The sequence below is a fragment of the Strongylocentrotus purpuratus genome, unplaced genomic scaffold, assembly GCF_000002235.5.
Source record: "Strongylocentrotus purpuratus isolate Spur 01 unplaced genomic scaffold, Spur_5.0 spur5_scaffold_16, whole genome shotgun sequence".
NCBI lineage: Eukaryota > Metazoa > Echinodermata > Echinoidea > Camarodonta > Strongylocentrotidae > Strongylocentrotus > Strongylocentrotus purpuratus.
The window spans coordinates 26660812-26774656 of record NW_022145601.1 but is presented as its reverse complement, the minus strand read 5'-3'; the positions used below and the strand labels follow the sequence as shown (position 1 = coordinate 26774656).

The 113845-nt window shown below is 37.0% G+C and overlaps 3 protein-coding genes and 1 non-coding gene across 4 annotated transcripts in view; 2 read left to right on the top strand and 2 right to left on the bottom strand.

Annotated features, from left to right (window-relative positions):
- Positions 1-8, top strand: part of TRNAR-ACG — a 73-nt gene extending 65 nt beyond the window's left edge. Inside the window, exon 1 of the tRNA in view lies at positions 1-8. This exon is cut by the window's left edge and continues 65 nt beyond it. This is a non-coding gene — a tRNA (tRNA-Arg).
- LOC105437320 overlaps positions 1-17566 on the bottom strand; it is a 23367-nt gene extending 5801 nt beyond the window's left edge. The window contains exons 1-3 of the mRNA XM_011663800.2: positions 17470-17566; positions 1924-2928; positions 874-1072 (exon numbers count right to left, since the gene is read on the bottom strand). Coding sequence (XP_011662102.2) covers positions 874-1072; positions 1924-2715 — 991 coding nt within the window. The 5' untranslated portion in view covers positions 2716-2928; positions 17470-17566. The remainder of the gene's footprint in view (positions 1-873; positions 1073-1923; positions 2929-17469) is intronic.
- Positions 17567-32791: 15225 nt separating this feature from the next.
- LOC580778 (lysophospholipid acyltransferase 5) lies at positions 32792-54729 on the bottom strand. The gene is made up of 12 exons (XM_011663782.2): positions 54571-54729; positions 47022-47129; positions 42510-42616; positions 40652-40786; positions 39553-39660; positions 38406-38588; positions 37931-38017; positions 36323-36489; positions 35322-35469; positions 34189-34344; positions 33249-33352; positions 32792-32868 (listed from the first exon to the last, which is right to left on the bottom strand). The coding sequence occupies exons 1-12, from the start codon at positions 54692-54694 to the stop codon at positions 32844-32846; spliced, it is 1452 nt and encodes a 483-aa protein (XP_011662084.1). The 5' UTR covers positions 54695-54729; the 3' UTR covers positions 32792-32843.
- Positions 54730-60903: 6174 nt separating this feature from the next.
- Positions 60904-113500, top strand: LOC587885 (ribosome biogenesis protein BMS1 homolog). Its single transcript, XM_030987174.1, has 24 exons — positions 60904-60939; positions 84547-84773; positions 85550-85740; positions 86957-87036; positions 87873-88061; positions 89067-89209; positions 90158-90279; positions 92620-92819; positions 93997-94332; positions 95154-95448; positions 96076-96177; positions 96599-96762; positions 97434-97515; positions 98654-98931; positions 100269-100355; positions 100931-101032; positions 101535-101715; positions 102291-102349; positions 103113-103235; positions 103751-103898; positions 108116-108291; positions 109450-109626; positions 110361-110459; positions 113076-113500. Exons 2-24 carry the CDS (start codon positions 84601-84603, stop codon positions 113172-113174), a joined length of 3606 nt encoding a protein of 1201 aa, XP_030843034.1. The 5' UTR covers positions 60904-60939; positions 84547-84600; the 3' UTR covers positions 113175-113500.
- The last annotated feature ends 345 nt before the right edge of the window (positions 113501-113845 follow it).

Here is a 113845-nt window from a genome sequence, read left to right as displayed (position 1 = left end):
CAAGGTCGAATTTTTTGCTCTAAAGAAAACGCAACGGCACAAGGCAAATACTCATGTTAACCACCTATTTTTTCAGATGAAATAATAATACAAGTTGAAATATAAAACTAAATTCAGTACCGGTCGTAGATAGCGAATGACGGGTCTCATGCATTAAAAGTTAGTGCAATTTTTTTTGCGACGACTAGGATATGAATGCAATTCACATATCTAACATTATTGCAGATTTCCCCGTAACAATACAATTTGTTAAATTCGCCTTGTTTGTATTCATGTATTTCCTTTGGGTTCGAATTTACCGTTTCATTTTATAGAAATATTATACTGGTTGTTTGTAATTCTTTCTCTCTCAACGAACTAATTAGATGGATGTTCAACATTTCCGCCGCCCCCTCCCCTCTGCCTCCAAACAATGCGATTGAAAGGATAAATCTGATCACGCATTGCACACCCTGAAGCCACGTGAGAATGCTCTTTTGATATTCATGGAGCTTCGTAGCTAATTACAACCAGCTCAGATATAATCGCTTTTTGGAGCAAGGAGGTATTATTAGAGAACGTCGGAAATAGCAAAAGCTAATCAAGCACCTAGCAAATTTTACGTGATAAAATATCGAAGTGTACTAGCTCTCCAATGTCAGACATGCGAAGTTCCGTCAAATCAATGGCGGAGATAAATAGTCAATTTGAAATTAAGATAATCTGACATTTCAAGGAACACAAAGAGACGTTACAGTGTCATGTAAAATGAAGCTTCTTTAGAGTTATCTAGAAATATTAAGACAGTGACAGAAAAGAGTCGGGGTAGTTTGAATATCTCTTTTAAACATAACGGCAGCAGAAGAAGGAAATGAGGGATTTCTATATACTCACTGCTTTGTCCATATATGTGTCTTTTGTTTCTCGGTATATCTCTACAGCAGATGAAATGACACAATGCCGATCGGTAGTACACACTGGATGATAGGAGAATATATGGACTTAAGGCTGAACATACCGTCAATGTACGTACTATACCAAACTCTAATACAGGGCTGACTTCAAATCCAGTTTGCGTCATTATCAGAGTTATCTAAATTTTTAAAAACATATAAAGAGAAGAAAATGTTGCGAATAACACAAACAAAATCTAGAAATCTACCAAGTTAAGTTTGTTCAAATGTGGTATTAAATTATTTGTACCTGTAATAAACAAAATGAAATGTCAAAATTATTTTAGTCCAATATTGCTGACAAACAAAGATGCAAGAGCGAATACGAATAATAAATTAAGCTTGGTAACAAAAGGCATTGTATGCCTTTTGTTACCAAGCTTAATTTATTAGCAGAAGGATACTAAAATCGCATATACAGTTATTAATTATAGTCTCCAATGGTCAAAAGCTGTAAAGCCTATGCAAAATACTCTAAAATGTCATTAAAATTTAAGGAAGTACCCCCCCCCCCCAGGATGTGACATGCTATTTGATATTAGAGATATTTCCATGATAACATAACGTAGTAAAATGTTTGGTGCATCAAAACAAAAAACATTAAAGCTCATCTGATTCATCAAGTAGTTCATAATAGAATATTTTGCAATCGAATATCAATATGTAATCTTTCTTTTATCCATGTTTTTATTTTGATACACCTCCGACGCGATGAAACTAACATAAAGCACATCATGTGAGTGAATTATCAAAATCATATAGAAATTGGCCCCTTTTAAATTCTGATTTTTAGAAATTACTTGGCAAATTAATTGGATTTTCATGTGAGAATGCAATGCAGGGTCCAGATTAACATTAATTTATAAGTAAATCGGCGGCATACGTACTGGAGAGATAAAACCACAATTCATCTCATTACAATATCGGCCTACGACACAGAAGCAAACATTAACGGACTAAAATCTTCTCGATTGATAGAAGGTATTCTTACCCATAATGGGATGGTACAAAGCCACACCCATATCGTGAGTGGGAAAAATATATATGCCAAGGAGTGGTTCATACGATGATGCTGTGTGACGTCATCTTGGATTGGCGCCTTCTTCCCTCGTACATCACGTGATGGGTAGCAGAGAATAGACACGTGACAGAAAAGTGTTATCTGGAACATGATATAGGTTAGCACGATAGTTGTGATCACAAATGCTTGAGAGCTCATTGTTGCCGGAGTCAAATCAAAATGACAAATGGTGCTTGGAACAGCTCTTGACGATACCATGCCATCCTTCACTATTAAAGGAACTGCCGCATAAATTATCACAATTACAATTCCACCACACGTAATGGTTCTCATTGTCCATGCAAATCGATTGGATAGTCCTCCTTGCCTGCATATAACGAGATATCTCTCAATTGCTAGAATCGTTATCATCCATAATGATCCAAATTTCACGACAAAAACTACCCATCCAAAAAAGTCGCATACCGACTGGTTCATGTCAACTCTCCATGAAGTAAGATAGGCATAGGTTGAAAGAATACAAGGTATGAAAAAGAAGATCACTTCTAGACATCCATACACGAAGATAAGATCATGTACAAGTCGATTCCACCGATGTCGTTCTGTTCGCATGGCTGACCCTACCGAAAAGAGGAATACAATGTTACCAACGATTCCCATGGCAACTAGAACAGCAAGTGAGAGACCCGCTGCTCTATTATCAATCTTGAGATTTGTGCTGTTATCCAGAGTCGTATTAAATCTTCCTTGCTGCTCCATCATCGTAAAATTAAGGTTTCCTGTAACAGCCGTCTAATGTCCTTTCATTATTGTGTAAGGCACGTACGTAGTCGCTGCTCAACCTAGTTTGATTCCATAAGCTATTAATAATCTTGATTGATGATGATGATGACGATGATGATGATGATGATGTTGAATTACATCGTGCATTAGTAATTAGATGGCTTCCCATTCCTTGCTCACAATGCTCGTCATCTGAAAGATCAAAATAATTTATGCAAAAGTATTAATTGAAACAATAATAAAATCATGTGGAATGTCTTAAAATTACCTAATGATTAAGAAAGGAAATCGGATCTAAACATAACATTCAATTCAATGTTAAAATTGAAGGATTTTTAATTTTGCCAACTTCTCTTAGCAGTTATTACATCATAATTATTTGAATATTTGGTAGGCGTTTTTCCATACATTATTTTGATAATTACACAGATCTAGCAATTAATTTTCTTTATTTCTTACATAAGTTTTTATAATTTAATTTTTTTGTGGATTCTGGAATGAAACTCCTGTCGGCCGTCTCCTATGCACTTTTAAAAAATTTAACGATTCAAATTCAAAGCAAAATACACGAATACTGTGACTTGTAAGCACAACAATTTTTTTCTTAATTGCTTTTAAAAATAAATTTCCTCTGAAAACATTGCTTTCGGATCTTTTATCCAAAAAGGAGCCAAATCCAAAATTGTTCATTGAGAAAAATTATGTAGACATGTTAAAGTTATTGAAATTTTGCACTGACCATCTAAACTGATAACTGGACCATCTCTAAAAAAAAGAATCAGCTTATTAAGGAAACGTGATTTAAACGAATAGATTCATAATCGAAATGTGAACCCACTTGGATTTAATCCCTGTGGAATGAAACGAAAATTTGCAATCGAAATTTCTACCTTTTGAAAAATTACATTTGAAGCGCAATATAGTGCTGTTGATTCCCATATGTCAGATACATATATTTATCTTCAATAAAGTGAATTTAGCGCCTTTTGAAATTAAGCTCGTCATAATATGTACGCAGTTCATATTAAAAATCAATATCCATATCGATCATAAGAGTTTTGCTAGAGGTCAAGAGCAACCTTCAAAGATTAATTTGAGTTTTGGTCATTAAATAGGATAGTGAAAGAAACAGATGATGTTGATGAACACAAGGATTTGTTTATACTGTGAAGTTTCAAATAAAATTGATAAGAAATTGCTTCAATCTTGATGAAAAGCACATGCGCTGCACAGAGAAATGTGTATATAGGACTATGCATACATGTTGCAATGTGACTTCAGATGTGACTCGGTAACAATAAAGAGAAGACACGACAAAACGAGAGAGAGAGGAACAGGGGTGAGAAAAAGAGCATGATATAAAATAAGAGAGAAATAAATGTGAGAAAAGAGGAACATTAATATGCCCTCTTTTAAATTGAATAAGAATGGTTGACAATGCGAAATTGTCTAAATCTGGGTCGCTTTGCAGCCTCGGAAATTATCGAAAATCTAATCGCTCGGTCACTACGCTCCCTCGCATAATAAATTTAAGAAAAACGAAGATGACTGAACTTCGGAACAAAGAAAATCTGTTAAGCCCTTGGTATAATCAATGATGAGTAGTTTCCCGAAGAGGGAACTGTTATCTGCTAGCACTATCTATCCTCATGGGAAAAGAAAGAAAATGGATGTACTCGATAATTCCAGACTTTGGGATTGATAAGGATTGATGCCAGAGTACTTTCTAGCCTAGCCCCCTACAAGTTTACAAATAATTACATAGCAGGAACGCAGCAGCTACATTATTAATGTTTAAGTCTCCGAAATCGTGTTTAGAATAGTTGGCGCAATGGATCACAATTTACGAAAACACAATTCCTATGCCATTTATTTCTATGCTTTATCAGGTAAGATTATTAATCGAATCCCGAAATGAAAATAAAACAAAACTTGATATAATATACGGTCTCAAACACTCGTTCATACCTTGATCCTTGATAATGCATTATCGGAATATAATGATACAAGAAAAAAAAAATCATGCTAGTTGTCAGCTTATGTATAAAATGTATTGCATTTAAGAAATAAAATCAATCAAACCGTACCAAAGTTAGTTGTATTTTTGGTATCACTTATTTTTACCGTCTTCATCTATTACTTTGGTAAGAACACCGTAAGTGGAGAAACGAGGAACATTACTGCATAGTAACTATCCCAATATATTGATTAACTTTTTCATTCCATTCGTGGTAAATACCATGATCGACTCGACTGAACATGTGCATTTCAAATTCACAAAATGCAGCGACTGCAAAATATGACTTGAAGGCTCTTGTTTTTACAAAGGAAGAGAGTTCACATCAATCCATTTATACGAGATCTTCACTGCATGCTTCCTATCAATAAGAGGATCATCTTAAATTTGGAGTTCTAGTGTTAAAAACACTTAAAGGGCAAGCACACTCTAAAAAAAACTTACTTTTAATAAAAGCAGAATGAACCGACAAACCAAAAAAAAAGAGCTTGAGCAAAATCGGATAACTAATAAGAAAGTTATGAATTTTTAATGACATGAAAAACTTTGAAAATCCTAAGACAAATTGGCCACTCATTCATGAGTCTGTGACGTAATTGCCTCACTATCCACTAATTTTTAAACTTTATATTGATGATATACATTGCTAATTTACCCCCTAAAAAACTGATTTCCTCACACCAGCATCCAATTTATATTGATAGTATATGTTTTTCTGTGGATGCACTAACTTAGTTTTTTTCAGTTAAATCATGATTCTTTTAGATAAACTATTAATATAAATATCAATGATTATGAACATACAATATTCAGAAAATAGTAATAATTCATCAAATTTCATAACAGATTTTGTGAAATGTCATGCACGCAACAAATCCTGGGCAAATGCATGGGGTTCTTCCTTATTAGTTATCCGATTTTACTCAAATTTTCCCCTCTGTTTCTCTTCTTTCCTTTATCTTTTTAAAGCAATTTTTTTTGGAGTGGACTTATCCTTTACTAAAACTCTATCCTACATCTCAGAGTTCCTACTGAAGCATGGACCAGGGCGTAATATAAGATCAGCCGACCAAGATTCCTGATAAAAACCCTCAGTCACACAGTCGGTTTGGGGTGACAGAGACTTATATCCTTCTCTGGAGCTAACCCAGTCTAATTAAGCTGTGGAATAGCCTTCCGCAATCTATCAGGAGCGCTGAATCTATGTCAACTGTCATGTCAGCCATCAAGACTTTCCTGTTTCCAGCTACGACATCATCTTACAATTAATAATGCTTACAAAGACTAATGGACTCTAATCTTAATTTGAAACGCTGACAAAGAACGTTGATTTCGTGAGCCATAGGAGAGTAAGCGCCAAAAGCGCCTGGCAGAGGCTAACTGGCGCTAGTGTGAGTCCAAAAAAGTATACACCTAGAAAATTGCTAATTATTTAAAAAATCATATATGAACAGTAAACTAATATACATCTTATGAAAGAGTTATTTATCCCAAATCATTTGGTATCATTTTTGTGTGGTATGTGGTCACGATTAGATGAACAGGAGACATTGTTTAAGAGAGTGCAAAAGTCGACTTGCGCCAAAGTTATGCCTATATGTTTGAATTGGGTATTAATTCGGTCTTTGCAGATCCAAATATTAAACATCCCTAACAAAATTAATCATGCCACACATATCAGAACACACACTCGGTCAGTCACATATACACATACACACACACGCACCCACACACATAGCACATTTAAAAGCAGACTGACTGATTCCTTTGGGAAAACAATTCATTGTGATGTTATTGCACCAAACTTTAATTTTTGCATCATGAATGAATTGCGATTTTACAGAAATGTCCATTACGTAAGATGACTTGGCTGCGTGTATTTTTCATTTATCTAAGTGTGTGAGTGCGCAGAAGTGTGTCTGTGTGTGCGCGTACGTGTGAGTGTGCGCTCTCACCTCAGCGTTCTTGTGGGGTTTTATGTGCGCTTCACATACCCCTTGTGAGGCATTTTTACTTTGTGGGGTATTTTTTCAGGACCCCACAGAGTAAAGTCTTTCAAATGACTGTATATTCGGTGTCCTATGCCCTGCGGGGCATTAGAAGTGGTACCCCATAAATGACTTTTTGTGAGCGTGTGCTAAAACTTGCACACTTTTTTATGGTAACATCGTAAGCACACCGCCGGGTTGTTATCGCCAGGTTGTACATACCCCACTAGTAGGGGACCACAAGGTATATCTGGAACGCACAGAAATACCCCACAATCAGGTGCCCCACAAAGGCCCTGATGTGAGAATGCGTGTGTGTGTGTGTGTGTGTGTGACTTTGCTTCTGAAAAAAAGCATATGCAATGCATCTCATTTGATACATTCAATTCATTCTCTCACTTTAATACTTTTGCGCAAGTCGATTTTTGCACTCTTGCAAACAATGCCTCCTATTCATCCAAGCGTGAAGACATACCACACAAAAATGATACCAAACGATTCGAGATGTAACACTCTTTCAAATCATGTTTGATAACCTTTCGTTCATAGCTGACTTTTACAATAAATGACAAGTTTCTGAGTGCCAACTTTTGTTTGACTCACATGGTACATATACAAAAAGCCATGACCTTCATCATCATTATCATCATCACCATCATCATGTATAAACAAAGTACACGATCACAATATTAAGGAGACATCCTTCATTAACCACTCGTCTCTTTCAGCAAAGCAATTAACAAGCTGCTCAATAGCGAAGGGAACGGGGGTACACAAAAGCAATCACTGAGAATGGAGATATAATTCACACATCACTCTGGGATGAGATAGAAGTATGTAGGTCTTTCGAAATTTAACCTGATGTATCACACGACAATATACAACAATAATTATAATGTGTACCACATATTTAATGATGGGAGGGACAGCCCGAATGTGCTCAATGTTAATTGTGCCGATAAATCAATTCCAGGGAGCAGGGCCTATATATAGCTACACACTTTAACAACGCTAACGTTTTACCTTTTCAAGAATGTTGTACTCTGTAAATGAATTACTTACACATTTATATTTCATACACTTTGCCAGTATTTATTCTTACAGCAGCAAGTAAAGAAAGTAGATAGACGCTTACCATATCATATGCACGCTCCGCTATGACAGTTGAAGGGACTAAAAACTCACATCTCCCAAGCGGCTGTGTCTTATACAAGACAAGCATCGTTCTTAGCAGATGAATATGATGATTCATAGGAATCATAGCTATATGGTAACTCGCGTGTATTCAAATCTTGATCAAAGAGGTAAATAGCTGCAAATGAAGCGACGAGTAACGAACGAAGAAGCTTGTACCGTGGAGAGATCATGAATTTACTGTAACCTTGATGAGGCCTGAAGCAACCCTTCCTCTCTGTGCGAGGAAATATTATAAGATGCATGTACGTTCGGAGACTGCAGACACAGTGTCGTCGCTCAAACGTGCGTGCGGTTTTTCCTTTTCTTTTGTCCGCCAAAATATCAGAAGAATATTTGATATAGTCACTCTTTCCAAACTGAATTGGCGTCAAATTGAGGTTAGAATACTCATGAATATGAAGAAGTAAGGGCGTGGATCTATTCCGAAGCAGTGGGGGCGGGTTCGTGGAGGCGGGTTCGTGCTTTGGAGGCGGGTTCGTGGAGGCGGGTTCGTGATTGTTAACAGACAAAAAGCCCTTTGAAAAAGAGGTCTTTTAGATAAATTATTCCACATTTAAAGCAACCTGCGTAAAACAGACTTGTTAGTCAAAATAATATTTTTGTGATATTTTGCTTATGAAAATATTTATCTTGTACATGGAAATTTCACTACAAGTATAACCTTTCACATAATTCAAGGCTTGTAATATTTCTTAGAAGAAATCAAAAAGTTGAATTTTCTGGACGTCTGATGATTGATGGTCATCGTTAAAGTTAAATAGAAGATTTATTACACCGAGAAAATCATACTCATAATTGCACACATCTTCCCATAAGCCTTTACTGTCATCCAATAATCTACCAAGCCGTTATAAACGAAACTTAACATCTGTTTTTCAATGTCAATGTAATCGCACTCAACTATTATCTCGTGCAAGGATGCACCTTTTTACCCTTTCTATTTTAGAATTTTTTTAAAAGTTGAATACTAAATTATTCAGTTTCTTCAGAAACCTTAGTGGAATCGTATATACTATCGTTAATTGAACTATTTAACTTTATAATGGCAAGGAATTTAATATTAGTAATTCTTCAAATAATGTAAGGTTTCTGCATCTCCAGTTATCCAGGAGTTTCTGTATTTTTTGTCAATTCATTTTCCAAACTCAATTTCGTTGTATAGTGTAAGTCTGCAGACATGAAATACACAAGATGTCGTCAGCATATTGTACAAATTTAAGTGTAGAATCAAAAGCTTTAAAATCAAATTTCGGAATAGTATTATTTTCCCTTACTCCATTAGCCATTAATTGAACTGCCAAAAATTAACAATAATGCTGAGAAAGGATAAATGTTGAGATTGATTAACCATTGACCAATTTGATTGACAAATGACGAAATTAACGTTTCCGGATTCACAGGACGAAATTCGATAGCACAATGAGGAATTTTAATGAACAAAATTTGTTAAAATGGACGAGAAATTCTATAGCATAGGGTAAATATAACAACCACTACACACAATACTACACAATAATATCACATACATAGTCCTATGCATAAACAAATATTCATAACCGTGTTCCTTTTCATAATTATATAATAATTTCGCATTATTTGTTTAATCTGGCATTACTGACACATTCACCTATCCTTATTATTTACGATCTATCGTGTTCATTTTAAATATCCCTCATATTATTAGTGTAGATAGCGATTTTATCAATAAAATATAAACATTCTCGACACCTGTACCTGCTAAGCATGCCATGGGATATACAGTGGAGTGAAATTTTTGTTGCAATTTTGGAATTTAGACTACCCATAAAATCGGTCAGATCGATTGTATTGTTCGCACTGGAAGCCTTGGTGCTTGTGATGTAAACTGAACCATATCAATCTTCCTCCCTTTCAAGATGTACTTATAATGGAACAAACACCTGGCCTCTATTCTTCCATCTGACCTTGCATACATAAAAGCATCTTTATTGGATTGTAAAGTGTCTTTGTTTCATTATTATTGGTTACGTGTTTGTTTGTTGTTGTTTTCTCGTAAGTGGTGTCAGTGTAAAAGGATTTGTGTACTTCTGCCGAATCGAGGGACAAACAGAGAGGGAAGGAGAACATACAGTGTACAATGACAGAGAGAGAGAGAGTGGGGAGGGGAGTGAGTGATAGAGAGAGAGAGAGAGAGAGAGAGGTGAGAGAGAGAGAGAGGTTTTTGTTTTGTTGTTTTTCCCTCATCTCAGACATTCAGTTATAAGTTAAAACTACATCTATCTACTATTCTGCTTTCAATCACCAAACCCCTAGTCCGTTATGTACCCGACTCTTTCTTAAATTCTACCATAGCTTTAAAGATATGTGAAATAGAGCAGAATACATGGAAAGTGTGTGTTTATGTTAAAATGGATCCTTAAGTTTACAATCAGTGGCATTGATTCTTTTTTTTTCTTAAAAAGCAGGAATAGTCCTTCCTAAATGTCAGATTGAGATTGATAGCAAACATATCATTCTTAGAACGTTGCCTATTTACTACACGGTTTCTATGACAACCAAGGGGTCACCAAAAATCGAACCAGCATTGAATTGTAACGCATATTACATCGTCTGAAAAGCCTCATTCACTTAATTTAACGGCGTCGGGAATTTGATATAAGGCAAATGCGAGTATACTGACACCAGTTAAAATAGTAACTGAAATAAAATCATAAACTATTTCTTTTTTTCATGTAAATGTATAAAGCATTGAGGTAGCTTTAAATAGTATTGATAATGATAATGTTAATGATGATATCAACGATACTACTTCTACTACAATGATGATGATAATGAAGATAATAATACTAGTACTTAGTAGTAGTACTAGTAATAATGATAATAATAATAATAATAATAATAATAATAATAATAATAATAATAATAATAATAATAATAATAATAATAATAATAATAATAATGATAATAATAATAATAATAATGATAATCACGATAGTCATAATAATATTAAAAATGATATTAATGATAATAATTGTTATGGCATTGTTATATAAAGTACTTTGATGCCAAATTACCCTCCCACCTAAAAAAAGGGAATTGAAGTTATGTCAGTTACATGTATGACCACTCTTCCCTTTTTCTTAATGACCATGCTATGACTGCCCTTTCCCTCCTCTCTACTTCACTCTCCTCCCCTCTCATGTCTCCCCTTTTGTAGTTCTGTCTCCTTATGATATTGAGTTTTACTATAACATTATAATGCATTCCATTTGCGTAATTAGTTTCTGACTTACAAACTCATTACTCTAACAATGGCGTCACGTTTATCTCAGAGTACTGTGTTTATGAATGAAATGTGATTTAGTATTATGGTCCTTGGTTAATTAAAGAATAATACGATTTTTCAATTCACGAATGCTACTTATCTTGTTCACTTTTTCGAAGTGGAAAGATAACTATTCATATACATGCAGCTGCTAAAACCATCAATACATGTATTGTTGATTTGCGTCGTCTTCAACCCAATACTTTGCTGGCTGTGATGGGGAAGAGGCAGGAGGCAGCAGCACCTCCCTGCATTTGTGAACTACCATCCATATTCGGGCATCTGTCACAACCTTCAGACAGCGGTTGATGTTTTTTTTATTTTTTTTTTATTTCTCATACATTAAACATAGTTGTTAACGGAGTTAGCATGCTCTAATGCGAATATCACTCAATAAATTGGTAAAATGGGAGGGTATTACGTCGATGGCAACCTATAAACACCTTCATCTGTTGTAAACCAAACCGGATATTGTAGCAAACTTCACGATGGTACTGGTAAACGTAAACAACAATTTACCTGTGATGAAGTGCTCTCCGAGGGTGTTGGTATTGAGGACTGATATCTTACCACAAGGCACGTATCAACTTGGATTCGAACCGGGGTCCTCCCAGTTACAAAACCACAGCTCCACCAAAGTGGCTGAGCCATGTAGCCTTCACTTATTCAAACAATGGTATTATCTTCATGGTAATTATATAAAATATCATGAACACCTACGTACCTCTGTTGTATACCACACCGGATATTGTGGCAAACCTCACGATGGCACGTATCCACTTGGATTCGAACCCGGGTCCTCCCAGTTACGAAACCACAGCTCTACCACAGTTGCTGAGCAATCTAGCCTCCACTTATTCAAACAAAGGTTTTACCAGGGATTTAGGTATTACCTTGATGGTAACTATACAATCTCATGAACGCCTACTTACCTCTGTTGTATACCACATCGAGTATTGTAGCAAACCTTAAGATGATAAACGTAAAGACCAACCAATCAGGCAGTGATATGCACATCTCACTCATGTCAGGTCATATCTTCTTCTCTGTTGCATCCATTGATTATCTTACGAACGATGAAAGCTCGAACGCTAAGGTAGTCTGCTCTAAATTCAAATAATAGGCTTATGAGCTTTACATATAAAACGTATCCTTTTTATTCAGGATTATATGAGAGGCACAGTTGGACTCTTTTTTCACCCATTTCTGCCAATATAAGTATGGATGTTAGTTTCAATAGTATATATAGTTATTTATTGTCTGCACTTTCATTTTAAATCATGTTTTGTTTGTTTGTTGTTGTTTCATGTACCGACAGCAGTCTCGATGTATTTAAACACTGCTTTCCAATATATTTCAAATATTTGACTCTGAAGTAAGACTATTTCATACACGCTTTCAATCGATAACCTATGGTCCATGTAAACTTTAGTTGAATAATTTTCTACTCCAAGGAACTTAACTCTTCCTAAGTGTCTTCGATTTTTATAACCGATCGTATTTTCTTTGTTTTGCTACTTCAGAAGTCTTGTTAATTCCACTTAACGAAAGGAAATAAGAACGTAGGTATTGTCGCTTCATCGTCTGCACGGATGATGTTAGTTCGACGAGAAAAATAGGCATTTTATCATTTGGTATATATGGTTTTGAACGCTTTCGATTGTTACGTAATGTCATCAGAAAAATAGTTGTAAATACATTTCGATAATGATAAAGACTGTTACCCCCCCTTCTCTTTTTAAGCTATCATGTTGGTATCATCCACTAACTGGTTTTAAGAGCAAGAAATAACATCAAAATAAAACATGTACCCCTGCGTCTCCAATATGCCTCCACCTAAATTTAGATAAGATCAGGGGTTGAATTTTGCATTGGCATTCTATAGTTAACAATGATGACATGAAACAAAATCTCTTGAATGTTTTCTTGCATGGTTCCACAGTCCTGTTCTGCTGTTCTTGAAATATCACGATGAAAACAAAATCCTAAAATTACATGTCAATAGATCTTTTTGACGTTTTACTCGACAATCCCACAACCTGATTACTAGTAGCACGTTTTAAGTTTCCAGCTAAAATAGCTTAAATTATAATTATTGGTATGGTGATAAGAAATCAAAAAGCTAATTTCATGTGTATTGACTTGCTGATCTTTGACTTGCTTAACCCCAAATCTACTCAGTTTGTCTCATGATTGTAATGCATACTAATACCAAGTTTTAAGATCATGGCTCAAATCCTAATTCAAACAAATAGTTACAACCTGTTTAACAAAAATTTAGAAATCAACCAAAAATATGAATGATTAGATACGTGTTCATTTAATTTGTAGACCTATGTCAAGGGTTTAGATCATTCTTTATTCATGTTTTAAATGTCTTAAAAGAGTTGTCTTCTCAGATTATTTGACTAAAACTTGATATGAAGATGTATGAGTTAATCTAGCTAGGTCTAATTTAAATGTATTTTACATGAATTTCTCTTTTAATCTTTTTGACAGTTTTCATTAAATGAAAACTCAACCGAGTTTGCATGGTCAATCCGCAGTCAACAGTTCAGTTGCTTAAAATTAAGCTTTAGTATGCATTCCAAGGGGTATTCGGTAAAATGGTACATTTTTACTGGGGCCAGTTCGTAATATAACCAAATGTAATGCATACGTAAATTGTGAGGTGGCTTGTTACGAATTATTCATTTAACTGAACAATTAGAATGCAGAATGCATACGTTTTTTGTTGCTAGATAGAACAAGCAATTATGTTTTGTCCTATGTAATTTGCATTCTGACTATCTTATGAAGAAAAAAAAAGTAAGATGTGAAAGAAATAATTATAATGGAGGAACTTCACAAAGAAGTATGCATCGAATTTAGCTACATTACGAACAATGACCTATCACATCAAGACTAGTATATGCACTAGTATATCGGCATGTATATCAGGATCATGTTAAGCCTCAGAGAAGAACAAAAACATAAACATAGTTTTCTATACATGAAATTGGAGAAGAAAAAAAAAGCGACATTATTTTAAATTACATGACTTTTATTTATGCCAAAAAATGATGATGAGGTACTCATCTCTTAGTCGAATAGGCTACACACACACACACACACACACACACACACCCCTCACCCACACACATATACACACACACACACACACACACACATATGATATATATTTATTTTTTTATTTTTTTATTTATCAGAGAAGAAAAAAATTCTACACATGAAACTTGTCATTTCAAATTACATGACTTTCCATCAGGTATATTTCACAAATAATGATGATGAGGTACTCAACTCTCAGTCGAATAGCCTACCCACACACATATACAAACACATACGTATATATATTTGTATTTATCAACGTTGCAATTATATCATGAAATGGTCATTGAACAAAAGGTTACCATGACATTATATTATGAGCAGCTGACCGTTTCTATTTTCTGTTTGAAGGTTTCATATTAACAAATGAGTACGTATGCTCAATCTAAACAAGATCACTCGCTCTGACTCTCTAAGATGACTTTACATAGATCCCATTTCAATACAGCTCACATTTTCATTTACCTGTTTTGTTGCTAACCCACGTAATGACGTCAATACTATTAATACTATAGGCCCTTTGCTGAGAGGAAAATAATTGTAAAACCAGATCAAATGAGTGGGGACAAAGGATAACTTGAATCCATGGGTTTAGACGGTGACCGAAACTCTGCCTTTAGGTTATATTCAACATATAATCAGTCACAAAATGGTTTATTTCGGTCTCTTCTTTCCAAACATATTTGAATCTTGGCAGCTTCGTGTGATGGACATGTCCATCCATTGCAAGTTGTATCGAACTAACTAGTCTGGGATCTTCATAAGAGGGAGGAGGGAGGGGGGGGGGGGGGAGGGGGCTCCATCCATTACCCCTTTCTGGGTACACCAGTATGCGAAGATCATTAAATATCCATGAATTGTAGCTGCGGGGAAAGGAACTTGTTTGAAAATGACACAGTGAGCTTATGAACACCTTTTAGTGGTCTGTTTTCCCTACTTGCATTGTGTCATCTCGGATTGATATCGATTTGACCTTCCTCGACAATCAAATTAGCTGTCTACGTAGGTAAGCTTTGGGTAATTATTTTTGTAGGCTATTATTTGTTGGTATTGATTAAATTATACTCTGTTTACAACGGAAAGCTCATATGTGAAATTCTTTTTTTTTTGATCGAGCTTCCCAGTTGAACCTTATCGTAAAATTTGAAATTTCGCCACAAGATATTAATATTTTTTAAAAGCCAAAGGTTAGTTTAATGCGATTGCGCCATTTATCAGATAATTAGTATAATCTTTTTATCATGTAGAATTAGTAAAAAATGAAAATGATTAATATCCAAAATGCCAAATTTTCTGCAAAGTCTGTTTATCTCTGTCTCATCCTATTTTCTCCCCCTCTCCCTCCCTCTCTCTCTCTCTCTCTCTCTCTCTCCCCTCTCTCTCTCACTCATACACATACCCTTTACCTCATTATCATTGTCATCTCTTCAATTCAATTCTTTTCTTCTTCTTCCTTTTCTCTCTCTCTCTCTCTCTCTCTCTCTCTCTCACAAATACACTCATACAAAATGTGAATGAGGCTTTGTGTTTGATGAGGTGACGACCATAATGCTTCCAGTTGGATTACAGCACTAACTCGAAAAAGAGCATATCAATGAGCGACACAAAGAAATGAATTAATAGATTAAAAGGTAAGATATTTAACCGACATCGCTACCTGTAAATATGGGGTATTGTCGGTAAAATGCCTACCTGCTTTTAAAATAATGATCAATTCAACTACAAATAAGTTTTCTAGTCATTTTCCTGACGTTATCACTCAGTTTTAAACTTATTTAAGACTGTACTTCAGCTCATTCTAAGGTCATTCTAATTCTCTTGTGTATATCAACAACTACGAAAAGTTGTTGATTTTAAACGTTTTTTGCTGGTAGATGTTTCCCATTTCTTGATGCTGTCCTCAACAGAGGGAGTCTTATATAAGCCGTACCTCATTCACCTTCAGACGGAAATGAACATGTCAAAATAATGCGGTCGCGTGTGTGAACTCATGGGAAAGAGGTCTCCGATGATATTTTAAGCCCTCTTTTTTAGTATTTTTTCTCGGAGGGCAAGTTCTGCTTTTTCTTTATTACTTCATAAGTGGGATGTTGAAAGCAAATATATTATATATATATACATATATATATATATATATATATATACATATATATATATATATATATATATAGGCCTAAGTCAAATTTGGTGGATCACGTTTGTGACCATTCGAAAAGGGCGTTTTAAAACGGTGGCGAATCCCGAGGATCAAAAGCTCCCCACCTCCGTCAAATCCAATCAGTCATTGCTTATAGGTAAACATGAAGTATAAGAAAATGTGTCACCGGTTTTGTTTTGTTTTTTGTCCCGTCGGTTATCATAAACCCCATAGGTAGGCCCCACCACTTAAAATGTGATGAACTTTTTTTCTTCCTTTTCCCCCCTTTTTGAGATTTTTCGACTTATGCCCTCTTGCCCGAGAATCCTGGCTCCAATACTGAAAATGTAAAAAGTGGCTGGCAAAAGTTGAATGGTTGTGAAATAAGTCTTTTCATAGAAAAAAAATACCGAAAATGATGGATTGGTAATGTGATTCACTTATCTTATTTTATTAATTGTGATCAACTAGGGATCCTGGATGAATAAGTGAGTCTGAATTATGAGGATTGGGATGTTTTATTCCTACTGTATCACCTACAATGGCCTGGTGGTACTATTAGCTGCCTGGATAGCAGAAGATATAGGTTCAACTCCCCTTGGTTCGAAAATAATGATCCTTGCTTACAGATCGTAGAGCCAATCTCGACATTTGAGTAACAATAGCATTCTCATATACATGATAAAATTAACTTGAATGGAAATGACCATTTCACCAGAAAGTAATCAAGCTGCAGTATTAATTACTTTCATCTATACACAGTTACTGGTAAATTGATTGATTTCAAAATAGATTCATGCAGAAAATAACATAAAAAGTCATGTAGTTGCTGACTGAACTCAATCTTGTACCCGCGTATCAACTTAATTTTCAAGATTGGCCCTAAATATGATAAACACAGTAAATCGTCACCAAACAAATGTTACTGTATGTTAGTTGAAAGTTGTTTAGTTTAAAGCACAAAGAGATAAAAACTTACCGGACCATGCAGTTTTATTCTGTCACGTCGTGTAGAACTTAAGGCGAACTCGCCTTTTTCTTTCTTCAGAAATTTTTCTTGTGTTCAGTGACAATTGCATACCCCTTGAAAATAAGCAAACATTATCGATCGGTCTGATCGATAGTCCAAGGAGCAGATCAATGATTAACAAAGGAATCACATTGCAGTACAATGAAAGCCAAACCATGTAGCATCTTTACTCGCTTCATCACTCACGAAAATCCGATTGAATAATTAACTCAACCGTCTCATTCAAATAATAATGCGACTTTCATTGAAGTTTCTTTACAAAACAAAGGAGGCAAAAATAAACTTCCTCTGCATGTATCCTTGCAATGGTTAACTCATCCTATACAGTGCGTCCCAGAAAAAACGAAACCGAGATTTATAAATGTTTTATCATGTCTTTTATTTGATGCAACTCATATGATGCATATTTCACGCATGGAGTGATTAAAAATACTTTGAATAGAGGAAACCAAATAGTCATTTTGCGGGCGGTATCTGAATTTCAAAGAGAAAATCACATTTCTAGAAATTTCATTTTCTGGCCTTTCATATGACACCTCAATCAGGAAAATGAGCCAGGAATAACAAAGTTCTGTTTGTTTAAAGAATGCTTGCATTTCAATAATTTGATTAAACAAATTTGTTTTCACAGGCTGCCTGTCGTAGCAACAAACAGAGCTGACAAAAGACTTAACTCCGTTTCGTTGACGATCAGCAATGCAAAAAGAAGCCGTAAAGGTGAGAGCAGGCAGGTGGTGGGGGAAGAAAATGGATAAGCATTATGCCGGAGCACAATCTGTAAAATAATTAACTCCTCATATGAAGATGACTCCGACGATAGGATCAGGTCACGCATAGTTTGTAGGTGTTAGCCTGGCGGCAAAATTACTTCCATTTCCTATAATCCAAAATCAATCTAATTCGGGCAAATCTATTTCGGCCCTCCCCCTCCCTCCACCTGAGAAAGGTATCACTTCTGATTGGTTAAAAAGATTGCTTTAACGCTCGTCATGAATAGTAGGCTTTTCGTGATTGGTCAGTTAAGGAATATTTTCTTTATTTTAGTTTTTTAAATGATAAATAAGCATTGCTTTTTCGTTCAGTTTCATCCCCTTTTATACTAAAAAAACAAACAATTTTATCATTAAATTTCATGTAAAGGTGGAACGAAATGTTTTTTTTATTGGTAAGCAAACAATTTTTTTCGAAAGAAAGCAAGGTTCATGCTCCATGATTGGTCAGTTATGTGAAACTCTGATGACGTCATTACATTGACATTGATAATTTGAATGACAGTATCGTCACAAGTCATTGGCTTATGCGCATTACAGGGCGTGGCAGGGCGTAGTTAAAGCGTTTAGCGCCAATACGGGCCACTAAACTGGAAGCATAATGACGCGCTTCATGTATGCGCTGCGCGTTGCAAGTATTTACGCCCTAGCTATCGCCCTGGTAACAAAAATGTACACAAATCACATTCTCTAGCACTTTTGCGATCTCGAGAACTTTCTGCCAAACTTTTGACAGTTCAAGCCTATTTTTCACTCTTTTAAAAGATCTTATTTCCATCCGCCACGTAAGTACCTAATTCTTACACATTAATGATTATTTAGAGCAAATTTGAAGAAAAACGGAATAATAGATCTACTCTATATTTTATCGAAGCAAAAAGAACTTTTCGTTGACTTTTGTTGTTGTTCACATCCATTCCCGTATCATAAACATGCATGTTAATGATCTTGATCATGATGTCTGCCAAACCCGCTTACGTGATGACATTATCTCCCCTTTTCTTTTCATGTGCTATTTGTGCATTTCATCTCCGTCTCCTTTTCTCCTTCGCCCTTCCTCGTTTAGATCACAGTTTCTAAATAATATCACTGGAAATGTTTTGCGTCGGACGCATTCGCTCCCCACACCCCTATATCCTTGGCAGACCTTTACCCTGTATCGGGTCAGCTTTTCCTGTCGCCATCCGACCACCGATGGCTATCCCCCAGGATGTAAGCAAGAAAATAAAACATGAAATGAAATAAATAAAAGAATAAGAAAAATGATCTAGAAACAGATAGATACGACAAATACTTCAAACGATCAACAACAAAATGATAGCCAACGTAAAATATATAGGCAAAAATGTTAACAAAATGAAGAAGAAAAAAAAACAGTTATTTGGAAGAAAATACGAAAAAAGAAAATATTGTACATTTAGACTGTAGACTTTGCGTTTACCATGCATAGTCACTGCATGGAATTGTGTAGGTAGCCTACTGTATGATATAGCCGTATATTTGGACATACGATACAAAAGAAAAGTAACAATTTTTGCCTAAAACTTAATATAAACAGGAGCTATGTAGGTCCTTCCAAGACCCCAGCTTCTCTCCGCCTTCTACCATCTCACCCACACAAGCTATGTCGGGCAAACTCCTTTTGAAGTACCTCCAGAACAACTTGGAGAAAGAACAACTTCAGCAAGGCATTGCTGTAAGTCTTGAGTACTAGTAAAGTAATAATACATGTAGTTGAAATCAATCAAATCGGATTTCCCCATTTTTGCGCTAGAAATATATATCATCGATAGTATGAAATCAACGATTTCAATATGGCAATTATGATGGCAATGGTGAAACTACTAATATCGCATAATATGTTGGTAATATCAATAGTAACAATAATATAAAATGAAATATAATTCATCTCAATATTAATGACTATGATATTTGTGTAAATTAATGTGTCAAAGGGCCAAATTGTAATTACTTTAGGGCGGTATAAATTAAAAATTGATTAATTTTTAACAAGTTAAGTTAAGAATGAGTTTATTTAAAGTTTTAAACCATATTAGATAAAAACTGAATTGTATGTCTGATGCTTTCATACAAAAACAAGTATCATATAATATTTATAACAAATTTCAGAGATTGAAATAAGAAACCCAAATTTCAAAATGATCTTTTTTTTAATTAAAAAAAAAAATCTTCTTGCTTTGTTTTGGATGACAGAGCCTGGCAACTCGGCTTGGAGTAAGGGCTGATGGAGATAGCACAGCCCTCCTCACTAAGATCAGCTCTCTGGTGACAGAATCAGAGAGGAGGAGAGTGTCCGCAGAGAGAAGGGCTAAGGCATTTGAGGAGAGGTACCTGGACCAGGCCATGAATTTTCAAGTCTTGGAGCTAGAGCTGGCTGAGACCAGAAAGCAGAAAGATGCTGCTTTGAAGAATCTCCAAGTAAACTATTTATTTATTTATTTTTCTATTTTTGTTGCATATCGGTTTGACGGTATAACAATGTTGCCTTTCATTAGTCCCATTGGTTTTCACCATTTTTGTCTCTTCCGATAGGGTTCTCTTATTTCAAAATCGAGAAAAAGAAGGCAGGCTAATATGATTCAAACAAATATATTCATAGTTGTATAACTATAGAATGTCCATGAGAAAAAGTGATTTTCTTTTCTTTTTTCCCTTCAGGATCTGACATGGGAGCCGACGGTCCTCTCTCCTGCCGACAGCGGCCCATCTACTTGTGTCTCTTGGTAAATATCAACAACAAAAATACATTAAGCACAATAAAAGTGAAATAGTAATGCTCTCGTTAATTTAAAGTGGTGTAATTGAGAAACATAGTTAATATTTCCAACTTTTTGTGAAGAGCATAACGCCATGGAATCAATATCGAATTACTCACAGGAGGCCAATGTCATGATGGGAAATGTTATGTCGGTGTTTCTGTTGTCTTTTAGGTGTTCTGGAGATAATCCCCAAACACCATCGACAGCACCATTATACAATGGAGTAGCACCCACTCATCCATCTACTCCTAGCACAGCCCCCATCGACACCATCCCATTATCCCTCATGTAAGAATCATGCACAAACAAAGGGCTACCCTATGTAAACAAAAATAGTGATAAACAAAACATACAAACAAACAAATAAATGATGAAATAAAACTCGGATTACAGATGAATTTATTAATTAATTAACTAATAATTAAAAGAATGAATACACGCGGAAACCATGAATAAATAAATAAATAAATTAAAAATTAAAAAAATTAAAAAAAATGTATATATATCACATTCTACAGAGATGCAAGCAACGTTTGTGTGCTCTTGGATCTGCCACTAGTCTGGTCATAAAGTACTATCTTGTGGAATGAAAGGATAAACATGAACGAATTCTTCTGTTTTTCCATTTTTTCATTAGACCACCTAGCCCCAGCCCTTGGGCTAGTGGCCCAGGTACCCATCCTACTGGTACCCCTCTAACAGTTCCTCTGCCCGCTCAGGCCCCTGTGGTTCTCCAACTTACTCCACACACAGCTTCACGGTAAGACAACGTTATTTTTTCGATAACAACATTTAACAAAATATTTTTGTTTGGAAATTTCTAAAACAAATGATAACATTTGATTACTTTTTCATTTAAGTGGGCAAATGCGAAAATCGGAGAAGGTTTTTGTGATTTGTTTGTTTGATTTTTTTTAATTTTTTTTTTTATTACTTTGATATCTTTCTTCTCTAACCAGATCTCCAAAAGTGAGTGCTCCTGATGGTGGAACCACTTCGCCTTCGAGCAGAGCAGCTGTCCCAGCCCAAGGCCCATCAGCCTCCTCCTACGTTTGGGGGATGTCTGATCTGATGTCGTTTCACAAGGGCGGTAGCGACGTCTTTTTGGGCAGTGGGGCCAACGGGACGGTACATCTCTATCGTCATCGTGCAACCGACCATCCGATCGCGCTGAAAACCTTCGAACTACCTGACGACATCAAAGCAATGACAAGGAAGGTTGGTTTAACTAACTAAATTAACAAAATAATTTGGTTACCGCCCCTTTATGACTGAGCATTGTAGCGACAGACGGTGACTAAAGAAAGGGAAGAATGAGAATGATGATGAAAACATAAAAACAACAATACTGATATTAATGGTCATGAATTTGTATCTATACACAAGTTTCTTTGTTTTTGTTCTACCTGACAGGTGAAAGCCATTCAGTCAGAAGCTTTCATCCTTGACGTTCTCGGCAGGGAGGATTGCTTTCCCACTTTTCTTGGATGCTTGGAGATCAGCCCAGGTAAGATAGGTCTTGCGATGGATTTCGTCGGGGATACGATGACGGGAGAGTCCTGGACACTGAGCCGTGGCATGCGAAAGCTAGCCCTTAGTCAGCAAGACTGGTGAGTACAGATGAGTTTCTCTTTAAATCTGTCAGTCTTTGAACGATCAAAAGTCTTTATGTGAGTGCTACATTATTTTGATAGAGGCCTAGTGGATATGACAGCAGTCTGTGGAAAGAGATTGATCTCCATTTGCCACTTTCGACCAAGGTAAAGTAAACGATGATGATGATGTCGTCGTACTTTAGGGCAGTAGACAGTTTGTATAAAATAACGCTGAATAAATGCATCAACCAGCTTTTTTGTTAAACCAATTACCGTTCTTTTTTCTTCCAACAGGCTTGCTCTGGCTCTCGACATCGCCAAGTCCCTAGGTCGCATCCATGAGAAAGGCTTTCTCATGAACGACCTTAAAGAAGATAACTGCTTGCTCCGGAAGACACCAACTGGTCGGTGGCAAGCAGTTATCGTGGACTTCGGGCTCGCGTGTCCTTGCGATGCACCTTACTTCTACCGCTTTTCCGATGAAAACAAGGAGAAGTACCGTAGAAGGGTATGCTGATTATTGTCTTTTTCCCCTTCTAATTTTATTTCTATAAAATGTGGTAAATCATTTTTGTGTGTGTGTGAGAAAAGGGAAAGGGGCAGAACAAGCGAATAGATCGACATTACTAACATGATTATTTGGCTAATTATTGTTTTTCATATTTTTGTTAATACCAAAGACAATGTGCCCACAGGATCTCAAGAATATTCAGAATTGGGCCCGGCACGCTTCCCTTTCTTGGCTATCTACCCGCATTATGTCATATTATTTCACTCAAGTTTATATCATTTGTATTTCAGTAGCTTGTGATCTTCTCGGTGTGCAATGAAGTTGATGTACAAGCAGTTAAAAATATAAACAAATACCCGTTATTATAAAGACCGTTATTTTAAAGAATTTCAATCGTCATGTGTTCCCCTCTTATTTGTACAGGAGGTGTACGTCCACATCGCCCCTGAATGCGCCCTCGATGACGTGCTGACCTCAGTCTCGAGTGACGTGTTCCAGCTCGGAAGACTTCTCACCTTAATGGGAGGTGCTACGACCAACGCCGATCTAACCGCCATCGGCAACATCTGTCGACAGAGCTCTAAACTCTGCCGACCTAGCATCGATGAAGTCGTAGCCGAGCTGGAGAGAATGATGTAGACAAACACTGTATTCGATAACATATCAAATTATATTTATTTTTAATTCAATTCCATTACAAATCAATTTCAATTTCTCTTTCTTTGTTATATTTTCCAATTCCTGAAATTTACAAATTGCCATGCGTTTTTCTTGCATTCAAAAGCCGTTGTGACTAAAAGTCGAATTTATTACTCGAACATATTATTGCAAGCTCTTTAAAGTGAAAATAAATGACATCCAAATGACTTTTATTGGATAATTTATCTTTGGAGATAGGTACATGTAAGTATCACAAAAAAAAAAACTACAAAGATAAAGCAATAATTTGTCAAGACTTTACAGCAGTGGACAATTTGCGATTTGTAAATTTCTGCAATTAAGAAAAGCACAACTAATATGGAAATAGCAAATGAATTCAGCATCATAATTATATATTGGTATTTGCGGTTACTACATATAGGCCTACATGCGCTGGTTTGGTATCTTTTTTTAGTTCATGCAACATAAAAAGTCAATCTTTTTTGTGAGGGGGGGGGGGGGTCATAATGAAATGTCTGATATCTTTTCGAAATACAGTGTTAGGTAAGTATTGTAAATATTCATTCTATTCTTCGTGTTTTGTATATGTATTTGTTGATAGAACTAAACAGGAATTACTGGCATTACTATGTCTTGAGTTCATGAAAAACTTTTCAGGTTGAAATTCAAATCATATGAACCAAATGAATAAACTTTTGAGTTTGAGCAAGATTTTAAAGAATGTAACGATATTACACCAAACAATTTCAAATGACACAAAGAGTTATGTCAAACTTGGGAATAGCCTACTTGTTTTTTTTTTCTTCTTTTTAACAAAAAGCAGGCTGCGCCCATGTGAAATCTAAACACAGTACCGTCTGATTTTAAAAGAAGAGAACAATCTTGTGCAATACAACCGACTACAAGACGGTCCCATGAATGGAATACACGGACATACTTTGTAAATACCGAACCCATGAAAAGTTAAATTAATTACAATGAAAAGAAATGAAATTATTTGAAATCGAATGAAATTAAATCATTAAAAAGAAAACAATATTTGTCTTTGTCCTAAGAATTGAACAAGAAAACAATTCACAGGATTTAAAATCAATTGCTCACATTTTTGCTTACAAAATTACTATTGGAGGGTTTCGGAAAACTTCTAAGCATTCGGAGATGGAATAATCGGTATTAACCGAAGGTAGACCATCACGGTACAGAGCGGGGTGGGGCTCTGTACATGGTAGGGTTCTTATCATTAGAGCTTTTCTTTATTAGAGGCTACGAAGCCTCAATAGTAATGTGGCTAAACAACGAAATATAAATAGGTCCATGCCTGTGATATACTTTTTTAAAATGTTGAATGCAATTATGTCGCGAGACTTGTTCCCTGCAGCTTTATCGTAAATTATGACGAGGAAGTGAAATCATTTAAGTATGCAAAAGAGCACCATAGTATTATGGAACTCAAGGTTTAAAATAGGCGGGCCCCGGACCCCATGCCGTAAAGGCTTCGCACCAGCAATTAAGTACATTTCACGCCCTTTTGTGGAAAATCTCGGTTCCGCACCTGGGTGGGGGGGGGGGGGGGGGCTCTGTACATTGAATAATACGCTCTAATGAAGAAAAGGGTTTCAATCCACATTTGAACGTACACAAATTGCGGTTTTTTTTTTTAACATCATTGTGATCAGTTAAATAACTATCAGGTAATTTTAGCAACACCATTTTTCTAAAGGCACCATTCTAAGATGTCCTTCACAGATTTTACAGGTTTTCGCCGCGATGGGACAAGCTTGAGCATCTATATTTAATATAGTAATATAATGTAAAACAATAAACAACTTAAAAAATAGCGAAATAGTACAATACATAATGAAACAAACAAGAGCAAAAAATAATATAGATTGATAATGGAAACATGAATTTTACTTTTTGTTATTTTTTTTAATAAAATGCCCCCAAAAGTTCTGAAAATGTAGACAGAATGGGTTGAAATATTTCGTTCACTTCGTCAGTTGTTGTGATGTCACAAATATAAAATGAATACAAGTTCTTCCGGACTTTCGAAAAAATAAATACGACAAAAAGAAAGAAAAAAGGGTCGGTTTTCTAGCTGAACATAAGGCCTGCCTTCACTATCTCGAGATTGCCAAATATCCAGCTATTTGAACTATCCCAATCGCAAACTATCCAGCTAATTTGCGTCTTCATCAGACCGAAGTAGCAATTTGCGGGATATTTGGTCGGGATTGTCATCCCAAGATATCTTGGGATAGTTATCCCACTATTTGGCAAAATATCCAGCTATTTGTCCCGTGCGTCTTTACTAGACCGAAGATTCGCAATAAGCGCTAACGCTGAGCAAAATATCTCGAGCTAATTTCTCAAGATCGAGTTTCAAGTTTCGAGGTCGAATTTCGAGATAGTGAAGAAGCGATTTATTACTTCGGGATTATTTCCCAAATCAGAAATAGCGGGCTATTTGACAATCTCGAGATGATGAGGACGCGCCTTATAAAGAGCCCATACCTCCACACTCAAACTGAGCTCTTCAATAGAATGGTCAAATTAAATCAAGAGATGGCGCCAGTGCAAAACAAATTTGGATAATTTGGTTGGGTATTAATATCTATTTCATTCTTCATCTTTTGTATATATATATATTTGATGATAGCTCTAAACAGGAATTATTATGTCTTGACTGATAAACATTTAAAGGAATAAATTCATGAAAAACTTTTCAGGATGAATTTCAAATCATATGAACCGAACAAAATACACTGTCGAGCTAAGCAAGATTTTGTAAAAGGTTATTGAATTTGCAATAATGTTACGATGTAGCACAAAACAAAACGAAACAATTTCAAATGACACAAAGAGTTATGTCAAACTTGGAAATACTTGTGTTTGTTTTTCTTTTCAAATTTAACAAAAAGCAGGTTGCGCCAATCAGGCGCGGATCCATAATTTCTAAGGGGGGGGGGGGGGGAGGCCCAAATTTGAAATCAATTTGAAGTTTAGTGTGCTGAAATTTGAAAATCACGCCGGCTGATATTTCGCTCAGTGGGGGGGGGGGGGGGGGGGGGGGGGGAAGGAGGAGGTTGTGAGCACTAATATTTTTCCCTATTTTGAGCCCGAAAATTTGAAAATCGCGCCAGCCGATATTTCGCTCGGTGGGGGGGGGGGGGGGGCAAGGCCCGCTTGGCCACCGCCCCCCCCCCTGTATCCGCGCCTGATATAAAGTGTGTTAGTAAGGTAAGGTAGGAAAGTAAGGTAATTTAATTCATCACAAAGAAAACATCTTCATTCTAAACAATAAAAATACTCAATATAAACAAGAATAATTGATAGGTATTATGAAATTCATATTTCCATTAAATTTAATAAGAATTTTATTTTCACACCATTTTCATGTCAAAAGCTTTAACAGCTTAAATCATACATATTAACAAGAAGTGGAGCAAAGCAAATATATTCTTGACAATTTGCACAATTAATTGCCTTTGGGCATGGTTACTATATATTGAACCATCCATACATTACTGCATGTAATCTTCCTTCATCTATACATACTACTCAGTCCACTCAAAGGGCCAGTCAAACATTTTATAACTACAACAAGTACAAAATAATATAAAGATCATGATACACAGTAATAAAAGGTAGGTTCTCAAGTCAAATAAAAAGTAAATTAAAATATATAAATATCCTTGCCGTATTCAGAGAAAAACTTACCAGTATTTGGTATTAATGGTAACAAGATGAAGGTGTTTTACATATGCTCTGTATGTGATAAAGCTGATTAGTGTTCTTATCTACTATATAAAATGTCTTGTTTTTAATCGATGCTAATTTAGGATCTCACGCTGAACAATAAGCATACAACCACAATACATGTATAGAACATCATAGACAAAAGATAGCTTTAAAAAAACGATTGCCATAATTCGGTGGTAGTAGCAAAAACAATAATAAAGTATTGCATATATAAATGGCTAACAAATAAATATCTATTTGTTATCATACTATTAAGATGGAAGACAGGCTATAAAACTGGCATTACGAAGCACAAAACCAAAAGTTGTTGTATTGGGTCTCCAAGAACTTATCAGATGTTTACTTAGCTGGTTTGACAAGACTTTCATCCTTTGCCTGATTTTCCTTTTCATATTACAAAGGAATTAATCTCTTACTCAGTACACTTTTTGTTGAAAAATTGCACAGGTATTGAGAGTAAAATTTGCATTTCTTTATTTTCTTTTTGTGTAAATTATAAAGGCAAGTGAATTGGCATGCTAAAATAATATACGTATCAAACTGACTAGCTTATCGGGCTATAAATGTTTGTCCACACAATACAATGTAGGACACACTGCATGATCAGTATTCACAGCAGAATTAAAAACTTTCATCTTTGCATAAAAAACACCATAATTTACTCTGAAGACAAAATTATAAAATTGTTTAAAAAGTGAACTTTGGCAGAATGGGGCAAGATGATTATCAGGATTTTGCAAAAATTTCAGAACATGCTGTTTGTGCAGAGTACAGTTTAATTTCTGTGACAAGTGATAATTACATTATCGGACTAAAGCTTTTAGAAAGCTATTCACATATCTGGGCAAGAGTAAACATATTGCAACAAAAAAACAGCTTTTAATGCCTCACACAGAAAAAGGTACATCAAATTGGCAAGCTTTACTTCTATCTAGCACACACTTAAAAACACCACTGAGGTTTCATTGATGCATATGACAACCGTTAGCCTCTTACAGGACCAAGGTGTATACACTCCACCTTTGGTTTGGTATTAACACCCTTACATGATCTGATATATGTCTACATCTAATAAAAGTCTAAAAGCTAATATTCAACACTCTATAGCAACGATTTACTATTCTATTATTTTAGAGGTCATGATTCTGCAATTGATTTTTTTTAAAATAAAATGTTGATAATAAATTACTTTAAAAGTCATGATACATGGCGATTCACATTATCAACATGATTACAAACCCTTACAAGTAACACTCTTCAAAATCCTCAAACAGAATGTCATAGCCTCAGTAATGGTATTAACAAATTCTGGAAAGAAATCTTGTAATATTAATGAAGAAGCACATGTCAGCAGGACAAGGGAGCGCTATCTAGCTAAAGTCTATGCTGATTGGAATCTATGGTCATTCATTTAAAAGGCAAATGCTTTGCAATAACAATTATGATGTACGATGTATGATGTTTCTTGCAAGATTTCCATAATGTACATTATTGTATTCCCATCTATAAGCCATAACATTCAAGGGAAACTTTGTTGCGTTTAGGTGAACCTTTCTTGTACATGTATATCATCATGAATTCAAAACTTGCATTAATGTATAGAAATGAAATTAGGTGCTCGAGAAGAATATGTCATTAAATCACAACACAAAAGAGACACATGGTCTAACCACTAACAAATACTTAGCCACTCTAAGTTATATATACCTCAGTAGGATGTAAAAGTCTCAGTTTCACATTGTAGATAATTTTATCAGTGCTAATTTAGGAACTTGTGCTCAACGATTAGCGTACATACGCAAGACATGTATAGAATATCATAGACAAAATGTAGCTTCCAGAAAATGATGGCTGTAATTCTGTCCTTAACGGTAGTAGTAGCAACAACAATAATATTGCATAAATAAGTGGCTCATGATTTATTATCATACTATTAACATGGAAGACAGGCTATAAAACTGGCATTACATAGCACAAAAACAAACATTTGTTGTACTGGGTCTCCAAGAAATTATCAGACGTTTCTTACGCTGATTTGACAAGACTTTCATCCTTTGCCTGACTTTACTTTCCATATTACAAAGGAATTAATATTTTACTCGGTCCACTTTTTGTTGAAAAATTGCACAGGTATTTAAAGAGTAAAATTTGTAGTTCTTAATTTTCTCTTTGTGTAAATCATAAAGGCAAGTGAATATGCTAAAACAGTACATACATATTAAACTGACTAGCTTCTTGGGCTACAAAGGTTTGTCTACACAACATAATGTAGGACACAATGCATGATCAATATTCCAGCAGAATCAAATCAAACTTTCATCTTTGAATTAAAAACATAATTATTTGCATTGAAAACAAAATTATAAAATCATTTTAAATAATAACTTTGGCAGAATCAATTGAGTTGATTATCAGGATTTTGCAACATTTTTAGAACATGCTTTATGATGCAGAGTACAGTTCAATTTTTTTGACAAGTGATAATAACATTATCGGACTAAAGCTTTTATAAAGCCATTCACATATCCGGGCAAGAGTAAATGTATTGTAACAAAAAAACAGCTTTTAATGCCTCACAAATAAAAAGGTACAGAAAATTGGCAAGCTTTACTTCTATCTAGCACACACTTAAAAACACCACTGAGGTTTCATTGATGCATATGACAACCATAAGCCTCTTACAGGACCAAGGTGTATACACTCCACCTTTGGTATAGTATTAACACCCCTACATGATCCCATATATGTCTACATCTAATAAAAGTCTAAAAGCTAATATTCAACACTCTATAGCAACGATTTACTATTCTATTATTTTAGAGGTCATGATTCTGCAATTGATTTTTTAAAAATAAAATGTTGATAATAAATTACTTTAAAAGTCATGATACATGGCGATTCACATTATCAACATGATTACAAACCCTTACAAGTAACACTCTTCAAAATCCTCAAACAGAATGCCATAGCCTCAGTAATGGTATTTAAACAGTCTGGAAAGAAATCTTGTAAGTTTATTGAAGAAGCATGGGTCAACAGGACAAGGGAGGGCTAACTAGCTAAAGTCTATGCTGAATGGAATCTATGGTCATTCATTTGAAAGGCAGATGCTTTGCAATAACAATTATGATGTACGATGTATGATGTTTCTTGCAAGATTTCCATAATGCACATTATCGTATTCCCATCTATAAGCCATAACATTCAAGGGAAACTTTGTTGCGTTTAAGTGAACCTTTCTTGTACATGTATATCATCATGAATTCAAAACTTGCATTAATGTATAGAAATGAAATTAGGTGCTCGAGAAGAATATGTCATTAAATCACAAGACAAAAGAGACACATGGTCTAACCATTGACAAATACTTAGCCACTCTTAGTTATATATACCTCAGTAGGATGTAAAAGTCTCAGTTTCACATTGTAGATAATTTTATCAGTGCTCATTTAGGAATTTGTGCTCAACGATTAGCGTACATACGCAAGACATGTATAGAATATCATAGACAAAATGTAGCTTCCGGAAAATGGCGCCGTAATTCTGTCCTTAACGGTGGTAGTAGCAACAACAATAATATTGCATAAATAAATGGCACGTGACTTATATCTATTTATTATCATACTATTAACATGGAAGACAGGCTATACAACTGGCATTACATAGCACAAAAACAAACATTTGTTGTACTGGGTCTCCAAGAAATTATCAGACGTTTCTTACGCTGATTTGACAGGACTTTCATCCTTTGCCTGTCTTTACTTTCCATATTACAAAGGAATTAATATTTTACTCGGTCCACTTTTTGTTGAAAAATTGCACAGGTATTTAAAGAGTAAATTTGCATTTCTTTATTTTCTCTTTGTGTAAATCATAAAGGCAAGTGTATATGCTAAAACAGTACATAAATATTAAACTGACTAGCTTCTTGGGCTACAAATGTTTGTCTCCACAACATAATGTAGGACACACTGCATGATCAATATTCACAGCAGAATCAAATCAAACTTTAATCTTTGAATTAAAAACATAATTATTTACATAGAAAACAAAATTATAAAATCATTTCAAATAATAACGTTGGCAGAATCGATTGAGTTGATTATCAGCCTATTTTGCAACATTTTCAGAACATGCTTTATGATGCAGAGTACAATTAAATTTTTTGACAAGTGATAATTACATTATCGGACTACAGCTTTTATAAAGCCATTCACATATCTGGGCAAGAGTAAATGTATTGCAACAAAAAACAGCTTTTAATGCCTCACAAATAAAAAGGTACATGAAAATGGCAAGCTTTACTTCTATCTAGCACACACTTAAAAACACCACTGAGGTTTCATTGATGCATATGACAACCATTAGCCTCTTACAGGACCAAGGTGTATACACTCCACCTTTGGTTTGGTATTAACACCCTTACATGATCCGATATATGTCTACATCTAATAAAAGTCTAAAAGCTAATATTTAACACTCTATAGCAACAATTTACTATTATATCATTTCAGAGGTCATGATTCTTCGATTGGGTTGTTCTTTTATTCAATTTTTAGAATAAATAACTTTAAAATTCATTACGGTATACATGGTAATTCACATTATCAACATGATTGTGCTCCCTTATAAGTACCACTCTACACATTCCTCGAAAAGAATGTGAAAATAAGTAACGGTATTCAACAAATATAAAAAGCAACCTTGTAATTTTAGTGAAGCATAGGTCCACAGGACAAGGGAGCTTAACTAGCTTCAGTCTATGCTGAATGGAATCTACGGTCATTCATTTGAAAGGCAGATGCTCTGCTATAAAAACTATGATGTACACGATTCTTTTTCAAGATTTCTAATACCGTAATGCACATTATTGTATGCTCATCTATAAGCCATAACATTCAAATGAAACTTTGCTGCGTTTAAGTGAGTTTTTTTTTTAATTGCCAGAACCCAAGACAACTCAAATGTACATGTATATCATCATGAAATAAGTATATTATCATGAAATCAAAACTTGCATTTATATATAGAAATGAGAAGAATTTGTCAATCAATCACAGTACAAAAGAGACACATGGTCTTACCATAAACAAATACTCAACCACTCTTAAGGTTCCATATACCTCAGTAGGATGTAAAAGTCTCACTTCTACATCGTAGGTAAGAAGGTAATATACTCGACACTAGTCACGTTAGATCCATTTCAGGAGCTGGAATGACTCTCTCTCATGTCTTTCAGTATCCTTCACTCACTCTTAGCAGTCTGAGATCTAGAATAAATGGAACATTGATACACTGTAAGCATCATTTTAACCTAGATTCGGACAAAACTATTTGAAATAGAGTTAATCCTGAATAATGCCTCGTTCATTGTGATAATGCGAGATGGTTACGGGACAAACTAATTGCCAGGGATAAGTAATTGAGAATTAATGAATCCTTGTCACAAGTGTATTTCTCTGTGTGAGATGCTTACCTGTAGCTCAGTATATCAATGACAGGATCAGTAGTGAAGAAATGACAGAAAATATTTTTCATATTTTTGAATGTATTTGTGTCAATATGCATTAATGAATTACTAAATTGTGTGAAGAAGATTCAAAACATATCCCTATCAGATTAAAATACATGTAGACGAGAAGATACTTACTTTTTTGACATGATAAGCAGATAAACAGGTTTGACTAGTAGAAGGTAGATGAGCGGTAGGATGACAAAGATGATGTGACCAAAGTAATGCACAGCTGCATAGATCTGAGCGAAAGAAAACAAATATTCCAAGATCTTCTCAGTCTCTTAATAAACTAGATTGACTTTTGACTGCTCACTGTCGAAAATGAGGCCTCCGCCATAGAGCGATTTAACAAACCAAAACAGAAGCATTTTTCAAAATTCAAGTTCGATTGAATCCATTAACAGGTTCTCAAAATATTGTGAATACAAGCTATTTTTCTGCTTGTAAGTGTCGGCTTGCATGGTGATGTAGATATACAGTAGGCTTGCAGGTGCACCATGTGAGAGAGAGGGAGGATTGAGGAGTCCTGAAAAGGACTCTCGGTAATCTTTCTTGAGGGTTTGTAGTCCTGAAAAGGACTGTTGGTGTAGTCTTGAAAAAGATTGTTGGTTATCTTTCTTAGCTTATAGTTCTAAGGAGAACTATAGCGCTTGGAGAGGATGGGTGGCGGGAGTGGCTCGATGTTTCAAACAGGTTGACTATCCTGACGATGGATAGTCAACCTGTTCGAAACAGACAGGCAATCGGCTTGTAAATGTCATGGGATTCATGCCCTAAAAGTTTATCATTATGATTGCAGCATAAGCTAAATCCAGAATTTTGTTTAGAATCTGAGACAAAGATACCCAATCCCTTTAAACAAATTATACAGCTGTACTCTATTGGACCTTCCACGGCTGAGATCTAAGGGGGGGGGGGTTGACTTTTCAAAGTGTTATAATGTGCAAACCTACATGTACACTGTTGGCTCCATATGAGTTTCAATTTTTTTTTTTTTTTAACTATCATTGGAAAATATCAAACAATTGTATTTGGTTATTAAAGACACATTACCAGAGTATAACAGTATACTTACTGGGTTATAGTCTGCAAAGAGGAGTAGCTGGAAACCAATGAATGGATAAGCAAACCCTAGAAGCATGAGAACTCTTAGCAAGGGAAACACGAGCATGTACCCAACGCGATAAGAGGTTAGCGGCTTGAATCCAAGCATCCTCCAAAACTCCATTAGCTGAAGAAAACAATAAAAGACAGATTTTAAAGATGGTAAATCATGCAGCTCCACAACAAAATAGCTTCTTTTTTTCCCTCCAAATTAACTAACATTAGGTCAGATTTCCAAATTTCATTACAGAATTACAAACAATTGCATGAAATTGAGAGATTGACACTAGGTGTCAAATCAAAATCAGAGGACCATACATTTTAATAGCTTTAATTAAGCCACGTTGAATGGCTCGGGTCCACTTATGAAATGCCTAGGACATTGTTATCATGAATAATTGCCAATCACCTTCTTTACCAAATTAGAATACTCGATTTAGATTTTGTACAAATAAGAAATCTTGTCCTGTATACTGCTACTTCGAAATATGATCTTGACCTGATGACAGGGTGCCCCATCTATAGAAGAGTATTTTCATCAAGAACAGTGATGAACATACCCCTCTTGTGATGAGAAAGGTGCCCATTCTGAGGTGCAAAACTGTCATATATCTCACAGTTTGTTACACGGGCAGCTGCCCTTTGGCGTGATTACATAGAAATATCATCTTGCTATGCCTTTTAGAGATGTTACAGTTTTAAAAATAAATATAAATGCTGTTTGTTGTGACACATAACATTTTCGATAAAATCTAAGCAATTTCTTTACTCCCACCATCAAAAATGAATTGACTGTTACCCTTGCCCTAAATATTAAAAAGAAGCCCAAGGAATTTTTCTCATAGGGTGTTAAATTTTATTTTCCTTTAAGGCAATCTCTGCATGTGAACCTACACCAAATTTCATTGTCTTATCGAAGTTTGGAACAATTGGGTTTTCACATGTCATTTTCAAAATGCTGGGACTCTGCATTGCATGTTCTTATGGAAGCCATTTGAAAGCACATTACATGAACTTTTTTGAAAGTGGATACTTTTCGTAGAGCAAATAGCTTGATAACAATGTGTTTCATTCTTTTCTCCTGGGATGGGGTGTAGTACTTACAGTTTCCTCACTGAGAAGCTCAAAGAACTCAAAGATGAAAGCATGCAAGTATCCAGTGTAAGGCCCATGCCACATTGCTAGAAAGAGGAGCGTTGCAGCTTGAGACACAGGCCTAGACCCAAGAAACCTCAGTCGCTGGTAAATATGCCTGCATGCAAAATCATCAACAATAGGAGAGAAATTATTCAAGACAAACATCAATCAACTTTTTGTTCTTCAAATTAACTATGCTGGTATATTTTTTTCTTGACATATTGGTTAAATAAAAAAGTCTTGCATCTGCAACTATATACATGTAGAGGAATTAAGTCAAAATATTTGCAAGTAAAACATTGATCCTTGAACCTATCAACAAGTTGATTATTAAAGGATATAGAGCTTATTTTCTTCTTCTTTTCTTTTCAAGTCATGAAATCATTATAATGTTCTATATGCTCTCTTAAACTACTGACCTCCGAGCCCAGTTATTAGTCTTGACATGTTAAGATGCTATCAACTCTCTTAATGACTAACCTTCGAGCCCAGTTATTGGTCTAGACATGTTAAGATGCTATCAACTCTCTTAATGACTAACCTTCGAGCCCAGTTATTGGTCTAGACATGTTAAGATGCTATCAACTCTCTGAATGAATAGCCTTTGAGCCCAGTTATTGGTCTTGACATGTTAAGATGCTATCAACTCTCTTAATGACTAACCTCCAAGCCCAGTTATTGGTCTAGACATGTTAAGATGCTATCAGCTCTCTGAATGAATAACCTTTGAGCCCAGTTATTGGTCTTGACATTATAAGATGCTATCAACTCTCTTAATGACTAACCTTCGAGCCCAGTTATTGGTTTTGACATTATAAGATGCTATCAGCTCTCTGAATGACTAACCTTCGAGCCCAGTTATTGGTCTTGACATTATTAGATGCTATCAGCTCTCTTAATGACTAACCTTCGAGCTCAGTTATTGGTCTAGACATGTTAAGATGCTATCAACTCTCTTAATGACTAACCTTCGAGCCCAGTGATTGGTCTTGACATTATAAGATGCTATCAGCTCTCTGAATGTTGTTGAAGTCTCATAGTTCAAAACATTGACATTTTGACAATGATCCCATCGACTCTCACCATCCTTGTCGATCCCATTATAACCCAAGCCAGTCAGTATACAGCTTCCTTCCTGATAATGATAAATAAATTATCAATTAGTTGTTACATCATCATAAGAGCATATATACTGCCTTCCAAAAGTTTGGTTACACCTGTCTTAACAGGTGCTATGGTCGAGTGGTTAAGTCGCCGGACCGTCGATCACAAGGTCCGCGGTTTGAGACCCGCCGCGGCACTAATGTCCTCTGGCAAGACATTGATCTACATTTGCCACACTCAACCCAGGTGATGTAAATGGGTACCTGGCAGGAATTAATTCTTTGAAATGCTAGAGCGTCGTAATGGCAGTACAGCTAAAGCTGGGGTAATAATCTCGGAGTTTGGAAGTACTTAGTGATTGTAATAAGCGCTATTTAAAAACCGAGTATTATTATTATTATTATTTAGAAGTGATTTTAACAATCACAATCAAATTTGTGCCAGATGTCCAGGGTGTGCCCTGCTGTGGTCACTGTCAGGGGCAGGTTCTTTGATGAGAAGTCTCTATGATTCAAAACATGATACTTCTAAAATTAGAGAAATAGGCATCTCTTGACATACCAATATTCATTTAATTATTCTTTTCCATGTAAGAGTTACACAAAAGCAAAATATAATTCTGCATGGAAAAAAGAAAACAAAAAAGAAGGCATGATTGCTTGATGAAACAATTTACACTTTGATAAACTAATGTCACTTTAAACGCTGATGACTACTCTTCGGTTTGATACCAAATTGTTCCAGTGTCACAAATCTTATGAAAAATGAAATGTTGATGATTGCGAAAATTCAGTTCTTATTTCAGGTATACCTAAATTGTTGGAGGGTGGTGTATATATTTAAAGAAAAGTGATCTTGATTAATAAAGTCCACTTCATAGCAACTATCAAAAAAATTAAGTATGAACCAGATGACCTTTACTGCATGTGTATACAATCTTCAAAAACCTAATTTTAGGTAAAGATTTGACAAAATTAAGATATAAAAGGAGAGAAAAGTAAATTTTTTTTTTACTTATAATTGTGCGTAATTGATTTTTGATTAAAAAGTTCAAATGCTAAGCTGTTTTAAAGGGGCTGTAGCATGGCGAATACTGGTTAACTCCATCTACGACTTCTTTTGGACAACTGCACGTAAACGAATGGACTTGATTAACGTTCAGCGCACACTTCGGTTTCGCATACGTTGCACGCACTGTGAATACTGCGGTTGCGTCGTGCGTAGTCGTATTACACCCCATTGGCCCCGAGTCAGGCCATGGGAAAGACACATAATCTCGTCATGCTTCACCCCCTCTAAAGGTTATTTCATGACTTTCAATCCCAGCCAGGTTACTATATACTACAGGTATACAGTTTGGACCATAACGGCTAACAATGTTAACTCGACTTTTAAAAATTAGACTGTTATCAGTCATAACAAATATTAATAGAGAGTTGCCATGCCATTTGAAAACAGTATAGAATACCTACAGCCATGACCCATGATGTGATGTACTTGCTTCTATCAAAGATACCCCAGAGGAGGATAGCTAGCACTTGGCTGAGGAAGGAGGAGTGCTAGGGAATAAAAGAAACATCCAAATATTAAAGTGACTCAGTAACATTGATGAAGGTTGATAAAAAAACTGTAATTTTTGTATGAAATGTTACTTATTTATTACATTCCTTTTACTGTACTTACCGTCGTAACAAGCAAAAATTCCTGAGAAAATGCTCAAACCACAAAAATATTTATGGTTTTCTCTGAAAGTGGCACTGTGCAACACCTTCTAACAGTGATTAAAAGTAAATTCTCCCAACCGTAAGGGATAGGGTTAGGCTTTATACACATTAGCATCATTTCATGCACCAATCCTGCCCCCCCCCCCAATCCATCCATCTATCAATTCACTGTATCCTTACAACATTCCCTCATATATCTTAGCATCAATCTTTCAATCTTTACCATGAATGTGTCACTCTTGAGGTATGTTTGACTGTAGATGGGAAGACAGAAGACAGTCAAACCAAGATAAATCAGACCCTGCATGAACCTCTTGAAAGCAGGTCGGAGGTTAGAGGGATTCTCCATCTCCCCCTTTGGTAACAACTGTTGATTCGCCAGGTACAAGTACTGCCGCATTGAGAACTGCAATGTAAAACATAGGTTCATTAGCAAATAACCTTGCTATGAAGCTTATTTGTACACTTAGTTATAAATGCCCAAAAGAATGAATGCTGCTGTGTCTCCAACATGCCTCTGCCAACATTCAAATTCATTCTTTCATTTCATTTCATTTATTACTCAAATGTTCAGGACACATTGTATTTCAGCATGATAATGCCTATGCATACAGTAAATGGGGCCAATAAATGGCAAAGCTGGACAACGATTAATAAGGCTAAAAAACACAATTTCATGACCACTGACAAATGACTAAATAACTAAAAAAATCATTTCATCTTTCTATGGTGACACAGGTGAATGTTTAGGTCAATCTTCTTAAATGGTAATTCAGATTTTGTGAAAACAAGGCTAAACTACAACCATATAGAATGTCCCCTCCCACTATCTGTGAACCACACCCCTGTAGAATTTCCCCTCCCATTATCTCTAAACCACACCCCTGTAGACTGCTCTCCTTCATTGATATCTAAGCCACGCCCCTTTCACACGTTTCCTTCCACTATCTCTAAACCACACCCCTTTTACATCTTTCCTTCCAGTATCTCTAAACCACACCCCTTTTACATCTTTCCTTCTATTATCTCTAAACCACACCCTTTTTACATCTTTCCTTCCATTATCTCTAAACCACACCCCTTTTACATCTTTCCTTCCATTACATGTATCTGTAAATCACACCCCTTTTACATCTTTCCTTCCACTATCTTTAAACCACACCCCTTTCATATGTTTCCTTCCACTATCTGAACCATACCCCTTTCACAAGTTTCCTTCCACTCTCTAAACCACACCCCTTTCACAAGTTTCCTTCCACTATCTCTAAACCACACCCCTTTCATATGTTTCCTTCCAATATCTGAACCACACCCCTGTATAATGATCCCTTACCTGTTGAAAACCCCCTTTCTGAATCTTTCCTGCTTACCTGTGGACCACCCATGAAGGCAGCAAAGAAAAAAGCAAATCCTGCGACCTCCAGGAGACTCGGAAGTCTTGGAAGATAGTTCTCCTTCTGGTCCTTATTTAGAGTTTGCTAATATTTGAAAGAAGAATTGTAATAAAAAACATAAAGCTTAATAAAAGTTATCAAACATCACAAATTCTGGTTAAAGTATTTTTGTTTTTATTAAAAAATAATACTTAACGACATAATATATTTACAATAATATCATATCAATAAAGTATGGATGTATACAGAACATGGTTCAACACAGGACAACACAACACAAAACAGCACAACACAAAGACAATGCCTCACTCTAGTCAGTTAAGGCTCACCCTGACATACATGTACATCAAGGTTATATATCATGTCAGAGATGTATATGACTTTTACCAAAACATCTTTATCTGTGTAGACTGGTTTGTTATCTCTATGCATCAATGGCTAATGTAAATACATTGCACATCTTGGTATTTCATCCTACATGTTCCCTGACTGCTGTTGCTGTTAAAGTGCTTAAAATTTCTTTACACACATCCTAATAGATCATGAGTCAAGTGAAATAACTAGATTTTTGAAGCACTTTTATTTTCATCCTTAATAATTAATAGCCCATGAAAACTGTTGCCTCTCATTGTAGGATATAATTAGTAGAGGCAATGTGGAGGCAATGTGGTCCAGTAAATAAGTTTCTGGAGTTTGAACCACAAGATACAGGTTTGAAATCCCTGTCGCAGCACTAATGTCCTTTGGCAAGACATTAATCTACATATGCCACACTCGACCCTGGTGATGTAAACCTTGTAATGCTTGTGTACTGTAATGACACCTGTGTTAAAGCTAAAGTAGTAATACTGGAGTCCCAGGAGTGGCAATGTGCCGGATATGAGCGCTAAACAACACTCCACTATTATTATCAATTTCAGATCATGAATACATATGAAAACAGTGGAAGAAAGATGGACAGAGACAAATTGAATACCTAAATAAACAAATAAATGCATGAACACACACCCTTACATAAGAAAAATAACAAACAAACAAATAAATGAAAGAATGAAAGGCTGAAAATATAATTTACCTTGTCAGGTTTATGGCCATCATAGACATCTAATGTCATACCAATCATCTTGAGACACATAATGCACTGAGGAGTGTCCCAAGCAAGCATGTGGAATTCATCTTTCTTTAAGAAGTATGCGACTAGTAGGTATCCCTAGAAACATCCAAAAGAAAAAGAGGTTATTACAAACTGCACTATTCATAAGATGAAACTCAGATGATAGGTAATCGACAATAATATATGCATCATGCATACAGTATGTGTACTTCATGTCCAAATATCTCAAAATATATAAGAGCACAAGTCAAGTTTCACCACTAGACCATTCTAATTAGTGCTGTAACATCACGGATATCTCCAATTCCGTTTAACCGCCAGTCAAAACCGGACGGTTTTCGGTTAAACGATTTAAAAAAATTTTTTTTTTTTTAAATTTAAAAAAAAAAAAAAAAAACTTTTTTTTTATTTTTTTTTATTTTTTAACCGACTCTGTCGGCAGCAGGTCCGTGTGAAAAAGCGGGAAGGACTTTCATTTAACTGCGAGGTGCATTTAAAGGGGCCGATTTGTGCTTGTGAACTTGTCACAAATAATAGTAACAATGTCGTTTTTAGAAGAATGTGTAAGATCATTAATGTAAATTAAAAACAGTAGAGGACCTAGGATAGAACCTTGTGTAAAAGTTGGATGAATTATTATTACTATAAACTACATATTGAGATGATGAGATCTATTACACAGATTACTTTCAAACCAAGATGACAGACAAATTGGACTGTTGTTCTAGTTTTGGAGTGGTGAGTCAACACACAGATTACTGAGCTGGGAGACATTGCCAGGCATAGTGCCAGGTGGAGGGGCATAAATCGAATCTTTAAAAAAAAAAAAAAAAAATTATTAAAAAAAAAAAAAAAAAAAAAAAAAAATCGGGAAAACGAAACCGTCCAATTGAAAACGGAATCTGCCATGGGCGGTCGGATACCGGACGGTTAAACGTTTGACTACAGCATAGAATCATCTTTGACAGAATTCTCAAATAATGTAAATCAAAGATTTTAGCGTATCTTTTAAATTTGAGTGAGCATGTACTTAAAGAGGAACTTAAAATGAGACAAACCTGCCATATACAATACATAGATGCTTGTTTTGACTTCAAAAGAATGTAAAGAGGATACACAATTAAAAACAAAAATTTTGGATGCGCAGGTGTACATGTATGACTCAACTTTCTACCCTTTTCAAAAGTTGCAGTTCTCAACTTATGCAGAAATCAATATTCATAACAATTGCAGAGCCATTTCAGTACAAAACTTGCCCTTTTTACCCTCACTATCACCAAAATCTACAGCCTACAATGTACATCTTAAATGATTGTGGCATTACTCTTCACCTAGTTATGTACAATTTAAAGCATAATGAAAAACAATCTTCTTGGGTTTAAAAGTTTTGTGTTTCCTTCAGGTCATGATCCTATGGTTTTCATGGTTTTACATCTGGCACAAATGGACTTTGAAATGCCATTTTTAGAACAATGTTGCTCAATGAAGCTGGTATGGATTAAATGTAAATACAACCAAAATAGACAACTACTCTAAAAGAAAGCAGAAAATTAAGAGAAGGAAACTGATGAAAGTTTCCATTAAATCTGACTAAATATAAGAAAGTTATGAATTTTTGAAAGTTGTAATCACTATACGTATGGGCACTTAAAATTGGCTAAAGCGGCAATTTATCATTTGAAAGCATACTCCTTCTTCAAGAAAAGCAAGGATATATATTTATACAGCTTATAGGTTTTTTTTAATAAAACTTATTTTCAGGTCTTGTTTTTTCTGGGATGCACTATGTATCAAGTGCATGTAATAATAGTAGATTTACCATGTTGTATGTAAAGGAAGCTACCACTGACGTTCTTGTTCCCCCTAGCAGCTGAAGAAGTAGAAAGTTTGCTACTATGGTCACAATGTAGTGCAGACAATCCAGTCCTACAAAACAACACATCATCAAGGTTATATTAGGTAGAACGGCTATGTGGTTATTAAATGGCAATCCAGACTTGATAATGAGTCCAAAACTAACATGCACAAGTGACTGCTCTTATTTATAAGGTTATCTATCATTTACATGTACTGTACAAGCATAGCTTCTTTCTTTTTTTTACTAGATTCCCGCATATTTCACTGCAAATATATTTATCTAAGTTCATTTTAAATACCATGCAATTGTATTTTTTTCTATGAATGGTATTTTATTTTTACTTTCATGGCTTGACATCATATACTTATAATTATCAAGTAGATCTGTTTATAATAATAACAGTTTTCACTTGCATGTATCTTGCTGTTGATGTTTAAGCTTATAAAAGTAGGGAGTTAACAGAAAAGAAATTTAGCTTCAAAGAGACAGAGAGAGAAAGAGAGGGAAAGGGAGGGAAAGGGAGAGGAAAGAGAAATAAATTGAAATTATGATACAGGCAGGAGATTAAGATTAACTAGAAGTTACAATAACAAACATCTGGTCAGAGCGTGTGTTAATGAGGTTAATACATAATTTTTCTGTGTCAAATTCTATAGCTCTGTTAAAAGCAAAAAGAAGCAAAACTTTGCATTTAAAAGAGAGAGAACAGGAAATGACTTGAGATTGCAAGGATGTGGTTAATACAATACAATACAATACAATGAACATTTAGGGCGCCATTCCCATAAGGCTCAGAGCGCTAACATCAAATAATATTATTGGTCTTTACTACATGTAGTAATTAAAGGCTACAATTAGATATTCCATATAAAATATTAAATTCAATTGATTAAATTAAATAATTAAACATAGAGGAGAATTCATGTAAAGAGATGAGTTTTCAGAGCCTTCTTAAAAATATCGATAGAGGCAGATTGTCTGATGGACATGGGGAGATTATTCCACCCTTTGGATGCTGCTACCGTGAAAGTCCTATCCCCGGCTTGGACACGTGTAATTGGATAATTTAGACGGAGGTTATCATTTGAAGATCTGAGATTTCTGCTTGGTGTATATAAAGTTAAACAATTAGACAGGTAATTAGGAGCTAGGTGGTGCAATGATTTATAGACATATAAGAGTAACTTAAAAATGATTCGCTGTTGAATTGGAAGCCAGTGAAGGGAATTAATTAATGGTTGAGCTGAATGACTTCTACCGACCTCAAACACAAGGCGTGCTGCCCAGTTTTGTAGGCGCTGGAGACGGTTTACATGTAAGTTTGGAAGAGAGGAAAGAAGTCCATTACAATAATCAAGTCTAGAGAGAATTAAAGACCTTACAGCATGATGACAAGTTGATTGATCAATATATCTACGAATTCGTGATATGTTCCTTAAGTGAAAAGTGACCGTTCTACTAACATTGTTAATATGTGAATTCATACTTATTCATATTTAAGAAGATATGAACAAGAATCGCCTGGTCAGGGAATAATTTAGTTCATAATCTTTTTAAGCGGCAAATTGTATATCTCTTTTAGAAAGCAAAAAGAGAAGAGATTTAGCTTTTTGAAAGTTAGACTTAACTGGGGATGAGAATAAATCACCATCAAAGGAATTATTGATGACGAGACTCTTTTCACTTCACAATAGTGTTTAGTAAAAGTAGAGAGCAAATAGAAAATATAGTCAGCATTTAAAAGAGAGAACAGGAAACTGGGTCGAGATTACAAGGTTTTGATTTAGAAGGAGAAAAAATGTCACTAATTTTAAAAGAAAGAGAACAGGAACTGTGTCAAAAATACAAGTGCAAAATTTAGAAGGAAAAAACAAAATATCAATTATCACCAAGGCAGGACATACCCTAAAGAGTGGCAAATACTATTACTGAGAGTCATTTCCAGGTCTCCCCAATCCTCCCCCTCTCTTACATGGTACAAGCCTACTGTATACTATAACTCTTTTAAAAAGTGAGACAAAAAAGAAAGGGGTTTGTTTTTTAAGGGGCTTTTTAGTAGGGGCTTGTTTCTTTCTCAAAAATCAGGTTAGCTCTTTTGGAAAGCTGGAGTTAACTAGCAAAGAGAAATTTGATGAGCATCAAACAGGGATTCTGTTTATCTATTTAACCTGATGATTACAAAGAGATGAAAGAGAGAGAGAGAGGAAGAGGGGTAGAATAAATGACCGTCTAAATAAAATAATACTGATACAACTTTAGGACAGCAAAATACAAAACAAAACAAAACAAAAAATTGGTCAGCGTCTGAACAGGACGTCTGTTAATTCTTAATCTTGAAATTAAAGCAGCAGTTCTTTTAGAAAAGTATAAAAGAATAGCTTTAAAATAAAACAAGAACAACCTGTGTTGATATCATGCGTGATTTCCCATTCTTTACCCAGCTTGAAAAGAAAGCAAACAAATTTACACTATTTTTTTTTTTAAAGTCCAAAAATCCTATAAAGCTTGTCTAAAGTACCTAGTAAAAACTGCACAACTGATAACCTTTTTATGTTGCTTTAATAAACTAGGTTATCCAACCCCCTTGTTGAAAGAATAAAGAAGAACTTTCGAGCAGATAAGGGTTCAACTAAATAAAATATAGCAGGACGAGATCCCGTTAGTTGTTGCGGTAAGCCTTTTCAGCGCAATGAAACACATTGCTTCGCTACCCCAAAGAGGATTAGAATTCATGACTAAAATTAATTTAATCTTAGGTTTTTCATGAGAAGAGATCCTAAAGAAAAAGGGAAAATATTTTTTATTCAAATAAATAAATAGGTGCTAAGACTTTTTTCAAAATGAAATGACATTGAAAAATGAAAACTAAACGCTAAATGAAGACAAAACAGAAGCAAATTTGGAAGCATTTTTCTCATAGAAATACTTTCCCAGGCCCCTATACTTCTCAAGTTTCAAAACTAATATCTCCACTTATACTTCCTCTCTAAAGTCGAGCTATAGCAAATTAAAGCTTATGAAACTGAAAATCAGAATCAATCATGCAATGAAATTTGAAAGAAACACCACTTCAGTCTCAATTTGAATTGATTAGTCACATATTATGTGATTCCTTTATCTTTAGGATGAAGTTGTCAATGCAAAAAGCAACTAGATGGAACTTCAACTGCGCGCAGTCGAAATGATGCCTCCGTCATAGAGCAATTTTACAAACCAAAACAGAAGAAATTTGTCAAATTCAAGTTCAATTGTAATCCATTAACAGGTTCTCAGAATATCGTGATTACAAGCAATTTCTCATATACATATATGACCCTTTGATCTTTGACCTCATGACCCTAAAATCTACTCAGCTCATTGGCTCTGCAAGATGTCCCGAGTTAAATAGTAATCCCTCTGTCAGTTCTAATGAGAATGCGTTCACAAGCTATTTTTGCATACATTATGAGCCCATGACCTTTGACCTATGACCTCATGACCCAAGAATCTACTCAGTTCATTGGCTCTACAAGATACATACATAAACTAAGTTTGGCAGGAATCCATCAATCTGTTCTAATGATAATGCGATCACAAGCTATTTTTCAATACATAATAAGCCGCATGACCTTTGACCTTGACCTGATGACCCCAAAATCTAATCAGTTCATCGGCTCTGCAAGTAACAAACATGACCTAAGTTTGGCAGGAATCCATCAATCGGTTCTTCAGATAACGCGATCACGAGCTGTTTTTGCATACATAATAAGCCCTGTGACCTTTGACCTCGTGACCCCAAAATCTAATCAGTTCATAGGCTCTGTAAGATACATACATGACCAAAGGTTGGCAGGAATCCATCAATCGGTTCTTCAGATAACGCGATCACGAGCTGTTTTTGCATACATAATGAGCCCTGTGACCTTTGACCTTTGACCTTGTGACCCCAAAATCTAATCAGTTCATCGGCTTTGTAAGATACATACATGACCAAAGTTTGGCAGGAATCCATCAATCGGTTCTTCAGATAACGCGATCACGAGCTGTTTTTGCATACATAATGAGCCCTGTGACCTTTGACCTTTGACCTTGTGACCCCAAAATCTAATCAGTTCATCGGCTCTGCAAGATACATACATGACCAAAGTTTGGCAGGAATCCATCAATCGGTTCTTCAGATAACGCGATCACAAGAACGGGACGTACGGACGGACAACCCGAAAACATAATGCCTCCGGCTACTTCGTAACGGAGGCATAAAAAGTGTTCAATCATAACTACCATATGCTGTTGGTTAAAATAATGCCAATTTAATCTCTTTTTTTTCTTAATCGTTAACAGAAAGAATGTTCACTCTACATGTTGTCTGTTGGCTTTTTTATACATGTATCTCAAGGTTTTATATCAGACATCTATCCATGCATGGGCATTACCCAGTTATCTATGATACACAGAATGAAGGAAGCAAAAGTTCATATGAAATTCTAAACCTACCGAAGTTGAAGTAGGCAAGAGATAGACCAGCTGCTGCGTAGAAAAGATGTTGAGTGCTTGGAGCTGAGTGGAGGACATAACGTCGAGAAAACAGGCCAAGAGGGTAGCCTGCAAAACATGACAATACAAATAACAAATGAAGGTCATGGTCAAGGTCTTAAATGTATTGGACATCTCACCTCTGTCCAAATATTAAAATTCATGTAACATAAAGTGTTTTCACCTTTAATTAGACTATTATTAACCGGCTGACTACTGAATTATTTAATTCATATACATGTACCAGTAAGCAATGGGGTTGTTGTTGTTGTTGTTGTAGGTAATAGTTCTAATGGCGTTCATTCAGTATTGAATATATACGCCATATCTTTAATTTTATAAGGAAAATCAGTTATAAATAAGAAAACTGAGGATAAAGATTTGTAATGATATAATTAATTTATCAGTAACGCAATTTATTAGGAGTCTCTGGATGGTTTGCAACTTCGTGTTTCTGCTTTTTTTAAAAATGGGTTAAGTGTTTAGTTAAGCAAACTGGACTTGGATTGGGCATCAGTGGTAGTGGGGGCTTTTCTTGCACACGCCACACCCTTTGCCTTTGGCAGTAGAGGCACATTGCCGATTTAGGAGACTCTCTACCAATCACGAGACTGTCTCCCATATTGGAGATTTTGCTTACAAAAGAACAATAAAAACAATACCAACAAGAAGGCTATTATTCCAAGCCAAATTTTTGCCTCTCGGAGGTACAGTGTAAGGAGACTTTATAACTTTTGTGTGTCGATCATAAAAAATATATTATCAAAACAAAAGTAGACAGTGAACTTTTTAAAAGTAGACGATCAAATAGGGTAATTTGTCATGAGGATTACCGGTAGTGCTCATAACATTATTTGAACTGAGGAAATCTGTTTGCAGCAAAGGAAATTGGTACCAGTAATCTCCCAAATAGGCTATCAATAACATTGACACAAGTCCCTAGTATCAGAGACAGTCTCCTACACCCTTACAGCCTTACCATCCTATATCTAATGTACATGTAAGTAGAAATAACATGCAAGTGTAAGAAGAGAAATATTGGGCCCATTACCCATAAAACTTTAAAATATTAGCCTAGAAATGACCACCATAACAGATGTCACTATACATGTCATGAAATTGCAACTTTTACAAATTTTAATGCAATGTTTATTGATGTTTTTTCCTCCCCCCCCCCCCTTTCCCCCTTTTTTGTCCTTCTCCTCCTTCTCATCTTTCTTTTCTTTTTAAAACTTTATTTCAATCAATATCAGGTGCATCTGGTCAGGTACATGTATGGGGAGGAAGGTCAGCGGATCATAGTTATTAGGTAAATTTTGTCCATACCCGACAGCTTGACCGGATGCACCTGCTATTGCAATGTTTATATATGTTTTCTATTGATATTGTCTCAATTCATTTTTTGTTATATTGTTGTATATATGTCAGTTGATTTGCCAAATGAAATAATAAACAGAAAAAAAGTTGAGATTTTTCTGGCAAATCTACCAAGATTCTGGGTTGTAAAAAAATGGCCACGTCTACCTGTAATACAAATACAATTTTCTGATAATTCAGGTGTAATTTTTCAAGTTTTCTGCGTGTTGCTAATCGGTTCATGGCGATCTCAACTGGCATACCGCCATCTACTGATTTAACTTGCTAAAATTTAGCATCCTACATCAAAACATCTCAGTGTCACACTGCATGCATTTCCTTCCTTAGAGCACATTTTACGGAAGCATCATCAACACATGTCAAAGGTCAACATCATTGTAATGCAGATCGTAACATCATCCGTTACATGAGGAAAGGAAGCAAAGCTGTATTGCTCTGGTAAGATATTTGCTAATTTGAGGTTTATTTTTACCTCCGATATTGAATTGCAGTGCATCATTAGGAGTAGGAGTAGGAGCAGGATAGCAAACGTTAAAGCCAGTCACTGAGCAATATTCGTCGGGTGCAGGAAGGAGTGAGTTCGGATAATAATAATAATAATAATAATACTCAGTTATTTTATAGCGCATAACACATTACAGGATAGCATGTCCCTATGCGCTTCAAATAGAAAGGAAAGAATTCCAAGAAAAAGTCATACAAATTAGGAAATCCACTTAGAAGTTAAGAAGTACATGTAGTGTTGAACGCATTTGGTGCATTTTAGGGTTTGTTTACCTGTCTCTCCGCACAGGTCTTTGGGCGTCAGTTAACGCTTGGTGATAGTTACCAATATCATATTTTACATTCCCATAAGGTTAAGTCCACCCCGTTTACAGTTAGACTTCACGCATTATAGGAGTGAGTGAAGTACGTAAAACTTTAAGGCTTATTGGCTGATCGACGGGTAGTTTTGAATTTGAATTTGAATGGGCGCGGTCAAGCAGCACAGAGAGCTAGAGCGCAATGTTGACAGTACCTTGACTTGTGGGCGGGATTTTCGCTCTTCTGTTCGAGTCTTTAAAAAACATTCAGTTCATAATTTAAGCTTTCCAAAAATACCTGAAAAGTTGAGCGTGGGAAAAGCAAACCTAGCTATTGCTACATGAGATGGGCCATGCAAAGTTCAGCATGCTGCGCCAGCTCAAGGAACGCAGTCTAGTCATTAATTATTGGTGGTCGCTAATGTTAATGAAACAGGCAGCTACATGTACATGTAGCTACCATCGGCAAAATGAAAATCATAATTAACTTGACGAGATCTCATCGGCTTGGACTAGCAATGAGCAATTTGCACAGTCTCTGTAATAGGTCCACATCTACCACATCTAGAGTTCATAGCTTGATTATTATCAATAATCATGCTATGAACTGAACTGTAAAAGTATGAGATGTGCTCAAATAAAATAATCTACGGTACACTTCTGATTTTTTATAAAAATGTTACAGTCGATGACTTTAATTAGAGTTCATTCAATCAGTTAAAGATGAAGTTGAGTTCTGGTCATGCGATTGCATTGTGAAAGAAACGGTGTGGAATCGACCAGAAAAGGTTGATCATCTAGCATATAAGAATTTGTGTGTATTGCAAGTTTCTGGAATCATCGAAATGATAAGAAATTTGGCCAAGTCTTGGTAAAGTTAAAAACACTGTACACAGAAAGATGTATATGGGACTACACGAACACGTGGCATGACATATTTAGAATATGAAGGCATTTGAAGAGCCATGCTTTTCAGGGAACATGACTTATCTGATGTTCTTCCACACGCTCACAAATTGTTTTTCACCTCTTCCCAGAACTCAACCTTCTCTTTAATGTTCTTTGGTCTGAAAAAAGATAAGGGTGTTGGGATAGGGGTAATTCTAATACGTTGCAACATTTTTAAAATGCAGAGAGCCCCTGCAGCCGGCTAGCATCGGCAAAAAGTAAATCATAATTCGCTCAATGAGATCTCATCGGCTTGGAATAGCAATGAGCCATTTGCACAGTCTGGGTAACAGGTCCACATCTACCATAGATCATTAACAACAATACTACAAACGCTGACCACAACCAGGTCAAAGTACAACCCATAAGCAGTATTACAATAATACGAAAACACCGCGAACGATGTCACATGACACCCAGCTGTTTTGTTCGGAATTACAACAGAACAACGCACACAAACTTCAGATCTGACACAAAGCGACGCCCCATATGTCAATCTTCATCCCAGCCATGCAAAAATGGCTACCAAACACACTGACATTTTATGCATTAAAGAGAAGGTTGAGTTCTGGGAAGAGGTGAAAAATAATTTGTGAGCGTTATCATTCTTATTATGCAAGTGTGGAAGAACATCAGATAAGGCATCAAATGCCTTTATATTCTAAATATGTCATGTAACATCGTAAAACTCGGGGGTAGGATTTTTACGCCACGTGTTTGTGTAGTCCTATATTCATCTTTCTGTGTACAGTGTTTGTAACTTTACCAAGACTTGGCCAAATTTCTTATTATTTTGATGATTCCAGAACCTTGCAATACACACAAATTCTTATATGCTAGATGATCAACCTTTTCTGGTCGATTCCACACCGTTTCTTTCACAATGCAATCGCATGACCAGAACTCAACTTCATCTTTAAACAGGTGACGCACTTCACACATAACTGACGCACACTCAGCATACGTACACACATAAAATAGACAAAATCAACAAACATTTCAGTACAACTTCACATTTTTTAACCTTAAATATGACGAAAATAAGAATTGTTCAACCTTAAAGGGAGTGTAGCTTGATCGTCTGACGAAACTACGCGTCTTTCCTGTGGCCTGACTCGAATCCAAGAAAAAGAGCCCTTCTCAATCTCGTGCATATTCAGCAATTTTGAGCGAACGGTGCTCTATATCATGAGTATTCATATTTGCTGTGCCGCAACCGCGCATGGGTACTTTCTCTTCATGTTGAATCAAAGATACAACATGGATGAATCGTCGGGTTAGGACGAAGAATCACCCTTTTTCCCATTGAAGACTTCTTAAAATTATAATTTCAAATTGTTGGAAAGATGCCCAGAGGTGAAATTTGATGTTGAAGTGGGGGTATGATGGCTGTGGTCTGTCTTCTATGGCAGAAATTTAGATTGTGCCACTGCAGGGCTAGTTGCATGGGGTGGCCGCTTACCAATGTCGTAATTGAATATATAATATATAATATAATATATATAACGGTATGTGAACTGAGATGTGTACCCGCTATGATCCGCTAGTTTCTAGTAGTACGTACTCCTTTCCTCCCATTATGCATGCTAGTTGGGATGATCCATTCAAGGAAAAGGTGAATTTTTTAAAAACTTGACAAATTTACCGTAACAGATAAACAATGAATATTTGGGTTACCCGTAGTAATTCGGTACACGCTTTGATTGTGTCGTTGCGCATATAGCTTTGTGACATACATTGCCGCCCGCCGGGTAATTCATGGCCGCCCACCGGGGAACTCGCACCATTTTGAAAGGTGGACAATACTGACCACGCTATGGGTCAGTTATTTGTACCTTCTATTTAATAAGTAAATATAGGGTAGAGTGCCCGGTATTCGGTCACTTAAGGGAAAATCGCTAATAGTTTGAATTCTTATCTTTTTTATTTGGCAATCTATCCATCAAAAGAAGAGAAAATTAGTCCTCTAACAGGATTTTAAAGTCACTTAAAATACAGAATGATGATAAGCAAAATATTTCCAAAAAAAAGGAGCATTTTTCTGCCCAAAATTCAGTCGCGCCGAATAGAATTCGGTCACACGATTTGTGCGTGGTATCTCCATTGACAAGTAGCGAAGCGTATTTGCACACTATTTTCACACAATTGCGCAACAAAGCACTGAATGACAGTGCGTTGGCCGAATACTGGACGAGCGCTACCGCATGGCAAGGGTATTGCACATCGGAAAGTGCATCATTTGCAAATTCGCCGCGACGGAGTGAACACGGAAGTGATACTCTTCACACACATACTAAATTCATTGCGACAGCACACGCAGTTGTTTCACAATAGGCTTCTGCATATGGCTATGCATGTTAGCGCATGTGCTAACAGAACCCGGAAGTGCATAAAGTTGTGTCTCTTGGATGCTCATTTTTTATAAAGCATGAATCCCTTAGCATTGATCTACCACGACCACTAGGCTTTAATGCTGTACACGTGTCTGTCATTTTAGTTCCAATAATATTTGATAATTGATAGGTGACCTCATCATTGCCTTATTGGTCATATTTCATTGGCTATCTATTTCTATTCATCTTTGGGGAGGGGGGAGGGTTGAAACCGAATTAGCCATGTACGTGTAGGATTATGGATAGGCTTAAAGATATATCGTGGATGTTTCTTAGAAATGTTTAAATTTAAGTCACATTTTCTTCTTCCATTGAAACCATAATTATTGTAAGCAAACCAATTCAAGTACCCTTTTTAATTGAAAACAGCAATGTATTATTTTTATCCATATCATTTCTGGTAAACAAAGCTGACAATTGATCAATTCAAATTCAAAGTTTATTCAAAACTCTTCATGCATAAACACATTTAAAACATACAAATACAGAATGGAATGATAAAAAACAAGATAGTGATATAACATGAAATTCTAAATGAGAATGAACCTTGAATTATTAAAATTGCCAATATATGAACAGCTGGCCGATGAGAAGGGGAAGTGATTTTTTGAAGAAGGGTGATTATATCGCTAAAGAAACTTGGCATTGAAAAAAAAAAAAAAAAAAAAAATAGATTGAAAGTACAACATCATTTTTATGCCTACATGTTGCCTTGATTTGGATGTAATGGATGGTTAGCGTGAAGAGCTCCTGAAAATGACATACGATTGGGGAGGAGAGAGAGGGGAATGATCCCCAGGGGTAGGAGGTAGAAGTGAGAGAGTGAATGGTATCTGGAAGGAAAAAGTGAGAATATAGTGAGCGAAAGGGAGAGAAAGACACAGAGAAAGAGAGAGCACGCGATAAGATAGAGATAGCATTTTGTCAGATCAGAGAAACAGGGAGATGAAATGAAAATGTAAAGAAGTGATAATACAAATTATACAGAAATTGTAAAAGCTGAATATGAACATTAAACCACAAATCATTAAACTATAACATATAAATAAAAGAAATAAGAATGTTACACACCATTGTCCATAGTCGATTCATAATCTTTTATTAGGATACCATCATACCTTTCGGGCCTATGTGCATTATTATTCCCTCTCTAATAACATTATATTTTCAATATCAAATCAATTATATAACAAGTATTTATTAGACTTTAGAATAAAAACTGGCTGAGAAAAGATATTTTGCATAATATTCCTCGTCACAATAAACAAAAAAAGTACGTATTGATAAACTATCACATTACGGTATCCTTCAACTACCTTTTGATTGGACTGTCGAGAAAAAAACACTCACCGGTTCTTCTTCAATTTAAGAATCTTTACAGAAATGTGCAAATCGTTTGATGATCTACATTTGATAATGACACTATGTATTATTTATTTTAGGAGAATTTATATGTATATATTTTTGGGGGAACAATTTTAGCCCCAAAACTTGTTTTGAGTTATTCATGATAAATCAAATGGATCGTGACAAAGACTATGTTCTTGAGCTGCTAGTATCGCGATATATCGATATCATGTCTGTCATGGCTTCGTGAAACGGTTTATCCACTTCATGACATCTCTGTAGGCCGCCGACAAAGAGACTGTCATGGAGTTGGTTTCATGAAACGGCCCCCAGCTAGGCCTAGGTCCCGCGAAACAGCCGCACACAGAGACACAACTCTAGATCTAGAGACTAGAGTACCGATTTTGAGTGAAATCAGTTGAGCTTTGCACAGTAGTGTTTGAAATGTTGAGAATCAATAGAACAGGATTTAATACACAGCCAGGATAGTAATGCAGCTGTATGTGTGTGATCAGGCAGCATTTCCGCCATAGTCTATGGCCACCCGCAAAATACAATACACGGGACTGAGTGGATGAATGAATGACTTCAACGAGTTAAGTTTCCAAATCATGTCTGACCTAATAGTATACATATACTTACAGATAAGAATTGAAACGTAGAATCTCAAATCTACGATAGGAAATCCAATAGTACTCGATAGTTCTTCAAAAAATCTAGAAATCGGGTTGATTTCCATCATTTTTAACATTCCAAGGTGTGCCATTGTTGCTGATATCCTCCTACTGCTCCTTGGCCTTGAAACTAGCAACCAATAAGGCAGCCGATATTGACGGGTTACAGTGTCTCTAAAACAATCAATTGAAAACAAAAATGAAAATTTTGCACGTCTCCATTTAATGGAAAGGCAATAGCAGTAAGAGATAGATTTTAATGATTTTAAAGCTATCGTATGACATTGTAACTAGATCATGACCAATACAATTTACTCACATATATGTCACATGTTTCAGGTTGAAGTTCGGGCTCAAACCGGCATATCGATATGCCTCGATCGGAGGGCTTATCCGCACAATACATTAAATATTCGCCAAAGTACATTTTCAATTTGTAAGGCTTTTAGTATGAAATTTCAACTAACTAATGACCTACAACATTTGATAGAAGTTATCTTATTCTGTAATATTTGTCACATGCTGAAAGTTTTTTCTGAGTTTTCCTGTTTACCGATTTAATTTAAGGCTCAACTGACCGGCGTATCGGAGGGCATGCTTGTCAACATACGAGGGGCACCTCTCAGATTGGTGGTTTTGGAGATGATCTCTGTTAATAGTGGAAGCTTGTGTCGGGTACCAGCTTCTTCCAAAACAAAACAAAACAACAACAAAAAAGCACAAAATTGATCATATATAATGCATGTATCTATAGAAATTTTGAGAATCTTTTAGAGACCATCGGAGTGGTATAGGGGATCTTAAATGGGATTCTCTACCCTTAATTGAAATCGTAAATCTTTGCCTTTTGAAACATTTCTAAAATTGGACAATTCTGTAGCCTTTTACATTATTGTTAATACGAGAAATTGCATTATACGCAAGGCTGAATATAATATGCCATATAACAAGAAACAATGAAATCGCATGAAAGGTTAAAAAAAAAATGAAAATTTACATTTTCGATCACTTTAAACATTATCCGTCGAAAACATGATTAATCATCACATCAACAAATATTTTGTGAGAGGGAATTTTGCCAAATTCCTCCGAGAGGAACGGTTTCCTGCCTATTTCCGCTTCTGACGCCTATATGAGATTTTAGGGATTGTACAGAAACGTCTGTTGAAAAAAAATGCGAAGGAGCATCACGACCGAATGAGAAAAATTAGATATGGGAATACTGAAACTTTATTTTAGAGCACTAAAAAACTTGAATAATTATTGTTATGCTGTAAAGGATGTCATCGAATTAGAACAATGTATTGGAAGGGCGAGGAGCGAGGCGAGTTTTCATCAGCTCCCTTTATAGACAGGCCCGTAGCCAGAGTTTGATGTTTGGGGGGGGGGGGCACATACATGTAATTGATCGACGTCCTGGGGAGGGGTCTAAAAAAGTTCAACCGATCTTGGAAATTTTGGGGGGCACGTGCCCTCCGTGCCCCCCCCCCCCTGTGCCTGTTTATAGAGAGGAAAGCCTCTGCCCCACAATCCTTAAGCCTTTATTTCTAAAGTGTACGGTTTTAAGGACCACTGCAGCTATTATAATTCGAGTGAATGTATAGCTACCAAGATTTGAAGAAGAGCACATCATTTCCATTGTTATACTGCAAAATGATTTATGACATATTTTTGTCTTACGATGAAAAACTCTAACTCAATCAAAAGCAATTAAAATTTGGCTGATTTCCTCTGTTTCAGTAATTGTTTATGGCAGCAATATTATTTATGTTGTCGCCCCCCCCCCCCCTCCCCCACATTCATTATATAGAGCAAAGTACCACTTCTCCCGTTCGGGGGCCCTTGTATCAGACTGGCTTTTACAGAACAGGACATTCTGTGGACCAATTGATCTGGGTTCAGCGAGTATACTTTTCAGTTTGTAGAACTAATATTAGAAGTGGCTATATATATACAGGTATACATTATCAAAACAATTCCAGCTAATAATTTTCCCTATTTTTGTCTTGAATATGCGAACGACAAAATCGAGATTTTATGTATTGCGTAAATGTTAAAACTTTGTTTTATTGCACTAGTTGACTAGAGAGATAATCTCTAATCGTTATATTGCAAAATTGTAGTCTTGTAAAGGAGGGGCGGGGCAAATAAGATACTCCTGTCCCGCCCCTCCTTGATAGAGGGAAACATCTGCCTCTCACTTTAGGCCCCTCTGGTTAACAGGGTTTCTACAGTGTTATGATACACCTCTTCTATTGGAAACTATTATGCAAGGGAGTTTAGCAACCAATTTACAAAATTGGAGTTGTGAATGGTGTAACTAGGAAAGTACTGGAGAGCTATCTCTATACTGTAGAATTATTTATAATCGTGTGAAGGCAAAATAGCCTAATATTCTCCCGGTCCCCTGATAAATATGAGCATCAGCCCCTATGCTTCCTGAAGTTCCTGTGCCTCCTAGTAAACGGTGTTTCGCCAAGGGGAACCTGTACCTATATGTATCCGAGAGAGTGTAGCGAACGAGCACGATACTTTGACTTTGGCAGGTAGAAAGTTTTCATTTTAGAGCAGAAAGCTTAAATATTATAAAATTTTCTAGAGAGGGAGCCCTGGCCTTGGGGCATGCAGGGGCGGCGAAGCGTCTTTCAAAGTTGGGGAGGGGGCACCTGCAAAAAGGCACTCACCTGAGATGAATGGGGGCACTTTTGAGAATGGAAAGGGGAACTAATACAAATAAAAAACGGGTACTTGTGGAAGGAAAAGGGGGCACCTAAGAAATTTTAATAGAGGCATCTATCAGAAGTGTCAGAATGGGGCATTTATTAGAAGGGGAAGTGTACGGCTCTTATTTTTTGTTTAATGGGAATTTATAAGTAGGGTAAAAGGGCACTTATTAGAAGAAAAAGGGCCACTTGTCAAAATAAAAGGGGCACTTCTTAGAGGGGAGAAGTGGCACTCATCAAAGATGCCAGCTAGCTAGGGGGCACTTATCAGAAGGGGAAGGGGCACCTATTACAACAGAAAAGGGCACTTGTTAAAGGTACTATGTCCCATTTGCAGGCCCCAAAAATGAAAAAGGTAAATTCCAACGGCATTTGAAAGATAATATAGGATTTCTCGGTCACTTTCGTAAGCTTTTCATTCGTTTTGATACAAAGTTCATTCAAATTCGCGAAATAAAGCTGCCGGCGTGTTAATTACATTCAAAATAACACTTTTTTCATTTGATTTACTTATTCGGTCAATGGATTTAGCACTTTTTTCGTTCAATTTAACAACCGCTTACAAATGCGCAGTTTGCATTCATTTTCGTCAACAATGGCAAATCGGACGTCCGTACCATTCAATTTCACTTTGGGTCATTCTAAATAACAAAGTTTTCATTCATATTCGCCTATATTTAGAAACCTATGGTATACATGGTATATGCACATGTTTAAACAAATGAGTTATATAACATGCCTAGATGTCTTGCCCGTCAACATGTAGAGGGTTAAACAACTCTAGATATAAGATTGGACATCATCTTACTGATGTTCTCATCACGGACTTGATCGTACTCGGTCATCTTTTGGAAGTGATATTACGTAGACGAACATGATAATGTAATGCATGAAGTAACTATGATCATATTAACATTATAACCAAATCAAGATTTCATATTGTATACGTGTATTCTTTAGTTTATGTCCACATGACATGAGTTATTGAGATGTGCGCGCAGTGAGAATACAATGTATCAAACTCATTAATGATTGTGTAGCGTGATCGTGATTGTAATTGAGATGGTGATTACGAGTGTGACTGAGATGGTAATTGTGACTGTGATCACGATTCAGTGTGATGGTGATTCAGATTTTGATGTGATTATGATTGTGATTGAACTGATACTCATAGATTGTTCTTAACATGTTCAATACAGACTAAATATAATAACACAAATATAAATGGCTTCAAAGAGATTACGAACATCGAATAAATTATCAAAAACAAAACAAAACAAAACATTACAAATAAATCAATGTATAGAGTATTGATACCTGCCCCCCCCCCACCATTATGGTACGCCACTCCAATAAATACAACCGTAGTCTGTAAACACACACTTTGCATGCACTTATATCATTGCATATTCATAAAAAGACACTCTTGCTTAGTTCCATGCTTATTCTATATTGATGTGGCTAGGTTTTTATCTACTTAACACATGATCGTTCAGTTGCTAAATGGTGATGATTTAGAGGGTATACATAATTATACACCCATAGTGAGGACAAATAACATGTTTGTGGCTCACCAACCCATACAATTTGAAATGGATTTAGCATGGAACAACTAAGCTTGCGGGGTTCTATATAATCATACTGGGTAAGATTTACATGTTTAATTTGTCTGCAAAACCTGTGAAACTGTATGCAAAGAAACGAATTTGAATTCACGGAAGACGCTATTACGTAATCGCAAATCGTTTCGCTTTAAATTGAATGAAAATTGTACGAAAAAGAAACACGTTTTAATTCGAATGAAAATGAAATGTTTTTGAATGATCGTTTTAGGAATTTAAATGCTAAAAAACGAATTTGAACGAAAAATAACAGCTGCGGTGACAGAATCGGCGAAATTGAATGAACATAAAATGAATTTGTGTGGCCAACTTACGAAAGTGACCGAGAAATCCTATACTAACCTAGAACTTCCAGGGGCGGATCTAGCTTTTTGCTAAGGGGGGGGGTTGACCAAAATAATGACGATGCGGAGCATCGTCCACGAGCCGCGAAGCGGCGAGCCGATTTTTTGGGGGGTGTTTATTTGAACCCCGTAAGTGATGTTTTCCTGGCATCTATTAACACAATGGAGACCATAAAAAGCAGTGCATGATAACGTCTTTTTAAATCAAGTAACAGTTTAATACATAGTTATATCCAGAGTTATCATGTGTTTGGTTAAGTTACCAGATGAGTTGAATATCTTCTCACAATATTTGCACTTGAAAGGGTTTCTCTCCAGCGTGCGTTCTTTTTTCTTTCTTTTTTTCTTTCTTTTTTTCTTTTTTTTCCCTTTTTTTTTTTTTTTTTTTTTTTTTTGGGCCGCCCAAGGGGGGGGGGTTGCAACCCCCCAACCCCCCCCCCCTGGATCCGCCACTGACTTCCCTTTAAAAAAAAAGGGGGGGGGGCTTGAAAAATGTCTTTAAGTGGGAAAATATTGGTTGTCGAATCGACTTCAGTTCTACCAAATCAGTAAGTAGTAGTCTGATTTTCAGACCATGATTGTACCGAATGGTCGTACGTTTTGTGCTACGCACAGATTCAATCAGTTTAATTGTGACCATATTACAAGATGTGGGTTATTGGTGTAGACAAATGCTTATGTACCCTTTACAGATCAGTTTAAAAAAAAAACAGTCAGTCACTCAATAGTGTCTGACAGTGAAGTCTAGCAAGTAAACGGATGTCCTTGCATAATTTGAATATTAGGACACTGCTGACGTTTAAACTTCACAGATAGGACATACATGACATATTCATAATTCCTGCAAAGTTCTACAGAACTTGATGTTAGTTGCAAAAGGGACATAGTATAGCCTAGTAAAATGGGCGCCTGTCAATTTTGAATAGGAGAAATTATCATAAGTGAAGGGGCCCAACATTATCTGAGGTAGTAAGAGGCACTTATAGGAATATGAAACAGCCGAACAGGCACATATGAGAAATAAAAAGGGGTACTGATCGGATGTAAGAGGGGGCACTTTCCAATGTAAAAAGGGGCACTTTAGGGGTACTTGAACAATTGGAGGGGCACGTAACTAGGTCAAATAACTTCAACCTTTTGCGTTGATGAAAACAGGGTATAAGATAAGGGAAAATATAAATTTTTATTTAGTTTAATTGGAGGGACCTCACAAAATATGTCACCGTACAGAGTTGCCAATTTGTGTTTGATTATAAAACAGACCGAGACCGAGACCGAGACCGAGACCGAGACAAAAAATTAGGCATGTGTTATGTATGAGAGTAAAGAGCAAGTCTTGAGCTTTAACATGATTTAGGCCATTATTTGGTTGAAAAAATATGGGCACGGTGCCATTAGCTAGCTTTAAAAACATACACCGGATGCACCTGCGGTGCTAATCTGTTTTTCCTTTTTGATTTGAAGTCTTGGAGACACTATAACCTCCGCTGATTTCTACTTATTGTTCTGTTGTTTCATTCAAGGATCGTATCGAACCGCAATTCCACGTGCAAGTACATGCATGGAGCTGAAGCAACAGCATCAATTATCAAGTTGGTCCTCCATAATCAGCAATACTCGTCTGAGTTTGAACTGGTATAGAGTCTAGGTATGTATTTGTATGTAGTATACGGATAAATTTTCAATCATTGACAAGAAGTCTTGTCGTCAGCCTAAGGAGTAGATCTAAGGTCTAATGTCTGAATGTCTAGTGAGTAGGCCTAGTGTTCTTTCGCAGTGTTCAGCGGCACCTATCTCGAGGGAGCTCCGACGCCGAAGCGAAGGCGTCGGAGCTCCCTGGAGATAGGTGGAGATGGGTGTCTGCTCGCGCACCCGATGTTGTGTGCTGAAATCCTTTCCATAGAGATTGCACGCATGCCTATACCCTATGGCATCTTGGTGCATTGCGCGGTCACACAAAATTACAAAATCAAGATTCAAACTAACTCCGGGAAGCTCCAACACCGGCGCCGCAGGCATCGGAGCTTCGGTAAAACTCGTCGTGGGGGATTCTAAAAAAGCCGTTTCGGTAACATTATTGTTAAATCTGAAAAGGGAGTAGGTCTAGAGTAAAGGAGCCCGTTTTCGGCCACTTAAGACAAAATCCTATTTTTAGGACTCTTTACTTCCTATTTATTATCATTTCTTGTTCAAATCATGAAGCAAATATTATTATTATTTAAACAAAAAAAGAATCCCAGAAAAAAATCACGAATTGCCATGACAATATTCATTTCAATTTTCACTGTTTTGGAGCCCGTTATCGGCTGAGCGTTTCAGTTTACGGCCGCATGTACAAAGTCAATAGGAAGCGCTCGCGCGCGCCGTGCGTTTCCGCGCTGATGTACAGCACAAACGGGCGGAGCAGGTATCCCACGCCGGAGCTCCCTGGTGCTCGCCTGGCCGAAGACGGGCACAGCGGTGATCGGAAGTTGGAATCTGAATTAGACAGAGATATCGTGTGTACGTCGCGGTGTGCGGCTGCATTGATTTAAATACATGCGATGACATACTTTTGAGCTTGCGACTAGCACAAAATCGGGCTTTAAATCTGAAAAATACTTGAAATAAAGCTCATTTTATGGTACCCATATTTCTTACAGACACGCGTAAGATACTCGATTTTTCAGATTTGGGTAGCGGGACCGGCGATTACATCGCTAAAATGTGATATTTTAGGATATATTTTCCATTGCAAATGTGGTTCTTCAGTGACACTGGCATGGTATGGTATGTGTGGGATATGTGTTATGCTATTATGCGATGTATTTTAGAGTGATTTTACCTTGTATCCAACCAATCGGCCGAAAACTGGAGCTGGCCGATTACGGGCTCCTTTACTCTACTTACAATTTTTACATCATAGGGTGCACAAATTCTCAGGGCATAACAATGATCACTTGAATTCATAATTTGAAGAAGTCTTCGATAGAAAAAAAGGATATTCAGAGCCCTACACAAACGATTCTTCCATGTCGCAGCGTCGATTCAAAATGGCGAAGAGACAGTACGCATGCGCGGCAGAGCCGCAGAAAGTATGAATATTCATGCTATCGAGCGCCGATCGCTCGAAATTGCTGAATATGCACGACTCGAACAAAGGTTGAGAAGGGCTCTCTGTTTGTTCGAGTCGTGCATATTCAGCAATTTCGAGCGATCTGCGCTCGATAGCATGAATATTCATACTTTCTGCGGCTCTGCCGCGCATGCGTACTGTCTCTTCGCCATTTTGAATCGACGCTGCGACATGGAAGAATCGTTTGTGTAGGACTCTGAATATCCTTTTTTCCCATCGAAGACTTCTTCAAATTATGAATTCAAGCGATCATTATTATGCCCTGAGAATTTGTGCACCCTATGATGTAAAAATTGTAAGTACTCCCTTTTGAGATTTAACAATAATGTTACCGAATCGGCTTTTTTAGAATCCCCCACGACGAGTTTTACCGAAGCTCCGACGCCTGCGGCGCCGGTGTTGGAGCTTCCCGGAGTTAGATTCAAACCAGCTTTCCTGAAGGTGATACTCGATAAATGAGGTGTCCTATAAAAGTGCTGATTAACCTCTATATTTCTAAAGGGGTGTGATATCGGAATTCTAAAAATATCTCGGTCAAAACAGCGATTTAAATGTTGTTTGCATCCCAGCTCCGAAAGTTGCCATTTTTTTATAGAAATGGAGCCCAGACCGATATTGTAGTCCCAGTCGTAAGGATTATATACGGGGTTATATCCATGTGCTTATTTTTTCGCTGGACCCAAGGGATGACAAGTTATTACAGTTTGAAAATACTCTCCCCCCCCCCCCCCCCCCCCCCCCCGTTTCGGATCAGCTTAGTAGGGAGGCGTGGGCGCCGCTCAGCCAAACCAATGGCGACGGTGCATAGAATCTGCACATGCAATTCGGACTGCGTGTGTCTGTTTAGGTATTGTGAATAGACTCACAAACGGAAGACAATGGCGGTTGAGCTTGTAAATTTGGTAACTAGACTATACGAACACAGCGATCACATCTTTCTGGCTCACAACAGAATATTGTCTGCTCAGTGCCAGAAGGGTTCACATTCATATCATCAAACACAGTGATAACATCCTTCTGACTCGCAACAGAATATTGAAGCAGTGCTCATGCGCATCGACGAGCTCATCGTTCGTAGCAGAATTCTCGAACGCGTTCGCCCTTGTTTTGCCGTCGTTCCCAAACTGTGACGATACAAGCTATCTTTTGTAGGCACGAAACATCGAACTGAAGTCACAAAATGGACCCAATTGACCTAATTCTAGAAGCAGAGAGTGGTGGAGCATGAATTCTCTTAAATTAACACATTTTCGTGTCTGTAATTTCACCTAAATCAAAATTGTTGCAGAATAATTCATTAAAAGAACACATTTTGTTTGTGCATCGCCAATTTGTTGCAGCATAATTTCCGAGATCAGTCCCATGCACCGAATTCGGTGTGTTGAATCTTTAGCTTTTCGATCGAATTTTGCGCTCACTAAGCAGAATAATTCATGAAATGAACACATTTTATTCATGCAACGCTAATTTGCTTCAGCATATTTCTTGAGAACAGTGCCATTTTAGCTATTCGTTGGCGTTTCGCGCTTACTAAGCAAGCGTCGTAGTTGTATAAAATCGAAAAGGTAACGAACAAAAGTCAGCGTGCCTCGTCAACCCTGCTTAAAAATGTCCGCATACGTCGAAGTCCACTTATGAAAGTGCAAATCGAAAAGTCCCTATCGTCTGCTCAGTGCCAGAAGGGTTAACATTCATATCATTAAACACAGTGATAACATCTTTCTGACTCACAACAGAATATTGTCTGCTCAGTGCCAGAAGGGTTCACATTCATATCATTACACACAGTGATAACATCTTTCTGGCTCACAACAGAATATTGTCTGCTCAGTGCCAGAAGGGTTCACATTCATATTAAACACAGTGATAACATCTTTCTGGCTCGCAACAGAATATTGTCTGCTTAGTGCCAGAAGGGTTCACATTCAACACAGTGATAACATCTTTTTGACTCACATCAGAATATTGTTTGCTCAGTGCCAGAAGGGTTCACATTCATATCATTACACACAGTGATAACATCTTTCTGGCTCACAACAGAATATTGTCTGCTTGGTGCCAGAAGGGTTCACATTCAACACAGTGATAACATCTTTCTGGCTCACAACAGAATATTGTCTGCTCAGTTCCAGAAGGGTTCACATTCAACACAGTGATAGCATCTTTCTGGCTTGCAACAGAATATTGTCTATTCAGTGCCAGAAGGGTTCACATTCATATCATTACACGCAGTCATAACATCTTTCTGGCTCACAACAGAATATTGTCTGCTCAATGCCAGAAGGGTTCACATTCATATCATTAAACACAGTGATAACATCTTTCTGACTCACAACAGAATATTGTCTGCTCAGTGCCAGAAGGGTTCACATTCATATCATTACATACAGTAATAACATCTTTCTGACTCACAACAGAATATTGTCTATTCAGTGCCAGAAGGGTTCACATTCATATCATTACACACAGTGATAACATCTTTCTGGCTCACAACAGAATATTGTCTGCTCAGTGCCAGAAGGGTTCACATTCATATCATTACACACAGTGATAACATCTTTCTGGCTCACAACAGAATGTTGTCTGCTCAGTGCCAGAAGGGTTCACATTACACACAGTGATAACATCTTTCTGGCTCACAACAGAATGTTGTCTGCTTAGTGCCAGAAGGGTTCACATCAAACACAGTGATAACATCTTTCTGGCTCACAACTGAATATTGTCTGCTCAATGCCAGAAGGGTTCACATCAAACACAGTAATAACATCTTTCTGGCTCACAACAGAATATTGTCTGCTCAGTGCCAGAAGGGTTCACATTACACACAGTGATAACATCTTTCTGGCTCACAACAGAATATTGTCTGCTCAATGCCAGAAGGGTTCACATTCATATCATTACACACAGTGATAACATCTTTCTGACTCACAACAGAATATTGTCTATTCAGTGCCAGAAGGGTTCACATTCATATCATTACACACAGTGATAACATCTTTCTGGCTCACAACAGAATGTTGTCTGCTCAGTGCCAGAAGGGTTCACATTCATATCATTACACACAGTGATAACATCTTTCTGGCTCACAACAGAATATTGTCTGCTCAGTGCCAGAAGGGTTCACATTACACACAGTGATAACATCTTTCTGGCTCACAACAGAATGTTGTCTGCTCAGTGCCAGAAGGGTTCACATCAAACACAGTGATAACATCTTTCTGGCTCACAACTGAATATTGTCTGCTCAATGCCAGAAGGGTTCACATCAAACACAGTAATAACATCTTTCTGGCTCACAACAGAATATTGTCTGCTCAATGCCAGAAGGGTTCACATTCATATCATTACACACAGTGATAACATCTTTCTGGCTCACAACAGAATGTTGTCTGCTTAGTGCCAGAAGGGTTCACATTCAACACAGTGATAATATCTTTCTGACTCACAACAGAATATTGTCTGCTCAGTGCCAGAAGGGTTCACATTCATATCATTACACGCAGTCATAACATCTTTCTGGCTCACAACAGAATATTGTCTGCTCAATGCCAGAAGGGTTCACATTCATATCATTAAACACAGTGATAACATCTTTATGACTCAGCAGAATATTGTCTGCTCAGTGCCAGAAGGGTTCACATTCATATCGTTAAACAACGTGATAACATCTTTATGACTCACAGCAGAATATTGTCTGCTCAGTGCCAGAAGGGTTCACATTCATATCATTAAACACAGTGATAACATCTTTCTGGCTCACAACAGAATATTGTCTGCTCAGTGCCAGAAGGGTTCACATTCAACACAGTGATAATATCTTTCTGACTCACAACAGAATATTGTCTGCTCAGTGCCAGAAGGGTTCACATTCATATCATTACACGCAGTCATAACATCTTTCTGGCTCACAACAGAATATTGTCTGCTCAATGCCAGAAGGGTTCACATTCATATCATTAAACACAGTGATAACATCTTTATGACTCAGCAGAATATTGTCTGCTCAGTGCCAGAAGGGTTCACATTCATATCGTTAAACAACGTGATAACATCTTTATGACTCACAGCAGAATATTGTCTGCTCAGTGCCAGAAGGGTTCACATTCATATCATTACACACAGTGATAACATCTTTCTGGCTCACAACAGAATATTGTCTGCTCAGTGCCAGAAGGGTTCACATTCAACACAGTGATAGCATCTTTCTGACTCACAACAGAATATTGTCTGCTTAGTGCCAGAAGGGTTCACATTCATATCATTACACACAGTGATAACATCTTTCTGGCTCACAACAGAATATTGTCTGCTCAGTGCCAGAAGGGTTCACATTCAACACAGTGATAACATCTTTCTGGCTCACAACAGAATATTGTCTGCTTAGTGCCAGAAGGCTACACATTCATATCATTACATACAGTAATAACATCTTTCTGGCTCACAACAGAATATTGTCTGCTCAGTGCCAGAAGGGTTCACATCAAACACAGTAATAACATCTTTCTGGCTCACAACAGAATATTGTCTGCTCAGTGCCAGAAGGGTTCACATTCAACACAGTGATAACATCTTTCTGGCTCACAACAGAATATTGTCTGCTTAGTGCCAGAAGGCTACACATTCATATCATTACATACAGTAATAACATCTTTCTGGCTCACAACAGAATATTGTCTGCTCAGTGCCAGAAGGGTTCACATCAAACACAGTGATAGCATCTTTCTGGCTCACAACAGAATGTTGTCTGCTCAGTGCCAGAAGGGTTCACATTAAACACAGTGATAACATCTTTCTGGCTCACAACTGAATATTGTCTGCTCAATGCCAGAAGGGTTCACATTCATATCATTACACACAGTGATAACATCTTTCTGGCTCACAACAGCATGTTGTCTGCTCAGTGCCAGAAGGGTTCACATTAAACACAGTGATAACATCTTTCTGGCTCACAACTGAATATTGTCTGCTCAATGCCAGAAGGGTTCACATCAAACACAGTGATAACATCTTTCTGGCTCACAACTGAATATTGTCTGCTCAATGCCAGAAGGGTTCACATTCATATCATTACAGACAGTGATAACATCTTTCTGGCTCACAACAGAATATTGTCTGCTCAGTGCCAGAAGGGTTCACATTCAACACAGTGATAACATCTTTCTGGCTCACAACTGAATATTGTCTGCTCAATGCCAGAAGGGTTCACATTCATATCATTACAGACAGTGATAACATCTTTCTGGCTCACAACAGAATATTGTCTGCTCAATGCCAGAAGAGTTCACATTCATATCATTACACACAGTGATAACGTCTTTCTTGCTCACAACAGAATATTGTCTGCTTAGTGCTAGAAGGGTTCACATTTAACACAGTGATAAAATCTTTCTGACTCACAACAGAATATTGTCTATTCAGTGCCAGAAGGGTTCACATTCATATCATTACACACAGTGATAACATCTTTCTGACTCACAACAGAATATTGTCTGCTCAGTTCCAGAAGGGTTCACATTCATATCATTAGACGCAGTGACAACATCTTTCTGGCTTGCAAAAGAATATTGTCTATTCAGTGCCAGAAGGGTTCACATTCATATCATTACACACAGTGATAACACCTTTCCGGCTCACAACAGAATATTGTCTGCTTAGTGCCAGAAGGGTTCACATTCATATCATTACACACAGTGATAACATCTTTCTGGCTCACAACAGAATATTGTCTGCTCAGTGCCAGAAGGGTTCACATTCATATCATTACACACAGTGATAACATCTTTCTGGCTCACAACAGAATATTGTCTGCTTAGTGCCAGAAGGGTTCACATTCATATCATTACACACAGTGATAACATCTTTCTGGCTCACAACAGAATATTGTCTGCTCAGTGCCAGAAGGGTTCACATCAAACACAGTGATAACATCTTTCTGGCTCACAGCAGAACATTGTCTGCTCAATGCCAGAAGGGTTCACATTCATATTAAACACAGTGATAGCATCTTTCTGGCTCACAACAGAATGTTGTCTGCTCAGTGCCAGAGGGGTTCACATTAAACACAGTGATAACATCTTTCTGGCTCACAACTGAATATTGTCTGCTCAATGCCAGAAGGGTTCACATTCATATCATTACAGACAGTGATAACATCTTTCTGGCTCACAACAGAATATTGTCTGCTCAGTGCCAGAAGGGTTCACATTCAACACAGTGATAACATCTTTCTGGCTCACAACAGAATATTGTCTGCTCAGTGCCAGAAGGGTTCACATCAAACACAGTGATAACATCTTTCTGACTCACAACAGAATATTGTCTATTCAGTGCCAGAAGGGTTAACATTCATATCATTACACGCAGTGACAACATCTTTCTGGCTTGCAACAGAATATTGTCTATTCAGTGCCAGAAGGGTTCACATTCATATCATTACACACAGTGATAACATCTTTCCAGCTCACAACAGAATATTGTCTGCTCAGTGCCAGAAGGGTTCACATTCATATCATTAAACACAGTGATAGCATCTTTCTGACTCACAACAGAATATTGTCTGCTTAGTGCCAGAAGGGTTCACATTCATATCATTACACACAGTGATAACATCTTTCTGGCTCACAACAGAATATTGTCTGCTCAGTGCCAGAAGGGTTCACATTCAACACAGTGATAACATCTTTCTGGCTCACAACAGAATATTGTCTGCTTAGTGCCAGAAGGCTACACATTCATATCATTACATACAGTAATAACATCTTTCTGACTCACAACAGAATATTGTCTGCTTAGTGCCAGAAGAGTTCACATTCATATCATTACACACAGTGATAACGTCTTTCTTGCTCACAACAGAATATTGTCTGCTTAGTGCTAGAAGGGTTGACATTTAACACAGTGATAAAATCTTTCTGACTCACAACAGAATATTGTCTATTCAGTGCCAGAAGGGTTAACATTCATATCATTACAGACAGTGAAAACATCTTTCTGGCTCACAACAGAATATTGTCTATTCAGTGCCAGAAGGGTTCACATTCATATCATTACACACAGTGATAACATCTTTCTGACTCACAACAGAATATTGTCTATTCAGTGCCAGAAGGGTTCACATTCATATCATTACACACAGTGATAACATCTTTCTGACTCACAACAGAATATTGTCTGCTCAGTTCCAGAAGGGTTCACATTCATATCATTAGACGCAGTGACAACATCTTTCTGGCTTGCAAAAGAATATTGTCTATTCAGTGCCAGAAGGGTTCACATTCATATCATTACACACAGTGATAACACCTTTCCGGCTCACAACAGAATATTGTCTGCTCAGTGCCAGAAGGGTTCACATTCATATCATTAAACACAGTGATAGCATCTTTCTGACTCACAACAGAATATTGTCTGCTTAGTGCCAGAAGGGTTCACATTCATATCATTACACACAGTGATAACATCTTTCTGGCTCACAACAGAATATTGTCTGCTCAGTGCCAGAAGGGTTCACATTCATATCATTACACACAGTGATAACATCTTTCTGGCTCACAACAGAATATTGTCTGCTTAGTGCCAGAAGGGTTCACATTCATATCATTACACACAGTGATAACATCTTTCTGGCTCACAACAGAATATTGTCTGCTCAGTGCCAGAAGGGTTCACATTCATATCATTACACACAGTGATAACATCTTTCTGGCTCACAACAGAATATTGTCTGCTTAGTGCCAGAAGGGTTCACATTCATATCATTACACACAGTGATAACATCTTTCTGGCTCACAACAGAATATTGTCTGCTCAGTGCCAGAAGGGTTCACATCAAACACAGTGATAACATCTTTCTGGCTCACAGCAGAACATTGTCTGCTCAATGCCAGAAGGGTTCACATTCATATTAAACACAGTGATAGCATCTTTCTGGCTCACAACAGAATGTTGTCTGCTCAGTGCCAGAGGGGTTCACATTAAACACAGTGATAACATCTTTCTGGCTCACAACTGAATATTGTCTGCTCAATGCCAGAAGGGTTCACATTCATATCATTACAGACAGTGATAACATCTTTCTGGCTCACAACAGAATATTGTCTGCTCAGTGCCAGAAGGGTTCACATTCAACACAGTGATAACATCTTTCTGGCTCACAACAGAATATTGTCTGCTCAGTGCCAGAAGGGTTCACATCAAACACAGTGATAACATCTTTCTGACTCACAACAGAATATTGTCTATTCAGTGCCAGAAGGGTTAACATTCATATCATTACACGCAGTGACAACATCTTTCTGGCTTGCAACAGAATATTGTCTATTCAGTGCCAGAAGGGTTCACATTCATATCATTACACACAGTGATAACATCTTTCCAGCTCACAACAGAATATTGTCTGCTCAGTGCCAGAAGGGTTCACATTCATATCATTAAACACAGTGATAGCATCTTTCTGACTCACAACAGAATATTGTCTGCTTAGTGCCAGAAGGGTTCACATTCATATCATTACACACAGTGATAACATCTTTCTGGCTCACAACAGAATATTGTCTGCTCAGTGCCAGAAGGGTTCACATTCAACACAGTGATAACATCTTTCTGGCTCACAACAGAATATTGTCTGCTTAGTGCCAGAAGGCTACACATTCATATCATTACATACAGTAATAACATCTTTCTGACTCACAACAGAATATTGTCTGCTTAGTGCCAGAAGAGTTCACATTCATATCATTACACACAGTGATAACGTCTTTCTTGCTCACAACAGAATATTGTCTGCTTAGTGCTAGAAGGGTTGACATTTAACACAGTGATAAAATCTTTCTGACTCACAACAGAATATTGTCTATTCAGTGCCAGAAGGGTTAACATTCATATCATTACAGACAGTGAAAACATCTTTCTGGCTCACAACAGAATATTGTCTATTCAGTGCCAGAAGGGTTCACATTCATATCATTACACACAGTGATAACATCTTTCTGACTCACAACAGAATATTGTCTATTCAGTGCCAGAAGGGTTCACATTCATATCATTACACACAGTGATAACATCTTTCTGACTCACAACAGAATATTGTCTGCTCAGTTCCAGAAGGGTTCACATTCATATCATTAGACGCAGTGACAACATCTTTCTGGCTTGCAAAAGAATATTGTCTATTCAGTGCCAGAAGGGTTCACATTCATATCATTACACACAGTGATAACACCTTTCCGGCTCACAACAGAATATTGTCTGCTCAGTGCCAGAAGGGTTCACATTCATATCATTAAACACAGTGATAGCATCTTTCTGACTCACAACAGAATATTGTCTGCTTAGTGCCAGAAGGGTTCACATTCATATCATTACACACAGTGATAACATCTTTCTGGCTCACAACAGAATATTGTCTGCTCAGTGCCAGAAGGGTTCACATTCATATCATTACACACAGTGATAACATCTTTCTGGCTCACAACAGAATATTGTCTGCTTAGTGCCAGAAGGGTTCACATTCATATCATTACACACAGTGATAACATCTTTCTGGCTCACAACAGAATATTGTCTGCTCAGTGCCAGAAGGGTTCACATCAAACACAGTGATAACATCTTTCTGGCTCACAGCAGAACATTGTCTGCTCAATGCCAGAAGGGTTCACATCAAACACAGTGATAACATCTTTCTGGCTCACAGCAGAATATTGTCTGCTCAGTGCCAGAAGGGTTCACATTCATATTAAACACAGTGATAGCATCTTTCTGGCTCACAACAGAATGTTGTCTGCTCAGTGCCAGAGGGTTCACATTAAACACAGTGATAACATCTTTCTGACTCACAACAGAATAATGTCTGCTCAGTGCCAGAAGGGTTCACATTCACATCAAACACAGTGATAACATCTTTCTGGCTCACAACTGAATATTGTCTGCTCAGTGCCAGAAGGGTTCACATTCATATCATTACAGACAGTGATAACATCTTTCTGGCTCACAACAGAATATTGTCTGCTCAGTGCCAGAAGGGTTCACATTCAACACAGTGATAACATCTTTCTGGCTCACAACAGAATATTGTCTGCTCAGTGCCAGAAGGGTTCACATCAAACACAGTGATAACATCTTTCTGGCTCACAGCAGAACATTGTCTGCTCAGTGCCAGAAGGGTTCACATTCATATTAAACACAGTGATAGCATCTTTCTGGCTCACAACAGAATGTTGTCTGCTCAGTGCCAGAAGGGTTCACATTAAACACAGTGATAACATCTTTCTGGCTCACAACTGAATATTGTCTGCTCAATGCCAGAAGGGTTCACATTCATATCATTACAGACAGTGATAACATCTTTCTGGCTCACAACAGAATATTGTCTGCTCAGTGCCAGAAGGGTTCACATCAAACACAGTGATAACATCTTTCTGACTCACAACAGAATATTGTCTATTCAGTGCCAGAAGGGTTAACATTCATATCATTACACGCAGTGACAACATCTTTCTGGCTTGCAACAGAATATTGTCTATTCAGTGCCAGAAGGGTTCACATTCATATCATTACACACAGTGATAACATCTTTCCAGCTCACAACAGAATATTGTCTGCTCAGTGCCAGAAGGGTTCACATTCATATCATTAAACACAGTGATAGCATCTTTCTGACTCACAACAGAATATTGTCTGCTCAGTGCCAGAAGGGTTCACATTCATATCATTACACACAGTGATAACATCTTTCTGGCTCACAACAGAATATTGTCTGCTCAATGCCAGAAGGGTTCACATTCAACACAGTGATAACATCTTTCTGGCTCACAACAGAATATTGTCTGCTTAGTGCCAGAAGGCTACACATTCATATCATTACATACAGTAATAACATCTTTCTGGCTTACAACAGAATATTGTCTGCTCAGTGCCAGAAGGGTTCACATCAAACACAGTGATAACATCTTTCTGGCTCACAGCAGAATATTGTCTGCTCAGTGCCAGAAGGGTTCACATTCAACACAGTGATAACATCTTTCTGGCTCACAACTGAATATTGTCTGCTCAATGCCAGAAGGGTTCACATTCATATCATTACACACAGTGATAACATCTTTCTGGCTCACAACAGAATATTGTCTGCTTAGTGCTAGAAGGGTTCACATTTAACACAGTGATAACATCTTTCTGACTCACAACAGAATATTGTCTATTCAGTGCCAGAAGGGTTAACATTCATATCATTACAGACTGTGAAAACATCTTTCTGGCTCACAACAGAATATTGTCTATTCAGTGCCAGAAGGGTTCACATTCATATCATTACACACAGTGATAACATCTTTCTGACTCACAACAGAATATTGTCTATTCAGTGCCAGAAGGGTTCACATTCATATCATTACACACAGTGATAACATCTTTCTGACTCACAACAGAATATTGTCTGCTCAGTTTCAGAAGGGTTCACTTTCATATCATTACACGCAGTGACAACATCTTTCTGGCTTGCAACAGAATATTGTCTATTCAGTGCCAGAAGGGTTCACATTCATATCATTACACACAGTGATAACATCTTTCTGGCTCACAACAGAATATTGTCTGCTCAGTGCCAGAAGGGTTCACATCAAACACAGTGATAACATCTTTCTGGCTCACAGCAGAATATTGTCTGCTCAGTGCCAGAAGGGTTCACATCAAACACAGTGATAACATCTTTCTGGCTCACAGCAGAATATTGTCTGCTCAGTGCCAGAAGGGTTCACATCAAACACAGTGATAACATCTTTCTGGCTCACAATAGAATATTGTCTGCTCAGTGCCAGAAGGGTTCACATCAAACACAGTAATAACATCTTTCTGGCTCACAACAGAATATTGTCTGCTCAGTGCCAGAAGGGTTCACATCAAACACAGTGGTAACATCTTTCTGGCTCACAGCAGAATATTGTCTGCTCAGTGCCAGAAGGGTTCACATTCATATTAAACACAGTGATAGCATCTTTCTGGCTCACAACAGCATGTTGTCTGCTCAGTGCCAGAAGGGTTCACATTAAACACAGTGATAACATCTTTCTGGCTCACAACTGAATATTGTCTGCTCAATGCCAGAAGGGTTCACATTCATATCATTACAGACAGTGATAACATCTTTCTGGCTCACAACAGAATATTGTCTGCTCAGTGCCAGAAGGGTTCACATTCAACACAGTGATAACATCTTTCTGGCTCACAACTGAATATTGTCTGCTCAATGCCAGAAGGGTTCACATTCGTATCATTACAGACAGTGATAACATCTTTCTGGCTCACAACTGAATATTGTCTGCTCAATGCCAGAAGGGTTCACATTCATATCATTACAGACAGTGATAACATCTTTCTGGCTCACAACAGAATATTGTCTGCTCAGTGCCAGAAGGGTTCACATTCAACACAGTGATAACATCTTTCTGGCTCACAACAGAATATTGTCTGCTCAGTGCCAGAAGGGTTCACATTCATATCATTACAGACAGTGATAACATCTTTCTGGCTCACAACAGAATATTGTCTGCTCAGTGCCAGAAGGGTTCACATTCATATCATTACACACAGTGATAACATCTTTCTGACTCACAACAGAATATTGTCTGCTCAGTGCCAGAAGGGTTCACATTCATATCATTACAAACAGTGATAACATCTTTCTGGCTCACAACAGAATATTGTCTGCTCAATGCCAGAAGGGTTCACATTCATATCATTACACACAGTGATAACATCTTTCTTGCTCACAACAGAATATTGTCTGCTCAGTGCCAGAAGGGTTCACATTCATATCATTACACACAGTGATAACATCTTTCTTGCTCACAACAGAATATTGTCTGCTCAGTGCCAGAAGGGTTCACATTCATATCATTACACACAGTGATAACATCTTTCTGGCTCACAACAGAATATTGTCTGCTCAATGCCAGAAGGGTTCACATTCATATCATTACACACAGTGATAACATCTTTCTTGCTCACAACAGAATATTGTCTGCTCAATGCCAGAAGGGTTCACATTCATATCATTACAAACAGTGATAACATCTTTCTGGCTCACAACAGAATATTGTCTGCTCAGTGCCAGAAGGGTTCACATTCATATCATTACACACAGTGATAACATCTTTCTGACTCACAACAGAATATTGTCTGCTCAGTGCCAGAAGGGTTCACATTCATATCATTACAAACAGTGATAACATCTTTCTGGCTCACAACAGAATATTGTCTGCTCAGTGCCAGAAGGGTTCACATTCATATCATTACAAACAGTGATAACATCTTTCTGGCTCACAACAGAATATTGTCTGCTCAATGCCAGAAGGGTTCACATTCATATCATTACACACAGTGATAACATCTTTCTTGCTCACAACAGAATATTGTCTGCTCAGTGCCAGAAGGGTTCACATTCAACACAGTGATAACATCTTTCTGACTCACAACAGAATATTGTCTGCTCAGTTCCAGAAGGGTTCACATTCATATCATTACACGCAGTGACAACATCTTTCTGGCTTGCAACAGAATATTGTCTATTCAGTGCCAGAAGGGTTCACATTCATATCATTACACACAGTGATAACATCTTTCCAGCTCACAACAGAATATTGTCTGCTCAGTGCCAGAAGGGTTCACATCAAACACAGTAATAACATCTTTCTGGCTCACAACAGAATATTGTCTGCTCAGTGCCAGAAGGGTTCACATCAAACACAGTGGTAACATCTTTCTGGCTCACAGCAGAATATTGTCTGCTCAGTGCCAGAAGGGTTCACATTCATATTAAACACAGTGATAGCATCTTTCTGGCTCACAACAGCATGTTGTCTGCTCAGTGCCAGAAGGGTTCACATTAAACACAGTGATAACATCTTTCTGGCTCACAACTGAATATTGTCTGCTCAATGCCAGAAGGGTTCACATTCATATCATTACAGACAGTGATAACATCTTTCTGGCTCACAACAGAATATTGTCTGCTCAGTGCCAGAAGGGTTCACATTCAACACAGTGATAACATCTTTCTGGCTCACAACTGAATATTGTCTGCTCAATGCCAGAAGGGTTCACATTCATATCATTACAGACAGTGATAACATCTTTCTGGCTCACAACTGAATATTGTCTGCTCAATGCCAGAAGGGTTCACATTCATATCATTACAGACAGTGATAACATCTTTCTGGCTCACAACAGAATATTGTCTGCTCAGTGCCAGAAGGGTTCACATTCAACACAGTGATAACATCTTTCTGGCTCACAACAGAATATTGTCTGCTCAGTGCCAGAAGGGTTCACATTCATATCATTACAGACAGTGATAACATCTTTCTGGCTCACAACAGAATATTGTCTGCTCAGTGCCAGAAGGGTTCACATTCATATCATTACACACAGTGATAACATCTTTCTGACTCACAACAGAATATTGTCTGCTCAGTGCCAGAAGGGTTCACATTCATATCATTACAAACAGTGATAACATCTTTCTGGCTCACAACAGAATATTGTCTGCTCAATGCCAGAAGGGTTCACATTCATATCATTACACACAGTGATAACATCTTTCTTGCTCACAACAGAATATTGTCTGCTCAGTGCCAGAAGGGTTCACATTCATATCATTACACACAGTGATAACATCTTTCTTGCTCACAACAGAATATTGTCTGCTCAGTGCCAGAAGGGTTCACATTCATATCATTACACACAGTGATAACATCTTTCTGGCTCACAACAGAATATTGTCTGCTCAATGCCAGAAGGGTTCACATTCATATCATTACACACAGTGATAACATCTTTCTTGCTCACAACAGAATATTGTCTGCTCAATGCCAGAAGGGTTCACATTCATATCATTACAAACAGTGATAACATCTTTCTGGCTCACAACAGAATATTGTCTGCTCAGTGCCAGAAGGGTTCACATTCATATCATTACACACAGTGATAACATCTTTCTGACTCACAACAGAATATTGTCTGCTCAGTGCCAGAAGGGTTCACATTCATATCATTACAAACAGTGATAACATCTTTCTGGCTCACAACAGAATATTGTCTGCTCAGTGCCAGAAGGGTTCACATTCATATCATTACAAACAGTGATAACATCTTTCTGGCTCACAACAGAATATTGTCTGCTCAATGCCAGAAGGGTTCACATTCATATCATTACACACAGTGATAACATCTTTCTTGCTCACAACAGAATATTGTCTGCTCAGTGCCAGAAGGGTTCACATTCAACACAGTGATAACATCTTTCTGACTCACAACAGAATATTGTCTGCTCAGTTCCAGAAGGGTTCACATTCATATCATTACACGCAGTGACAACATCTTTCTGGCTTGCAACAGAATATTGTCTATTCAGTGCCAGAAGGGTTCACATTCATATCATTACACACAGTGATAACATCTTTCCAGCTCACAACAGAATATTGTCTGCTCAGTGCCAGAAGGGTTCACATTCATATCATTAAACACAGTGATAGCATCTTTCTGACTCACAACACAATATTGTCTGCTTAGTGCCAGAAGGGTTCACATTCATATCATTACACACAGTGATAACATCTTTCTGGCTCACAACAGAATATTGTCTGCTCAATGCCAGAAGGGTTCACATTCATATCATTACACACAGTGATAACATCTTTCCAGCTCACAACAGAATATTGTCTGCTCAGTGCCAGAAGGGTTCACATTCATATCATTAAACACAGTGATAGCATCTTTCTGACTCACAACAGAATATTGTCTGCTTAGTGCCAGAAGGCTACACATTCATATCATTACATACAGTAATAACATCTTTCTGGCTCACAACAGAATATTGTCTGCTCAATGCCAGAAGGGTTCACATTCAACACAGTGATAACATCTTTCTGACTCACAACAGAATAATGTCTGCTCAGTGCCAGAAGGGTTCACATTCACATCAAACACAGTGATAACATCTTTCTGGCTCACAGCAGAATATTGCTGCTCAGTGCCAGAAGGGTTCACATTCATATCATTACACACAGTGATAACATCTTTCTGGCTCACAACAGAATATTGTCTGCTCAGTGCCAGAAGGGTTCACATTCATATTATTAAACACAGTGATAGCATCTTTCTGACTCACAACAGAATATTGTCTGCTCAGTGCCAGAAGGGTTCACATTCATATCATTACACACAGTGATAACATCTTTCTGGCTCACAACAGAATATTGTCTGCTCAATGCCAGAAGGGTTCACATTCATATCATTACAGACAGTGATAACATCTTTCTGGCTCACAACAGAATATTGTCTGCTCAATGCCAGAAGGGTTCACATTCAACACAGTGATAACATCTTTCTGGCTCACAACAGAATATTGTCTGCTTAGTGCCAGAAGGCTACACATTCATATCATTACATACAGTAATAACATCTTTCTGGCTCACAACAGAATATTGTCTGCTCAGTGCCAGAAGGGTTCACATCAAACACAGTGATAACATCTTTCTGGCTCACAGCAGAATATTGTCTGCTCAGTGCCAGAAGGGTTCACATTCAACACAGTGATAACATCTTTCTGGCTCACAACTGAATATTGTCTGCTCAATGCCAGAAGGGTTCACATTCATATCATTACACACAGTGATAACATCTTTCTGGCTCACAACAGAATATTGTCTGCTTAGTGCTAGAAGGGTTCACATTTAACACAGTGATAACATCTTTCTGACTCACAACAGAATATTGTCTATTCAGTGCCAGAAGGGTTAACATTCATATCATTACAGACAGTGAAAACATCTTTCTGGCTCACAACAGAATATTGTCTATTCAGTGCCAGAAGGGTTCACATTCATATCATTACACACAGTGATAACATCTTTCTGACTCACAACAGAATATTGTCTATTCAGTGCCAGAAGGGTTCACATTCATATCATTACACACAGTGATAACATCTTTCTGACTCACAACAGAATATTGTCTGCTCAGTTTCAGAAGGGTTCACATTCATATCATTACACGCAGTGACAACATCTTTCTGGCTTGCAACAGAATATTGTCTATTCAGTGCCAGAAGGGTTCACATTCATATCATTACACACAGTGATAACATCTTTCTGGCTCACAACAGAATATTGTCTGCTCAGTGCCAGAAGGGTTCACATCAAACACAGTGATAACATCTTTCTGGCTCACAGCAGAATATTGTCTGCTCAGTGCCAGAAGGGTTCACATCAAACACAGTGATAACATCTTTCTGGCTCACAACAGAATATTGTCTGCTCAGTGCCAGAAGGGTTCACATCAAACACAGTAATAACATCTTTCTGGCTCACAACAGAATATTGTCTGCTCAGTGCCAGAAGGGTTCACATCAAACACAGTGGTAACATCTTTCTGGCTCACAGCAGAACATTGTCTGCTCAGTGCCAGAAGGGTTCACATTCATATTAAACACAGTGATAGCATCTTTCTGGCTCACAACAGCATGTTGTCTGCTCAGTGCCAGAAGGGTTCACATTAAATACAGTGATAACATCTTTCTGGCTCACAACTGAATATTGTCTGCTCAATGCCAGAAGGGTTCACATTCATATCATTACAGACAGTGATAACATCTTTCTGGCTCACAACAGAATATTGTCTGCTCAGTGCCAGAAGGGTTCACATTCAACACAGTGATAACATCTTTCTGGCTCACAACTGAATATTGTCTGCTCAATGCCAGAAGGGTTCACATTCATATCATTACAGACAGTGATAACATCTTTCTGGCTCACAACAGAATATTGTCTGCTCAGTGCCAGAAGGGTTCACATTCAACACAGTGATAACATCTTTCTGGCTCACAACAGAATATTGTCTGCTCAGTGCCAGAAGGGTTCACATTCATATCATTACAGACAGTGATAACATCTTTCTGGCTCACAACAGAATATTGTCTGCTTAGTGCTAGAAGGGTTCACATTCATATCATTACAAACAGTGATAACATCTTTCTGGCTCACAACAGAATATTGTCTGCTTAGTGCTAGAAGGGTTCACATTCATATCATTACAGACAGTGATAACATCTTTCTGGCTCACAACAGAATATTGTCTGCTCAGTGCCAGAAGGGTTCACATTCATATCATTACAGACAGTGATAACATCTTTCTGGCTCACAACAGAATATTGTCTGCTCAGTGCCAGAAGGGTTCACATTCATATCATTACAAACAGTGATAACATCTTTCTGGCTCACAACAGAATATTGTCTGCTCAATGCCAGAAGGGTTCACATTCATATCATTACACACAGTGATAACATCTTTCTTGCTCACAACAGAATATTGTCTGCTCAGTGCCAGAAGGGTTCACATTCAACACAGTGATAACATCTTTCTGACTCACAACAGAATATTGTCTGCTCAGTGCCAGAAGGGTTCACATTCATATCATTAAACACAGTGATAACATCTTTCCAGCTCACAACAGAATATTGTCTGCTCAGTGCCAGAAGGGTTCACATTCATATCATTAAACACAGTGATAGCATCTTTCTGACTCACAACAGAATATTGTCTGCTTAGTGCCAGAAGGCTACACATTCATATCATTACATACAGTAATAACATCTTTCTGGCTCACAACAGAATATTGTCTGCTCAATGCCAGAAGGGTTCACATTCAACACAGTGATAACATCTTTCTGACTCACAACAGAATAATGTCTGCTCAGTGCCAGAAGGGTTCACATTCACATCAAACACAGTGATAACATCTTTCTGGCTCACAGCAGAATATTGTCTGCTCAGTGCCAGAAGGGTTCACATTCATATCATTACACACAGTGATAACATCTTTCTGGCTCACAACAGAATATTGTCTGCTCAGTGCCAGAAGGGTTCACATCAAACACAGTGGTAACATCTTTCTGGCTCACAGCAGAATATTGTCTGCTCAGTGCCAGAAGGGTTCACATTCATATTAAACACAGTGATAGCATCTTTCTGGCTCACAACAGCATGTTGTCTGCTCAGTGCCAGAAGGGTTCACATTAAACACAGTGATAACATCTTTCTGGCTCACAACTGAATATTGTCTGCTCAGTGCCAGAAGGGTTCACATTCATATCATTACAGACAGTGATAACATCTTTCTGGCTCACAACAGAATATTGTCTGCTCAGTGCCAGAAGGGTTCACATTCATATCATTACAGACAGTGATAACATCTTTCTGGCTCACAACAGAATATTGTCTGCTCAGTGCCAGAAGGGTTCATATTCAACACAGTGATAACATCTTTCTGGCTCACAACAGAATATTGTCTGCTCAGTGCCAGAAGGGTTCACATTCATATCATTACAGACAGTGATAACATCTTTCTGGCTCACAACAGAATATTGTCTGCTCAATGCCAGAAGGGTTCAAATTCAACACAGTGATAACATCTTTCTGACTCACAACAGAATAATGTCTGCTCAGTGCCAGAAGGGTTCACATTCACATCAAACACAGTGATAACATCTTTCTGGCTCACAGCAGAATATTGTCTGCTCAGTGCCAGAAGGGTTCACATTCATATCATTACACACAGTGATAACATCTTTCTGGCTCACAACAGAATATTGTCTGCTCAGTGCCAGAAGGGTTCACATCAAACACAGTAATAACATCTTTCTGGCTCACAACAGAATATTGTCTGCTCAGTGCCAGAAGGGTTCACATCAAACACAGTGGTAACATCTTTCTGGCTCACAGCAGAATATTGTCTGCTCAGTGCCAGAAGGGTTCACATTCATATTAAACACAGTGATAGCATCTTTCTGGCTCACAACAGCATGTTGTCTGCTCAGTGCCAGAAGGGTTCACATTAAACACAGTGATAACATCTTTCTGGCTCACAACTGAATATTGTCTGCTCAGTGCCAGAAGGGTTCACATTCATATCATTACAGACAGTGATAACATCTTTCTGGCTCACAACAGAATATTGTCTGCTCAGTGCCAGAAGGGTTCACATTCATATCATTACAGACAGTGATAACATCTTTCTGGCTCACAACAGAATATTGTCTGCTCAGTGCCAGAAGGGTTCACATTCAACACAGTGATAACATCTTTCTGGCTCACAACAGAATATTGTCTGCTTAGTGCCAGAAGGCTACACATTCATATCATTACATACAGTAATAACATCTTTCTGACTCACAACAGAATATTGTCTGCTTAGTGCCAGAAGAGTTCACATTCATATCATTACACACAGTGATAACGTCTTTCTGGCTCACAACAGAATATTGTCTGCTCAGTGCCAGAAGGGTTCACATTCATATCATTACAAACAGTGATAACATCTTTCTGGCTCACAACAGAATATTGTCTGCTCAATGCCAGAAGGGTTCACATTCATATCATTACACACAGTGATAACATCTTTCTTGCTCACAACAGAATATTGTCTGCTCAGTGCCAGAAGGGTTCACATTCAACACAGTGATAACATCTTTCTGACTCACAACAGAATATTGTCTGCTCAGTGCCAGAAGGGTTCACATTCATATCATTAAACACAGTGATAACATCTTTCCAGCTCACAACAGAATATTGTCTGCTCAGTGCCAGAAGGGTTCACATTCATATCATTAAACACAGTGATAGCATCTTTCTGACTCACAACAGAATATTGTCTGCTTAGTGCCAGAAGGCTACACATTCATATCATTACATACAGTAATAACATCTTTCTGGCTCACAACAGAATATTGTCTGCTCAATGCCAGAAGGGTTCACATTCAACACAGTGATAACATCTTTCTGACTCACAACAGAATAATGTCTGCTCAGTGCCAGAAGGGTTCACATTCACATCAAACACAGTGATAACATCTTTCTGGCTCACAGCAGAATATTGTCTGCTCAGTGCCAGAAGGGTTCACATCAAACACAGTAATAACATCTTTCTGGCTCACAACAGAATATTGTCTGCTCAGTGCCAGAAGGGTTCACATCAAACACAGTGGTAACATCTTTCTGGCTCACAACAGAATATTGTCTGCTCAGTGCCAGAAGGGTTAACATCAAACACAGTGATAACATCTTTCTGGCTCACAGCAGAATATTGTCTGCTCAGTTCCAGAAGGGTTCACATTCATATCATTACACGCAGTGACAACATCTTTCTGGCTTGCAACAGAATATTGTCTATTCAGTGCCAGAAGGGTTCACATTCATATCATTACACACAGTGATAACACCTTTCCGGCTCACAACAGAATATTGTCTGCTCAGTGTCAGAAGGGTTCACATTCATATTATTAACCACTTGACTGCGATAGGCTTAAAACGCGTGGCTTACCCCCTGTGCTACAGCATTTTTGTACTTTTCAAAAAGTGTCCACTGTACACGAGATGACCAGATTTTATTTTTGAAAAAGCTCCGTCTACTGTTCAAGACCTGTATAACATCATTGCAGTGCTAATTACACAGTAGGGCTAGGCAGTGTCCAGTGCTACGGTCTTGAATGTGCAATGCCCTAACCACCTACGTACCACGTACCACGGAATATATTTAAAATTGCGGCAATTATGATGGAAATTGATTGCAGTTTCGCGATGTTTAGTAAATGGTCTAGGTTCAGCTAATATGATCTATCAAAACAAAATCGACCACCAAAATCTCGGTCCTTAGGCACTGTCTCGCAACCGCGAAAATTTATGTGTTTTCGTGTGCGTGCGACATGGACAGTAAGCTACGTAAGCTAGGTAAGGTATGGATCGATTTTTTTTTTGACGACCGAATTTGTATATACTATTTGCACACAATGAATACGAAGCTAGTAGAGAACGGCCGCTCGTAATCATTACGTTTTTTAAAAATGTTTATAACCTTTTTTGATGTCGCCCCCGTAATTCGATTTTCGGCCTATTTCGGGGGCTATTTATGGTTTTTCCGGAGCGAAATCGCCCTGCGCCCCAGTGTATTTTTTTGGCTGGTACCTACTGTAGCCTTTAAGGGCTTGGTGATGATATTGCCTGAAATGCATGTGGGAGGAGTTATGTATTAATCTCTATGTTCTAGGGAGTCTCTATGATATTATGTTTACCTTAATATCTTCTCTTGTATACCAGACCACTGCTTCATTATATAATCTTAGAAAAGACTTTTTAGAAGAAGAAAGCAGAATGGGGGACGAGCCAGGACCCCAAAAGAGCCATCGGGAGCGTCAGGCCGGGAGAAAGTTTGAGAAGAAGAAAGCCAGAACCAAGCCCCAGGATGAAGGTATGACTGCCCGTCAACGTAATCCAAGGGCGTTCGCCATCCAGTCAGTCAATAAAATGGCACGCAAGGTCCGCAGGTATGGAATATATATTGAGAATTACTGCATTCAAATTGCACAGCTGTATTAATACTGTATTATATCAAGTATTTTTAAATCAGTTTAATTTCTCCGTAAACAGGGAGAGGTGACTTACGCTGTTAGTAATTATTCACATTAACCCTATTGGACCCAGTGTGGACATTTGTTGCGGCGCAAGAGCCAGCCGCTAGGTCAGTGTTTGTTGTATGGGACAATATGGCAAAAACTGCTTGGCCAATATACAGCCCTCAGGTTTTTGCTTGCTAAATAATTTTTTTCTTCAAAATAGGTGGTGCCTTAGATGATGATCCAGACGTTTAATTCATAGGATCTCGAAACTTTGATGCCATTCTGCTTTATGTGCAACAACATTTATTATGTAAAATATCTAATTGCCACTATTTCCTCCAAAAAGATGAGCCTTCAAAGTCACCATAGTATGAAAATGAACTTTTCATGGCAGAATAATTTCATTCATTGCAAACATATAGTTTGAGATGAGATTGAAAATGATTTGATGGCATAAAACTTGTGAATGTAAACCACTTGTGAAAATTGTTAACATTTCATGCACGCAGTAGTATCTTGTTTCATAATATACTGTATATAAAGGTATTAAATTATCTTGCATGTGATATGTATTTTCTGGATGAGTAAAATTTACCACTCTCATTAATTTTAAATTCTTATGAATGAGATTTTGGTGAAGATTGCATACAAATTTCAACGTATGAATTGCCACATCCATAAATTATTATTTTTTACTCTTTCAGGACCCTAGACATAAAGGAGAAAAAACACCATATTCCAGTTGTTGATCGCACACCGCTGGAGCCTCCTCCTGTTGTCGTGGCGATTGTCGGTCCTCCGAAGGTTGGAAAGACAACTCTGATCCGCTGTCTTGTCAAGAACTTCACTCATCAGAACCTGAGCACAATCAAGGGCCCTGTCACCATTGTCTCAGGTAACATTTCAAAATTTTCTTATTTTTATAAATGTTCTCTGCTTGTTTTAATCACTTTCCGCTACCAATACTTCAGCTAATGATTGATGAATTCCACAAATCGAAAATGTCTAAAAATCTATTTAGTTTGAGTTTTTATTCATTTATTACATTGATTTCCATCTGTCTGTAGATATATGTTTAAAATAAATTAAAAGAAACTAAAAGAGGTCAAGAGAGATAAAAGGAACTGAAGTTTAAAAAAAACAAAAACATTATGACCCATCCCATACCCTCTTCCTGTTTGCTGGCCTTGGTTTTGTTTGCCTTCTAAGACATCCTTTCTTTGCAATTCTTGATGCCGTGTTGATCTGTGACACCACATCCCAAGCACAACATATTCTGTAGAAGAATGTCTTCCTTACATGTGAGTGGGCTTCTGCATACAGCTATCACATGCATCAATTGGATGAACCCCCTCACAAAAGAGGCATCAAGAATAGGGTCATGCTTTGCCCAGGATGATCTTGTCAATTGAGGAAGAATATTTCTCTTCTTCTGGCAAAGGACCATGGGTATTTTCCATGTAACTTCTTTTATTATCATCTACTGAATTAAAGACGACTGATTTGTAATAAATGTTGTTATACTTATCTCCCGTTTAAGTATGAAGGCCACGTACCCACATTCATTGAGGTAACACTTCATTCCTCTAAGCCAGTTTGTAGATACAATCCGTGCATGTGCAGATAAAGGTTATTTGTACGAAATTGTAAAACTCTCTGAGATAAATACTGGATATGTACTCATGAAAGTAATGTAATCACTTTTCATTTGACAGTACATTCTATGGAACACTGGGGGAAATATTTTCTAAAGGGCAAACAAAATGTATTCATGAAGCACCTCCATGACCTTGGCAGTGATTATTCTAAAATGCATGAAGTCTGACTTATCCATGTTTAAAAGATCTGTGGATATTTGGGGTCACTTGAACCATGCGCTATCTACGCACTGGTCAACTGAACGATCAAAAGTGATCTCCCTAAAAACTCCAATCACAAGAAATATAACTTCTTGTAGATACTTGCCCAGATACTTTGTATTCTTAGATCACACCTGATCCATCATTCATTAGACAACATTTTGGCTGAGGACGTGAATGTAAGATGAAAAGATATATTTGTATGAAAACATTGGAACATTTTCAAAAGTCAAGTTTTTTTTCTAATCACAGGTAAGAAAAGGAGGCTAACTTTAATTGAGTGCAACAATGACATCAGTAGTATGATTGACATCGCTAAAGTTGCTGATTTGGTAAGTTCCATAAGAGTGAGGTCCACACTTTCTCCATCTTTTTTCGATTTACATGCATACCAATGGTACTAAGCTTTCACTATACTTGATTCAAAAGTTTTTTATCGCCCTGATTTTTATTTAGTAATATACGCATTATACAGGTGGCCATTTCTCAAAAGCGTCATAAGTCTAACTCTTTGGATATCCAATTGAAACAAATATTGTAGAATTAACGCATGTTTAATGGGATGTCCAATTCATTAATAATATTTTGTTGTAAAGTGTTAAAATATAGAAATCATAAGCGTACTTGGCCATGAATCATTTTATTTCTATGATATAAAGAGTTGCAACTGAAAGGCAAACAAATATACAAAGTTACAAAATAATATCAATATATAACATGAGAATAACATGCGCAGAGAAGACATGAAGAACAAGGGGTAATATCTTAAAATGTATATTAATGAAAGTATTTGGAGACAAGATAGGTAGGCCGAGCCATGTGTAAAAGTCTGTCTCCAGTGATTGTATACACTTACAAATCCCTATCTCTTTAGTACAGAGCTTGCAAGTGAAATCAAGCTGCAATTAATTTGTGTCAATTGCAACTGTTTATAAGATGGGGCCTTTCCCCTGTTAATTTTGTGAGATTTTTTTCTTCAAGTATTTCAACTGTATTAGCTGGTGCAGGCATAAACCAAACGATACCGCAGAGCAAAGAGGCAGAAAAAATACAGAAGGCTTTTGTCAGTGATGTGTTGTATAGTGGTTGTGACATATTGCTCAGACGCTCAGCACTGTTTGCATGTTGTATTAGTGATTCTTCTTTATTATTCTGCTCTAATTTACAGGTTTTACTCCTGGTTGATGCAAGCTTTGGGTTTGAAATGGAGACGTTTGAGTTCCTGAACATTGCTCAGGTTCATGGTTTCCCTCGTATAATGGGAGTACTCACTCACTTAGACATGATGAGAGATACCAAAGCCTTGAAGAAGACAAAGAAAAGACTCAAAAATCGATTTTGGACTGAAGTGTACCAGGTGAGATTTCGCTTGCTTTGTTGTTTTTTTCTTCAAATTCATGATAATAATATAATAATATTACACTTTTATATACATATAGAGCTTAATATATCTACGATGTCTCTAAGCGCTTTATGGATATACTATTACCCCGATAATTGGATTCAATACTTGCCCGCACATATTCATGGAGCAGTTCACATCACTTCATCAAATTCCACTTGATTAGATTGCAAAAATGTCAATCCTATTTATACATAGAATTTTAGTTTTTAATCTTGTGAAAGAAAAATGCCAAAAAGTTCAGATACTTATCTACATATTAAGGGTAAACAAGAAAAAATGGAAGCCTGTATTTTCTTGTCTTTTTTATTCATTTTTCCATCATTATGCTTTGAAGTTTTAATCAAATAATTTGATTGAAATAACCTTGAAAAAAGCTGGAACACAATAGAATATTTGAGAACTTTTTAATTGACAGAATAAAATATATGTAATGTTAATAAGGTTTATTTAATTATCCATATTTAAGTATACATGTACATGCAATATATAAAATACAAATATACAAAAATAAAAAATGACTGATCCTTTCTCAATGTCCACGCTAAATTTTGTAGCAACCAATCATTGTAAAGCCAAGATCCCAAGTTAGGAGACTGAAATAGTCCAGTGCAGTAAGGATTGACTAAAAATGGAGGAATATTTCATACAATCTGGTTTAATGGATAATATCAAAGGAATTATACACAATATGCCTCTGCCCGTCAGGTGGTTAAATGGAGGCATTTTATGTTTCAATTTTTCTTGTAATCGTGAAATCTCAAGAACCGTTTGAGCCACAAAGTATCATTTTAAAGCCAGGGTGAATCACTTTAGGAAGACAAACTGATTAGATTTTGCAGTAAGTAGGTCAATGATTGATATGTGTTTAGGAAATTTGATTGCTTATTGAATGAACTATAAATATCCTGTGAATGATTGCAGTGAACCGATATTATTAATCTGTGTTTGTGTGTGCAGGGTGCCAAGCTGTTCTATTTGTCAGGCATGGTTCATGGTGATTATCAGAACAGAGAAGTCCAGAACCTTGGACGGTTCATCTCTGTTATGAAATTTAGACCTCTCGTCTGGCGAAATGCGCATTCATACGTCATAGCAGACAGGTAATAACTATATAAAACTTTAATTTTCTTTATTTCCTCCTCATTTTTTGATTAAAATATTTTTTGCACAAAAAGTTAATTTTATTAACATTTCTTTGTTTATAGGTAAAACCTATATTAAACTTTTTTTTTTTATTTGTTTGCTCATTTTTTTTATTAAAATAGTTTTGCCCAAGAAGTTTATTTTTATTAATATTTCTCTGTTCAGGTATAGTAAAGAAAATTGTATCTTAATCAATACAGTTGGCATAGTATACAGGTATACCTGTACACTGTCTTGAGAGGTTCTGGTTAAAACTATGCACAAGAGGTGACTCCAATAGTACTATTTGCTGAGGGGCGCAGCCCTGAAACAAATGGTTCTTTTGGAGTCACCGAAGCCCATAGTTTTAACTTTTAACGAATAGAAGGCATGGTTTATTTGTTTTATATGCTGCATCAAAAATTTACACACACACACAAAAAAATTATGATTTTGGGGGGAAAAAAATTAGAATTTTGAAAAATGTCAATTTTTATCAAAAAAGATTTAAAATATTTTGTTTTCTACTCCCAAATAGCACTCTCATATAGTTCTTTTACATAGCAACCTTAAAATAGTTGAAATATTTCTGGTCACGTGACGAGCTCTCAACCAATCAAAAACCAATAAATTTTTGATGCATGATATAAATTGTATTATATTTGATGATATTAGTAATCTTAAAAAGCATACCCTGAACATAGTTTTCAGAACACCAATATTATATCAACTCTGGGATTTAACACGGAAGTTTTCAGAATTCTGTCCAATTTTTTATTTTTTTAAATATTTTTTAAATCACAGCAATTAGGAAAGCTTCCCCAATTATTACATATTGTGACCAACTTGCAGTAGTAGGGCCCCTGTGTTGTTATAATGATATCAACTTTTCTAGAGTCTAAAACTGTTATATGTTTCTATGATAGAATGGAAGACCTAACGAATCAGGAGCTGATAAGACAGAATTCAAAGTGTGATAGAACTGTCTCCTTGTATGGCTATGTGAGGGGTGTACCACTCAAGCAAAACAGCTCCGTTCATATTCCAGGTAAGTGTGAATGAATGGTCTCTCTCTCTCTCTCTCACACACACACACACACACACACATACACATCTTTTTGTGGGTAATCTTTATTTAATTCTATTGAACAAAAAATGTTATATACCTCACTTAAGAAATCCAGCCATCTGATTGGTCGAAATTGCATTCATAAACTTTAACTATTTCTGTAAAATTCCCAGTAACCATGGTTAAAACAGTTCTAAAATCCCAGTATCCATGGTTACCGGGAAAATAGTTCAGTCTCCATGGTTACCCCATAGGTTTACATGTTAAAAAATAGTTTGAGCGATCAAGGATACCGTACGTGTGCGAAGAATTGGTTGGTATTTTCATACAAGACAAGACAAGACGACAATTCCAAACAAGACAAAAATGGCTAAAGAAACTGTCCCAAGATTTCAAGTTATCAAATGCAAGACTCGCTGACGGCAAAAACAACAAAAAGGGTACGTGAAATTATCCATAAACATGTTAGTTTAGTTGCTGAAAATGGAGTACCAGCATAGACGTAGACGAAAATAGATCTAGTTGTCAGGATGTCTGATCGCGCACCCGATGTTGTGTGCTATATTCTTCCCATAGAGATTACACGCAATGCAGTCTCTATGCAGTCTACGTGCATTGCGCGACCATGCAAAAAAAGTCAAGTTTTTTTTTTCCAATTCGAGATTCAAACCTTTATCTGTTGTGATCCTGAAGGTGATACTCAATAAGTGAGGTGTCATATGAAAGCGCAGGTTCTTCTCTCTATTCCCCACAGGGCCGGTCCACCCCCAAAATTGTAAAAATATCTTGCTTAGACTAGAATCTAGATCTAGTCTACTCTCAAAGATACACTCATAAAAAACAAACCGTGCAGATAAACTAGAGAAAGGCCAAGGTGGTGTCATTAGTTGCCTCTTTTGTTTTCGGCATATAAAAGTATTAATGACTGCTTTAATATTCGAGAAATAGTTGTTTTTATACGCTCTCGGGAAGGTTACAATTGGGCTATTGCCCTCGGCACGCCTCGGGGCAATAGCACAATTCTAACCTTCCCTTGAGCGTATAAAAACAACTATTTCTCTCAAAGCAGTCATTAATACTATAATATTCCCCTTGAATATAGGTGAATTATAAAATGATTATACAGAAAGTAAATAAATGGATTTTAAGCACTTGATATTGATATTGGTAACATTCAATAATTGGAGCAAGTACATATACACAAACACACGTACTCTTTACGGCTCTCTTATTAAAAGGGAGGTCAGTTTATTTCGTTATCATATACAACTTAAAAGCACTAAACAGGAGAGTCTGATAAATTCATAATAATGAGAAAGTGTATTATTACATGCATACACTATACTAAACTTCTGAGAAATGCATATCATTTTCATTTTGGCCAAATCACATATCTGATTTTTGCTAGTGTTGACATGGCTGGATAAGGTTGGACTGTGTATCATTCCTCCGTCTGTAGTATCCTATTCAAGTGTAGCTTTTGAGCATAAACTGTTGACTCAGTTTTACAAGTATCTCCAATGAATGCTCAAGCTTGGGGAATGAACCAAAAGGTGCTTCTGTTTGTAATGTGAGTGGCACCTGCTGTTAAAAATAAAAGTGTGTTGGTCTCTTTAACCTTATGTAACATTAATATTTTTCTCTGAAACTTCAGAGCTGCTTTGTAAAGGATTGTACAAGAATGTGCAATTCAACCAGTGGGATAGTTAGTTTTTTTTTGTCTTTTCTTCTACTTTTACCCGTTTTTTTTTACCAAATGATTCCAATTTAATGAATTATTCATGGTTTTGAAGATACCATAGACATTTTCTGTGGGATAACTTTTGTTTGTCCATGTAAATTTGTATAAATTATTTGTGAATATCTAGATGTATATCCCGGAAGGTGGAAGTAAAGGTATGGATTAACATGTTGCTCTTGACAGAGATAATTTATTATTGGTATTTCTTACTTTGTAATCCACCACACTTGGTAGGATCAAATATTGAATTCATATAATTATAACGCATGTACCTCTTATCATTTTATAATTTCTTGTACAGTCAAACCTGTCATAGTGGCCACCTCTCTATAGAGGCCACATGTCTATAGTGGCCATATATTTTGTCTCCCTGGAGAGGAAATGTGTGTTGTAGAACCTGTCCTAGAAAGGCAACCCGTCTACAGTGGCCACTTTCTCTATTTCCCTTGAGTGGCCTATATACATAGATAGCTTTTACTGTATGTACAATGAACAATATACAATGAACCATTACAGAAGACCATCTAACTGTTTTCAGTATTAATAACTAATTTTATTTTCAATTGCTTTCTGATTAGGTTGTGGAGACTTTCCCATTAGGGATGTATCGTTCCTGAGTGACCCCTGCCCTCTGCCAAACAAAGACAAGAAAAGATCCCTGAATGAGAAGGAACGTCTCATCTATGCTCCCATGTCTGGAGTAGGAGGCATCGTCTATGACAAGGATGTAGTCTATGTTGAACTGGGTAGTCACAAGGCCCATAGTCATACCGTTCAGGTGGGTTACAAACATGTCTGGAGTAGTAGGATGTAGTCTATGTTGAACTGGGTAGTCACAAGGCTCATATTCATACCGTTCAGGTGGGTTACAAACATGTCTGGAGTAGTATGATGTAGTCTATGTTGAACTGGGTAGTCACAAGGCTTAGTCATACTGTTTAGGTGGGTTACAAACATGTCTGGAGTAGTAGGATGTAGTCTATGTTGAACTGGGTAGTCACAAGGCCCATAGTCATACCGTTCAGGTGGGTTAGTAGTAGGATGTAGTCTATGTTGAACTGGGTAGTCACAAGGCTCATATTCATACCGTTCAGGTGGGTTACAAACATGTCTGGAGTAGTATGATGTAGTCTATGTTGAACTGGGTAGTCACAGGCCTGTAGTCATACTGTTCAGGTGGGTTACAAACATGTCTGGAGTAGTAAGATGTACTCTATGTTGAACTGGGTAGTCACAAGGCCAATAGTCATACCATTCAGGTGGGTTACAAACATGTCTGGAGTAGTAGGATGTAATCTATGTTGAACTGGGTAGTCACAAGGCCCATAGTCGTACTGTTCAGGTGGGTTACAAACATGTCTGGAGTAGTAGGATGTAGTCTATGTTGAACTGGGTAGTCACAAGGCCCATAGTCATACTGTTCAGGTGGGTTACAAACATATTCCCATCTACTATTGGGCTTACAGTAGCGCAGCTCCAAAGCATTGGAATAACCTACCACAAGACACAACAAAAGCCTCATCTGTTGCTGTCTTCAAAGCTCTCTTGAAGACGCAGATGTTTTCAGGAGCTTTGAAGTATAATTCAAGGTCACAGAGGTTATAACCTTACCTTCCCATATGTTACAGATTATTGTTAATATAATCATCAATTATATCGAAATCTTTTATATAGTCTATAACGTATAGGATGGAATAGCTTGGACCAGCCCGCTTGACATGTGGACATGACTTATGAATAAATTTGTATGGCAAAAGGATTGATAAACATTGAATTTCTCATGTAGGTACATGTTAGGTGTATGATGTGGGTAGCATCAGGAGCTAAAACAAATAAAGCTATCCTTGCTATCAGTCTCCATCACATATATATTTTACTCTGAAATTATTGTGTTTTATAAATATCCTTTTCAAAGATGTGTTTATGAATTTAGTGTCTTTTAAATTCTATATTAGGAAGAGGGACCTTCCCAGGAACTAGTGACAAATCTGATTGGGTCTCAGAAGACACTTGACACCAAGATGGCCGCCAGTAAGCTCACTCTCTTCACAGACTCTAACCCAGTCACATCACAAGATGTTGCTATGGATACAAACCTTTCAACCACAGAGGGAAACTTGAGGGTGAGGAGGAGAGCTGTTCATCTTCAAGACATGGATGATGATGATGACGAGGACGAGGAAGACGATGAGGAAGATGATGAGGACGAGGAAGATGATGAGGATGATGAAGACGAGGATGATGAGGAGATGGAGGAGGCAGATGATGAATGGACTATAGCAGATGATAAAGTAAGTACCTAGATACACAGTTTAAAGTTAGTGGTACATAAGTTTTACAAATATATACATATTGAGAGGATATTTTACTGTCGGGCAAAAATGATGGTGAAAGTAGTTGCATACAGAACAGAATGGATTTTAATTTAATTTATCGCTCTTTATATTGCTGACAAGGGTACAATTGGGGCACATTTTCTTTTGTAGTTCATGTCTACACCAGGTATTCCAGATTTGGTTTATCTTATGATATTATTAAGTCTCCTAAAGATTGGCACAAGTGTCATTAAGAACCAATGATAATTAAGGGTATATCAGGTCAATTGTCAAATTTAGAAATGTTAAAAGATCAATCCTGAATTTACTACAATTGGGTGTTATTACAATGTGATGTGTAGAAAACCCACTGTGAACAATGTATGAAATAGGTTAATGTCCATGAAAAACCACAGGGGCCTGGAAGTTTGTTCAAGAGGGCCCAAAGATCAGCTACCCTAGACAGTCTACAGGACTGCTTTAAAATATTGGCAGGGTTACTATGAGCATAATAAATCTCTATTTCTGTATCAATATACAATGATACATTGCGGGCATGAGGCTTCGGTAGCCAAATATGTCTCAGGTACCCAAAATCTTATTGTTAGGGCCCAAATCAAGAGCATAAAACTAGTTAAACGATATGTCACTAATGTTACATCATTTTGGGGCACCTGAGGGGGGCTAAATAGGAAATATGTGAAAGACTGAATTTAAGCAAACATTTTGAGTTATATGAACTGTTTGCCAGCTACATACCAGTGTATACTTATAATGTCTTTGATTTCTTGCAACAGGATGTACGGGTAGGAGAGCTAGCATTCGCAGACAGTGAGGATGAGCTAGAACAAGAAATGAAAACACTTAAAGACAAAGACAATATCATCAATGAGAAGGACAATGAAAGTATGATGAAGAGCAGACACAAACGGACAAAGCATTCAACGTCATCCAAAGTGAATGTTGATGGAAGTGAAAGTGGGCTTCAGGATGATAAAATGGAAGACGGTGAAGAGGATTCAGAAGAGGTAGATGATGAAGAAGATGATGAGGAAGATGATGATGATGAAGAAGAAGATTCACAACAGTCAGGTAAGTATCAGTGAATCTATGGATTTACCAAATTTAATTCTTAGCTGCTGCAAAACTTTGTTTCTCAAAGCATTGATCTACACTTTATCATCTTTATAACACGAAGAGAAAGAAAACTTGTGAGGATTGCTGAAGATAACATTCACTACCAATTTGACATTGATGTGCATAGCCATCTATAGTGAGGGATGTCAGAAAGTGATGTGTTATCAGTACTTGAACAAATTAATAATTTATCAGTTCAATGTTTTTATCGTACCATAATGTTTATGATAAGTTACAGTTTTCAATATTGTTTTCATATTTCTTCTTATTTTATTTATCTTTGTTTTCATAACCTATGTTTCTTATATTTTTATGTCTTCAATACAATATTTGATATACATTGTTATTATTGTTCAGGGCCATCATGGATAGCAGTTTGTCAACTGAAGAGGCAACCCTGCTTAAATAAAACTGTAAATAATTGAATAAATAAATAATTATTGAATTCATAGTTATGTTTTGTTGACGCTTACAATTTTTTATTCATCTGTGATTGGACAGATACTATTCAAATAAAAATGTTTTTTAAAGTATCTTGAGGTGGCAGTTGAATAAGTGTATTATTGATTGTCATGATGTCAGGTCAGTTGAAATGGAAGGAGAATCTTAACCAGAAGGCAGCAGAGAGCTTCCTAAGACAGCAATCACAGACACCAAACCTGAGAAGACTGGTATATGGTACTGGTAAGTCCTACATTCATCCACACACTCCATGTGTAGTCCTGTGCCATCTACTTTCAAAACGGTATTTATAGCAGCCCCAGTGTAGACCATACGCTTCCTGTGTGTAGTATTATCAGTACATTGATCTAACAATGCACTTAGTAAAATCATTTTTTTGTTTTAGTCTTTCATCTCCATTGGCTCATGCCCTACTTATCACAGTCATTCAAAATCGGGGATTTTTTTTTTTTTATAGTACAGAACTTGGTTGAAATTTTGGAATACTGATACGTGTTTTGTTTTTTTCTTTTTTCCATTACTGTAACTAATTTTTTAATATTTTTTAGAGGATATGTTATAAAGGCATATGCAGAGAGATAAGAAGCATGATTATTCATTGGCTATTCATCTAATGACCTTTGACCTTTGATTTTAATTATAGCTGTTGAGGCTGGTTCTTCAGATGAGGAAGACAGTACAGAGTTGGGTGGACTCTTTACCCTCACCAAGACTAAGGAGTCCAAGAAGAAAATGAGGAAAGCATCGAATGATACCGACTGTTCTAGCTTTCCTGTGCAGATGATGAGAGATTGGACAATGGATGAGGTGGGTAAAACAAAAAGTGTGAAAGTTCTTGGTTGCAAAGTGACTATTTTTGCATGTTATAGATGGATAGCCATGGTTGAAATAAGTTGCAAGTACAGTAATTTCATTATCATGGCAACAAATATTTACAATGACATAGAAATCAGGAAAAGAGTCTAAGATGAAACATCATTCGAATAAACAAAATGATCATGAATGTTTTGATTACAGATCCTAATCAAAGTGATTAAGTTCTGCATTGGTTTATGACAAATTATGGAACGGGGAAAGTACAAAATAGAAACATTAAAGTCATAGACCTTAATCAAATTGGTCAAAATATATGACCCCAATGTTATGAATTTTCGTTTTATTTGAATGATGTTGTTATTTTGGGCTGTTCCTGTTTTACATAATTATGCTGAAGCAGAACCTCATGTGTTATTCTCTCTCTCTCTCTCTCTCTCTCTCTCTCTCTCTCTCCCTCTCCCTCTCTCCCTCCCTCTATAATACTACCATCATGTCCCTAGGGACCCCTGTCTGGAAATTTCATGACACATAGTTGCACATAAATAGTATGCCCAAAAACCAAATGCTGCACTGCCTAATCTACAAAGACCAGCAATATTAGGGTTGAGAATTCTTTTGTTTTGTCTGTATTGAAGCATAAGTTGACTTCATTATTTAACCAGATGAAGAGCCTGATTGCTGACTGTATGGTGACAGGAAAGTGGGGTGAAGATGAGGATGCAAAGACTCTCTTAGATCAAGATGGTGAGCATTTTATATTTTCTTCTCGCTCCAAGCATTTTAAAAATTTTAAAGAGAAGGTTGAGTTCTGGGAAGAGGTGAAAAATAGTTTGTGAGCGTTATCATTGTTATTATGCAAGTGTGGAAGAACATCAGATAAAACATGTTCCCTGAAAAGCATGACTCTTTTAAATGCCTTCATATTCTAAATATGGCATGTTCGTGTAGTCCCATATACATCTTTGTGTGTACAGTGCTTGTAACTTTACCAAGACTTGGCCAAATTTCTTTTCATTTTGATGATTCCAGAACCTTGCAATACACATAAATACTTATATGCTAAGATGATCAACCTTTTCTGATCGATTCCACACCATTTCTTTCACAATGCAATCGCATGACCAGAACTCAACTTTATCTTTAAGCACTTCAACAAGTTTTGAATCTGGCATGTTGCAGTGTTTCTGCATATCAGTAGATGAGAAAGGTACGGTAGTTTAGGGTAAGGTAAGAGTGTAATGATGCGTCCAGAACGCAAAGTGGATAAATGTTGAAAATCATTATTTTATAGATAGTGGTAGAACGATATCATAAGGACACAAGGCAGGTCAATACTTCTGTATTACCTAAATTTCTTGTAAAAATGTCAAGTTACAACAGCAACTAAATAGCCTTTTGTATTCTGGATGCTCTTTTTTGTGCCTTACATTTTGGTAAGCTATGTAAGTTTGTCTTTGGGCCCAGTAACTTTACTCTTTCTCCAACACACATGATGAGCAGAGTATCATGGCATTCTTAAACTAATTGCTTGGGTCAAAAAGGTTTCAATTAAGTATGGGGATGCCAATGCAGATGGTGATAATCCCAGAGGGAAAAAACAGAATTTAATCATCCAGATCGTCATCTTAAAAAAAATATTCATGTCAGTTTAGTCTTAAACTTTGAAAAGCACAATATATGCAGAATATTATATTGCCCCATTCTATTCTTATCATGTGAAATGTTCTATTTATAGCTGATAATTTGGTTGCAGATGTATGTAACCTGTGAAAATTAAGCCTACTTTTGAAAATATCTTGTATACAAAGTTCAAATCATACCCTACTTCGTAAGGTGTTTGTACTGTAATGGTGCCTTTCTGAATATTTTAATGGGAATATAGATGACCTGTATGGGGACTTTGAAGATTTGGAAACGGGTGAGGTCCACAAAGCAGAGGAGCCTTCTGAATCACACAGTGATGATAGTGACGATGAGAAGGAGGAAGATAATGATGGAGACAATGCGGAGAAGAAGAAGAGCAAGAGAGACATGACACTGGCAGAGAAGAGAGTAGAAAAGAAGAGGAAGATGAAGGAGATGTTCAATGCTGACTATGATAACACAGGGGGAGAGTCGTACTTTGATGAACTGAAAGAAGAAATGAATCAACAAGGCCAGGTATGTATAGATTACTGAAGCTATGACATCGTCAAAATCTTTTTTTAGAATTTCTCAATTTGAACTTTATTTTCAGAAAGAGCGTCAAAAATAATAATAATAATAATAATAATAATAATAATCTTTTAAAGTCCACTCCAAATTTTATTATGTTAAACCGAAAATGAAAATTCTTTTTGCCTAATTGATCGTGAGCCCGGCAGCCACTGAGCAGCGCCAGATCAATGTTGCTCTATCCCTTATTGTTGAACGCCAAACAAGGTAGCAGCAACTTTCGTCTTTTAACGTCTTTTGGTATGACGCGGCCACGACCTCCTGGTTGTGAGGCGGACGCTCTACTGACTGAGCCAACACACTGGTCCAAATGTCAAAAACCAATTGAATATGTTAAGTATTAGCTGAGATATGACCATCTGAGTAAATAGATTTCCTAATTTTGCTCTGGTTTGTAGTGTTCAAATTGAGAATTTTTTAAAATAGTTTTTTGATGATGTCATACTTAACCACTCTATTCACTTTGGAATAAAATAAAGGTAACAAGTGAAATGCTTGTTGTCTTTTGGAGGTGTCGATGTAACAATTTTCATGGTAAATCAGTAAGCTTATAATAACAAAGTCATTAATGTACTTGGCTCTCTTACACATGTTTCATAGAGTTCAAACAAATAAAAATACAAGGAACAACAGTTAACAATAATCATTGAATGGGAGGGTTTTGAGAGCCTTCTTAAAAACACCTAATGAAGGAGATAGGCGGACTGATCGTAGGGGGGGTCATTCTATCGTCTTAGTGCAGAGGCCAATGCAATTGCTTCAGCAAAGGAGTGACATGGTCATGCTTACGGGCTATGAATATGAATGATTAATATTGTCCAGTTAATCATCATACTGGTTATGTGTCTGCACTATGATAAAAATATAACAATTTGATTTTGTGATTTGATTCTCTAATTAGTTGACTATGACTGTTGCCGTACCCTCATTATTTTATTAATTCTCACTTTCTACTGTAATTGGTTACAATGATAAATGTGTCTCCTATATGATAAACACGCACTAAGGCCTTATTCAGATATGACACAGCAAAACTATGGCTGTTTTTATAATGACAACGTAAAAAGATATGCGCGTCACATTTCTGTATCTTATAATACAGAGCTCGGTGAATACATGCAGGACCTTTTTTGTGTGCAGTTGCAATTCATTTACTTTTTTTCATGCAGTTTTTTTCCCCTTTTTTGGTTTACCAAGTCATACCTGGAGGAGCCTTAACATTGTTTTGTTTTTTTCTTTCTTAGTAAGATGATTAATAATATTTATTCGGGGTATGTTTTCAGTTGAACAGGAGTGAGTTTGCTGACATGGAGGATGACATTAGGACTCAGTACGAGGGGTTCCGCTCAGGAACGTATGTCAGAGTAGAGGTCAGTATTCAATATCTACCACCATCTTATACTACAGGTCTTCAGGGCCTAAGTTAGTACATTAACATTAGTACATACTTTTGATATGCCTCCACCCACCAAAGGTGGTGCTGGAAGCATGATGTTTTGGAGATGTCTATCCATTCCCCATCTCAATATCTAAAAAACTGCTTGGGATAAGTGCATCAAACATGGGGATAGTATGTATCAACATAGAAAGATGATATTAGATTTTGGGGTAAGTAGGGAAAGGACGGTGCTACGCTTCCTCCCTTCGCTCCCTCACATTCGTTTTTCCCATGTTTGGTCTCAGGTATGCGTCATTATAGTGAGACAAATTGAGGAGAGTTTGGTTAAGAAGTCAAAGTATACAATATACATGAAATTAAAGGTTTTTTAAACCTTGTTAGTATCATATCAATAAATATATTAGGCTATTTCAGCTGGTATCGAACTATCAAAGGATAACTCAAGCTATGAATCTATCTGACTTTAGGCGGAGGCATATTAAAGACGCAGTTGCATTTTTCTTGTTCATTTTTTCAGACATTTAACAAATTTTTGTCTTTTTTCAGATTGCTGATGTTCCATGTGAATTTGTCAGCCATTTTGACCCAGCATATCCACTTATTCTTGGGGGTCTACTCAATAGTGAAGAAGCTGTGGGATACGTGCAGGTAAATATCTCACACTTCAAAACATCATCTGTGGCTTCAAAGTTATTCAGATTCACAATATTTCACCATAAAGTTTACCCTATAAATGTTTTAGAGACAAGGAATTTAATTCAACTACTGTGCAATCATGTCATGAATGCATATTAAGGAAATAGGACAAAGGACCTGTAAGGGCAGGTTTGGATGGGTTCTGTATGCACTCGGCCCTAAGCGAGTCTGGAAGAGTTCCCCAATGTTCACTGTTCTTTCGATCACTGTCCAGCGAACAGATTCAACAATTGGTGAATATTTCTGAATGGTCGCATTAATGATCAATGAATGCATACAGATGGCAAGATTAACGAAGTGAACGGAATACTTGAAAGGAGCCAGGCAGACTTAATGGACATGACATGACATTGGTGTCCATATAGATCCCTATACCCCTTGGATCTCTAGGGGGTCACCATAGTAACTGTAAATTTACTGAAGAATTTAAGTGTTTTGATGACTTTCTGTTTAGATGCGGCTAAAGAAGCACAGATGGTACCCTAAGATTCTGAAGACCAGAGATCCTCTCATCTTATCGGTGGGTTGGAGACGTTTTCAGACTATACCACTCTACTCCATCCAAGATCATAATGGACGCAACAGACTTCTCAAGTATACACCTGAACACATGCACTGCCAATCTATCATTTGGGGTAAACAAATTTTTTCTTCAAAAATAAATTTACATGTTTGTTTGTTTGATTGATTATATTTCTACGTTCAAATAACAAATACAAGGTTATTCTTTTTTACATAAGGATTACATACATAGCAAATCATGTCTATTAATATTATACAATAACCATAATACAAAGCATACAAACAAGTCTAACAGATATTTGTATATATTTTTCATTGAACTAAAGAGATAAATTTCAGAACGCAGGAGACCGCCATCGTGAGCGGTTAGGCTGGAAATGGATGGCGGCCTTGTGTATTCTCACTTTTTCTCCCATAGGTATTACAAAATGTATTTATTAACACGAGTGTCACGATCAACAAACAAGAGTCTAATCACCCTTATATAGTTTTCATACATTAGGTAGCCCACCTAAACTCTTATAATACAATTATTTTGTCTTATATCAGCATGTCTTCATGGCATTATGAGATAAACAAAGGAAATCTCATCGAGTGCTTCCATCTGTGAGATTAAGACTCTTGCTTTATTTAGAATGTCATTGGTAAGTCTAAACTCTATTTCCACTATTTGTTTTGTTCCATACAGGTCCCATAACATGTCAGGGTACTGGAGTTTTGGCTGTACAGTCTGTGGCAGGCAGAATGGTGAGTTTGGTATAACTTTGTAATGGTTTCATATGAAATTTATTAGAATTGACATGGTATTTCATGGGAAGTTTTTTACATTTTGGGTGACTTGGAATGATCATATAAAATATGACCAACATCATTGTTATCATTGGTTTTAATGTTTTAAGTGTCCAATATCTGTATTGATAACATGCATTTAAAGATAAAGTTGAGTTCTGGTCATGTGATTGAATTGTGAAAGAAACGGTGTGGAATCTATTAGAAAAGGTGTGGAATCTATTAGAAAAGGTTTATCATCTAGTATATAAGTATTTGTGTGTATTGCAAAGTTCGGGATCATCAAAATGATAAGAAATTTGGCCAAATCTTGGCAAAGTTACAAGCACTGTACACAGAATGATGCATATGGGACTACACGAACACATGGCGAAAAAATCCTACCCGGATTTTTACTATGTTTCAAGTCATATTTAGAATATGAAGGCATTTGAAGAGCCATGCTTTTCAGGGAACATGTTTAATCTGATGTTCTTCCACCCTTGCATATTAACAATGATAACGCTCACAAATTATTTTTTACCTCTTCCGAGAACTCAACCTTCTCTTTAAAGGCAGGTATTAGTAGCAAATTCATATGTTTGTAAGTCCAATATATTCTGCCTCTTTTCCACTCTAATTCTAGTTGCTGTTCATTCTTCTTCTTACTCGAGTAGAAAGATAATGCAAATCGGAAACAAACTATAAAGTGATTGTATTTTGTTTCTTCTTCAATGAACAGCCCGGCTTCAGAATAGCTGCCACTGGAGTGATCTTGGACTTAGACAAGTCCATCAATGTGGTAAAGAAACTCAAACTGACTGGAACACCATTGAAGATACATAAGAATACAGCATTCATACAGGTAAAGCTGATACTTGCACTGTCTTATCACCAAATCTTACAAAGAGGATGGATTGAAGGAAAATAAAAAGATTTTCAGTTGTCTGAAAGCATCGATTCTCCACAAGGAGTATTGTTGGTGGCATAAGTTCCACCTGCACATACAGCCGTTTTATATTTTCAGTTACTAAAATGTTTTTATGTACTTCCACAGACCTAAAGATTTGTCTTGTTGTCTTACTTGTAATTGTAATTATCATCTCCGGTATATATTAAGGATTTATTGATGTTAAGACTTGTCACCATGCTGTTCATTCATGCCTTAATTCTATCCAGGTTAGATTATTGTTAAAGTCTTTAAGCTGTTGTGTCTACAGAAGATAAAGGAAACTTCAAACTGTCCAGAATCAAGCTTTTCATTTCATTTTGCTATCATAACTGTACATAAGCACCAATACGATAAAAAAAAAAGTGAATCATTACTTGATATCATACTTTATCATAACAAATGTGTTTCTTTGATTGGCATTTTTGCAGGGTATGTTCAATTCTGCTTTGGAGGTGGTCAAGTTTGAAGGAGCTTCCGTCAGAACGGTCAGTGGTATCAGAGGTCAGATCAAGAAACCATTAAAAACACCACCTGGAGCCTTCCGAGCCACCTTTGAAGATAAGATCCTCAGGAGTGGTACGTATCTAGGATTTGGAAAATGAACTTAAGTGAAAAGCCCACCGCACACTGTACAAAGAAATTGCAGATGCAAATTGCAGATGCATTGGAATATGGAATTACTAACAAATACTATCTTTCTGATTGAGGTATTGAATACTGATATGAATATCCCAAATTAAAAAGTGTAGTCAATATAAGTTGGTGTAAAAGTCAAATTGGCTTCAAATCATAATACTATTTCTGATCTCATAGGAGGTTTCCTACTTCAAGGAAAACTGCAGTCCCCCAACATTGTTATGCCTCCGCCACCGAAGGTGGTGCCGGAGGCATCATGTTTTCGGGTTGTCCGTCCGTACGTCCGTCCGTCCGTCCGTACGTCCGTCCGTCCGTCCCGTTTGACCGTTATCACAATATCTCAAGAACCATTTAAGATTTAAACTGAAGACTCGGGAATAGTATTTATCACCATAGGAAGACGATCTGATTAGATTTTGGAGTACGTAGGTCAAAGGTCACAGGTCACAGAGGTCAACTTATGAAATTCCTTGTATTGAGTTTGTTAGCGCGATATCTCAAGAACCATTTGAGATTTAAACTTCAAACTTAAGGATAGTATGTATCACCATAGGAAGACGATCTGATTAGATTTTGGAGCACGTATGTCAAAGGTCAAGGGTCACAGAGGTCAACTTATGAAATTCCATACATTGAGATTGTTATCATGATATCTCAAGAACCACTGGAGATTTAAACTTCAAACTTAGTGATAGTGTGTATCACTATAGGAAAACAATCAGAATACATTTTGGAGCACGTAGGTCAAAGGTCAAGGGTCATAGAGGTCAACTTATGAAATTCCATACATTGAGATTTCTATCATGATATCTCAAGAACCACTGGAGATGTAAAAACTTCAAACTTAAGGATAGTATGTATCACCATAGGAAGACGATCTGATTAGATTTTGGAGCACGTAGGTCAAAGGTCAAGGGTCACAGAGGTCAACTTATGAAATTCCATACATTGAGATTGTTATCATAATATCTCAAAAACCACTGGAGATTTAAACTTCAAACTTAATGATAGTGTGTATCACCATAGGAAGACAATCTGATTAGATTTTGGAGCACGTAGGTCAAAGGTCAAAGGCCACAGCGCACATTATGAATGCAAAAACAGCTTGTGATCGCGTTATCTCAAGAACCAATTGATGGATTCATGCCAAAATTAGGTCATGTTTGTTACTTGCAGAGCCAATGAACTGAGTAGATTCTTGGTTCATAAGGTCAAAGGTCAAAGGTCATGGGCCCATTATGTATGCAAAAATAGCTTGTGAACGCATTCTCATTAGAACTGACAGATGGATTACTATTTAACTCAGAACATCTTGCAGAGCCAATGAACTGAGTAGATTTTATGGTCATGAGGTCAAAGATCAAAGGGTCATATATGTATATGAGAAATTGCTTGTAATCACAATATTCTGAGAACCTGTCAATGGATTACCATTGAACGTGAATTCAATTTTTTTTTTCTGTTTTGGTTTGTAAAATTGCTCTATAACGGAGGCATCATTTTCGACTGCGCGCAGTCGAATTCCATCTAGTTATGCCTCCGCCACCGAAGGTGGTGCCGGAGGCATCATGTTTTCGGGTTGTCCGTCCGTACGTCCGTCCGTCCGTCCGTACGTCCGTCCGTCCGTCCCGTTTGACCGTTATCACAATATCTCAAGAACCATTTAAGATTTAAACTGAAGACTCGGGAATAGTATTTATCACCATAGGAAGACGATCTGATTAGATTTTGGAGTACGTAGGTCAAAGGTCACAGGTCACAGAGGTCAACTTATGAAATTCCTTGTATTGAGTTTGTTAGCGCGATATCTCAAGAACCATTTGAGATTTAAACTTCAAACTTAAGGATAGTATGTATCACCATAGGAAGACGATCTGATTAGATTTTGGAGCACGTATGTCAAAGGTCAAGGGTCACAGAGGTCAACTTATGAAATTCCATACATTGAGATTGTTATCATGATATCTCAAGAACCACTGGAGATTTAAACTTCAAACTTAGTGATAGTGTGTATCACTATAGGAAAACAATCAGAATACATTTTGGAGCACGTAGGTCAAAGGTCAAGGGTCATAGAGGTCAACTTATGAAATTCCATACATTGAGATTTCTATCATGATATCTCAAGAACCACTGGAGATGTAAAAACTTCAAACTTAAGGATAGTATGTATCACCATAGGAAGACGATCTGATTAGATTTTGGAGCACGTAGGTCAAAGGTCAAGGGTCACAGAGGTCAACTTATGAAATTCCATACATTGAGATTGTTATCATAATATCTCAAAAACCACTGGAGATTTAAACTTCAAACTTAATGATAGTGTGTATCACCATAGGAAGACAATCTGATTAGATTTTGGAGCACGTAGGTCAAAGGTCAAAGGCCACAGCGCACATTATGAATGCAAAAACAGCTTGTGATCGCGTTATCTCAAGAACCAATTGATGGATTCATGCCAAAATTAGGTCATGTTTGTTACTTGCAGAGCCAATGAACTGAGTAGATTCTTGGTTCATAAGGTCAAAGGTCAAAGGTCATGGGCCCATTATGTATGCAAAAATAGCTTGTGAACGCATTCTCATTAGAACTGACAGATGGATTACTATTTAACTCAGAACATCTTGCAGAGCCAATGAACTGAGTAGATTTTATGGTCATGAGGTCAAAGATCAAAGGGTCATATATGTATATGAGAAATTGCTTGTAATCACAATATTCTGAGAACCTGTCAATGGATTACCATTGAACGTGAATTCAATTTTTTTTTTCTGTTTTGGTTTGTAAAATTGCTCTATAACGGAGGCATCATTTTCGACTGCGCGCAGTCGAATTCCATCTAGTTATTTTCTTATTCACATGTGTATTCTGAACCGTGATTATTAAAATCTTTACATTTTCTAATTGAATGATTTTGCAAATTCTATACAAAAATAGGATTGTAATCAGGTTTCGTAGAGTGCGGTGGGCTTAACCCTATTTAGCCCGGGCTATTTTGAAACTGCATAGCCCGGGGGGGGGGGGGGGGGGGGGGGCTTCTAAGGCCCCCCCCCCCCTATGATCTCGGCCGTGAAACGCCCGATCGCCGCGAAAATTTGCATACATGTCAAGTGAAGTGTATAGAATACTATGGTAATTTCAATTTTTTGAAAAATTCAATCATTTGCATATTTATGGTAATTTATGCAAATAAGTTCATAAAATTCACATTTTTGCCCATAAATCAGACATTATTCATATTTAAGCATTCTTTCTCACTACATATATTTGTTAGACCATTTGGAATAATAATACAACACAAAAAATTGAAAAACCAGGGTTATTCCTTATGTTACATGTATCTTTTGTTTTGATATTTTCTTATGTATTTCCTTGTTTTTTTAACTTATGTATTTCATTGTTTTTGTTGTTTTATTTCATTTCCAACTATAATTCAACTTTTTTGACCCCAAAATAAACACCTAAACTATATACAAGACCAAATAACCAATGTTTTATCTCTTTATTTGAAAAATGAGATTTCCATATGTTTTGTACACAAATCACAAAAATGAGCGATTTTACGACTGACATGCAAAGACAAAACGACACGTGACTTTGTAATGGTAGGTCCGATTTAAAAAAAAAAAATTTTAAAAGATGCGCAAGACTCGAAAGAAAAAAGTCACAAAATTTCAGTGCAAGATTTTCTTGCGTTAAAAAATTATCGCGAAAAATGTCGAGGGGGGGGCTTCTAAAGCCCCCCCCCCCCCCCCCGGGCTAAATAGGGTTAAGGCATATATATCAAGCACAAAGAATTTTGTGGTAAATAGAAACCACTATTTAAACTCCCTCAATTAGATCATTTTCATTTGGTCGTATGTCTCCCATACATGTTATACTCCAATAATGGGTAGTAATTATGTATAGTCCATTATGTCCACTACAGAGGGTTTAATACAAGAAGTGAACATTGAAAGAGTAAAGATTTCCTCTTTCTTTTTAATGGTAATAAACAGATATACCGTCTGAAAATATATGGAAAAAGTATATCCCTGTTCCTCACAAGACGACTACATGCATATGTAGGAAGATTGGTGCTAAGTGTGTATGTAAACATTGGTTATACTTAATTACAGGGAATAGTAATAATGTTTATTGTTCTTTTTTCCCCATAGATATCGTGTTTGTGAGTACATGGTTCCAAGTAGCCATTCCTAAGCTGTACAACCCAGTGACCACACTACTGCTTGCCCCCGAGGACAGAGGTAACTGGACAGGAATGAGAACGGTTGGTCAGATCAGACACGATGCCAGCATCCCTGTACCCAATGATGCTGATTCTCAGTACAAGGTAGGTTTAAGCAGGACTGCACTACTTGTAGTTACTTGCGCCCTCTATATAGCAAACAATGCCTAAGCGGTACCTGTCTGTCCCCCATGATCCCTTATGTTAATTAAGACCTGATTTGATGAGATAACCACCTGTCAGTGACCACGCAGGGAGGTCTACACATGTATGTACATGCTGATTGCCAAATTATAAGATTTCATGATTTTATTTGAAAATTTAACAGTGAATCCACGAAGTAGATGCGCATTCATACTGATTAACATCCTTTGTGCCCCCCCCCCTCCGAAAACAGAGTCCCTTCACTGTGATGTACCTGTTATTTCATGTGTAAATTGATTACCATTATCTGCTATGATACTATGATGCTATTGAAATATAATTCACTGATCGACTGGCTTTAAACTGTTCAATTTCAAGTATTGAGATGTGATGAAACATCATGCTTTTAAATTCCAACTGCCATTAATGGGTTCATGGTAGTTGAAATTTACTGTATAAGCATGGCATTGATGAAAATATTTTTATTATCATCTTTATCATAATGTTCTTACAAATGGACTCAATATCATTTTAAGTGTTTTCCGATAGATTTACTTGTATGCACTTATTTTTCCCTTGCACATTTTAAAAAGTTAGTATTTGAATACATATTGTCATTCCTGATTCCTGACTATTCTTGTCTCCAAGCTGTATACTTTTGTTAATTACAATGAGTAAATAACGGTACCATGTCAACTATGTTTGTAATATAATCATATCGAGAACAAACTATATTGTAATTTTGTTTCAATAAGCTGCAGCTATATTCCCTTCCCTTTTCCTTGTCTTTCGTAGTTTAATTGTGAGTATCGGTTCATGTATCCCTGTAATCTCCCTGTTTTAGCAAGTATTTGTATTTTATAAGCTTTACATTAGATAATTATGTCATTTGTAGTTTAAGGAGCCTATCCACAACAAGCTCTGCTTTTCCATAGGCTCCGCCACTTTATCTCTTAAGTTCAACTTAATGGACAATATTCTGAATAGTGTGTACCGGTATTGTATGTACATGTATATTACAATCATTTTAAATACATGTATGTTGTCACACTCTTTGTAAAATGTGATATTGTGGAAACCGATAAAAACTATCTATATCTCTTATCTATCTTAAAACAGAAAGTGGCCAGGAAGCCTCGGAGGTTTAACCCACTTGTGGTTCCAAGGGGTCTACGAAAAGATCTTCCATTTAAGGAGAAGCTCAGGAACACAGGCAAGAAAGTACAGAAGAGAGGAAAGAAGGGTGCAACATTAGGTGCATTGAGAGCTGTCATCAGAGAGCCTCAAGAGAGAAAGGTATGTAGAAACCATGAAGTACCAATGGACAAGGCATGATAAGACACTTTGTATTGTGATTATAGTCATGAATTTAAAGGGATAGTTGATTTTTGGTATAACTTTTTTGTGAGATAATGAAAAACTGAGTGTCTAATTTGAAAGAGCATACCATTTAAATATCAAAATCATCTTTGTTTGTCAAAATCGGTTCAGAGACGGCTGAAGTATCCACTATTTGATAATTTTGAACCAGCCGTTGAAAAACCGAGCAAGCGCCTATACGTTTTATTCCAGCCAATGGCAATGTTTGCTTTTTGTTGGCTTTTTCGTGTTGGTTTTCATACGCACAACCCGCCAGCCAGCCGGTGTATTGTTATTATTTTAAGTAACGGTCACCATATTTTTTTGAAAGTGGAGTTAAATTGGTATAATCGGATTTAATCTAAATTTCACATATTTTGGTGTCTAAAATTATCTTCATAGCAATTTTAGGTCCTAAAAGGGCACTAGAAATGTCATAAATAAGAATAAGAGCAATAACCATGCACTTTGAAGGCATTTGCGATCTTAAACAAGAACTGTCATTATAATTCAATAGGAATATCATAGAAATAATAGGAGAAGATAGTTTTCATACTCTTCATGTGTTCATCATATTAGCTATTCCATTTATTGAATTAATTATACCTTTAGTTCAGGGGTTGTATTATATGGTTTGTGTGACAATCATTTGTGTTTCTGTGCTGTAACAGGTTGCTGCATTGATGCATGAATTGAGCACACTTTACAAAGAAAGAGAGAGGAAGGATCGCAAGGCCATGTCAACCAGAGTGGAAGCTCACAAGAAAAAGGTATGTGACCAAACCCATATCCACAGCGGACGAGCACCATACTTACCCATACCATGAATGCTATTCCCTTACTCTACCCTCCTTTTACTGGGAGTGTCGTGGTCGAGTGGTTTAAGGCGCTTGACTTTGAGATGCGAAGGTCGAGAGTTCGAATCCCGACACGGCACTAATATCCTTTGGCAAGATATTAACCTGCACTTGCTACTCTCCACCCAGGTGTTAAATGGGTACCCGGTAGGATGCGACCGTCATTGTTGGTCAAACAGTCTTTGAGCGTCATGTAACGCCTGGCTGGAATGCTCACTATGGAGTGGAAATTGTGCACACATTGTGTGCGGGCAAGCACTGAATCCAATGACCGGGGTAATAAGAATTAAATATTATTATTATTATTCATGTGTTCAATCACAGGGTTAGAAATGGTACCTTTTATCTTGGGGCAGAAGGGTTTGATTTCCCCAAGGCTTTTGAGGTTAGGGGAGGGGGGGGGGGGGGGTTCTGACATTGTGTGGGTTGGAGTTTGGGGGCTAAAAAACATGGATAGGCTGGTGAAGGAGCAATATTAGTATTAGCGGGAGAGCCTGGTCCAGAGCAGGCACTTGCAAAGGAAAAAGAAAATGATTTTTTGATCCTCCACTCCTGGGGACCATTCCATCCATTTGCCATTTTACAAGCGCACACTTGCTCATCCAACCATATTAACTTTCACATTCTACCGGGTACCCATTTAACACCTGGGTGGAGAGTGGCAAATGTAGATTAAGGTCTTGCCAAAGGACATTAGTACCGCGTCGGGACTTGAACCCCGTATCTTGTGATCTGCAGTCGGGTGACTTATCCACCACACCTCTACGTAATGATACCATGATTTGGGCCTGAACTTTCTCAGTATATCTAATAATACCAAGGCTTTGTAAAATACTGAAAATACTGTTGACTAATAAAAGCAGTGATTTCTGCATGATTCATTGATTATACCAGGCTACCTGTTCAATGACCCTCATGAATACATCTCCCAAGTTGAAGACTTTGTCCTTTGGTGTGACAAGTACTAGTAAAACCAAAGAAATTGTCGTTGACTTCCGGAAAGGCAATACAATACATGAGCCACTCCGTATTCATGGAGACGTCATTGAGCAGGTACATGAGTACAAATACCTGAGAACAATCATTGATGATAAGCTTTCTTGGAAGCAAAACTGTCTGTCTGTTCAAAAGAAAACGAACACAAGGATGTTTTTCTTACGGAAACTAAAGAGCTTTCATATCGATAGAACCATCCTGAAGCTCTTCTACCAATCGATCATCCAAAGCGTAATGACATTCAATCTGATCTGCACTTTTGGTAACATGTCAAACGAGCAAAAGGGAAGAGTAGACCGAACTCGAAGAGTCACACAGAGGGTTATAGGATCAGATCTGCCCCCTGTTCCAGCACTTTATGAAAAACGCTTACTTGCAAAAGTTAAAGTTATAATGACAGACAATACTCATCTTCTCAATGATCGTTTCAGGTTCAACCGTTCTGGAATAAGACTGTGCCCTCCCCGTACTCGCCTTTCACGTTCTCGTAATTCATTCATCCCTAACTCCATACATGTGTATAATTCAACTGTGACGCGATAAATGTATACATAAGGCTACCTACCTATCCTTATAATCGTATATTTCCTACTGGATTCGAAATATATTTCCTACTGGATTTGAAATTGCTATTGTTGATTTTGAAAGCTGTCCGTTTGATTGCACTTCAATAGCTGATATTGAAGTGCAATTAAACGAATAGCTGGAGACTGTGGATCGGGAGCTAGCGGATGGGGGGGGGGGGGGGGGGGGGCTGACGGGAAATGAAATATCATATTATGAGACATTTTAATTTATGATGCATGTTATTTATTCATACGATTGTGCCGGTAAATTGTTAACTTGATTTCTTCAATCGTTAAGAGTTCATTTTACTGTAGAAGTGTTGCGTAATTATATCACGCATTTATAATTATGAAATCTAAATGTAAATGTATTTATTCCTGTTATTTTTCTGCAAATCCAAAACCATCTGTGGATCGGGAGCTAGCGGATGTGGGGGGGGGGGGGGTGGTGACGAGAAATACTATATTATATTATGAGACATTTTAATTTATGACGCATGTTAAATGTAGGCAATAGGAAATTGAGGGGCATATGCACACTATAAATAGTTATCCATATTTATGTATATAGTTTTCTATTGTTAATGTTATATTGTATTTTCTATCATTTGTATTTTCACTGTCAAAAAAAGCCATTGGAAGCAAAATTTCTATGTAATGTTTGCATGCATGGACTAATAAAATAATCTTGAATCTTGAATCTTGAATGATGGCTCAGTCGTTAGAGCGCCCGCCTCATGAACGGGAGGTCATGGGTTCGAACCCCAGCCGAGTCATACCAAAGACTTATAACAATCGGACCTTCTGCCTTCTAGCTAGGCGCTCAGCATTTTAGATTGGAGAAGGGTAGTAATAACATGTTATGTTATGCAGGGCCTGCTGGAAGAGCAGTTTCATAACTGAAGTGGCTACCCTTGGTAAATAAAACGTTATTATATTATTATTATTATTAATGATTGTTTTACAGATGGCCGTTGTTGAGGCACAGAGGGAACAGAGACAGAAGGTAGCCAAACAAGAAGTCTATAAGCTGATGGGACAAATGAAGAAAAAGGACAAAAGATGATCCACAGCTCTAATAGAATAAAGGAAGTTTCTACGATGTATTTCAGAGCTTTCCTCTGATGCAGTTATTGCCTTCTCTCAGTGGAAATCACATTATGGAGTGGAGGAATAGACTTATATCGTATGAGATTCTGTATGAGGGAAGAACATACCTTTTATCAACTTTGAGCAGGAAATCCAAAAATCACAAGAAATAATATATTTTTTTGAATGTTGAATGGTGTTACTCGTTGTTAGAGTTGGTCGGTTACATTGCTTACACATACAAGCTATAGAATGAATCGACAGATCACCTGATTTTGGAGACATGTATAAAATGTATCAGAAGTGTTAAAGATAAAGTTGAGTTCTGGTCATGCGATTGCATTGTGAAAGAAACGGTGTGGAATCGACCAGAAAAGGTTGATCATCTAGCATATAAGACTTTGTGTGTATTGCAAGGTTCTGGAATCATCAAAATGATAAGAAATTTGGCTAAGTCTTGGTAAAGTTACAAACACTGTACACAGAAAGATGTATATGGGACTACACGAACACGTGGCGTAAAAAGCCTACCCCCCCCCCCCCCCGAGTTTTACGATGTTACATGACATATTTAGAATATGAAGGCATTTGAAGAGCCATGCTTTTCAGGGAACATGTCTTTTGCATAATAAGAATGATAATGCACAC

Bases quoted from the DNA above. Each gene is read 5' to 3' on its own strand.
- LOC587885 (XM_030987174.1), top strand. From the start codon at position 84,601: ATGGGGGACGAGCCAGGACCCCAAAAGAGCCATCGGGAGCGTCAGGCC. The intron at 90,280-92,619 runs GTAAGTGTGAAT...CTTTCTGATTAG, and splicing joins CAGCTCCGTTCATATTCCAG to GTTGTGGAGACTTTCCCATT. The intron at 102,350-103,112 runs GTGAGTTTGGTA...TTCAATGAACAG, and splicing joins AGTCTGTGGCAGGCAGAATG to CCCGGCTTCAGAATAGCTGC.
- LOC580778 (XM_011663782.2), bottom strand. From the start codon at position 54,694: ATGGCACACCTTGGAATGTTAAAAATGATGGAAATCAACCCGATTTCT. The intron at 40,787-42,509 runs GTAAATCTACTA...GGATGTTTCTAG, and splicing joins CTTCCTTTACATACAACATG to GGATACCTACTAGTCGCATA. The intron at 38,018-38,405 runs GTAAAGATTGAA...TTTATTCCCTAG, and splicing joins TCAAGAGTGACACATTCATG to CACTCCTCCTTCCTCAGCCA.